At 44.2% G+C, this 140757-nt stretch overlaps 7 protein-coding genes across 13 annotated transcripts; 3 read left to right on the forward strand and 4 right to left on the reverse strand.

Moving 5' to 3' along the window:
• The first annotated feature begins 273 nt into the window (after positions 1 to 273).
• On the forward strand, positions 274 to 11925 carry bnip2 (BCL2 interacting protein 2). Of its 4 annotated transcripts, XM_030096470.1 has the most exons (11): positions 274 to 1298; positions 4753 to 4848; positions 4959 to 5026; positions 5414 to 5590; positions 8112 to 8294; positions 8478 to 8580; positions 8657 to 8788; positions 8949 to 9035; positions 9109 to 9207; positions 9786 to 9821; positions 11158 to 11925. In XM_030096470.1, exons 1-11 carry the CDS (start codon positions 934 to 936, stop codon positions 11213 to 11215), a joined length of 1404 nt encoding a protein of 467 aa, XP_029952330.1. In that variant the 5' UTR covers positions 274 to 933; the 3' UTR covers positions 11216 to 11925. The 4 variants fall into 4 exon arrangements, with proteins under 4 accessions (XP_029952330.1, XP_029952327.1, XP_029952328.1 ...); XM_030096467.1 differs by lacking the exon at positions 11158 to 11925 and having other exon boundaries at positions 9786 to 11138; XM_030096468.1 differs by lacking the exon at positions 9786 to 9821 and having other exon boundaries at positions 279 to 1298.
• A 3032-nt stretch (positions 11926 to 14957) lies between these two features.
• LOC115392416 (beta-1,3-galactosyl-O-glycosyl-glycoprotein beta-1,6-N-acetylglucosaminyltransferase 3-like) lies at positions 14958 to 16400 on the reverse strand. The gene has a single exon (XM_030097009.1). It carries the CDS (start codon positions 16365 to 16367, stop codon positions 15039 to 15041), a length of 1329 nt encoding a protein of 442 aa, XP_029952869.1. The 5' UTR covers positions 16368 to 16400; the 3' UTR covers positions 14958 to 15038.
• Positions 16401 to 19187: 2787 nt separating this feature from the next.
• On the reverse strand, positions 19188 to 21110 carry LOC115392417 (beta-1,3-galactosyl-O-glycosyl-glycoprotein beta-1,6-N-acetylglucosaminyltransferase 3-like). Its single transcript, XM_030097010.1, has one exon. It carries the CDS (start codon positions 21065 to 21067, stop codon positions 19757 to 19759), a length of 1311 nt encoding a protein of 436 aa, XP_029952870.1. The 5' UTR covers positions 21068 to 21110; the 3' UTR covers positions 19188 to 19756.
• A 331-nt stretch (positions 21111 to 21441) lies between these two features.
• Positions 21442 to 33975, reverse strand: LOC115391806 (proprotein convertase subtilisin/kexin type 5). The gene is made up of 16 exons (XM_030096160.1): positions 33644 to 33975; positions 32087 to 32290; positions 31940 to 32008; positions 31730 to 31772; positions 28800 to 28945; positions 27634 to 27828; positions 26772 to 26858; positions 26482 to 26680; positions 26167 to 26387; positions 25790 to 26032; positions 24487 to 24732; positions 23425 to 23620; positions 23025 to 23230; positions 22801 to 22901; positions 22200 to 22371; positions 21442 to 22116 (listed from the first exon to the last, which is right to left on the reverse strand). Exons 1-16 carry the CDS (start codon positions 33825 to 33827, stop codon positions 21734 to 21736), a joined length of 2895 nt encoding a protein of 964 aa, XP_029952020.1. The 5' UTR covers positions 33828 to 33975; the 3' UTR covers positions 21442 to 21733.
• Positions 33976 to 37232: 3257 nt separating this feature from the next.
• Positions 37233 to 74536, forward strand: otud7a (OTU deubiquitinase 7A). 2 transcript variants are annotated; one of them, XM_030095741.1, is made up of 13 exons: positions 37233 to 37370; positions 53932 to 54061; positions 56456 to 56609; positions 58870 to 59055; positions 59135 to 59353; positions 60646 to 60747; positions 61260 to 61387; positions 61980 to 62092; positions 64559 to 64686; positions 64771 to 64920; positions 70817 to 70931; positions 71484 to 71568; positions 72105 to 74536. In XM_030095741.1, exons 3-13 carry the CDS (start codon positions 56525 to 56527, stop codon positions 73683 to 73685), a joined length of 2892 nt encoding a protein of 963 aa, XP_029951601.1. In that variant the 5' UTR covers positions 37233 to 37370; positions 53932 to 54061; positions 56456 to 56524; the 3' UTR covers positions 73686 to 74536. The 2 variants fall into 2 exon arrangements, with proteins under 2 accessions (XP_029951601.1, XP_029951600.1); XM_030095740.1 differs by lacking the exon at positions 37233 to 37370 and adding an exon at positions 47592 to 47760 and having other exon boundaries at positions 72105 to 73685.
• Positions 74537 to 90385: 15849 nt separating this feature from the next.
• Positions 90386 to 120170, reverse strand: klf13 (Kruppel like factor 13). Of its 2 annotated transcripts, XM_030095488.1 has the most exons (3): positions 120160 to 120170; positions 107259 to 107960; positions 90386 to 95330 (listed from the first exon to the last, which is right to left on the reverse strand). In XM_030095488.1, the coding sequence occupies exons 2-3, from the start codon at positions 107734 to 107736 to the stop codon at positions 95005 to 95007; spliced, it is 804 nt and encodes a 267-aa protein (XP_029951348.1). In that variant the 5' UTR covers positions 107737 to 107960; positions 120160 to 120170; the 3' UTR covers positions 90386 to 95004. The 2 variants fall into 2 exon arrangements, with proteins under 2 accessions (XP_029951348.1, XP_029951347.1); XM_030095487.1 differs by lacking the exon at positions 120160 to 120170 and having other exon boundaries at positions 107259 to 108139.
• Positions 120171 to 126170: 6000 nt separating this feature from the next.
• Positions 126171 to 140340, forward strand: LOC115391927 (transient receptor potential cation channel subfamily M member 1-like). 2 transcript variants are annotated; one of them, XM_030096358.1, is made up of 17 exons: positions 126171 to 126288; positions 133515 to 133591; positions 134150 to 134345; positions 134472 to 134685; positions 134971 to 135095; positions 135188 to 135359; positions 135691 to 135865; positions 135945 to 136068; positions 137626 to 137698; positions 137839 to 137939; positions 138844 to 139023; positions 139096 to 139230; positions 139373 to 139423; positions 139500 to 139640; positions 139733 to 139762; positions 139859 to 140151; positions 140242 to 140340. In XM_030096358.1, the coding sequence occupies exons 1-17, from the start codon at positions 126217 to 126219 to the stop codon at positions 140261 to 140263; spliced, it is 2181 nt and encodes a 726-aa protein (XP_029952218.1). In that variant the 5' UTR covers positions 126171 to 126216; the 3' UTR covers positions 140264 to 140340. The 2 variants fall into 2 exon arrangements, with proteins under 2 accessions (XP_029952218.1, XP_029952219.1); XM_030096359.1 differs by lacking the exons at positions 135945 to 136068; positions 137626 to 137698; positions 137839 to 137939; ... (5 more) ...; positions 139859 to 140151; positions 140242 to 140340 and having other exon boundaries at positions 135691 to 135869.
• Positions 140341 to 140757: the final 417 nt, after the last annotated feature.

Below are 140757 nucleotides of genomic sequence, written 5' to 3' on the forward strand. Positions count from 1 at the left end.
AAATAGAATTTAATTGATATTTAAGTTGGTGAATATTAAAGAATGCACCGCTGTTTCGTGTGTTTTCACCTGTTTTGGTCCAAATGTGTCAAAAATTGCCGTTGTTCTTGGGATGTACTTACTCCAGCTTGCACGCAAGAAGCGGGATTTATGTCCTGTCACGTGAGGCAGTTTCTCATCAGAAGTTTTCACTACCTGTTACCGTAATGCTCGGTGTATAGCCGTACCGTAAAGCCCGGTGCGGGCTGCTGTGAGCGCATTGCAGAAGTTCGGGTCCCGCTAGCCGGCTACACAGTCGGTCACCGTCTCACTTTTAGCAAGTATCCCACCCTCCTTCCGCTGCGCTAACCTGCTGAGATTTATGTCGGGAAAACTCTGCAGACTCTGTTGTTGCATAGTGACTTTTTCTGCGTAACATGGCTCCGTAAAAGCCGTATTTTGTTCCGTAGTAGACCACCGGCTGTTGTGGAGCTCATAGCTTGTGTTGTACGGAGGCTGCTGTAGGCTAAAAGCTGGTTAGCGGTAGCCCGGAGCTAGCGTGACTAACGTCCGTGTCCGGTCCGTAGCAGAGCGCTGTGGTCCGGAGGGAGGGAGGAAGGAAGGAAGGAAGCCGATAAAGTGGGATTTCTGTGCAAGGCTAGCACACTTTGGCACTCCGGAGTTCACACCGTGGCGCATTTAGAGAAGGTGACTATCCGCGCATCCCGTGTGACATTTGACACTATTCACTTAATGAGTTATGCTACATGTCGGCGTGGCTAGTTGTTGTTAACGCGTCTGTCGATTAGCAGACCGAAGCTAGCCTGCTAGCCACGAACTTCCGAAGAAGTTGTGTACGCCGGGTTTGGATTAGGATAACTAGTTCCCCGGTGTTTTGAAAGTTACACAGCCAGACTCTTTGACTCTCTTGTACTGGAGCTACCGCAGGAACTCATGGCATCGGATGTGATTGAGGGCGAAGCCGCACTGAAGGGTGTAAATGAAATGAGTTTGAACAATAGCAGCCCAGATTTTGTCACACCCCAGAGGACTCATGAGGATCTGGGAAACAGACGCACTTCCAGTCCCTCATCTTCCGGGGTGTCGGGAGAAGACGAGGACTCAAACGAACTGCAGGATAGCACAGCTTCTACTGTTGAAAATGGCGAAGAGGCACTCCAAGACAGCCCAACCAAAACAAGAGGCACGCCACCGGAAAGGACAACAACGCCAGACAATGTGCAGAAACCACCCGGAGAAAAGAGCTCTACCCCGGTGACCCTCCCGCAGCCACGATCCCCACCTGGCCCCATTTCAAGGTCTGTATATGTGTTCTTTTTAATGTGGAAAAGGGTTGTGTTTCATCTCCCACGCCACTGAGTGCATTCACCGCCTTCATTCAAGTGTTTCACTGTGTTTCAGTGCACTTTGCCAGACCTGTGATCCTCTGGTCTTTGCCAGGGAAAGGAGCCAGCTTGGCATTTTCAGCCCCTCAAGCCATGGCCTTCTTCTTTCTCTGGCCAAACCTAACTGTGTCACGTCAAGAAATATGATTACTGGATCCCATGCTTGCTTTAAAACATGCATGCCAGACCCCGAGAACCAGGGGTTGACACATTTCTGAATCAGCTGCAAACAGGTGCTGCTGGAAAGAAAATGAGGAAGTGTACTTTCTCAAACTGAACAGATTATACCATCTGTATCCTCAACAGAAAACTGAATTTGCTGGTATTACAGGGTATTATTTCCTGTAGCAAAAAAGACAACAGGATCACAATGCAGTGTAATGTGCAACCAGATCATCCAATAGCTTATTTAAAAAAATACACATAGTTTAAGCATGTGTATTGAAACAACAGACATGGCTTTAAGAATGGGGGTAATTCACTATAAGATTACTGTTTATGGACAGCGTAATATTCCATGTGTGTTTGTGTCATCGTCTCCAAAGCTTGTGTGTACAGCAGCACAACAACATAACACACAGCATCACACTCACCTGCCTCCTAAAAACTAACCTGTTTTTTGAGTCTCAACAGGGAACATAGAAATAAGCTAGTCAATCATTTTTGCATTTGTGTAAACTAAAGAGGTTTTTAGCACACCCCCAGTTAAAAAGATGGAAGCATCTAATTTTCTTAGATGTTAAAACTTGAATACTGTATGTTTTATATTCGATAACTTATAAACTTAAGCTGTTATCAAAACAAAAAACTCACTTGAAGTGTAAAAAGTTTCACCCTTCAATGTTAGATATAATATTTTAAAAAAGGGCACTTTTTGTCCCAGCAACAGATTACCTCACATACAGTACGATGTTTAGGGAATTCAAACTATTTCCCTCCCTCTCTTGGAGCAGGTTCAACCAGATCACACCTAACTGCTATAAATAAACTCACTTCAAATGAAGCGTGGTACGGGATCACAACAATGTTACTCCACAGCAAAACACTTCAGTTGGTGAAACAATCAGTGTTATTAACACAGAGGAGCTGTGTGGGAACCGAATCTCTTCTTGTGAACATCTTTATGTAGATTTTCCTTTTTCTTGATCTTCTTTTAAACAGGTAAGCATAACATCTGTTATATAAAGTGAGATTTAGCCAAGAGTTGTCATAAAAATACCCAACCATATGTGATTAAAAGCTGTAATATTCTTGTTTATGGTTTTAAATTGTATCCAGCCTTTCCTGTTTGACTTCCTACCGTAACTAATTTCGTCCACGTGCGTTCTTGTAGCAGTTGAATGTAGCGTGGGGATTAGCGCCATGCATTACTGGACAGCTAAACTGATACGTTCTGAAATGTTGCGCGCCGAATGCTCAGAATGTTTTTATGTCTGAGAGCACATGCAGTCATGTATACGATTAGTGCATCAAAGGGAGCTCTGTACAGCAAAGATACAGATGCCGTGGTCAGCATTAGTGAGTAGTAGCCTTATGAACTAAGCCCTTAACACTAGCTCATAAGCTTTCCAATGAGCCAGTGATCTGATTATGCTGCCAGTTGCAAGTTGAAACTCTTAAGATGATTCCCAAACATGAGACCTGAGTATTTTTGTTTATTGGAAGTGGTGCACAACGTGTTTAGTTGCAGGACTCGCTGAAACAAACCAGTAGGGGTTTCAGGGTTGCTGTGATGGTACGGTGTCGAAACATAATTGTGACTTGATGCAATGCTTTGGTAGTAAGTGGCAGGCGGCATACAGCACATGAAAGCGTGGCACCACTTACTCCACACTTGATATTACATATAGAGAGGTAGGAGTTCATAATTAATGCCTTGCATAAATGCTTTGTCATGTGCTTTGAGGTTGTCATGGTGAGCAATTCAAACATGGGCGTAGCCTGTGTTTGGACCTCGTTGGTAGTAAGTGGAAAAACATCACCGAACTCATCAGCTACATTATATTGACATTTCAACCATGCATGAATTGAATCCCCATAGCTAAGTACTTCTTTGCTAAAGCCTTTGTTTGCGTGTGTTTGCCTGCAGCTGCAGGTGTTGTTGTTGCCTGTTCCTGGTGCTCGTAGGTGTGGCAGCAGAAATCTTGAGGACCCAGATTTCATCAGTCAGTTGAAGTGTGATACTGTGAGGCATCATACTTTTAAACAACACGTTGACAGTTCTGCACAAAGTGCTTATTTAAAAAAAAATGTTGTCAAACCAGTTGCCAATTAAATATAATTTTCACAATGATTACTGCTATGTTTTGTTCGCAGAGTTAGTTTAATGCGTTGCCTGTCAGAAACACCCTCCCCTCCATCCAGCAGATTAACTAGTTGTTGATCCTGGTTGCTCATTTCCAACAGATGTGTTTCGAGTATTGACTTCATTTGCATATGACAACAAAGTTTTCCATTTGATTCGAATCCACAACTTTGCGTTAGATTTCAAATGTTTATCTGAGATCCAGTGGAACTAAATTGAATACCTTATGAAGGCTGCTGTCGGCCGACCAGAAGGAAATAATTATGCATTACTGCAAGAATAAAATCTGTCCCCCTCTCACTGCCATCCCAATGTGCTGACAAAACACATCAAAAGTATTTTTAATTCCATCTGCAGACTGTCACTCATCGAGAATGAAAGTCTAGCAGTCTGCTCACACGCTGCTTATTTTGTCTCATGTGAAGAAGGAGCTTTTCCTGGTGTTTAAATCTTCAGGAATCTCACATTAAAGGATTTTTGTTGACAGGCAAAAACAGTTACCTGCAGTTTTCACACAGTTGTTCACTACAGCTTGTTTTCTTTTTTCATTTTGTCTTCATTATAGTCAGTTCTAAAGACATGTTTTATAGAATATATGAATTTTTAAACTTTTCCTTTCTAGAGAGCATGATGGATTTAGTTAAATAACAAAGAAATCCTCACTGTTGAACAAGGTTTTTTTTCTCTTTAATTGATGCAAATTTTTCTCAATAAAATGTTCACTGTGCTCTACAGAGTTTGATGAAGTGCTTTGTGTGGTCAAGACAAATTATTGTTGCCTCAAACTTTGTGAAGTTTTTATTCGCTGTGGTATTAACTCAAAAACAAAAACAAGCTTTGACTCCTGGCAGATCAGTATAATTTTCAACATTTCCAGCATAATCCTGTGGGGATTTTACAAGTCACTGTTATAGATGACAAGTGCTGTGTTTTGATTTCACACATAATCTCTGCTCTTTCTGCTCCTAATTCGAATAAATCACCAGCGCATGAAGACTGTTGAACAATCGGAGACCATTAACCGCTCCAGATTGCATAACCTTTCGGTGTTTACTTTTGCAGCCTCGAGCGCCAGGAGTCAGTCGCCACAACAGAAGCTCGCCTCAGAATGGAGGGAGTCGAGCTCAAGGAAGAGTGGCAGGACGAGGACTTTCCGCGGTACGGCGTCGGCCACTCAAACGTTCCAGCTTTATGTTACGCGTTTGTGTTTTGAAAGCCGCACATAGCAGAGACATTCATAACAGCATTACCTTGTGATTGAATTATAGACCCCTCCCAGAGGAAGAGGAGCTTGAAGAAGAGCTGTTTGCAGGAACCTCTGAAGAAGGAGACCCTGGTAATGATATTTTATTAATACAGTGATCGAGGATATTAAAATTGTTTTAAGTTACTGGTAAAAAATCTTTTGCCTTTAGACAAGTTAAAAGTTGTTGTTTCCTGTAGTCTTTCCTGTTCATTCTTCAGTGAACATCCTGAGGATTAAATAAAGCTGGAAGAAATCCAAAGTGTTTCTCTCTCCAAACCCTTTGAGGGAGTTTTCTCTTGGATGGATGGTGTTCATGGAAAAAGAGAATTGTATAGCAGGCTGTAATGTTGATTAAATTGTTTGCTTGTGTATAACTGAGCACACTTGACACACACACTGCACTAGAGGTGTACTAAGATCTAATCATTGCATGCTGTTCATGCATTTTCACTGAAATTTTGCCATCTTGTTTTTTAGGCTTTGCAGTGAACCATGGCAAAAAGACCAAGAAAAAACTGGCAGCTCCAGACATCAGCCTCACACTGGATCGCAGCGACGGTTCGATTCTGTCTGATGAGCTGGACGAAAGCACCGAGCTGGACTTGGATGACATCGAGACGCCGTCTGACAACAGCAACGAGTTTGAATGGGAAGGTAGGAGTTCCCCACTGAAGCTTAGATGGAGACGTTAAAGCAGTGCTGGGCAAATGAACAGTCGAGAAACGGGCTTACTCCTCCTCTGGTCTCTGATTCACCGTAAGATGTGTAAAGACCCCCTAATGTAGTAAAACACGATCTACTCTCAGTACGAAATGCTTCCCTGTGCGTTTTTGTGTGGGAACTTCCTATCCTATATGTCCTCTGTGCAGCTTGACACAGCTTCCTTCAAAACATAGACTTATCCCGTAAGGCCTCTGGGGTGTGACTGTGTTTCTAGTGGAAACACAGACATGGTCTTAAAAACGGCCAGTGTGTGTCACAGGTGCTGGAAATGAGAGATATAGTGGATTTGGTGAGGAGGCTATTGGCAAATACAAATGACGATGGCAGCGAGCATCCATCCACCTTCCTCGAAAGTGTTGGCTTTCCAGGGTCAGAGCAAGCAATTCCCCGTAAAGCCTGTTTTATGCTTGACGCTTGGGAACAAATGACGTCACTTAAGCAGCCATGCGTCCTCGTACGGCCCTCCTCAAGCAAAACATTTCAGCTTTGTGCGCCTCCAAATTTTTCTAATTATGCAAACAGATATGCAAAAAAAATCTCTTCAAAGGAGGAGGAGGACTGAAGATTTGGTTTTAAAGACACTAGGAGACATAGACGAGGAGAAAGCCACCCACAGGAGCAGTGAAGACACAAGATTTGGCCGTCTTGTTGCTGACGTGCTGGAAAATATCCCAGACCAAAATCAGGAAGCAGGCAAATTTACAATTTACCAACTGCTTTGAAGCTGCTCAGCCAGCTGGATTGTAGCTGATGTCTCATTTATAAATCAAAGACAGATGCAAGTTATTTTAGAATCCTTTTCATGATATTTCATTTTCTCTGCCGTGCTGTTTGACAAACAAAAACATGTTACTTGTGGAAGAATGTTCACTTTCATAAAAAAAAAAAAAACTGTTTACAATTTAATGCAGTTTTGTATTTTCTTACAAAAGCCTGAGCAGCAGCCAATGTCCGACAAGTTGTGGTCGCCTGTCGAAGAGTAGAATAAGTCAAGTTAAGTACTTTATGTATTTGCGATACACTGCCCCCTGCAGTTTGGGAGCAGAAACCGTGCAGATTATTAAAGCCTCATGCATTCTCTTTCGGATTCCACATGTCACGTTCATGCGGAAAGCATAATCCAGCCGTAACATGCAAGGAGCGCAGAATCACCTGGACCCACTGCGGCATTTATTAATAACCATGAAAGACCAGTTCATCTTCAGACTGTAGTCAGGCAGAATACAAAAGTGGGATAATTATTGATCAATATGGAAAATTACTTGATCAATACTTTTCCATTTTGCCCAGCCCTTCGATACAAGATGTTAAGTCCATGTTGCTTTTCTAGAACAAGACTTGCCTCCAGGTGTAACGGCAGGTATGTGGAGCAGACGCAGGATTTGTTTTGTTCTTGTACGCTTTCCAGGTTCTACAGGCGTCCGACAGTCTGAAGTGTGGTTAAATTGTGTTTTGTTGTTCTTGTGTTTCCACACTGCTGCCTTCCTCTTTTTCTCTTGGAAGAATTGTTTCCAACCTCTGCCTGGAAACAGGCTGCAGGCCAACAGCAGGTTTCTCTCTTCCTTGTGGTAAGGTGTCAAAGACAGTCCTCACATTTTTATTATTATTTTTTTTTTTAACCATGAATCAATCACTCCCTGTCAGATCATGTCTTCAGCTGTTCAAACAAATCATGTTATTTTATTTTATTTTTTTATCACACCCTTTCCCTTTTCACTGAATGTTTTTTATTTCTTGGAATTTCCTTTTCATTGGAGGAAATTAATTCCAGCAGCTTGTCACGCAGGAAATTCTACAACATGCTCGTGACCTCGGCATCATTAAAGCACAACCCAGTCTGACTTCTACACGTCGCATTTTGCTGATTTGAATTCTGTCTCCACCATCTTAAAAAGCTGGTGTATTTCAGAGACAGTTTACTCCGTGTGATTTGGTTACACACTTATTTCGATCCTGCTTGCTGCACGCTTGGCATCCGTGATCCTTTGCACACTTTCCCCTCATGTCTCCATCACATGCTGATCTTGACATTCTGCACAACGTGCAGCCATGCATTCTTTACAGGAGACCTCAGGTGCACCAGCAGTAGTGTTTTGCTGCAAACGTTTCCTTTTATTATGGTGATATGACAAGCAAATGCAGAGCTCTGCGTTACTGGAGGTGTTCCAAGAAAATTTTATATATTTATCACACGAAAACAAAATAAAAAATGTTGACAGGGAATCGACAATGTGACTGTTGGTGTTGATTCGGAAGCATGCCATCGGGAGAAACCCGACGATTAAACCCAAAAAAAATGTGCAGTGCATGTGACCCAAAAGTTCAAACATGAATAATGAAGTGATCTGAAAATTTCATGACATATTTGATCAAAATAAATCACATTTGAATCACATCCCAGTTTCAGTGCTCAAGCCGTCACTTCAAAGCGCACCGCTCCCTTTTTTTCCAGATGATCTTCCGAAGCCAAAAACCACAGACCTCCTGCAGAAAGGCGTGGAGACGGTGCAGGAGCTCTCGGCGCTGGAGGAGCGGGAGGAGGGCCGGCGCTGGAGGGTGTTTCGCATCGGAGACCAGGAGCACAGAGTGGACATGAAAGCTATCGATCCTTACAAGAGAGTCATCAGTCATGGAGGTCGGTCGCTGGCTTGACACACACACTCAAACACACACTCAGGAGCTCCTCGTGAAATTCACAGAACAAGCATGGCAAACGGAATCTTTTTTTTTTTTAATGCTAAAATCAATGAATATGAATGAAAATTGTGAGCTAATACAGAAATACTCATCTCAATAACGTTTTAACTTGTCCCTGCAGGTTACTATGGAGACGGCTTGAACGCCATAATTGTGTTTGCCGTGTGCTTTATGCCTGAGAGCAATCAGCCAAATTACAGATACATCATGGACAATTTATTCAAGTGAGTGTTCTCTGAAGTCCTCTGTTCCTCGGAGCTCACGCCGTCGAGCCGTTACTGACGCACTCTTGCGTTGCAGGTATGTTATCGGCACTTTGGAGCTTTTGGTGGCTGAAAACTATATGATTGTGTATTTAAACGGGGCGACCTCCCGGAAGAAGATGCCGACCGTCGGCTGGCTCCGAAAATGTTACCAGCAGATCGATAGGAGGTGAGTCTCGGCACAGCAAACGCCCGTTCATCGTCCTGAGGAGGCATACAGCCGTCAGCCATAACATTATGACCATTAATGCTGCTTCTGATAGAAAGGTGTGTGAAGTAGACGTCATAGATGTGGAATTGTTTCCCCTCACCTCTCCGTTTCCACACAGGTTACGGAAGAACCTAAAGTCTTTGATAATTGTCCACCCGTCCTGGTTTATACGCACACTGCTGGCTCTCACAAAGCCGTTCATAAGGTAACCGTGCCACATTCACATCATCAGAACAAACAAACAAGGTGGTGACATTTCTGCTTCTTTCTCCTTCCAGCTCCAAATTTACTCAGAAAATCCAGTACGTGTACAGCTTGGCTGACCTTTCTGAGCTGGTTCCCATGGAGTACGTGTCGATACCAGACTGTATCAAACAGTAAGTATGGGACCAAAACGGAAGTCTGCAAACTGAAATGAAGATACTTTATGGATGTAGACGAGATGTCAGGGTTGTTCAACTTACCTAAAAATGGTGGTTTCGCATATTTTTTTTTAGAAAAGCGCAAACATTTCCTGGAAACTTTCCTGACTCCTCGATTCTGTCTCCTCACCTCCCATAGATAATATTTAATGTTTTTAAATGTATGTAAGAATAATGGACTGATGATTCCGAGTGCCGTCTACGCAGCAGAGTCTTTTTTCACTTTAATTATCAGCAGTACATCACAGCTGAAAATATTTTAATTCGGATTTATGTGTCTTTTTAAACGGCCATGAAACAGTTTGCAGTGTCAGCCTCGGCCGATACGCAGAACTGCTGAGCTCCTTTCACTCTGTGGCTCAACATCTGTGGGATCTTTAGGATTTACAAAAAAAAAAAAAAAAACTTCTTTAAAAGACAGCTCAAATGCTTAACTCTACCTGGGAAATGATGTTCTGCTCTTTTAGAAGTGTGGTTGCTGTTGGCTGTGTATTTTCTTCTCCTTTAACCACGTCTCCCTGCCCCTCCTTAAGGTTTGACGACGAAAAAAATAAGAAAAGCCGTAAAAGGTATTCGCTCTTTCACCGAGGGTCAGTCCCCGCATCCTTTGCATTCCTTGAAACTAACAAAGAAATGATCAGTTGGCTTTCAGAAATGCACCAAGGCACCTCATCTTCTTGCAGTTTGGTAGTTGAATGATTTTTTTATTACACTTATAGCAAATAAAATCACGTGGGTTTTTTTTTTTTTTTTTTTTTTTTGATAATCAGTGATCATGTTATTTTCAGAGAAAGGTGTCTTGGTGACTGTTTAACCAACTAAATTTCTTTTCTGAGCCAGCCCTGCGAGGTCCGTCACAAAGCCAGGACCTGCAAATAGCTTTCTGCTTCACGGTCACATCAGTCATGTAGACTTTACTGCAAGACAGAGAAAGGCGTCATGTTAGGAACCAATCAGAACAGTGTTGAAAGAGCGATTGTAGTTCTGCTTTATGAAACGACAGTTGTAGTACTGAGCTGCACGGAGCCGCACGTCTGATGAAGGAAGAAAAAAAAAACAGGTTTGATGTGAAGCTCGTGTTTGTGCGACTGAACTTGAACTACAGGGAAGTAGCTCGTCTTAGTCACTGTGGTGAGTGTGTGTATGAGTGTGTGTGTGGTGGCACAGTAACCATGTCCTAACATGGTTCCCCCTCTGGCTCTCACTGAACACCCGGTTTGTTCACTCTAACAGCTCTTTGCATGATTCACTGCATACCCACTCCCCACTCGTGTTCAGTAATGGAGCCCTGTCAGCGTTGGTCATGCACACACACACACACACACACACACACACACACACACCCTGAGGAGGAATAAAGAGCTGCGTTCAGTTTCTGAGGCGATGAGTGTGTAGACGCGCAGCTGAGCGTCAATAGCTTTGTTAAAGCAGAACAATCCTGACGTTTTCCAGTAATGAGCGTTATTCTCTGTAATAAAACTGTGACTTCTGCTGTCTGACCGGCGCGTGAGGTTAAGCAGCGACTGACAAACCGATGCTGCAAATCTGCTTCAGGCTTCACCCACTGACGATATGGAAAGAAGCATCAGGGATTTTTTATTTTTTTTTAAATACTCGTAAATTTACTAGCTATTGTTTTAAAAATGCACATTTCGTCGACCAGCTTAATGTTTTTCTCCCTCACAATCAGTTTTCCATCCCCAGCGTCCGTGTCGTGACGTCTTTGTAAAATGCACCTCTGGGTTTGTTGAGTGTAAAATTTCACTGAAATTTTCTTCCCTCAAACCTGGTCGATGGTGTAAAGTGTGCTTGCAGGCAGTGTTATAAACCGGTGCTCCCGCCACCGTTTAAACATGCCGCCGACGCTCGCGCTCGAGTCTGACGGCCTCCGGATCTGTTCCGCAGAATCGACCAGGACGTGCACGGGAAGGTGGAGATGGCGGCCGCCGCCGTCCCGGAGTGACGGCGTCCCACTGGAATGGCGCCGTTTGCAGGAGAGCGAAGACGAATGTTGGGAGCCGCAGCCACTCGTATGTTTGCGTCGGGGTGTAAAACGTGACCGGAGACTTGTGCGCATCAGTAAAGTGCCTTTCTGAAACCGTGCTGCCTGTTTCGGTCACATCGCTGAGCTGAATGTTTGTGCCAAGCAGCTTGACGCTCAGCAGTTAATCCATATGCTGTCTGAAATGTTTTTAATCCTTTTTAAGTACTCCTGTATATTTTATGTCAGACTTAGCTATTATATCAAACTCTTGATGTTTCCTGGTTACTGTTGTATCTACAGTTTATTTAAGGCACTCTGTTACAAGTGGTCGATGCATGTTCTGCTTTATCACATTTGAATATATATATTTATATTAAAGAGGTGTCAATGGAGATAAATTAATATATTTTTATGTTTTGATCTGATTTTAAACTGCATTTTTCGGTCTTTGACCCATCGTGTGGCATTTCATAGAGCGAGTTTTGACGGCACCTTTTTTTCCTCTGTTCACTGCTGATGTCCTTTACAAATCCTGCCTGGGGAGAATAAAGTTTTATTTTTTGCCCCTCAACTTGAATGTACCACCTGACCTATGGAGGGTGAGCTTTTTGTTCAAGCCACAGTCCGAATCAAGTATGCATTGTAGTTCCTCTCATTGTTTCCTTCAAGTAAAGCCATGAAAACACACCGACGAGCCCTTCATGGTTTTCATTGCATTCAATGCTAAAATGTCTAGAATGGCTGGGAAGTTATAAGATTATGTAACACTAAATAAAGTTAGATATTTCCTGCTCTGTCCAGCAGTCCTGTAGTAAGAGACAAACAGCTGGTTGACAAGAGGAAACTCATCCTCTTAAAAGTGGAAGTCACTGTATAGAGAGATCAGAGTTCATTATATACTCGGGTGTGTGTTGTGCATCGAATGCATGACAGACGTCACGATCTGACAAATGGAAAATACACTGATGAGCTTGATGACTATTACAGTACTGATACAACCACTGTCTTCTGCTCCTGAAGAGAAGACTTTGCCAAAACGCTGATGCGACATTCTACACTGCCGACGATAGAAGATTTCTTAGCTCTTGTAAGTTCTGCTACTTTGCGTCCACTTGATGGCGCCATAAACACTTTATTGAAATCACATGCGTAACACGACCTGTTTCAAAGTAAGAAAGTTATTCTCACACCTGTTAATTACTCTATTCAGGTGTTTCCATCAGACTCTGCGCCACTTTAGGATAAAAGACAAGCACATACTAAGATATTTCAGACAATGAGTCTAATTGTGTTTATGGAAGTGTCATTTTCCACTCCAGTGTGGCTGCACCGGAGCACAAGCACCTTTAGGATGAACGAGCCTTCTCTGCCCACATCAGTGTCTGAGTGAAAAAATCTAGCTATTTCTGTCACCCAACTCTGAAATCTCAAAAATAGAAATACAAGCCCAGTTTACCTGAAACAGAGAAACTATAATTCAGTATTAATGTGGCCTAATGGTGGTGGAGGGAATATTAATTATGGATTTAGATGAGCAAAAAGGTGACTTGCATATCTTTAAACAAAATCATTGATTTATACAATTCATCACCGCTGATCTGGTGACATGAAAGCACAAGTCCATAAATGTCCACAAGATCTCATCCATGTTTATGCAACTCTGATTTCAGCAACGTGTGTGAGATTTTTTCATGAAAACAATCCATCGCTGCACTTTAACACTATTAATTCCAGACCTCAAGGGCAAACTGAATGATGTCTCCCAGTGATGATAAACCCTTTGTTTAACCCTACATTCTGTTCCTGGTGTTGTTTTGAAGTCTTCTTCATATTGAAAGCACGTGCAGCTTGACATCAGAGGGCCTCACACCAACATCCAACTAAAAAACAGATTACATCTGTTATATCAATGAAACAGTAGACACAATTTAATTACCCTCTATCATCAGTTTTGATTATTGTTGATAGAAATATGTACCTTTATATATATTTTGGTAATACTAAACTACATTACAAAAAAGAATGCAAAAAAAAAAAAATTGTTACTTATGGTGTTAAAAAAAGCAATACCTCCGCGCACCACCAGGGGCCGCAGTCCACACTTTGGGAATCACGATGGTGAGTTCCACATCTCTGGCAGTGGGAGGAAAATATCAATGTCTCAATGACTTCTCATGTTGCCTTCTATTTTAATTGAACCAGGAAATTTAATACTCAATCATGAATCAAGCACGTGGTGATTTTTGTCGTTACGCTCCTTGAGTTGTGCATAAAGTACTCAAATATTGAATAGTTGACTTGAAACGATCACATGAAGTTCACCTGTAAAATACATTTGTAGTGCATTTTAGATTAATCCCATAATTTCATCCCAGACGTTTTATGAATAGTGCATAATACTCACCAGGAAATGGGAAGTTAGTGAAGACATTTAACAGTCATCTGCACATTTTCGTGAAGAGGTGAAGTGGCACTGACCACAGCTCCCTCCTGCATGTGGTCATAATAACCTGAGAAAAATATATTTATTTTGTATGATTTATTTGGCTCATAACTGTATTTATTGACCCATTTTTATTTATTTTTAATTATGGCAGTTTCGGTCCTCCATAGTCCTGTTGTCTGAATACATTTTCCAGTGATGAAAGTAGTCTCATCACCAGGAGAGGCTGAGTCACTGCACCACTGCTTTCCACTGGATTCACTGCTTTATTCATACCTGGGTGATTGTGTAGTGACTCTTGTTAATATGGCATTACAACAATATACCTTCAAAGAATGGGGCAGTAAATATAGAAAAAGCACTACAATTCCATGCATAAACTGCATAAAACAATATGAGTGAGTGGGATGTATGTCAAAGGAGCCTAGATTTTGTCGCACAAACGCCTGGATTACAGCTGAAAGGTAGGAAGAACAGCTCTCATCCAAATTGTGAATGCATTCCCTTGTTATTGGTTTAGCTCTGACAATAAGATGAATTGCCCTTCAGGCAGTCACGCTGTGTTTTTATCTCATTTATTGCATCAGCTATTTTACTGTTACTAGAATTAAGAAGTTCAACCTACTTGTACTTTCAACAAGTCTTTAGTCAATGTCACAATATACTCATGTACTCTTCAATTCAGCTTTATTCATATAGTGTCAAATATAACACAGTCGTTTCAACACACTTTTCCAGAGAAAACCCATCTCTTGAAAACAGTTTCACAGCTGGGGCTGCTGTGCGTGGCTCCTCCTGGCCTGGCTGGCTCGGGGGGTTCCCCACCTAGATGTAAGGGTTCCCCAGTCTGGCCGGTCGGCAGTCTTGGCCTACAACCTCTCCCGCTGTGGATGACCACAGCTACAAAACTCCACAATTTCCAGAAAGACCGTCAGAACAAATGAAATCGATCAAGGCATCACTGCTTGTACCCAGAACTCTGGCATAGTCCCATAATTCACAGAAAGGTAGATGTTACGTTTTGGTGTGCACAATGGCAATTCTCAATTGAATAAGGCCAGTGACCTGTTCAACGCGGAGTTTGAGTTGTCCAGAAGAGGGCGCCACAAACAGATTTTACTGAATCATATTGACTTAATATTAGAGATAGCTAAGATAAAATAGATAAGTCCCAACAACATGCACCATAGGTCTCTGAGCAAGACAATTCATTATCTCCACAGCAACTTTGAAGAGAACAAAATGTCATAAACATCACCACCCCCCCCCCCCCCCCCCAAGAAAAAAAACCTTCAGCAAATGTATCATTTTAGACATTTATTCAAAGCCAATTATCAAGTAACATATATATATCAGGTCTCAGATATTACTATTAATATTACATTTTTCATTAAAATTTTGATCGTCTGTTAAAGCTTTGAAACGCAGCACTGACTCTAAACACCTGATGGCAATGTCATCAACCTCAGGATCAAACTTATTGGCAAAGAGCTGCTGTTGTTCCAGCAGCCACTGCAGGTCACCAGCTCCATACACACAAACAGATCTTCTGTAGACGCCGGTGCAGGGTCTGTAGGGGGCTCCCTGTTTCACATCGCCTGCTGAATAGCTCCACTTCACCACGCGAGCAAAGGCATTCATGTCTGACACATCATACTTGCTGTTGCTCGGCACTGATCCAGGAACGGAGGGCATTCTCTGAAGAGTGGCCCACAGGTGCTCATCAGGGCTGTAGGTGTCCTTCTCCCACTCCAGAAACTTCTGGATCTCTTTGTCCTCGATCACATGCTTCACAAAGGCTCTGGTCACCACAAAGTATGCATTTCCTGCGAACATGGGGACACTGATAGGTGGAGGACTCTTCTTCACGTCCGTCTTCACGATAGTGTCGGTGACATTGTGATGATACTGCCAGCGGCCTTTCTTGAAGTTACTGGGGACTTCAGACTCCATGCTGTTTCTCCCATTGAGGAATTTCAGCGTCCTCACCATCTCCCCGTTGGTTTTGATGGGGAAATCTGTCCCACAGGTGTTCAGCAGGTATCTCCACTGGACGTCGGAGCGCAGCAGGTCCCTCATGCAGTTCAGGTCTGCCTGTACTCGAGACCATGAGGCATACACCACGCTTTCTAATGCTGTGGCCACAAACACGTTGGGGAAGCAAGAAGCAATTGCCTTCACAGCCTTTTTGAACTGTGCAGAGGATTTCTGATCCACATGCACACAGTAGATGTTCTGAGGAGCATAAACAGCTCGTAGGAGACGCTCAAACATCTCAATCTTCTCGTGGATCACCATGGAGTACGCAATGGGAAAATCATTCTCCTCCATACTTAGAGGCACTGTAATAAAACCTCTGTCTTCAATGTACGCTGAGCAGTCCTCTGTTGCATTCAGGTAGAAATCCTCAGACAAAAACTGGTGTCTTTTCTTAGAAGAAAGAAGTGCCGCTAATTCACCTTTCTTCCCCTCAGTGTCTCCACTGATGACAGCTGAGCAGCCCGGCAGGTCAATGGAGTACTGCTCCAGTATTCTGAGACCAGAAGATGACTGTCTCTTAGAGACGGTGTCCCAAAGAGCAAAATAAAAAAGCATACTCATGAGGATGAGAGAAAACGTCCCCAGCGTCGTCAGGCACTTGATAAACCTCTTAAAAGCCATTTTCTTTCTAACAGCACAGATTGCCATGTCTTGACTTCAGCTTTGAAGTTTGAGCAAATACGAGAGACTGGAGCACTTCACCTGATAAAAGCACACAAAATCCATCAAGTCATGAAGGGGTGTGTCCAAACAAGGCGTGGAAGGACATTTCTCAGGATGAGTATTGATTCCAGTAGCGTGTTGAACTGCAGTCCTGGAGGATCCACTGCCCTGAATGTTTGACATGTCTTCCTGCTTCAGCACACCTGAACCGAATGAGGATGTTGAGCATGGGAGGGAAAACAAAAACAGTCATTATAATCAGGTGTGTTGCAACCAGGAGGGCTCTAATACACACACTCTGCAGGACTCAATCCAAATATTGGAGAGTGTTTAAGTAAATGGGGAAGACTGAACCGTTTCACCTTATAAAAGCACACAAAGTCAATCAAGTCATGAAGGGGTGTGGAAGGACATTTCTCAGACAGAAAACCAGTGTATCCTCAATAGGAACTGACTCAGTCCACGTCCTTAAGAGTGTTGTAAGAGCTCTGCTGTGCTTGCTGTGATGATTTTCTTTGCATGAAATGTGAAACTAGACAAACGTGTGAAGAAAATCTCTAGTAAGACCTCAAGGGGAGACAAGAACACAGGAATCAGACCAAAAAATTTTGAGAAGTTTCAGAGAATTTGATTCAGAATCTGTCAAGATGAGTCAAGACACAGAATACCACCTCGTCGGCTACTCCAGGAGTTGTCTGATTCTTTCTTAAACAGCTCAGTTTTTATAGACTGAAGTGAGAAGAGATTGATTTTCAAAACAGTGCAGGAGCAGACGGTGATAAGATGGGGAGCCTCAGTTTCTTCTCCCCCAGAAGAAGGTCAGACCTTGAGACTAAACAATCTCCTGTGAAGCAAACAGCCTTCAACATATCCTCAAAAACAACAAATGAGAGAAACGGGTCACAGTTCGAATGATACAACTTATAACAATTACTTCTCTGACACAATGCCTGTCGTCATGTTTTAGGTTCAACAAAGAGTCACTGAAAAAGATTTGAATGTGTTCGTTTACATTTACAAACAAATCATGCAGATTTTCATTCAATGTCCATTACAGAAGCCCTATCATGAATAATCGACTTTTATGAGCTTTTGACCTGAGGCCAGCCTCCACTGCGTGTAATGTGATACCATGTCCAGAGGTGTGGCATCCAGTCGGATTTTCTTTTATCATTACACAGACAAATCTGTCCCGTCCTAGCACCACAAACAGACTTAAAAAAAAACAACAAAAAAACAAACCCTGAACTGAAATGTACAGACCTGCTTCAGAATAAGAAAGTAACTGGTTCAAATTTGCTTACTTGATCATGAATGAAAACTAATCAAAAGTGGATTCAATAACTAAATCATGATAATAGTTTTGAAAAGCAAGTAAAAACTGGTTTTGATCGACTGGTGTTACGACCATTGCGGACGCAACATGAAAACCAAACGATTTATCAGGTTCGAAAGACTGATGTCATGCTGCAGTGCCCCATGGGACTGGCAGACCGCGGCCACGTTGTTTACATCGGAGCTAACTGAGGCTCGCAGAATGGCCTGGACAACAGCAGGCCGAAGCTCAAACATCATATTTAAGACACAAGTTGGTGTGTTCCCAGCACTTTCAAAACGGTAAGTTCAAATTCATGTTATCTCCTAATTTAAATATGAGTCAAAGCCTGTGTTTGTTGTCATGTGGAGGGCTGCTAGCATTAGCCAAATTAGCTGAAGGCTGTAAGCGAAGATTAAACAAATTAGTTTTTCCTGTGTTTTTTTAAGGAGAGAGGTAGCTGCGGAGAGTGGAGGCATGTCATTTAAATCCGTGGGCCACTGAAGGTATTCATCCAAATGTATTCCACCCATCTCACATATTTTTTCCAGGTACCAAGCTAAGAGCATCCAGCTTTTCTCAGGATAGTCCATTCTCTTGTATTTATCCAATGTAGTGTCTCTTGTGGCATGGTGAACAGAAGCTCGAGATATAAACAGCTACTGCAAGTCACTTAATGGCTGCCATGGCCCACAATGCATTACGGTGTGACATCGCCTTTCGCGCCTCTCTCTTGTCAACACTGAACACACCAACTTTTTCAAATGTGATGTAAAATTGTGGCGAAAAACTGTTTTGACAGGTGACTTCCAATCAACACGAAAACCAAACAACTGAACAAACAGAGACTTGCAGAAAACAGCTGTGTGCAGTAATACAACCACACAGTCAAGATGCTGATCAGACCACCATGGACGCACCTATCAGCTGGTCTGATCAGAACGTCCCTCACCATCCGATAAGGAAACAACAACAACAGCCTTAATGGGTGAATGTCTCTCACATTAACGAAAAATGACACAAAATTTAAGTAAGCTCCATTGTCATTTTCGTATTATTTTAGCTCAATATATCTACCTGTCTACCTGGAATCTGGATCCTTTCGCTCTTGCCCTTACTTTACATAATTACCCCATTGATTAACTTTATTACTCTGATTTGTCTGTATTTGTTTTTGTCTCATCTGCTTTGTATTTTATGTGGCCTTTGCCCTTTGCATAGTCCATTCTAACACTCGAAACAATGTTTTTAGCCGATATCTTGGCCTGGCTTCCCTTGAAACAGAGATCAGCGTGTCTCAATGGGATTGGCCCAGCTAAAAATAAAAATAAAAAAACCTGTTTGTATGTTGCAGTAATGCCAAATGAAATTACAAAACTGTATACACTGCTTTTTTGTGTATACTCTTACTGTAAAAAAAAAAAAAAAGATCCAGACCCACCTGCAACACCTCCACGAACCACCAGGGGCCGCAGTCCACACTTTGGGAATCAGGACTCTGTAGAATAAATGAGTAAAAATTCCCACAGAAACACCCCAGATCTCGTGAAAAGCTTTCCAGGAAGTGTGGAAGCTGTTAAGCTGTGAAAGGGGGATTTAAAGTGTATTCAAGTGTATATACTTTAATTCAAAATCAGTACAGATTAAGAAGATTTCCTTTTGCCCTGAGTGGAATATTAAAAAAAGAAATGATGGCAGAGAGATGGCAAATACTCAGCAGTAAATGGGAGGTCATCCAAGGCACAGGTGATGACAGGGAAGGGGAGGGCGGTCACGCTTGGGACAGATGGGACTCAGAGAAAATCGATAACCAGTAGATTATCAAATATTTGAGGAACAAATATGTGAGCAGACACTTCGATAAGTGATGATGTGACCTGCTCAACATCTAGCTTCTCAGTTCTTCTGAACCAGATGACACCACAAACACAAGATGTCATAAATATATCAATGTCCCCACCCAAAAAAAAAAAAATTAGTTAAACCAAAAAATAACTTACAACATGCATTCAAAATACAATTATCAGATAATAGTAATATCACATGTTTTAGAGAAACTTTAATTTGAATTTTGTGTCAACGCCAAAGCTTTGAAACGCAGCACTGACTCTAAACACCTGATGGCAATGTCATCAACCTCAGGATCAAACTTATTGGCAAAGAGCTGCTGTTGTTCCAGCAGCCACTGCAGGTCACCAGCTCCATACACACAAACAGCTCTTCTGTAGACGCCGGTGCAGGGTCTGTAGGGGGCTCCCTGTTTCACATCTCCTGCTGAATAGCTCCACTTCACCACGCGAGCAAAGGCATTCATGTCTGACACATCATACTTGCGGTTGCTCGGCACTGATCCAGGAACGGAGGGCATTCTCTGAAGAGTGGCCCACAGGTGCTCATCGGGGCTGTAGGTGTCCTTCTCCCACTCCAGAAACTTCTGGATCTCTTTGTCCTCGATCACATGCTTCACAAAGGCTCTGGTCACCACAAAGTATGCATTTCCTGCGAACATGGGGACACTGATGGGTGGAGGACTCTTCTTCACGTCCGTCTTGACGACAGTGTCGGTGACATTGTAATGATACTGCCAGCGGCCTTTCTTGAAGTTACCGGTGACTTCAGACTCCATGCTGTTTCTCCCATTGAGGAATTTCAGCGTCCTCACCATCTCCCTGTTGGTTTTGATGGGGAAATCTGTCCCACAGGTGTTCAGCAGGTATCTCCACTGGACGTCGGAGTGCAGCAGGTCCCTCATGCAGTTCAGGTCTGCCTGTACTCGAGACCATGAGGCATACACCACGCTTTCTAATGCTGTGGCCACAAACACGTTGGGGAAGCAAGAAGCAATTGCCTTCACAGCCTTTTTGAACTGTGCAGAGGATTTCTGGTCCACATGCACACAGTAGATGTTCTGAGGAGCATAAACAGCTCGTAGGAGACGCTCAAACATCTCAATCTTCTCATGGATCACCATGGAGTACGCAATGGGAAAATCATTCTCCTCCATACTAAGAGGCACTGTAATAAAACCTCTGTCTGCAATGTACGCTGAGCAGTCCTCTGTTGCATTCAGGTAGAAATCCTCAGACAAAAAGTGGTGTCTTTTCTTAGAAGAAAGAAGTGCCGCTAATTCACCTCTCTTCCCCTCAGTGTCTCCACTGATGACAGCTGAGCAGCCCGGCAGGTCAATGGAGTACTGCTCCAGTATTCTGAGACCAGAAGATGACTGTCTCTTAGAGACGGTGTCCCAAAGAGCAAAATAAAAAAGCATACTCATGAGGATGAAAGAAAACGTCCCCAGCATCATCAGGCACTTCTTGAACCCCATAAAAGTCCTTTTCCTTCTTGACGTGAAAAACGCACAGATTGCCATGTCTTGACTTCAGCTTACAGTTTGAGCAAATAGGAGAGAATGAAGCATTTCACCTGATAAAAGCACACAAAATCCATCAAGTCAAGAAGAAGGGGTGTGTCCGAACAAGGCGTGGAAGGACATTTCTCAGGAAGAAATCCTGCGTTTCCTCAATAAGATCCGACTCAGTCCACATCCTTCAGAGTGACATAAGATCTCTGCTGTTTGTTATCATTGATTTCCTTTTCATGCATAGTGGAGCTGGATAAACAACACCTGTCGCCAGGTTCATGGCTCAACTAAGAGTCACTGAAAATGATGTAAGTGTGCTCCTTCGCATTTACAACAAATTGTGCAGATTTTCATTTACTATACAAGAAAAATAAGCCTTTTCACAATTAAATCTTTAATAGTAAGTCCAAACTGAATTTTCATACAATTTTACACAAACACTCATGTATTGTTTCCGGCTTTTCCTGCTGAGTTACCTAAGAATGTGCATTATGGAGATACAGGCACTTTTTAGAATAAAAATATACACCCATCCCAACAAACAAATCAAAACAAAAAAAACTAAGATATCATTTTCTAAACACTCACTGACCTATTTAAAAATCACTTGTTGCTCTTTACAATCAGCCGCCACAATACATTCCTCAGTGACTATATGCTGTTTCCTGGATGCACCTAAGAGTGACTGAGACAAGTTTTCTCATCCGCATCCTGGTCTGGGTCCGTGTCCTGCTCGTGGATGAAGCTGTACCGTCGGTACACCGAGCCGCCTCTGCTGGTGTACACCACGTCCACTTCGTCCCCGCTGTCGGGCTCAGGCACGCCGTGAGGCATGCTGACGCCGGCGCTGCCGCTCAGCCTCTCGTAGCTCTGCTTCCAGCAGAGTCTCTTCCTGGCGTGGGCCTTGACCAGCGTGAACACAGCCAGAGCCAGACCGACCGCCAGCAGCAAGGCGATGGGCAGGGCGGCCGAGGCGTGCTTCACGGCTCTGGAGGACATGTTCACGTCCGTTTCCTGACCGTCTCTTGGCTTCGGGTGCGGCGCCTCCACACACAACGCTGGAACAGACGAAATGCTTTGAGGAGATTGTTGTGCGTAAAGAAATGAGTGCTGATCGAGAACAGGCAGGTAGAAAATGTACCCGAGTGGCTGTCGCAAACGCAGCAGTTGGTGTAATTCCCTCCCGACTGACAGCAACGGGCACAACGGTTCTCCACGGCGTGAAGGGCAAAACCGCCGTGACAAGTCAGGCACTGGTCAGGTCGAGGGCCGATGCAGTGCCTGCACGAGCTGTCGCAAGGCTCGCAGCTTTCCTGTAATTAAACAGCGGCAGAAATAATTATCCCAACAATTATTCTGACAGGCCCGCTGCAGACTTCTGGAACAGGGAGGCATCCAGCTAATTCAAAGCTCTGGTGAGGGTAACTTTTTTTTTTAACTTGCTATTTTCTTTTGTGAGTACTTTGAATAAAATACCTTAAATCAACGATTTCTAATCTTTTTTCCAAAATTCCCCCCACTGGAAAATGAACATCTGTTTGAACCTTTGTGTTTTGTTGTGATGTTTTTTTTTTTTTTTTTTAATGATAGTGTGCAGGCTTTCTTTATGCCAATAGGCTGCTATTATGATTTTATATTTAATATGCAACAATATAATTTTGGAAACCTCACAACCTCAAAGAAAACAAGCTCCCCCGAGACATCTGGTGTCCCCCTGAGGGGGGTGCTCAGACCCTAAGTACCTCCTCAGAAAAGTATCGTCCCTCCTCACACCGTGGATAGCAGACTTTGTCCTTTAAAGTGCTGCCCCAGTCACATGTCACACAGCCCTGAGGTGAGGCATCTACAAGGAAATAAACACACACAAACACGCAGCCAAGTGAAGAAATACAATCCTACTGAGGAAACGTCTAATGCAAACACGGAGTGGCAAATGATTAGCTGTAAGCAGATCTTGTATTTGTACCTGAGCAGGTCTGGCAGCTGGTGTGACATTGCTTGCAAAGGTTGTTGAGTTGATAAAAGCGACGTGGGCAGTGCTCGACGCATAGCTTGGTGCCTTGCAGCTCCAGGAGAGGAGGCAGACACGCCCTGCAGGACTCCGGTCCTGGTCCAGTGCACAGCTCACAGGATTGGTCGCATCTCTGACAGTGAGAGCCCTCTCCGTAATACCTGGAGAAAGTAGGAAAAAGATCAAAATCAACAATTCACACATTAAAGCAGTGGACTGACGCAGGCACCAGCTAAAATTCATTAAAAAGTCTAGCATGCTCTGCATGCTTTGGATCAACCGAGCCCAGGAAGTCAACACATCATAAAAATGCAAGGCAAAATAAATATTTCCAAGCATAATATGCAGCCCTCACCCTGTGGGACAGTGGGTGACGCAGAGCTGGAGGAGACGCGAATGTCCTGGAGAACAAGTCAGGCAGTCTCTGGGTGACGCTCCGGTGCAGGTGGAACAAACACGGTCGCAGGGCAAACAAAACCCCAGCTCCTTTCCATCCGCTTCCTGCTTCGTGCCGTACGTACCGGCTGGACACTCACTCACGCAGGTGCCGTCTGAAAAATAACAACACAGCTTCCAGATGGGCCCTTCTTCAGTTTCTTCAGAGTTTTACTTTAAAAAGCACTTTGAGTGGTAGTAGTTTTTGACTAGTGGGTATGTGACACCACTGATCTCTCTATTCTATGAATATTATTCTATTGAATATTCAATGAAAAGGGCATTCATTGTCATTCTTCATCTCAGCTTCATTCCTGTAAGTGGTCAGCCTTCATCTGAACACACACGCTACACATGCTGATGTTTCGTGCATTCATGAAGCACCAACAGTCACACAGAAAAAGAAGTAGACATGCAAACCTGTAGCAAATAGAACGGTGAGCATAAATAGGACTCATTTGATATGAATCGATTAAAAACAAACATATGTGGTGATATGGGACATATTGACACTTTGGTACGGGTCTCCACACAAATTTAAGTCATTTATTTATTGAAAATAGAACACATGCAACGCATCAAAATGTAAAAATAAAATCCCATTTACTGCCAGCGATTACATGTTTTTTACACTCATACTAAACTTTCAAAAATACTTGGTTTAAAGTGGAAGAGTTGATTCAACTCATTTGCTCAAGTAAAAAACAAAAAATTACATTTTTACCCACAATTATAGTCTTTATTTGAAAGCATATTTTTAATCAGTTTAATGATTAATGATTGACTTAGATCACAACTGAAGGTATGACTCTGAGTAAAGGTATATTTTACTACAAAAAAAACCCCACTGTATTTGAACTGAAAGTTTAAATAAAGACTAGTGAGAGAGTTATTAACTTTTTGCAAAAGATGAATTTATGAAATCTGCAGACTAAACCTCAACATTAATATGTGCCGTCAAACATGAGTGGAAAATGCTCACTGTGAAGGTATTTGGGGACTTGGCAGGTCTGGCACTCGTGGCTGCCGGGCCCCTCGCAGGAGTAGCAGTGCCGGTGGCAGCCCACGCAGGTGAACTGGTCGTCGTGCAGGTAGGTCCTCGGCGGACAGTCCGTGTCTCCCGTCACGCCGCACAGCAGCGTGTTGGGATCCAGCACGAGCCCTCGCTCACAGTGGGTGCACTGGTTTGCTTCTGGCCCGCTGCAGCTCATGCAGGTTTGGTGACACTCTGCACATAATCAAACAAATAATAACAGTTAAAAAAAAATAAATAAAAACATTCTTATCAAATTTACTCATATTCAAAAACTATTGCGTTCACTAGCAGAATCAAGTCTGAATCAATGAACTTGTGAAATCAAATTTCTCGGGGTAATACAGAAGGAAAAAACAAACCGGAAATCTCAAGTTAAACACATAAAAAGCCGTCACAAAGCATTTCAATACTCGGTAATACTTTCTGGGCAACTGCCAGAAAGGGCTATAAGGAGCGCTCACAAAACCGGGCACACGGATCACACAAATCCACTGCTTTAATAGTCACAAAACATTACAACTCTGATCTGGTTCATTTTCAAAGGGCACCATGTACAAAGAATCGGGGAACCATAAACTGTTGAAAGAGAGGGGGGATTTTAATTAAGGGGAGAACAAACACATTCATGAATACACATATGATTGAAAACGTTTATAATGTGGAGAGAAACTAGAAGAGACTGTCAGGGAAACTCGGGCACTGTTTAACCATGAAGCACTTCAAACACTGGTACACACTGTGATCAGCAGGTACAAGGAAGAAGAAGGGTGGAACATGCACTGTTTTTTTTTCATTCTGTTTTAGTTACCTGATAACTGACTTGCTTTCTGTTTTTTTTTTTTTTTTGCCTTTTTGTTTTCTTTGCATTGTTTGATGAACGTTTAGGTATGTCTATGTTTAAGTATGAAACAGAGTGCCTGGTGAGGAGGAAGGAATTAACAAGCTGCTTCTTCCTTCTCTTTTTAAAAACAAGTTTTTAATTTGAATTTTTTGGGGGTATTTATATTTTTATTTCTATTTACCGTGTTTGAATTAAAATAACATGAACAAACCAAGAAGATAGGACCTCTGATCGTTAATTAACTTCCATGACCTCTCAATGGTTCAAGGCAAATACTGAAAACATGTTTTCTAGATATTTCGGAATCTCTTCAAATTCCTTTCACAATTCTATGTAACTCAGTGAGATGGGGGCTTAAGTCGTATTAAAATATCTCACCAAGTCAACTGCATAAACCCAGGAGCTCACCTTGACACTCCATGGCTGCAGTCTCGTAATAGGTTCCTGTGGGGCAGTCCTTGGAGCATGCTCCTTTGTAGAGCTTTGGGCTGAAGGCTGAGCAGGACTCGCAGTCGTTTGATAAAGGTCCCGAACAGCTGCCACAGGTGGGATGGCACTGACCACAACGGCCCTCATCCATGTCCTCATAATAACCCGAGGGACAGCTGGCCTTACACACACCGTTCAGCATCAAGTAGAGGAAGCTGCATTCTGAAAGAGAGGTGCAGAAGTTCACACATCATGTGGCGATGCCAGGCTTTGGCCGAGTGCCTTTCATTTCATCTCTTGTCATTAGCGCTGGTGGATTGTCCTCTAAAGAGCTGCGTGCCAAACTAATAACTCACTGAAACAGGTCCTGTCATCTGAGCAAATGTCACAGTGGGGAGGGCAGCGTCTGCAGGTGCCGTCGTCGGCAGGGTACGTCTGCAGGGAGCAGTTGAGACTGCACATGCCGCTCTCCAAATAGTAGCCGTCAGCACAGGACAGACACTGGGCCTTGATCTCGCATGTCAGACAGGAGCTATCGCAGGCTTCGCACGCTCCTTCTGCCGTCTCATAGAAACCTCTGCAGGAGAAATCAGCAGACCGCAGTTCAGGGAGAGAGGCAAGGCACATCTAATCGTATCGAAGGTTTTCGCGCGTATGTTTTGTCATCTCACTCTGGGCAGTTGGACCAACATCGACCCTGATGGAGAAAGAGTTTGTAGCTGCCTTTGGAGCAGCTGATGCAGTTATCGCTCGTGTCCACGCAGTCGTCGCAGTTTGGCGAGCAGTCCTCACACAGCTGAGTGTCCGGGTTTGCGTAGGAGCCGGAAGGACACCTCACCACACAAGAGCCGTCCTGGTCAAGGAAATACCCTGTGATGTACGAACGCAGATGAGAAGCGCACATTAATGACTGGAATTGTGATTAAGCAGTAGATTTTATGACAATAACACCAATTCATACCTTTGAAACATGAAGAACAATCCAGCGCCTGTGGGCCAAAGCAGGTCTTGCAGGATGCATCGCATGAGCGGCACTGGCTGTTTTTCCCTGAAAATAAAAACTCTTTTGTTTATGAAAAGTGACCTTTTTTGAGTTAGTCTACATCCATTTTGAAGCATAGTTCAAGAACATCTGATTGACACCGTTAGCCTTGATACACCGGAGGCACAGTGATATAATCCTAAAATATATCAAGGGGTGGCCTGGAGCTTTGTATAATCTGTCTGTGCCTTTCCTTGTAAACACCTCTGCACAAGTGTGAAACCAGCAGCAGATTGGCCAGCTGCTGCATGATTCTAACATGTTTTCAACCACTGTGACGAACTGAGCTGGGTAAAACATGTAAACTGTCTGACTGCACTTCCACCAAAATGCTATTTTAAAAGGGGTTAGTGAAGCTCGGAAAATTGGAGATGAGACAGAACAGCTATCATGCCATGCAAAACAATCCTCCCAGAAAAACAGATAACAAATTTCCTCATAACTATCACCAGGAAATACGACGAGAAGATGAAATGACAAGGAGTACGAGACGGATGAAAACGTGTAAATATGTCGATAACAAAAGCAGTGAGCTAGAACTGTAAATCATGAGCCCGATAACCATGTGTCGTTGATAACAATGGAGCTCATTATCTCAGTGCTGTTGACACAGGAACTGGAGCGAAACTAGAAACAGAGACACTGATTGAGGCAGAAAACTTTGGCTCCGTTGAAGTGACTGTCCTTCAACAGAATTCAGATGCATCACAGAGCAAACGCCGACAACCCCACAGTGATTTATTAACAGTTTAAATAGCTAACATTATATTTTCACACATACCATCAAAGTACTGCCCCAGTGGGCAGTTGATCTGCGGGCACTGCCCGTGTAGGGGAGGATTTCCACCCACACAGAGGTCACAGTCTGCAGAGCGAGGCCCGTGGCAGGTCTGGCACGAGCTGTGGCAAGGCTGACAGCGCCACCCACTGGTGTCACTGAAGGTCTGCTGAGGACACTGCTTCATGCATTCACCTCCTGATGGTGCAGAGAAGTGCAGGAATAGCACCAGCTCATCATCACAAACATTACAAAACTGGAATCTCTGAAAAGAGATGATCTTTTCTTGTTTTTTTTACTAGTAAAGAAGTAAAAAAGTTTAAAGTAAAAAAGTTGAATTGGGTCTGCTTCGTATTGCGACAGAATTGTTACTTTTAATTGCTTTTTTTTTTAAACATATCTGCTCTCCTGCTTAAGTAAAGAATGTTGACTACTTTTGGCTATTACAGACCAAATATGCCTCATCAGCACTAACTTACTCAACTTTTAAGGAGCTGCATTATGCACATGTTAAATGAGGCGGTCTTTAATCAAGAAAGGGCTCAGAGCTGCGTCCGTGAAGCTTCGCCCTTGTTTCTGCTTGTATTTAATAGGAATCTCTTGTTTAACTCACAACAGTTAAATCCGTCTCCTCAGCCGACCCATCCGCGATCAATTCTCTCCAAATACCATCTGACAGCGGCGGCATAACTCAATAACCTCAATCTTTTGAAAGTGCAACTGGTTGTCAGACAGGGAAAGGCTGAGTAGTAATGATCGATCCACCCTGACACAACGTATACTCACATATGAAAAATGACTCACCTGTGCATGTTAGCGTTTTAGACCTATCTTTAAGGTCAAGCATTATTTACTGTAGTTTAAAGCTCCTTTTTAGATTCCTATAAAGAGTCAAAGGCCTAATTCCTTCTTTGCATAAACCCACCATTTGCATATCCTATTCTACAGATCTGCTGACACAAACATGATTTGCAATACAAATGAAGACTTGCGAGTGCCGTCGATTGTCTACTGCAAGCTGGACTGACTGTAACTCTCATAAACACACTGATTTGAGAGTCTGTGACAAATCCATGTAGTGCAGTACATTACAAAATGCTCATCTTAATCTACCAATGTGATAAAAAAAGAAAACAATGCATAGCAAGTGTATTTTTCTGCTGTGATACCATTGAGGAAGTAACCAGGCTGACAGGTGAGGCAGTGTGTGTTACTCTTGCAGTCTTCACATGGTGCTGAACAGTACAGGCAGACGCCCCTGCTCCAGTCCTCATAGGTGCCCTGGGGGCAATGTCTGCGACACTGGTGTCTGAAACTACAACGAAAAAAAAAAAAGAACATTCAAACAATGAATGCAATTTCTAATTTTCAGCAATAATCACAATGATTTACAGTATGGCATCCAGCAAGTTGTGTGTATAAATTAAACTTCACTGTATGTCTGAAAGATTGAAGACCTAAATAGACTGTCACAGCAGAAAATACTTCATCTCAGTTTTTATATGTTCCAGATATCGAAAATAGTCAAGAAGTTAAGTTTTGAGAATACATGCCAAACCCAGCAATCAGGACCATTTTGGGAATATAAGGTGAGTTTTGTTCCACAAAGAAAAACAAGCATGCTGAACAAAAGGCAACACATCAGAAAGTACAGTTTTTTTAATTTAATGTTCAAAGCTTCAAAGTGAAAGACGGTGGATTTTGTTGCAGGCAGCTTCTGGCCACATGTAAGAGTCTGAGGACAGATGCCTTGAAACCAAGGAAAACACAAACCGTACCACATGTAAGAGGCGATCCCAACATGCTGTCAGTCCACAGCGCACCTGCAGCCGTATTGTTGTCTTCAATACAACGCTCCGCCAAATGCTCATTCAATCCAACAACAGCGAGGATGGCAAATAATAGGTAACTACAACAAAGCCCACCGTTCTAATATTTTTCTCATCGTTCTACTCTATTTCTAAAGCCTAAAATTAATTGGTATTTATTTGCAGCCTTGAGGTACGGGGTGATTTCTATCATTAACCTGCTCCGTCACCCCCTCGGGGCTTAATTTAGTCATCAAATATGAGATGACTGGCCTAAAAAAAAATGCTTGATTTACCAAGATGTCACACATAAAACATGACTTCCACTTCGAAGACTTCCACACTCTCAGTTGAATCGGCTAACCAGCAATAGGCCTTTGAATTAAACAACACTGTGCTGTCTCTTCAGCCACATTCCTCCACGAGAGGACAGACCCACTGACAGTCAAAGCTGCACGTCCCACTGTGTTGCCGTGGATTTGGTGCTAAGACGTGCCGGTTGTTTGAAGAGGAACAGCTGGAGGCGCCACACCACATCCATCAAGTCACCCACAATAGCGGCGGAGCGGCGGAGGCCAGGGTCCAGCTCTTGCCGGGAAACAGTATATGAGTGAAGAATCTGCTGGATGTTTAAGGATCCCCTCTGTGTAAATACGGAACTCCCAGTCCCAGAAAGACGCATTTTGAAATTTCCAACACAACTTTAGCTCGAGGTGTTTTACAATGAGCATTCAACACACACACACACACACACACACACACACACAAAAACAACAAAAACAAACAAACAAAAAGGATAAAGCTCTGAAAGTCTGAAAACAAATGAGTGGCTGAATTATATTGAGGATGAATCACAGCAAATTTTGGGTTTAGTTGCGTATCCTCAGTGCCTTGGACAGAGCGGTAAATGCCAATAAATACCAAGCATCAATCATTTTGTAATTCCGTGTTTTGTTGGCCCTGCTGATTCATTGTTATGCCAAAGCTGCCCAACTTTTTAATTTTTCATGACTCCAAGCAAAACTCCAGAATAGTGAAAGCTGTTTAGGTGCTTAGACACTGGCATATCTGATCGCAGTGTGGCTCTACATCATCTTTACGATATGTCCTATTCTGTATTGGTTTTCCTTCACTGGTGTTTGATGCAACATGGTGAATGCAAAAAGAAATATGGCTACAAGGATTAGTGCTACAAGGATTGTCATTTCAAACGTGAAAAAGCAAACGCCGTTAAGACTATATGAGCAGTGGCACATAAAAGACTGCAGTGAAATGTTGGATTTTCCTTTAGCTCTTCTCTGCAGTGATTCACACGAGCAGTCATTCAAGTCATAACGATGGACCCTATATAGACACGACTGCTACTGGCTCTGCCTTCCACTTATATTCTCACTCTTTTCCCCTCCACTTCACTCGCTCTCTCTCTCACACACACACGGCATAAAAAACACACTCTGTTAAGTCTCCTCTGTGCTCAGCCCAAAGCTCAGGTAACAGTGTAAGACTCAGAATGGAAGGTAACCTGACTCACACAATACCTGGAGGCCTAAACTCGGGGGAGAAGCGCACAATCGGTGGTCTGTTCGAGCTCCGTAACCTGCGCTGCACACTGGGTCGCAGTGATAAGCCGGTGTAAACAGAAATTCAGGTGAAATTTCTCGTAGCGTGAAGAATAACTGAGCAAATTCTACAGAACAATGCAAGGAGCGGCGTGGCAGATTGTCCCTCATCCCGCATGTTGATTCAGCCAAATCTTTTCTGGGGGAAATGCCAAAGAAAATAAAAAAAAACAATTACAAAGGTCGTTTTGAGGTTAATTATTTCTTGGCCGCATGTTTAATGACTTTAATTTTAAAAATGAAAAAATTGCGTGAAGAAATCACAACATTATGCAAAACCATGTCTACTTTATGCCAAAAGAAAGAAAGAAAACAAAATGATAACGAGACATTTTTCTGCATTAAACAGAGCTTGAAACTTAATTATCTGTGTGAAACAAATTCCAAAAATTCTTTGATTCCTACATCTCGTATGTGGATCATATTAATTAGGAAATTTAAATATGTCAACCTGGGCTTTGCCCAAACTGGAAATGTTTTCTCACTATTTTGAAATATTTTCAGCACTGGACTGTTCATTTAAAAAAGCGATGATAAAATGATTTAATTAGTTGAGGACTGAATCTAAATCTATTGCATTTTAATTTTCCCAGCGGCATGGAATGAGGCAAATAACAATAGCAAAAAAAAAAGGATGAAAAAAGATAATGATGCAGCAAGAAAAGAACTCACAGAAAGTAACCTTCAACACAGCTGTTGCAGATATCTGAGTCGCCTGGGTACAAAGGAGAAAAGGTGATTAATTAGAATTCATGGGGAGAGGCAAACTGCATTGTGCACCATTATCATCAGGGTTTTAATATACAGCACTGATTCTCATTGATGTACAGTTGGGGAGACGACAGTGTGGTGCTGAGGACTTGACACCGAGAGCAGGTTTACCTGTGGAACATGTTTTGCAGCCCACTTCACAGTCAATGCACTCTCCTGTATCAAGGTCCTGCACCTGCCCTGAAACACAAAGACCCAGAGAAATGGGTGTCTTTCTCTGAAGTTATAGTCGACGCAGAGGCCCAGTTTGACATTTACCTATGTCGCACGACGCGGTTTGGCAGAGCCCGCTCTGCAGTTTGTAGCGCTCCCGACATTTGGCACATATGTTGCCATCTGTGCAGAGTTCACAGTTGGCGATGCAGGGCAGGCAGGCATAGTGACCCCTGTCGGGATAGTGTCCCCGGGGGCAGTGCGTCCGACAGCGACCTTCGTGAAAGAAACGTTCCTGTCCGTCTTCATCTGAAGAAGAGGAAGAGGAGGAGAAGGTGAACAGTTGTTATCATAGAACCAATTCTATTTGCTCCCATGATGATGAAGATCAGCTGTTTGAAAGTTCAGAGCCGGAGGTGTCATATGAATTACAAAATGAATCACTGGCAATTACTGGACAGCTTGGAATTCATGCTTTTCATTACAGGTACAAAATAAACCTTGAAATCATTGACAGCAAATGAAAGCCATAAAAATCTCCATGAACTTGATGGCTGCAGCTCGGCAAATTGACTGAAGATAACACATCGCCGTGAGAGATCGCTTCCTGACAGATGATGCTCCAGGTAATGTAAACAAGGGCATCCAGAGAGAAAGGACAGGTCAGGACTATAGGCAGCCAGAGTCTTGTGGTGATTTATGCCGTGCCACCTGCTACAGGCTCAGTCCAACCGTGGCACCGAAGGCATCTCTGGGAGCAGTCGAGTTACAGCATTGTCTCTTCTGCTCGACACTGCACAGAAGATGTGTGAGACAGGGAGGAGAGGGTTCAGCAAAATGCTGCTGCTACTGCTGCTGCTGCCTTTTTTTTTTTTTTTTTTTTTACCCTTAGACTTCCCAGAGACTCAGCCACAAATCACACATAGAATGAACCACCTGATAACAAACCACAGGTCCAAGGCACAATACAATCCATAGCAATGTACAGTAGAAAGGAGTCCAATAATACAGAGTCACGATTGTGGCAAGAATGCAAATAAAGGTGTGTGTGTGTGTGTGTCTGTGTGTGAGAGACAGAGAGAGAAAGAAAAAATACAGAGACTCCCACGTTAAGCCCAGTGAACTGCAACACTTCTTGCCCAAGGGGATATTTTTTTCCCTCTTGTGATTAACAAAGAGTCCATTCTGACATGATCAAATTACAGGAGGAAAACAGGGAAGGAAAAATGATCACGCCTTCATTTGTAGCCTATTTCAAAGGTATTCTTAACAGAAAAAATCAACAAGTCCTGCAGCCAGTCTCACTCTGTTTAACAAGAGTAAATGGTAAACCAGAGCTGAATACTTCTAAGCCTTTAAACAGCTTTGCTTTGGTAACCATTAAATAATTCTGTTTTGAGGGAAAAGGCTGCCCTGTAAGTTGGATTAATCAATCTGTGACATGGATTTCTTATTATGTGAGGACAAACACAATGGAAATAGATGCTTCGTTCACAAGTCACAAGCATTTGAGAACATTACATTATCCCAGATTACAATCAAACTTTCTATCGTTACAAAAACTACATAGATTACATTACATTTGAGGCATATCAGGCATTTCATCAATCTGACAGGTATTTCTGCTGAGTGGCATGGGCGTGTGAAGTGGATAGTACTCACCAACTCCACAGGTAGTGCATTCAAACAGCTCGTGTCCGTGGCACTCGAAGCAGGTGGGATGACACAGGACGCACTGACTATTGAGCAGAAACTGTCCGCTGGGGCAGCGCGACGAGGGCTTGCTGGCAGTCAACCCGACGCAGAAGACGACGAGAGGGGCGAACAGCGCGGCGACGGACCTCATGGCTGCGCCCGAGGACTTTCGGCGAAAGTGAGGAAGACGGCAGGCGTCCAGCAGGCTCTCCAAAGACGCAGTGTCCGTGCGGCGGCGCGCGCGCACCGGCGGATCGATGTGGGGCTCTGAGACACAAACCAGCCCAGAAATAACTTGTCGGACCAGTTCGCTCAAGTGAAACACTGGACAATGAGAGCGGAGCGCAGGGAGCATCTATTAAATGATCCCAATACAGCGGGAGAACACCAGGCTGCAAAACACACTGAGAGAGAGGGATAGATAGATAGATAGATAGATAGATAGATGGGTGATGGCTGGATGGATGATTTATTTTATATTATTTTAGTTTTTTGCACATTGATTATAGCACTCTGTAAAATTCATGCTAAAAACTAATCAATTAGATTACTCGTTCCTAATAATAGTAACGCCTTATTTTAAAGCGGTTACTCCCATCACTGGTCTTGATTGCTAAAGCTCAATTTGACCCCGTTATGCAAATTAGATGATTAAGTAATTTAGAACTTTGCTGACTGAGTTGGTAACGATGTATCTTTTTTGAATGACGTCACAATCAAAATTGGCTGATGATGTCATTTAGAACGTTCCTGAGTTGGCAACAATGTATCAGTTTTAAAGCAACAGTTTTGTTTTTTTTTTTACAAAACACAATAAAATGCATCATATTTATTTGAATTATTAAAAATTCTATGTAAATATCACTATATCACATTATGCATTTTCATTTTAATTATCATGACATTGTATTATGTATAGCAAAACTCACCATTCAATTTAATTCAACTTTATTTATATAGTACCAGCACAGTCATTTCTAGACACTATTACAGATAAAAATCCAATAAATCCACATGAGCAAGCAATAATGGCTGTGGAAAGGAAAATGGAGAAATATTTTTAAAGCAATCAGGTGGGGTACTAAGGGGGGGGTAGAGGAGAGAGAGAGAGAGAGAGAGAGAGAGAGAGAGAGAGAGAGAGAGAGAGAGAGAAAACAAAATAGAAGAGAGACAGAGGTTAGAAGAAAAGCAAAGCTCCAAGTATGACTTATGTACTTAAATGTCTGTACTGAACTTCATATTGTCTTTTTTTATTGATGTACATGATGCTCAACTATCTCTTTTTAACTCTGACAGCAGCATCGTGGTCTCAAAGCTGGAATGTGAAGCAAATCCCTTAAAGCTGGATATGGAGAGAGCAGCTGTGTGTTGCTCCTCTGCTATTGTCATGTGAATGTTAACTAATCATATCAAGCACCAGCAACATCAGACGTGACAAATTGTCACTGAACTGTACACTTTACTTGGTTATGATCAGAATATATTGAATTTTGAAAGTACCGATAGTTTTAATAAAATACTGACAGTTTTTGTGTTAATCACATGCTGTCAATATCCAGTATTGATTAAAGTTTAATAGTACCCCTGATATTTCAGTTTTATGTAAAAAATTGCAGATCAAATATAATTATTGTTTTTTCATTCAATGATTGAAAGGTGAAAAAAGAAAAAAATTGCAATATTGCATTATTTGTTAAAGAATTAAACAGAAAATTTTAACTGCCTATTAGTGAAATTCTTGCATTTCTTTCCTTTTTTCCTGATTTGTGGTTCTAATCCCTCAAAGCAGTTGCTGTTGTATTATATTTTGATTCAGATTTTGTCATTGTTCACCCACTAATAGGGAACATTTGCTAGGATTAGACCGTCTTGAGAGGTTAGTTTTACCCTACTGATGATGTGTTGTTGCAATAGTAACAGCCAGTAAAGGACAGCCAAAGGGCCTCCTGTGGCCTATGCCCCCAGGTCTACAGTATGGGTAATGATGAAGATAGCAAGGTCACCAGTCTGTCCAGTCTTGAGAAACCAGCGTGTTGTCCAGGGGTGGGCAGGTATATTTTTCATAGGAGCAACATAAGTTTTATATGGATCTGCTCAATATTCATTTTCTACTCTTATAGAGAATATATAACATGGTTTTAAGCTACGGTCACTGAACATGGAAATCTTCCCTCCACAAACTCCGCACAATCTCGTCTTTTTGTTCAGTAAATAAATATAATATTTTGTATTATGTCCATCGTATAAACTTTTGCATACTGAATCCTACTTTCTTTAATTAAGCTCAGATTTCATTTGGAAATTAGTGCTACTTTGTTTGCATAAATTTACAAAAAAAGAGCCTTACAGTATGATTCATGTACAGAGAAAAAAAAACAGCCTTTTTTTTCCGTGGTTTATTTAAACCAGATTGCATGCAGTCAACCTGCAGTGCTCAAAGGCATGTGGATGGAAATGTTGAGCATCAGAAGTTTTCTTGAAGGTTTGAAAGTGCTGGCACATTACTGTTCCTGGAAGTATATTGCAATACCAGGTCCATGATGTGTGACGAGACATGTAACATTTGTAATTATTTGTTATTGCAGTCATCACGAAGGTTTAATTCCTTCATGACAGATGGATAAAATGAAACTAGTCTGATTTAATCTGAAAGGTTTAAGAATGAGACAAAGACAAATAACATCAGCAGAGTTCATCTCATTTATGTCTGTGTTGTGTTGTATTTTATTGTGTTGTGTTTTGTTTTGAAGAATCCTACAACCCAGTGGGAAACATGCACCTGAACAGACTGTCATCAGTACCATTTTCAATAGTTACAGTAATGTGGGTTTTTGTAATTCTTTGCCTCTGCCTTTGACTCAAATATATATATATATATATATATATATATATATATATATATATATATATATATATATATATATATATATATATATATATATATATATATATATATATATATACACACACACACACACACACACTCGTATTACTGCAGGCATCAGTGGGACCTACCATAGTTATTGTGACAGACAGACAGGTATTATACTTAAAGGTGCAGAATACATTATTTTGCTGATGTGAAACTTTTAAAAACAAGTTACTGCTTAAATAACAATAAGGAGATTAAGTAATTATCGACGTTCATGTATTGTGCTGTAATGATGCCTTCATGTGGTGTGAAAAGTCCCATCTTCCAAATTTAAAACATGCATCTTAACAAACTGGAGTTTCCTACTGTGAATGATGAAGTTGAGAACTCCCAGACAGGTTCAACATTGTTGTGGTTATTACTACTACGTTACAGTCACGTGCGAGCATTTTTAACCTAATGTTTCTACCTCTGATTAACAACATTCGTGATTACTGGATTGACAATGCAGAATTTAATAGATGAACATTATGGTCTTTTATATAGCCTACTTATGTTTTGGTCCAGGGTTATTCCGAGTTTTTGTTCATACACAGCGGCCTCTGGCGGCGGCTCGCGGGACGTGCAGGTGGACGCTCGTCACCGCGCGACGTGACGCGGCTGGCGGAGGGGGCGTGGCCTGGTTCTGCTGCAGCGGAGAAACATGACATGGGGATGAGCGAGGGAGAGGGAGAGAGTGAGGCAGCCTGAGAGGAATACACGGCTCGTCTGAGGTCTGGACCGACAACGTTACGATGGGGAGCAATGACTGAAAACAGCACGGTAAGACACAGACACCTGATTTTATTTACTTTATTTATTTATTTACTTGTTTGTTTGCCCCCCCCCCCCCCCCTCGTCCCTTCACCCCCCTCCCTCTCTCCCTCCCCACCACCACCACCACCACCACCAACACACACACGGCGCGACAGGGCGATTCATGGCTCATCTGGTAGTGAACACAAAAGGCTGCCTCTGCAGACAGGTGCACCTGCCTTTATCCGAGTACGTGCCTCGATGCCTCCAACTTCAGGCTCCTTTCTTTTCGGTCGCAGACAGACGCACCGACGGCACAGACCCCATCGACGGATTGGGGCTGAAACAGCAGCCGGGTTGTCTTGGAGTAAAAAAAAAAAGAAAGAAAGAAAGACAAAAAAAACCTGTGAAACATGGATGTGTGTGCTTAGTCACAAACCTTTGTGATGTGAGGACGTACAATAGCAGTGTAGCCCACATTTGATACAGCCGGACGTCTTATGTGATGATAGCATCCTCAAAAATAGCACACTAGCTTTTCAGTGCTATGATTTGAAATAAACAGTCACCAGATTGTGTTTGAGGGGCTTTACATGCAGATAAGGACCACATACATAACAGCTACATGTCTTATTTACTAAATCACAACAGGATCACTTGTGGCCATGCATCCCGGACCCCAGGAAGCCTCACATTAACTGCAGACAAGGCTGTCTGGTTTCATTCAGCTGCCAGTGGGTTTCTTGAATTGTTGGCCTGGTTCACAGTTTCCAGCCTGCCGGTACAGATAGTGAGGCCACTGATTGGTTGCTATGGTATTTTTAAACCACATTCATGTCCCCTGACAAAGACCTACATAATAAAACCTCTAATCTATCATTAATACCAGCTTATATCCCTGTACAAGTACGGCATCAGTGTGATAAACTCCACCATGGTTTGCCTCTCCTCACTTGTAACATGATTCACATCAGATCAACTTTGCCTTTTAATCTTCACAACTTATCCAGGCACCTATCTGCCTCGCGACTGATGGTACGTGAGTGCGACTTGGAGGAAGACGGAATAGTCGGGCCAGAGCTACAAAGCAGGGCCTGTGGCTGCCAGGCCAAGCCAGGCCAAGCCAGGCCATGCCAGCTCCACAGAGGGCTTCAGTGCAGCAGGGCACCGGGGAGAGGGCGCTTGGCACCTGATCAGTTACCACAGTGAATTCTGTTCCTGTCACTGGCATTTAGCTACAGAGAGGCAGAGCAGAGATGACGGTTGTTGTTGAACTCAGTTGGGCTTTCATGTCACCCAGGCAGTGCTGCTTTATCAAACTGCTCCTCCACTGATTCGCAATGACAACCCTCTGCAAACATCTGCTCCAGTTGTGCACTACCTACTTCAAAAACCCAAAGCAGGGAAAGTCCCGTCAGAGGAGATCTGTTGTGTTTATTAATATAACATTTCAGATTTGGGGGGGATGCACCTTTTTTTTTTTGTGGCGGCGAGTTTCCTTCCACAGGCAAAGTAAATTATTATAAAAAAAAAAATCAGAGGGGTTTTGAATCCCCTGTTAGCATGTCTTGGTGAATGATTCCTCCAAAGTTTAGTCCTCAGAGGGGATCAAATGAGTCAAGTGCCCGTGGTAATTATGGCCCAATCACTGCCTGGCTTTGAAGTGGACCCTGTTCTTCAGACATCTCTACAGGTGGGGGAGCAATGTGAAGTGTTCTGTCTGCAGGCAGACGGGAGGTCAGCTGGAGGCCACGGCTGGCCGAGGGGCTCCTCATACATCAAAATATAGGGAGGTGTGGAGGGGGCTGTGGTCACCTTCTTGTAGCCACTACACTGTCATACAGTCTGTATTCACAAGCCTTTGAAGCTGGATATAGCTACATTTTGGGTCATTTTTCTCATTGAGTAAACTGCTAAATCTGCGCGGACAGGAATATGAAACGTACCTGGTAAACAGACGTATAAAGATCTAAGCCCTGTGCCATAAAGGAGCAGTAAATCCTCAGAGCAGTGTTCTCTTTTTTGTGCTTAACTAAAGGTTTTAAATGCAGAAGTGCTGTAACAAGCTGACTGCACGAACCGTTAAAACTGTGATTTATGAATTTATTTGGAGCAAAGCTAGATTTGCTAGTGTTTACTTGCAGAGAGGAAGCTTGTGTTTCATATCAGTTTGCTTTTAATGGCCGAATCACTGAGGAGGTACACACGTCCTGTGACCATAGTCTGAATGCACCAACAGAAGCTTCAGGGCCTCGTTAAAAGAGTTTGAAAGCCCCAAGTCAGGCCGTGTTGAGTTTGTAAATTATTAAAGAGAGAAAATTTTAATTTGAGGAAATGTGGTCAGAGCCAGATGGTAACATGAGATAATACCACTCATTGTTATCGTGAATCAGATATATTAATCGTAAATATGAAGTTGTGTCTTTATTATCAAATACAGACATTTCTCCTCAAGTTAACCTCTCATCCACTCATCCATCTTCTTTACTTGCTTATTCCACCTACAGTATGAGGAGTCACCAGACTAGTTACCAAAATAGCTAACTAAAAATAACACAATCCAAGTTTTATTCCTGCTTCACTCTTGAATCAGTGATGGACAAACATGTTTCAGTCTAGCTCAGTGCTCAGGATAGAACTGGATTGAAAGAGAGGCATTTCTCCTTGTCTTCATCCAGATGTGACAGGCAGCAACAGGAGTTGGACGTCTTGTGTTTTGGCAGGAGGATAATCTGGATGACAGCCTGGTGCGTCCTGCACCTGACTGCATCGTGTTGCCTCGCTCCGTCTGGAGCGCCGTCTGAGAGCGGGGTGGCTCCTGGAGACGTCTGCCATTGTCACGTTGCCCCGGCGAGGCCCGGCGGGCACGGCCCCGTCCCCTGTCCTGCTTCCAATCGGCCAGGGAGCCGTTTGGAAATCAAACGGAACCGTGTTGCACAGGATACCCTCGCCGACTCAATTTAGATTCACGCAGGCCTCGCCAGTGTAGGTCATTTTCATTCATTCAGAAAAATAGGTCAGGCCTCTTTTTCTCTGCAAAACCCAGGTGCATTTGTCGGAAAGTCGGTGCTTCTCCATTTTGTCACCCTGTTTATTTTCGTTGATGGCGATATTAAAAGGGAAGCGCGGGTTAGACGCAGCCTTGAGACGAGCCGTGCTGTTTTACAGCTCGCTTCCTTCGACATTCATTTTGTTAAGTGGGAGAAAACAAATGCCTTTCTGTCTGTCACTGCCGCTGCCCCGGCTCTCATCTTCATTCCAAGAGATGCAGCATGTGATATCAAATGTTTACAAAAAAAAACCCATTTAGGAAACATTGCAGAGCTAATTTGCTCTTTATTCTGTCTGTTTTGATATCACCCCTGCCTTTGTTGTGTCCTTTTTGACTAAACGAAGAAGCGGAGAGCTGGAATGACTCAACAGGGTGAAGGAATACAGTAGCTTTTAAGGCTTTCTTATTCTGATGGATCCTTGTGTTCGTATACGGCTGCTGCCAATGAGACATCAGTTCTACAGGAACATGCGGCGGTGGTCTGCGTTGGTCATTCACCCTGAAGCCCTTCTCCACCCACCGCCTTTTGATTCTTGTTTTTCTTTACACAGTCACTCACCTGTGCGGTCTAAACCCAATGTGAGGTTTTGTTTTGTGTGGATGGGTTCACTTAACATTTATAGGATTGTTTGATTATTTTCCGTATAAGAAAATTACGTTTCGTTGTGAAAGATGCAGTGTGTTCAGCACGTACATCGACCTTTATTGAAAAGACAGAAAGATAAAGCCTATCGACATGTACAGGAAATCTACAGTGAAATCTGAAAAGCATTTCGGAATTTGGAGGATTTTGTTGTGGCGTAGTGGCGATGCCAACCCAGAACACCGCCAAGGAGAGTTGGGTTCGTGTTGGAAGTTGTTTCTGGAAATAGCACGTGCCGGTACTGATCTGTGACCGCTGACATTTCAGTATCTTGAAGTTGTAATCCAAAACATGCTTATCGGAAGACAACAAACAGAGCTGCTGTTGAGTGATGAACTTAATGTTAATATCATTAAAAAAAAGGAATTAGATGCAAGTAAGACAGGCTGAAAGCTGCCGACCTGAAAGCCTGTTGATTAGTGTGATTTCACAAAGATGATAAAACGAAAATGAAGAGTGAACAAGGCGCAGAGCTTTTACCATATTTAAGGAATTACAGCCTATTTTAAAACATAACACTTTTAAAAAGAATTACACTGACCTGTAGCCATTTAACCTAAAAGATTATGACATACTTCTATAGTTAATCTTTACATTGGCCAATGCTTGATTATATTTTAGTGATTTTTCTTTTTTTTGTTGCTCCTGTCTCAACTTTTTTGAGATACGTCATTTTAATCCAGGTGACAAATAAGCATATTTTTTATATAGTTGTAAAATAATCTGTTTGTGTTCTGTCAGTCTTGATTTTGCCTCTGAATGAAACATGGTTTTGTGAAAATTGCAAACGATTGCATTGTGATTCGATTCAAGTTCTGCACATCATCCTAACCTTTTTTGGAAATGAGGTTAGAAAGTTAAAAATCATTTTGAGAATACTGATAATTCTTCAGTTTTAGGTATTTCAGAGATACTGTTGATTAAGACAGTTTCATTGCTGTTTTGCTTGGTTTAATGCGGCTTGTAAAAATCTACTTTGAAATAAATCATTAATTATTGGAACCTCAAGTTTCTCCCAGCAGGCGGGCATGAGCTTTGCACAGTTTCCTCCGTGTGTGTGTGTGTGTGTGTGAGTGTGTGCATGTGTGTATGAGAGGCTAAAATTAAAACGATAAAGTTAAAAAAGCAGCATATTTACTTTCCATTTCCCATCAGATAGGTTGAATTACCTCAACCAACCGTCTCTGTCAGTGCTAAAATGCTAAAATGCATTTGACACCTAAAACTTAGATGATGAAAGTGGAACGTTATTTCCTTGGCATCATCCTTCACATTGCAATATAATTAATCAAATAGCAGTTACTGATGTATGACACATCTTTCCTCTGCAGCACACCCCCACCCACTGACGGTCCTCTCTGTGGGTGTCAGTTTGAGAACACGCATCAGAGCAAGTTTTTTCAGTCTGAGATCTCTTGTTCCATTCCAACGCGACGCTTTACCTGAGTAGGTATCGTTATTGTTTCCTGCTCATTCACCGTCTTCTGACTCTTGGGGGTAAATGATGCTTACAGCTGTTTCATATCGAAACTTGTTACACAGCTTCTGTTGATTGTTGATTCTGATCAAGTGGCAAGAGCAGCTGCATTTTGGGAGTCTTTTAAATTGCCTGCTACAGTAAAACCACGAGCTCCTTCTTGATAAGTAATTGTTGTTAGTTTAACTGTACTGGACTGTACTTCTTGCACTTGCTATTTTCGAATTGTGACCAGCTCGTAGCGTGTTTACAAATGTTAAAACCAGACGAGTGAGCTCTGGGCTTTGTCCCGCTCTTGACATGATGTTATTACAACACGTCATCATTTGGATTCCAGTATGACTGACTGTTGAGTCCAGAGTATTTTTCATCAATCTATTATCCCTGATGAGGATACACTGGCTGGGGCAGCAGTATACGTCTGCCATCCGTCGATCTTTCAGCATCATTTTTCCCATTTTTTTTGTCGTGGAGGCTACACTCTAAACACAAAGACAAACATGGACGTGGACAGAACATTCAACTTAAAAATCGTGTATTTTGGTTAGCAGTGTCTGGCACAGTGCTGAAGTGGATAGCACTGTTGCCTCACATATTTCCCACGGTGCAAAGACATGCAGGTTAAATCAGGACACTAAATTGCCCCTCGGTGTGAACGTGCCCAGGTGATCTGCTGCTCTTTGGTCACCGTCAGCCCCCATGACCCTGGTGGATAATACAGATATCGTAGAGGGATGGATGAAAGCTGGACCTACACAAGCACAAGACACAGGAATAAGCAAAAATCAATTAGAAAGGCTCTGGACTTGAAATAACAGGTCTTCTATCTATGAGGCGAGAGTTGTCACTATTATTCGGCATGTATCGATTTATACTAAACCTTTTCAATGTGATTGAAGTGAAAAGGTTCAAAAAGTTCTTTCTCTTTAACGCGTTTTACAAGTAAAATGTGCATTTCTCCCAATAGCAGCTTCAATAAAACACTGACAATAATGAAGTTACTATTCCAGCCTGCAGAATCATCACATATCATCATTTGTGGGCCCTGCAAGTGGAACCTGTGGGTCTCTGGGTTGTAGAGCCTTTTTTTTTTTTCTTCGATACTAAATTAAGAATAAGGTTATGTGATATTGCTCTCTCCACCTACTTGAGCGTTCACGCAGTCGTGCACACACCCACCCACACAGTCATCCCTAAACTGGTGATACGCAGTACAATACTGGTATTGTGAGATACAGACTGGAATATAACAGGTGTCAAAACATTTTCCGCTGGCGTTTCTTCTCTTATTGTAGCTGCAGTGAAGATATCGTAACTCTGCGTCGTGGGACAATGGCGACTGCCTGCCAGCCGAAGCACACTGTCAGATGAATTTCCTTTAATATTTTCACAACAACCCTTCAGATTATTGTGGTGTATTGCCAACATACACTGAAACAATCATGCTGAAAATCTGGTGAGCACTGAATCATATGTACAGTGCATCCAGAAACACGCATTTTTTGTTAAAAAACAATGCAAACATTTAGAAAAATAACTTTTTTTGGGTGAAAAAAAATGAAGCGCTAAAGAAGATGGATGGATGAAGCATGAATACTTTCCAGATGTAATTTGTTATCACAAATTACTGGCGTAAAGTCTGAGCTGGAAAACGGCGACAACAAGCTCAAACATCTGTGCGTTGTTCAGTGAGGATGCTCTCTCTCAGCACAAACTCAAATAGGACACACCAGCTGGCTTCTGCTCGTGCGTCCCCTTCTCTTACGCAGGATCAGAAGAAAGGCTCAAGATCCCTCATAATCAGCTGGCATTTCGTTTTGCCTCCTCTGTACATTTCCAACATTGACTTCTACGCCAGTCAGTCATTTATGAACCGTTTCATATTCCCCAGACATTTCTCGATGTATCTTTTCTGTCAGCAGGATATTGAGTGCTCTTTTTCTTTTCTTTTTTTTTTTTTTCTTCTCCAAATCGAGAACCTTCTGCTTCAGTTTCTAGCCGCGGCTGTCTGCTTGTGGCAGTCTGTGGAAGAGGGGGACGAGTCTGGGAAGGAGCTGACATTTTAAGGGGTGATGATCTGCTCCGCGGCCCTCAGCATCCAGCTCTTTGTTTGGTGGCTCGGCTTGAAACCACACATCTGGCTCCACTGTAAGGTCGGACGCCGCCGTTATCGGCTGCTTTGTTAAATTGAGTTACTGCCTGTAGTGTGACTGCCGGTCTGGGTGCGCAGTCTGCTCGCTGTCTTTAAGCGATCAGAACCACAGATAATGCAGGAAAACGCACAGTTTTGACAGAAAATTGAAATTCAGTTGTTTGTTGTTTTTTTTTTTTTTTTGCTGCATCATAGATCCTTAACTCCTTTTGAGAGCAGCCCAACCTGCCGAGGTGGTGGAGTCATTAAGAGCTGCAAAATTGTTCAACCACACAAAAAAAGACATTAATACAAATAAGAAATGTTTGAGGAGAGAATACATCTCCTTATTTTTAACATCAGAGCAGAGTGGGATTTATAAAAAAAAAGTCACTTAAGAACAGTTTTACCTCTACATAATCCAAACTGTAAACAAGGAAGCAAATCATATCCTTAAAACAATGAGCCTGCAAACACTGATGTTGCTAAACCTGTTCGAAAGCAAGTCAGTCTCAACCGAGATTCAACTGAGTCTCCTGGGATGCTGCCGATGGTCACCAGCACAAGGTGGCTTCTCCTCCTCACACTCCTGGAAGTGTTAGTTTGTGTTTATACCGTACGGAGAAAAGGACTCGTGCCGCCCTCTGCAGCATTAACCAGAACTGACCTCAAATATTAATGTGATGATACATTTTAGTGCAATTTTTACAACAACTCTCCGGGTTGGGGAATGTGCTGCGCTTAGCAGTGTGCAGCGCGGCAACGAGATGCAACGTGACATTCCTGCTTCCAGCAGCATCTTATCCTCACTGCATGCGAAGGGCAGGTGCGCGGACGTCTTCCTCCGAAAGAGTTCGGTTCTTGGCAGAAAACGAAAATACAGTAGCGCGCGCGTTCGTTCGTGGTCTCATTACGAGTTCTGACAAAAGGGATCGAGTCGTCGGGAGCCTCACGCTTGATTTGTTGCCTGCTTTTCGTGTCCGTCATCGGTTCCCCCTCCTCGTCTTTGAAAATGGGCGTCAGCGCTTGATTTCCCATGGAGTCGCTCAAAGAACCGCCTCATGCAAGACTTGGAGAGAGTGAATAGAGCCTAATGGAAGGATGGAGCAGGAAGAATTGGAGCCCTCAAAATTGAAAGTGATTCAATGTGATGTGCTCACGGCGGGTCAGGACCCCTCGCCAGAAACATATCATGCCATGCACTGATTGAGGCGGCCTTCAGGTTACTAACAGCATGGTTTGGAAGCGCTGGCTCCATCGTCATGCTAATGGGGTCAAAAATGTGCACTAAAAACTTTCCTTTTCAACTCAGCAAGAGCAACAGTAGCATGCGTAGCATAAAAGAAATAATAGTCCACATATGTTATGTTGATTCTTCCTGGTTGTGATTGGTTAGCAGATGGAGGGGGAAGAGCACTGGATGCTGATCAGGTGCTTTTGGACCCACCAGCTTGATCTTAGATGACTTGAAACACTGAAACCCTCGTCAAGTTATGTACAGATCTGAACTCCGTAACTGACATGAGGTCAATCTGAGATGATGGATTACAACAAAGTCATCATGGTAAATAAGAGTTTTGACAGGACTTTGGCGTGTAATTATATAATTAATGAAGTCTAAGGTGAAAGTGTTCGCTGTGCTCAATGATTTGAACCACCAGGGGGGAAAAAAAATTCAAAGAAAAAAAATACTTGAAGGATTCAAAGCAGAAACAGGAGCCCATTTAAACCATGTAGCACTACATGGAGATTTAATATGTAACAGCATTGAGTTCAGCTGATTGCTCGGCTTTCTGCAGTAATCTTAATTTTTTTTTTTCATGTGGCCCCTCTGGAAAATGAATTGGCCACCCCTGCTGTAGAAAGATGGCAGATATGCCTGCACACTTTGCTGCCCCTACACACTGACCACTGGTGACTCACATGCGGTCATTACAAGTGTAAGTTCGCCGCCGCGGCTGCAGTCAGAGGCGGAACGGCTGATATGACGGCTGAATAGCAAGTGGCGCTTCCACTCTGCATTGAAATTGGCAGATTGAATCTTGCGCTCACGGGCTGGAACTTTGAAACAGTGAAAGTGCTTGGTTTGTAGTTTGATGAGACATTACAGTATCCAGTTAAACGGATTTCCCACGCCACAAACGTTAACCATGTTTTCGAGCGGGCCGGTGGATTGTTCAGTATTGATCCTGTGTGGAAATAATGTGTTTCCTGGAAGTGTGCTCATTTGTTGCTGGTACAAATGATTTTTTCTCTTAGCTTTTTTTCCTTCATTCATCCTTTATAGTCACGCTGCTTTGTAACAATCGTCTGCGGTCTGGCAGTGTATTAAATTATCCTAACTGTATCCGTTATTGCATAAAGTAATGGCCATGTTTTCTTCCTCTGACCATAACTGAGAGGGTGTCTTGACATTTTGCTGCGCTGCGCACAGGCATGCGAGCTAGTACTGGGTAAGAAAAAAAAAAAAATGAATGCCATCTTTTATTAGCTGTCTTCTGTATTTTGGCAACCCTTCGTGGAAGCAGTTGCTCTGTTAGCTCTGAGACGGGTAAACACACCGAGGGCAGGCCGAGCGGCGGAACACGCTATAGTTGGCGCTTTTTGGACGCACAGGCATGCGTGTTTGTGCTCTCTGACCCTCCAGAGACGGGGATCATGGGGTGCTTATCGCTTAGCTGTTGAACGCAGCAGCTTCAGCATGTTGGTGCTTTGCCCCGCTCTCAGCGGCTCGGCTCACCCGCTGATGATGAAGCCACGGCTGGCACGGCCGACCCGTTTGTCCGAGCCAGGATGAGAGATTTTATTCTCCGGCCGCCTTGAGGAACCTTAAAACATCGCCCCCGGCCGAGGGCGGACTCTTTGAGGGCCGCGAGGCTTTTTTCTTTTTTGTGTTTAACCTGCAAAGCCCGCATCTTATGTCCGGGCCTTGCTAAACAGGTCCCTCGCCACTGTTTTGCCAACCCGGCTGTGGTTTTAGGTTTCTGCTGTCCTGTTGACTCTTTGGAGTCGTGTTCATGTTACTCTGGGAATCTGTGGAAAGAGCTGGATGAGTTTACAGCAATGCACTGAGCCACTTGCTTATACATTTATCATGAAAAATATCTGTACGCTGTGAGTATTATGTTTGATCAACTACTTCATTATTAATCATGAATTACGGGCATTTGTGAATTGTGTGTTTTTCAGACTATTGAGTTCCAATAACCATTTTGTGTTTTTATTTTTGACCATTACCAAGATTTTCAACCTGTGTTTGCATTTATTAATTAATCTGCTTGCTTGTTAGAGTGCACATAGCTACAACACAGAGCACTGACACCAATGGAGACAACCCACGACTGTTGTTTTCTTTTCTTAGCTTGTTTATTAAAGTTTTAAAGATAGTTCCATACATTGTACCTTTTAATAAACCATGTGGTCTTTATGCTTTCAGCAACGAAGACATACATATATATTTATTTGTGTATATATATATATATATATATATATATATATATATATATATATATATATACATATATATATTTCTTTTCTTTTTTTCCTGTATGGAACCTTTATTGGAGAAGCTGCACCATCAGTGAGTTCAGATCATGATTTAATCTAAAACTTTATAGTATTTTAGGCAGATTTTTTAAAATTAGTGACAAATAATCTGAAATCTTTTTTGCTTCAGTGTTTCTCTTCAGAATATCTTTTGGCAAATTCCCACTAAGCAGAATATCTGCAGCTTTGAGCTTTTTGAGGCTTTGATTGTAAGCCTATTTTTCTGAAGTGATAACGTATTTCAGTGCTGCATCTCGGCTTCGAGCTGCCATCTGCTGTGGCATTCTCTGTGGTGGGCAGGTTAGGAACGGATGTTACTTTTATGGAAAAGGAGAAAAAAAATAGGCTTTTTTGATATCTTAAGTCTTTGCAAAGTCACCCCTCGGGCCGGATTGAAAACCTCTTGTGGACCCAGTTTTGGACCGTAGGCCACATGTTTGGCAACACATGACATTTTTAGGAAAACCTCTCCTCTCCTCTCCTCTCCTCTCCTCTCCTCTCCTGGCTGACTTCAGGTTTGAGGCTGACACCAGATGTTGTGCCACTGGCAAGTGCAGCAGCAGCTTGTCACCATGTGACGTCCCGTCTTTATAAAAAGGTTTCCTCCTCCATCACCAGACTAAACAATTTTACACTTCGTCGAGGGGAGGTGGTGCTGCAGCAGGAGCAGGGTGCGACCAGCCACATTCAACACTGTGGCACCCGTGCACTTCATTCAGTATCTGTTAAGGAAACACAAAATGAAGATTACTCTATCAAGCTAGTGTTAAAACTATTTTATAACATTTCCATCAATATTTCTAATTTTTATTAAAAAAAAAAAACAGTGTTTTATCTTACATACAATGCTTTTGCTGCATTCAGTTGTTTTCTGACATCTAACCTACACAAACTCACATTTGAAAACATAATAAATCAAATTCCTGCAGTGGTTTGACCTCGGTTTGCATGTCTCAGATTTGCTGCCGGACCGTTTCTGAAGCCATGATGGAGATTTCAGTGCAGAGTGTAGAGTGTAAGTGTTTGTACAGTATGTTCACCTCCCACCTGCTGTGTATTAGCCATGCGTGTGGGCGATGAGCGCTCACTATGGAGACAATTATCTCAGCAATAACTCATCCTGTTACTGTAAGATGGATACATACATCCACATATACATCATGCACAGTGTGGCGAAGCAGCCGGGATCACATTTGCTCGTCATGATGGAAAAAGAGAAGGTGCATCGTGTCAAAATCTTATTTTAAGCTGTGATTCCCACTTTGAATAGTCCACAAAAAAGTTACACTTTTTTTTTTTTTTTAATCTTTTTTTCCCTGCTTTGTAAATTCACACTTGCTAATAAGCCAGCCGGCGGTTTTACAGTAGTGAGGCTTTACGCAGTGTTGAACAAAGCAAAGGAAGTGGTGGGCGGGGACCTGCTCTACAAAATTAGCATGCATAATGCTGAGAGCTATGCATTATTTTTCAATGCTTAAAATGACAGAAAGCGGTGCAGTATTTTATTATTATTTTTTTTTAATTGTTAGAAATGGGTCCTCGGAAGCTATTAAGGCCATCGACCCAAATCATCACACGAGTGGGTTTATTGTCTTGTGGTGTAAAGTGCATCATTTTAAATGCCACTTAATAAAAAAAAAAAAAAAGGTAGGTACTTGAATTATAGACATCAGCAACATACTGCTCTCAGCAGGGAGGCTCCAGCATCGCCACGTGTGGTTTATTGATAATAGTCTGTTCTCGCAGCGTTTACCCGCTTTCATAATATGGCTGTTATTTATGTAAAACCATAGCCCAGCTTCTATATGTCAGCAGGGTGCCTTGTTTATACCGCGCCTGATGTCTAATTGGATTCATTTTGTTTAATGGGTTGAGACTGTTGGATTAGTGTATAATCCAGGGGTGTCAAACATGGGCCGGGCCAGAAGTGGCCAATCTGATTGAATTCTTTCCAACTGAGAAATACGATTTGAACCAAGAATGCCTCACAGTTTAATCAACCCCCATCATTCTTTGCACTGTGGCACTGGCCTTTTGTTACATGAACAACTGTATCTGGGAGTTCATCGGTGAAAAAAATGGATTAGTTGGTTTGACCGATCAACCTTGTGATGTTGTGTTTTTGTGAGTATGTGACTCCTGCGTATCTTTAAGCTGACATGTGGTTCATATGGATTCTGATCAGATCATGAACAAGGTCCCGTCTCCTCCTCCAATCTCATCATATTTGCCATTTCAGCCTGACAGGGCCAGTCCAATCAGATGACGGGTTTACATGACGGGACTGTAATCAGACTGGTGTTAAATTGGTTTATTTATGGATTCTGTAGCCACAGCTATACATTGTGCAATGTCAGCTAGCTGCCACTTCATTGCTAATAAAACCAAAACAAGATGTTAACCTAGAGGCTAGTGAAGTGAATGAATGCAGTTCTGCTTTAGTTTCACTGATCCGGCCCCAATCAGAACAAGCTGAACAGTAAGTGACCCCTGACCTAAAAGCTGATCACGTTTGTATACTTGCTGCATGTTTGTGTCCTGTGATGCATTTCTGCTGCCAAATGATTAAAATCAAGTCCTCTGTCTCTGGATTTGACTGTTCTCAGCGGGACCTCCTAGATATGAAAAGATTGCAGGCACAATGCTCACGGGTCAGCGGGCCTTTGGCAGTAAACAAAGCAGTGTGTGTCTTTGTAGGAGTGCAGTAGGTCTGCACAGTGTGTCACTGTTGTGTCAATAGTAGGTCTACTCCTCGGCAGTGGAGTTAGAAGGTTATAAGGAAAGATCTTGATGAATGTGAGATTGTAGCTGCTGGCAGACCCCAAGTTTTCACCCCACAAGCGTTGAGAGCGTGAGATGACTCTCCCACTAATCAGCAGGTGTGGAAAATTTTAGCATGAAGCTGAAAACTTCTGCTTTTTTTTTCTATTCTACTTTCACATATGAATGTTTCCAGTGATCGATGTATTTACTGTGGTAACCGTAGCAACAACATTCCGCCGTCCCTTATCTGGGCCCGTTTCATCGACGTGAGGGTCACGAAAGGTCATCACAGAGGTAACACTGAGCGCCACGCCCACCAAAAACCTCCAGGCCTCACAGTGTGAAAATACTCCACTTATGTTAAAAGTCTCGGCAACTTTAAGCTTCAATAACAAACTGATGGAAGTCGAACTGTCAGAAATTAAACTGAATTTTTAAATTTCATATCAACAGAAACATTTTGCTTTGAAAAGTGGTGGATTCAAAGTGTCAGGTTGCATTTTGAGACTTTTCAGAGGATTAAGAAGAACATACTGGGGTGATTTTGATTTATCCACCACTTAATGAAAAATGAAAACTTCATCCCAGTCAACCTAACTCTCACGCCACGCCTGCTTAGTGTCTGGAGATTTTCAGTTATGTTTTACAAGAACCCCAGCAATTCAGTTTTAAGCCTCTGTTCACCTTAAAACATATTCTGTTGAAAAATCTTGTTTTATTGATAAAATTAAGCCTCAGGTTTTTCATTTAGTTTTGAAAAAAAGTTGCTTTAAGTTTACGAGTTTCGTGTGATACAGTTTGTCATTTTTGTATCGAACCAAACATCAAGAACAATAATCCAAAATACCAATTTTGTTGTTATATTTTTTTCAGTGATTCTCTACTTCTTTATTTTTTCTTTTGACAAAAGATTAAGAACAGCCTGAAATATACAGTATAGTGTGAAATTTTGAAATAACGGTTACTTTCATTAATAAAAAAATCCTTCCCTGGGCCGGATTGTACCCCCTGACTGGCTGGTTTTGGCCCACGGACCATATGTTTGACACCTGCTGTCACGAAACAGTGAAACTTCAGATATCTAATGTAATGTTCTTTTGGCAATAAAGTTTTAATATTAAAAGAAAATGGTTTAGTTGAGGGATTCTATTAAACTTTCTGGAGTACTAACCCGGAGAGGTGGTTTGGTCAGTAGAGCATACTCGTACTGAAATATTAGTCAGGATCCTCCACCAGCCTTTTAGGAGGAGTGTTCCCCAGACAAGCTGAATATTTCAGAACCTGTCGTTTATAATTTTTTCAGCACAAAGTGGTCTCACTTTTACATGAAGGCACTGTTAGTCAAGTAACTTTTGCTTCATAGGGATGTTCTCTTAACCTTTTAACCGCTGTCAGTTACAGGATGCTTCCGAATATTGTCTGATTGGTAGAAACATCAGTTTTTCTGGAAATGTTTTGAGTTTTTAGGCCAAACTTCACTTGATATTAAACTGTTGTCACTTCACAAGTCCCGCCTTCAAACACAACACGTCGTCCTGAAGTTACTGGGAGTTTGTTTAATAAACAGGACACATCCAGGATCTAACCTTTCCTCTGTTGACGTGAATTATGCATGACACTGAGGGGGCATTTCAGTCCCGCTCAGGAGAGCTTCGACGCCAACTCCTCAGCAGTTTGACAGGGTTCTGCTGAAAGGGTGGAGGGAGGCGTCGTCTGGCGAGATCCGTCCGAGGATGGCAAAATAACAGCGGTGGCATTTCTTTCCACTGCGGCTCGCACCTTTGTCGCTCGTCTCCGTCACAGTTTCCACTGCTCATAATCACACCTCCGCCCGCTCCGCCGCGCACAGAGATCATCTGAGGCTCCAGCATCGGCCTGATACTTTTATCGTGTCTCATGTGAAGGCCCAGGTCATCGTCTGCATTTTCTTTGCCACATTGGTGGATTTTTTTGCAGACAAGTGTTTGAAAAGTCAGAGTCCTGCTGCAGGGAGGGTTTAGTGGCATCCAGTGGTGAAGTTCCAGATTGCAATCAACTACAGTACATAGCTTGTTTTGAGTGCTCTGGAAAAAAACTGAGATTTCCTTGAAATTTTTAGTTTTGTTTGTGTTTGGTGCTATTTGTCAAATAAGGCAGAGCGATGGAATAGAACAAAATAGAGTTTGTTGAGAAAATATTTTTCAGGTTTGGCTGACAGTGTAGATCATATCAGTGTGAATAAACAGTGTGAATCAGAGCAAGAGAATTAGACGTTGTTGTCCAGGCTGGGTGTGGTGCTTCCTCCTTACTGGGATATTAATTTCAGGGAATTCTTAACTCGTGTTTTTCACCCTTCTCATTTTAAATCACCCTGAATTCATAACATTGTACTTTTTGTGTGTCTAGTTTCACACATCCTTGAGTGTAATTAACACCATTTGATCTACTTTATTACTTTGAAAATTATAAGTGACAATTTGTTGAATTGATATTATTAAGCAATAAATGTATTATTTTCATTGAGAACATTTGAGGGAATCGGCATCCAGCCGTTGTTCACAGATCTTCAACATGTTTTTGCCTCGTAATTCAGTTGCAGTTTATCTATTATTGAGTTTAATACGTGGAAACACAATCTCAGTACAATTTAAAAAGTTCAAACCCCTTCTCTCAATACTGTTGGCTTATGTGTGTGTGATGTTATTGGCTCCTTTGGGGCGATGCAGCTCTCAGTCATCACTTTATTTAGTGGGTCAAACTCTGTGTGCCCAGATGCTCTGTCATGGTTGGTGGTGACGAGGAAATAGGCCTGGCTATCTTGTTTATTTCTGCATCCACAGTTAAATTCAAATTTGCAGATCTATCCATGAATCCCCACAGCAGGTGTGGAGACTCTGGCAGGGCCGGTCGTCCGCCGTCCGCCCCTCCCTGAGACGAGACCCGTTCCTGGACGCCGTCCGTCACGACGATGACCGAATCCCTCTCTGTGTGTTTCAGGGTTTTCTGCATCCCCGGTGTCTTCCTCTCCTCTGCTGCCTCTGAAGCCATGGACTAGAGCTGCGCCTGGTTCTGACAGTCCCGCGGTCATCAGATGGCTTCTCAACATCCCTCAGCAAAAATAGAGAACGTGAGTCTCATGATATCAGTGGAAAAGTGTTTTTAAACACTGTAACTTGCAGTAGAGCAAAATATTTGCTGCTGTCACCCAAATCTTTAAACGATGATTTGACAAAAATGGAATATTTTTAAGTTCTATAGTTAATTTGATAATTTATGTCTGTTTAAAAAGTCTGTATCATTTGATGAGTCCAGGACTGGATTAAATAACCCCAGCTTTATTTTTTTTATTTTAAATATAATAGGTCTGTTTGTCATGCTTTAAAGCGAGGTGACAATTTAAAACTCTAAGTTCGCTATGTTTTGTAGAGTTCTGGTGTGTCTTCATGTATCTTTAACAGTCTGTTCTTTAGAGAGTCTGGGTCTCATTTGGAAAAAGCAACATTTTAAAAAGCTCTTGTTTCAGAAACTAAAGATTTCCGTTGCTTTTATCTTTTTCCTTGAGAGGACATGAACTGGTTAAGATTTCCGGGACATTTTTAGTCAATTGTGCCATCTGTCATTGTGTTTTATAATGTCTTTCCTCACATTTTGTCGAGGCATTTGTGCCACAGTTATGCTAATAGTGATTATGACTAACAGGAAGCTGGACAGTCCGTGGTTCCTCCAGCCCACATGCTTTCACATCTGATATATAAACACGCATTTTGGTGTTTGTGAGTCATAATTGCCTCCCACGGGGAAAATGATGTGATTAGGTCTGTTATTAGGTGAATAGAGTAGGTCGTGGCCTGTAATATTCAGCTATTCCTGTGTCTTGTTCCGCTCCTCTGGTCTGAAGGCTTTTCGCTCTGCAATGCAATACTGGCATTCTTGCTGGATGAGTGTAATTACACACCCATGAATTGTATCTTAGCTCTTCCTGAACAGAGGAGAATATAATTGACATAATGTAAAAAAAAACAAAACAATACATAAGAATGAATTAATCGTAATAAATAATTTTCCCTTTGTCATTGAACTGCAAGTACAGCCGGTATTTACATGTGCTGAAGAAAAGAAAAAAAAAAAACATACATTGGTTCGTTTTTGACCTGATAACTTGTTACATGACTCTTAATTTCCAGTCATTTGAGCTTCCTGCGCCTCCAGTCTCTCCACTCGATAATGCACATTCGACACAATGCAAATGGTTGACAGTAACTAGGTCAGCTAAACTACAGCTTAAGTGCGGCTTTGGCTCATTAATAATTGATATGATAAAGGCTGAAGTTGCTGGTTCTTGAACAAAAGGTAATTTCTTCTGTGAGGCCAACAGTTGAACGGCGCTCAGTTTTGTTTTGTTTTTTCATGACGTGGACCTTTAAATTGAATCTGGTGACGGTCGTGACTGAAAGGAATTTTTAAATCTGGGATGGTTCTGTTGTGGTCGGTTGAAAAGACGCTATAATTTCCTGGCTGGCCCCGTCAGGGCGATGCTCCGAGGACACTTGGCTCCGGGAGCGGTAAACAATAACATTCGCTTTGTGTCAGCTCCATTTCCAGAGCGGAGGAACACTGACGGACATTCACGGCATGTGACACACACGGCCGGAGACTTTCTGGAGCTCGCTGCTCACAGGCACGTGGGCAGAGTATATATCTGCGTGCGTCCGGCAGGTCAAAGCAACAGACCTGAACAGGCTCACAAAAAAACCTCTGGCCTGCAAAACAAGAGGCCCAGTGTGAGAATCTGAAACCTGGAGGTGTTTGTTTCTTCACTGACAGCGTTCAGGGCTCAGTTATTCCGTCTCCCACACAGCCTCCAGTGGAATGAAAGCTATGCATGGACTCATTCATCCCACAGTCCAAGGGAGTGAAGACGTGCAATTTAGGAGCCTTGTTTATCACCTAAACAAAGCGGCGCTTGTCGGCGTTCGGCGTCCCGGTGCTGCGTAGCCACGGCGTGGACCTCCAGCTGGGATCATATTAAATAACATCACACTAAGTCTCCAGACTCTATGGACTGGGCATCCATCCTCTTTAGTCTGGCTCCGGTGCAGTTTACATGCTGGATCGTACCCAGAGACCTCTGGTTGACGCTCAGTGGCAGGAAGAATTTCAATGTTGTTATGATCGTGGGCAGCGGGCCAGAGGCTTTGGAGATAGGCAGGTGTGTCCTGGACATAACCGCTGGCTGCGTGTTGTTGATATTACATCTATGATGCTGAACATTGTGTTATGACTGTTAGCGAGGGCTGGGGAGGAGTGCTGGGAGTGGAGTGCTACTCTCACCGCTAAAAAACTATCGGCTCTATGAAGCATTACACACCAGTGCGGGCCGAGGCTGCTGGCTGGGATTAAAACCAGGAGGGAGAGGCGGCTCAGTAAGTGTCAGATGAGGTTCTATAGGCGTGTCTGGACTTCTCTGCAGCTTGTTGACGAATGTATTTATTCATGTATGTATTTATTCATTTCACCCCAGATGAGAACGTGAAGGCTGGCGTCCACCAAGGCCACCGCTGCACCTTGGGCAGCACACACACATGATCACATGACTCTGGACATGGACGCGGTCCTGTCAGACTTTGTTCGGTCCACAGGGGCAGAACCAGGTCTGGCAAGAGACCTGCTGGAAGGTAAGCCACCCGCCGGAGGCTTTACTGGCTTTATCATTCATTTTCTTTCTTATTTTTGTAAAGAAGGTTCTATGGCGGTGAATTTCCATTTTGATCAGCTGCTCTCCGCTGCACTGTGGGTGCACTGGAGTGAGCAGAGAAGAAGGAGGAGCAGAGGAGGAGAGGAAATGAGAAGGAAGGAAAATAATGGAAACAAAGGATGGGGAGGAACAGAGAGAGGCCTGCAACTCAAAGCCAGCTCGCTGATTTAGAGGCCAGTGTGACAGCTTTACGAGTGGACTCTGCAGGGAGAGCATTGTGCCCATTCATTGGAACGATATATTTATATATATAAATATATATATATCCACTTTATAGGAGTGGAAACATGTAATCACACCTCCATTAACGGATGAAATTCTCATACAGTTTCTGCAGTTCGTGTGTGTCCTGGAAAACTTTTTGTCTGAGTGTATAAAATGCCGCCAGTGTCAAGTCTGAGAAAGGTATTAAAAGTGTATTAAAGTGTTAGAGTCTCTCTCTCTCTCTCTCTCTCTCTCTCTCTCTCTCTCTCTCTCTCTCTCTCTCTCTCTCTCTCTCTCTCTCTCTCTCTCTCTCTCTCTCTCTCTCTCTCTCTGCTTTGGCACAAAGCCACAGCGGAATATGTGACAGACGGCGAACAAGACAGTGCACTCAGACGGGGCAGACATGAGCCCGGACGTCCTGTCTGTTATTCTGCCTGCTGTTGAGCTCTGATGTTGGCGTTGTTCTCCAGACCTGCTGCATCAAAAAGCCGCTCAGTGACCCCAGGCTGGGTGCAGGATGTGATGCTTCCCCCTAGAGGCCGCTTTCTGTACTGAATGCACGGCGTTGGCTGGGATTTGACCTCAGTTGCTACTTTTTACATCAGGGTTTTTTTCTAGAGGATGAAACTTTATTGGATTTATCCAATCAAATGATTTATAGTGTGTGTCTGTTTCTGTGTATTAATGAATTCCCAACATCAATTAACATATACACAGACGTGTCAGCTCCCACATGTAATTTATTCAAACCCTCCTTGTTAAACACGAGTCCCCTGTAAACCTGGTCTACTTACAATATGAGAGGAAGTCTTCGGTGAAGTTGCCCAGCTTGTAATGGAGGGCGGGAATGTTTGTGCATAGTGCAGATCATATGTTTTTTTTTGCTGATGACAGCGATTGCAAATGAGGCTTCCCCCACACTGAAGCATTTAAAGACAGTGCATTAGGAGCTGAGTGGCTGCACCTTAAGTTGCATTCATGGATCTGTGTAGCTCAAGCCGCTGAGATCCATATAATGGATCAGTTTTGCATTGATTGTCTTGAGAGGAAGACTGCGATTAGTGGTGCTCGGTTTCATGTTTGTCCTGTTGACGAGTATCATGTCTTGAAGTTTGTGGAAGAAAATAACATCCTCTCCATATTTCTCCAGTCTCACAAACGTGCTCGAATTACAAGTGCGTGATGTGTGCATTAATGTGAGTGCAGTAAGAAACTGTTTCACAGATAATTCCTGTGGCACACTGAGAAATCACACCGAGATATAATAAGACTGAGGATTGACTTGTGCCTCAGAAACCTCAAGGGGGTTCCTGCTGGATACCCATCACCCAGAGGAGACAGCGCTTTCTCTGCATGTTTGCCACTATGTGTGTGTATGTGCGTGCATGCGCGTGTGTGTGTCCTGCACATGAGGATGGTGTTGCCGGTCTGTCAAAGCATCTGTCCCCCATCACTATCTATTTTTGTTGCTGTGCCATCTAACCTTAACGTCCAGCGCCGTTTCTGACAGTGACTCAGCATGTCGACCGAGCGGCTTTGCCCCGTCTGAGATCAACACTCCGCGTCTGCTTGTTGCTTTAAACGTTTTCTCCAAGCAGAAGTCTCTCGTCTGCAGCAGACTCAGCTCTTTTGGTGCATTGTATCCCTGTTTTTCTTCCCACATTCTTTCTTTGAACAGCATATTTATGAGGCAGTCCTGCTAACTTTCAGCTGCAGTCAGTGCACAGTGTGCTGTTGCACATGAAACATGCAAAATTTTGGATAAATCCTTTTAAAACATTAAAAACCAGCGCAGTATTAGAAATTCTTTATCATCTCGCGAGTCACTTTTCTTGTGTTTATTCAAAATCCAGCTTCCCTCGGGGGACACCAGGGAACTTGAGAGCCACAGAAACATGAGACGGTCTTGGAAATGACCGGACTGTCGTTGGACGGACGTGCACTCAAGTCCAGTTTTTTTCGTTTGCGACCCGCAGGTAAAAACTGGGACCTCAGTGCTGCTCTGAATGACTATGAGGAGCTCAGGCAGGTCCACACTGCCAACCTGCCGCAGGTCTTTAACGAGGGCCGCTACTACAAGCAGCCAGAGGCACGTGACACGCCCACCCATGTCAGCAAGATCGACAGGCCGTGTGCACAGAAGCAGGAGGACAATGCACAAGGTAGCCGCCGCAACGCCATCGACGCCGGAAGTCTTCCCGCTTCGGGCCAACTAAAGTCAATCCTCGCCTCTCCTTTCAGAGAAGCGTCTGTCCCGCGGTATCTCCCATGCCAGCTCTGCCATCGTCTCCCTGGCACGGCTGCAGGTGGCCAGCGAGTGTACCAGCGAGCAGTTCCCTCTCGAGATGCCAATTTACACATTCCAGCTACCAGACCTCAGCGTCTACAGCGAGGACTTCAGGAGCTTCATAGAAAGAGATCTGATAGAGCAGTCCACCATGATGGCTCTGGAGCAGGCCGGTGAGTACGATCCAACACCGCATGTCAGATGGATTGATAGTGCTTCTCATACTACGGATATGAGATAGGTAACACAATCCTGCATTTCCCTTCATTTGTATTATGCTGAAATGCTGAAACCACGCGAAGCAGCAGTACTGGGAAACGCGAGGGGAAGTCAGTGATCCAGACAGATGTAGAGGATGAGACTGAGCAGATCAGTTACAGCATCATCTGGAATGAAAATTACAGCAACTAATTCAAAGCAACTGTGATCCCAGAGGAGTCAGATCCCAGCTGATCCTTTGAACTGAACTAATGGAGAGAAACTAGTTAGTGAAGTTTGAAATCCTCTCGGAAACTTTCCCACGGCGACACCACAGAAATTGTAAAACCTGTCCCACCTAAATGTGTTCAAGACCTGGGAACAGAAAACCAAGAGGAATGCTGGCTCAATTAGCCATTAAGACACAAATGAGGTTAGAATGTTTCCATAGTCCTGTAGGTTTTTTGATTTTATATCACTTAGACAATCGCATGATGGTGTATGAGCTCTCTTAATAGATCAAGTCTAAATATAAGTCAATTCTTCAATTCAACATGAACTGTATGCATCCTAAAGTATGGGTTTCACATCTCAGATACTCCTATAAAATGTTTATTCCTGCAATTAGGAGTAAAAGTACAGCGAGCTCTGTATTAACCTTGTTTTATGGGAGGTTGAACTGCAGCCATTATAGTCCATGTGCACCACATATGGATCCCTCATTGATGTAAAACCATAAAAACTTCCAGAGAAATAGTCCTGGATGCATTTAAATTAAAAAATTAAACAAAATCAAGAAGTGCAGACTGAGGAAACCAGTCTACCCTTGAGGGTGAATCTTTGAGCGACTCCTCTGTGTTTACTCTTGTTGAATAAATGATGCAGACTCAGAGTAGTGAGGCCGCCTGCAGTAAAGCGGTGTGCGGCGCCCACGGCGGTGAAACAGTCGCCTCTCCCTCTGGGATGCAAGCAGGGTGGCGATGGAGGCCGAACCGAAGACACTGTAGCGGATAAACGGCTGGTGTGAGGCTGATGCACATTTAAGGGAGAGAAGCACAGTCGTATTGAATACAACCATTTATTTAGACTAATAAAATTCAATCATTAGGAAGCATTTGTGTTATTGTTTTACTATTAAACTGTTCACCTGTTCTGATCATCTTTTTTCCTAATTACTCTTTGTTTATAAAGATGTCTCTTACTTCTCTTAGTGTGTCGTCTAGCCCGTCAGACTGAATGAGACTCTTCCTTCCCTGCCTGTTTCCAGGTCGTCTGAACTGGTGGTCCACCATGTGCACCAGCTGTAAGAAGCTGCTCCCTCTGGCCACCACAGGAGATGGAAATTGCCTTCTGCATGCTGCTTCTCTGGGTGAGTCGTCCAGACGCCCGACGCCTCATTCACGTAATACACACCCGAACAGAAACGTTCGTGTTTTCTTCCCCTCTTCACACCTGTGTGAGTTGGTGCCACCGAAGCGAGTGAGTCTGTGCTGCGTCACTGCAGCTGAATCCAGAAAATGGAGTAAGAAAAGGAGCAGGCAGAAAGAGCGAAGGAGGGAAGGAGGGATGGGAGGGGAGGCGTTTGACCTATACATCACAGGGAACCGTCAGCTGCAGGGCTTAGGCATTGGCAGCACATTCAGGTATGTGCTGAAGAAGATTCCCTTGTGTGGGGAGTGCTGGGTTAGCAGAGTGTTAATGTAATCTGCTCTGACAGCCATCTGATGAGCGGCCCGAGACGAGTTTAAGTATAGAACCGGGGTCATCTCTAAACCGGAGGCAAATATGTGCGATGTTGTTAATTTCTCTTGTATAATGTGTTATCTGTGTGTATGTGTGTGTGTGTGTGTGTGTGTGTATGTGTGTATGTGTGTGCATCAGGGATGTGGGGCTTCCATGACAGAGACCTGATGCTGAGGAAATCCCTGTACACCATGATGAAGAGCGGAGCGGAGAGAGACGCCCTGAAGCGGAGGTGGAGGTGGCAGCAAACCCAACAGAACAAGGAGGTCGGGAGAGCGTCCGTCCTCAACGCATCGCATCTCCTTTCGCTTATGACACGTTAATAAATCCATACGAGCAACCGAGAGGAGGACTTTATAGTTAATAGAGCGCTGATGTTATTCTGCGCTCAGCCCAACATTTGGGTTTTTGCTACAAGGAAAATTGTCTTTGCATGATAGCTTGTGTGCGTTAGCAGCAGTGCTTAATGCTGTTAAATCCTCTGCACTTCCTCTCCGTTCTCTTGATGTTGGAGGATTAAAGCGTTTTGAAATCTATTAGAAAAAAAAAATGGTGTCACCAAAGATAGCTCAGACTAAGAAGTAGTCCAGATGCTCGTGTTTTAAAAACGCCCAAGGCGTCCTGGTTGGCCTCCCGATCGAAGACGCCTCTCATCTAACACAGAGTCCTGGTTCGAGTCTGGTCAGGGCCCACCACTGTCTTGCACCCGTCGCCATCAGAAAACATGTCAATGTGTGAAAAAAATAGAATGCTCGAGGACTTGTGTTTGCAATCCAAATAGCAAAATTAAATATTAATAGGAGTTGTGCACCACTAATGTTAATCTGGGTTTATTTTCCGGGGTGTGTTTTTGTGCAGTCGGGCCTGGTGTACACGGAGGAGGAGTGGGAGAGGGAGTGGAACGAGCTGCTCAAGTTGGCGTCCAGTGAGCCTCGAACTCACCTCAGCAAGAACGGGAACACCAGCGGAGGGTAAGGGCCTTCTCTCATATTAATGCATCCAGCCTGGAACATGGCCACATACACACACACACACACACACACACACACACACACACACACACACACACACAACAAACTTCAAACGCAAGGAGAGTTTATCTATAGAACGTATTTCATATGGAAGGTATTTCGGAAAAGAAAACCGTGTGTCACAGCTCCTCCTTGAAAGTATGATCGCATGTTTGATTTGGCACAACTTTCACGTCAGATTCTCTCCCTGATGCAACATCAGCAGTGGGATTCAAGCCAACACACTCCGAGTTACAATCTCACTCTCCCCATCCTCTCTAGGCCATCGCTGACGCCCTGAATAAAATACAAACTTTGATCTGGAAAGTTTTAAAAAGTGTGAGTCAGGAGCAAAGTGAAGTGTTCAAAGAGTCCTGCCTAATCTTTGGCTCGGGGCTGCAAGAAGAAGCTGATCGACATTGACGAAGTGGATAATAACTATCAGAGAATGAGCAGAGGGCTGCACTGTTGGAAGCGCTCACCTCATCGTGATAATAATGTCGCTGGTTTGAGTCCGTGTTGGGCTTTAGGGTGATTATGTGTCATATTTGCATGTTTGCTTGCAAAATCATCTCTATTTGGTGAATCAGCTTTTTTAAATTACCTGTGTGAATGTGCATATTTTATCAAGTTTACTGATAGAAACAGCAGCATACTATTGTTTGCGGCCCGTGTTTGCGTCTGGCTGCTGCCAGGTGTAATTCTAGTGATCTAAGCGTCTTGTCTGAACGTTATCTGTTAAGTATAGAGCAGTTGTATCATCGGGATGCGGCTCCCCTCACATCTGTGAGCGGGTTTCAAAGAACAGCTGCCCTGTAATCATTGTGTAGGATGAGCAGGATGAAGTGGATCAGCCATAGGGAGCTGTGCAGTGTTCATCCCACGTCGCACATTACACGTCTCCCTGCTGCGTTTCATTTCCTGGTACGCCGAGGCTCCGCATGAAGCTCGTCATTAAAACCGAGCTGACCTTCTCTTCCAAGATCAATTTGTCAGGGAAACTCGCCGAACCCATTTGTACTGTTGTTGTTGTTGTTGTTGCTGCGGCGGTTGACTCTGCCATCTACTGGCTGCTGTCCGTATGAACCCCTCCTGCTGAAGCGGCCTCCCCAGAGCTGTGGTTTACTTTCTAGCTGCAGCAAGTTGCATAAATAAGCGTAAGTGTGGGTTTATCTCAGACTACAGAGGTAGATGGGAACTGTAACTCTGGATTCCTCCACCGCCCACGCAGAGAAAGCTTGCGGTCCGTCTTTGTTTCCACGTCTACTGAAATAAACGCGCACGGCTTCCCGTGCGCTTTAGGTGTTAAGCGTAGCTGCTGGTCTAATGGAAAAACAACAAACTGTGAACAGGAAGTCTCGCTGAGGCGTTTCCTTGGGTTGAAATGCTTGTCGGTGAAGCAAAATGTCTGAACTCTCAGTCTGAATGACAAATACATGTAAAAACACTGATAACAGGTGCTGGAAATGCCAGAAAGCAGCTCGACGTCTCTGCATTATTCCAAGTGCAGACTCATCTGAGCGCACCGCAGCCTTCCATCACTGAAAAATATCCCTTTAAAGAGAATAATTTACTCATTTAGCCCGGTGCTTTAACCTCTCATTGAGTTTGACTGGAATACAGTAATCAGGTTAGGGTTGTTTGATGGTCCTGGTGTGAGATGAGACCCTAAATAGGATGAGTGGGACTCACATATTAAGAGGCTCTTTATTAGAGTGAATTTGGCAGTGTGGCTGTTTGTGCGGCTGACAACTTAATTGTTGCACATCCTCGGGTTCCCTGGTGGTTGCATGCTTGAGAGCTTCTCTCCCTCTCTCTCTCTCTCTCTCTCTGTTTATTCTGCATTCTTTCATTCACGGAGATCATTGTGAATGAATTGTGAACAGACCTAAAGGATTTGAAGGATTTCACTGTTGAGGAAGACGATTTGCATCGAAAGAGCGACAAAAGCATATCTTTTTTTTGTTTGTTTTGCCTTTTTAATCATTTAATTCCATCACCTCGCCTTCTGTCTTTGGGGCCCACTGTCATCCAAATCACAAAAAAAAAAAAAATAGAACTTAAAAAGTTCACTCATTTCCAATAGGGTTCAGTTTGAACCTGATAAATTTAAATGAAGCATTACAGCATCCCGACATAAAAAAGACTCAAGCAAACGAAGATTTAAATAGGGAAGTATTCCTTTTTGTGCTCAATTGGCTGCATTTTAATAATAAAAAGAAGCCTTCATTTCACTGAATTCAGTCCTTATTTTGTAACAGAGTCTATGGCGTTTTTGTGCACAAATTTAAAACAAATGTATGTCCACTGACGTGTAGATTAAATGTAGATCCTCGCGCCGCTTAACTCTAGATGGCTTCAACTATTAATGGGCCAAAGCCGGGTCGACAGTGAAACATGAAATGTTTTTGCGTCTGTGTGTTTCAGGGTGGACAACTCGGAGGATCCGGTCTATGAGAGTCTGGAGGAGTTCCATGTGTTTGTGCTGGCCCACGTGCTGCGCAGGCCGATCGTCGTGGTGGCGGACACGATGCTCAGAGACTCAGGGGGAGAAGGTAGGCTCGCTCTCCGGCAGAGCGCCGGACGGTAAGACGAACAGGCCGAGTCGAGCTGAAGCTGCGGTTGTGACTGGCTTTCAGCGTTCGCCCCCATCCCGTTTGGCGGACTCTACCTGCCGCTGGAGGTTCCCCCGAGCCGCTGCCACTGCTCCCCGCTGGTCCTGGCCTACGATCAAGCCCACTTCTCTGCCCTGGTGTCCATGGAGCAGAGAGACCAGCAGCGAGAGCAAGGTGAGCAAGCCTCCAGCGTCACGTGACGCCGTTACATAACCCAGCAGAACGTAAAAAAGCTGACGGCATCCTTATTTTGAATCTGTGCAGAAAAACAAACCCCGCTCTTCTCGACCTCCTATTCATTGAAAACCAAATTTCCAGATGCTGATATAAGCAGTAAAGTGGCAGTGTTTGCTTTTAACTTGATTTTTTAGATTGTGGAATGAAAGCGAGTGGTCGGCCTGTCCTGCTGGGGGTGAATAATGTATGAGACAGCCGTCTAATTACCTGTGATCCATTATTAAAACAGGCCGGTTGGAAGCAGGAGCCGGGGAGTGGCCGCGCTCCTTCCTCTGATGCGGAGTTGACCAGATACTTCTCGCCTGTCCCTGTGCAGCCCTCCTATGAAATCACTGCTGCGAAATTACCCGGTCATAAAAGGAGTCTCCCCTCATGCGTCTGGCTCTCGCACAGGAATGTGTGATGTGGTTCTGCACAGAGCATATTGATTGCATTATGTCGTTGGCGTGCCTGCCTGCGCAGACTTTTCCGCTTATGCCGGGCAACTCTTTTTGTTTTTCGTCGTCGCTCGGCGCGTTCAGACGTCGGCCGTTCCCACTCCGGATGCATTGCTTACTCTTGAGGTCGGAGTGCCCGTCACACGGAGTTCCTTTAATTGACAAATAGAGTGGATCTCCTTGACGACTAGTCTTGGTAGTTGCTGCGCTGTTCTGGATTTGGCCCGGTGGGTGGAACTCGCTTGTCATTTGCGTAGGCAGTGAGCCAGCCCCGTGTCTGTTTCCCGCTCTGATGTACAGAAACATTCACGCAAACGGCTTCTTTCTTCCTTTTTTCGGTCGTCCTCTCTTTCTTCTACTCTTATGAATATGTAAGAGCCTATTCTCAGTCTATTATTCGGTGTACGGCCATGTCAGAGGAGCAGACAGACGCGATTTCTCCCCTTCTGTCTGCACTCTGAAGCCTTGTCCTCAAATGCCCCTGCAGCACAGAGAAGACACAGCCCGTACCCATCGTGTGTTTGTTTTAGTGTAGCAGAGGCCGTTCTCTTTATGTCCACCAGATGGTGCTTATGTCCACAGAACAGCCTTCCTCCAGCACCACTGCATGGCTGTACTGTTTCATCCTGGTACACTGTGTCCTGTGATAGGATCAGAATGAGTTTTGTCTGCAGTCTCTTTCTCCCCGAGATGTTATGAAAACACAAGTATGCCTAACTTGGCGTGTTCGTGCGTCTTGTGATAGCTCGTGTTGCAAAGCACTGATACAAATCTGTGCTGCTCTGGTTGCGATTTTCTGCATCTGCACACATATGATGTATAATTCAGTGCCTCTGTTTGATATCATTCGAACTGGGTGTCTGGGCGCATTTTCATCTGCTTTGTGGATTTCACGGCGCGGTGCTGCGCTGCTCTGCTGCCTCATATCTCTGAACAGATGCCAGACGTACACGCAGAGAGTCAGACTGACAGACCTAATCTTCCACTGCCAATTAGGGCAGAGTAGCCCCAGCCGGCCCCTAAGCCCTCACCACATCGCCACATATGGGCCGCGTCCCGCTCGGCCCGGGCCCCCCGACCAGCCGGCCCCTCTCTCTGGGCTGACAGTCGGGCCACTGTGTGGACGTCTCAGGTGGACGCTTCCTCTCGGTTTCCTCCAGCGCAGCGAAGAGCATCTGAGGGACTGTCAGCCTGGTGTGTGTGTTCAGGTGTCAGTGGCCGAGTCAGAATACTGGCTCTTTCTTCAGGCCTCCGCATGGAAGATTATCGTAGAGTCCCTCCTTGTAACCGGACTCTAAATCACCCTGACAGATCGGGCTGCTACTACTTTCATGCTACTTTTCTGGGGCTGCATTGATGGTTGTACTCAGGAGGGGTGACTTAAGCCAGAGGTTAGATTAAAAAGTTTTTAATTTCAACTTTTTTTCAAGTTCATCCCTCAAAAAGACTGAATACAACAGTCAGGTGAAGCCAGCTCACCTGCTGCAGCAGCTCCTCGGTAGAAGCAGCTGACCGTCTCTCATCAACTTCTTTCTGCTTGCGGTTGGGCGACGTCTGGGAGAGGGACTGACCCTTTGGAAAACGCTGGAGCTATTTCAAGCTCTGGCACTAATACCAAAAACACTTCCAGGTTTTCTTTGGCATCCCATCGTCGGGTTTCTAGCACCCGTCTGAATGGAGTAAATGGGCCCCTTTTTCCTAAAAAGACCACCTACATGACAGTGTGGCGGAACCATCCAGGCGTCTCTATCTTTTAAACGCAGCCCATGTATGACTCGTCGGCGTAATTGAACCAATATGGCAGTCCGCGTCGGGATTATATTTGTTGTGGTTACTTTAGATGTGATATACTTGTAATTGAAGTCTTGATTTGCTGTTAAAATGTGAAGCAAAAAGAAGAAGAAGAAGAAGAAGAAGCAGCAGCTCAGGCTTGTTTATATGCATGACTGCTGTTTACTCTGGTGAACTGGCTCCTTTAAATCTGCAGCTGTGCACAGTGACCAAAGTCAAGAATTCAAATTTGCGTCTTTTCCAGACAGTACAAATTGTTCTTGAGTGTCGAGGCAGAGTTCACGTTGGCTTTGTTCTTCTTCGCTGAGAACCGAACCTTGGGGGAAGTGTCTCTGTCCTTTTGAGAGGAGTGGGAGAAGAAGAGAAGCCAGTTTTTCATTCTGCTCTCATGACACAAACCCTCATTCAGAACCCAGAGAGCAGAGATGTTTATTTTAGCCCCGGTCAGAATGTAATGAACGCTCAGAAAAATCTATCTCCCCCCACTTCCAGCAGCTGTTTCCTCACAGGTCACACCCAAGCTCTCCCCTCTTCTCTCCATCTGCGAGGCGAGCGGAGACCCGGTCGCCGCTGTGTTGCTGAGCTTGCGTAGCGCGGCGGGCCGTGACGTCATCCGCGCGCACGCCGTGAGGATTCGGTCATTCAAGGACAGCAAAACAAGGCTGCCAAACAGGGATTGTAAATACGCTACAGCACACTTTAGTCCCCCAGAGCTCATTTGGCAGTGTTGGAACTCTGAATCTGGACCGGTCCCAAGCAGGAACAACAGCAACACACAGGACTCTGGAATGGAGAGAAAAGGGGGACAGCTGCATCGTGGGAGCCAGGACGGCACCTCAAAGACCCCCGCTGCCTGCTGCATGACCCCAGTGAGAACTGAGTGGGAGCCGGAGCGCCGTCTTTTCACTGTCTGAAGCGTGTGTGTGTGTGTGTGCGTGTGTGTACACAAGTGTGTTTGTGATTATGACTGATTTTTTCTGGGCAGCGCTGTTCTAGGAAAGACCCTCTTTGAGAAAGGCCGTTTTTTTTTGTTGTTTTTTTTCCCCCTCCCAGTTTGCAGTGCTGCCATGCCATGTGCTCTCATTACCGCTCCACTGTCGGGCTGCAGGCGCGTTAGTCATGCGCTTTATTTTGGTAGCCGGTGGAACATGCGTTGTAATTTGCAGCACAGGGAAATCTTAACTTGGCGTGAGGGAACACATCTCTTGACAAGCTGAATTTACACCCGTCCATCTTACATACAGTCCCAGCTTCCAATCTGAATGCCCTCAGACTCTGGGATACGACAAGGACGCCCAGAGAAAACTCATGCACCAGAGGAAAGCTTCATTTACTGGAGATTGAACAAGTTTGATCAGATTTCAAAGGGAATATTTATCTTCATCATATCTTGATGTTGATGCTGTCTGTATTTTGACCAGTAAAAATATCCTCAAATGACCTGTTACGTTATCGTCAGTACGTTTGACAGGTAAATGATGATTCTCAGTCCTAAATAAGTTACCTGTTTGTCGTGTTTCTACTGTTTCGATGCCGCTACACGTCCTCAACCCTTCTTTGAAAACAGATGTTCCTTTCGGGCTGAGCCTCACGGCAGATAAATTTCATCCCGTTTGCAATAGCAGCAGATGAAAATCCTGGATTTTGTTCGTTCAGATCGACCAAAGCAACATGTTTTGCGCCACAGCTTGGCTGCCAGATGACTGATGCAACTACAGCTGAACTTAATGAGTGAATCAGTTTTTTCGGCTGACCCACACGGTGCTGACGGCTCGGCTAATGTGTCACAGCAGGACTTTTTTTTTTTTAACTTTTCCAAGCAACTCTTCCATAGAAACGACCGCATTCGAGTACACACTGAGTGACTCGTCCAAACTGTGATTTCTGACGGCGGACGTGTGAAGAGGATGAACTAAAAAAAGAGCCCTGAGAGGGACAGAATGGGGGATTTGAGCCGCGGCGTCATCAGGGGGCACAGGAGGGGTCGAGGTCCGCTAGTATCCGTGTCCGCGAGGCCGGCGGGGCGGAGCGGCCCGTTGGCAGCGGAAGAAGCGACGAGGCACGGAGGGGACTGCGTCTTCCATCTGGGTCTGACGGCGAAGGCTGGAATGTTCCTCGGCCCGAACAGCCTGCCTCGCTCCTCCGTCATGTGGATAACAGCTCCCACACGAGGCGGCCTGAGGAGAGCTGCGGCGTGGGCCGGCGAGGTCTAGCGAGTCCTCCGTTTTAAACGACACCCACGCACTCCACACAGGAACACACACACACACACACACGCCCTCGCCGTGCGCACCCACACACACACACGCACACACACAGACCGCAAGAGGAAGCCTCGGTAGGTGTCTGTTTTACGTTCCGCGCTCCGTGATTAGTGCTGAGAACCTCTTCCTGCTCGTACGCAGCAGATCATATCAGAGGGGCATGAATGAAATTATTTCAGCGCTCCTGCTCTCATCCTGCGCCGCTCCGTTTGATCGTCGTCTATTACCGAACCGAATTGTAGCGTGCAGGCCCGATCAGCTTCAGATCTGCTCGCTTCCTTGTGAGGTTTTTCTTTTTTTTGTTTTTTTTTTTTTTTTGCAGCGCTCTCTCCTCACTCATCGGTTCAAATGAGGATAATTCCAGTTTGTCTCAGTGTTGGTGCTGTTTAGCTGGTTTTGGCTGTTATTCCATTTGGTATTATCAACGCTTTGCTCAAAGCCAAAAGCAAAAAAAAAAAAAAGAAAAAAAAAATTAAAATTGCCAGTTATATTTGTGTGGTTTTCAGTCAAAATGTTTGTCCTCAATATATGAGTAGTAAAAACACACTCACACATCAAGAGAAACACACAATGTCATACACTTTCACACCAAGAGGTTACATTGGAGTTATAGGATAACCTAAATTGGATGTTTTTTTGGCTTTGTGAGAAAGACAGACAGGAAGAACGTGAAAAAAACCACAGAGAAAGACTGATCAAAGTGGGTCTTTTTCCTGTGCAACTGAAGATTTTCAGTCCTCCATTTTCAGACATTTTCACTCTTTTGACTGAATTTTTTTATGCCGAGTCTTGATTTTAGGATTTCAAGTCTAAAAATGTTCTTATAGCTCCTGAAATCAGACCTGTGAGATGATTGTGTCTTATATCATATTTGACCTGGAACTAGTTGAATACACTACTAAATGAGACATGAATGGATAATTCATACATTTGTCAATATTCAAAGGAGTTATCAAACACCAGTCAAATTCTCCAGAACAGTTTTCAAACCCCAAGTTGTAAAAAAGTCAGATTATACAAAGTTAGAAGAGATATTTGCACCAGACGGCCCAGATGAGTTCGACTGAGGCCCGTCTTTGTCTGGATGAGTCAGTCCGAGCGACACTGACTGGTCACGGTCACTTCTCCGCCTGAGATATGAATGACAGATCAAACACAGTCCTCTTATACTTTCCCCTGCACTGACGGACACCCCGAATAATTAACATGGCGTCGTATCATTCCGGCGCGTCCCTGCGGTCTCTCTCATCACGATGCCCTTGGAGAAGCGGCGGCACGCAATTTTGTCTTCGGTGGTAAAGCTGGACCAAACTAATGTTCTGATAATCTCATCTCCTCCAGCTGTTATCCCCCTGACCGACTCGGAGCACAAGCTGCTGGCGCTCCATTTTGCCGTGGATCCTGGCAGGGACTGGGAGTGGGGGAGGGACGACAACGATAATACCAAGCTCGCCAAGTAAGTCCCGCACAGCGTATCGCCGGATGATGCTTATCGGCAAAGCCCACAGAGGCACCGACTGCGAAAGCAGCCACGCCGAGGGCAGGGTGGGGGGGGGTTAAAATGTGCAAGCCAGGGCAGTTCTGCTGGTCCACCCACAAAGCTACATGTGGGGGATTTAACTCTGATTATGGGCTCCGGGTTCAGGTCACTTCAAAGGGCGAGGAGTGAGGGAACAAATTGTGAGCCACGTCAGTCATCGGTAGGGTTTCCCGGGAACGGCTCCGCTAAAGCAGCAGCTCCCTCTCGGAGTTTAGCGAAGAGTTTATGTAAGGGTTTCTGTTTCACATTCCTGCTGGTCAGGGGCTTCGTTTATCCTTGAACAAGCTGCAGTATGAACGGTGCAAATGTGCACCGAAAAGATGCTCGCCGACACCCCCGCTGCGCTCTGCCAATCAATCAACACAATGCAGGAAGTTTTCATGTAGCGGCTTGGACAGGTTCGATAACAATAACGCAAAAAGTGTGTTCTACCTGCTTGTCGTTGACTCCGCTCTCTCCTTCCTTCAGTCTCATCTTGTCTCTGGAGGCCAAACTCAACCTGCTGCACAACTACATGAATGTAACATGGATCCGAATTCCATCTGAAACAAGGGTAACTCCTTCTCGCACATGTGCGTCTTGTTTGTCATGGTTAATTTACCACTAGAGAGACTCCCATTTCCAGATGCACTGGAAACTCCACAGCCCCAATCAATCAGATTTATTCACTGTCAGAGCGCAGTAATGCCAGGAATTTATATTTGTCCTGGTTGTGAATCATCAGAAACATGTGATTTGGTTGTTTTTCCAATACATTTTTTTTTTTTTGCTTATTCGTCTGGAATAAATAGAGATCCTTTAAATCTCTTGACATCTAAACCAAATACATAGAAAGCTACAAAGCACGAATGCTTTCAAGAATAGTATTGAACTTATTTGATCAAACGATAAAATCCAAAGTGAATAAAGAAGGAGATCAGTATGTGACCCTTTGCTTTTCAGACTTTTTTGTTTCTCAGTACACTTAACATCTTCTGGAGCAAATGGTAGACTGTGGATTAAAGCTTGATGAAATCTGTCCATGCATAGACTCATCTGATGAGTCTATCTCATCCCAATCTGTGTGTGTTTATGTGTGTGTGTTTACAGGCTCCCCTGGCTCAGCCAGAGTCTCCCACCGCCTCTGCTGGAGAGGACGTCCAGTCTCTGGCCGAGTCCATGGACTCTGACCGCGAGTCTGTCGGCAGCAACTCCAACGTGAACACCGGCAAGACCAGCAAGGAGAAAGACAAAGACAAGCAGCGCAAAGACAAGGACAAGAGCAGGGCTGATTCTGTAGCCAACAAACTGGGTAGCTTCAGCAAAACCCTGGGAATCAAGCTGAAGAAGAACATGGGAGGGCTGGGCGGCCTCGTGCACGGTAAAATGAACAAATCTAACTCTGGCTCAGGTCGAAACGGGGAGAACGGAGGGGAGAAAACCAAGAAGAAGGAGTCCAAGACCACCAAGGGAGGGAAAGAGGAGTCGGGACAGTCCACCAGCTCCACTTCATCCGAGAAGGCCACGAGTCCGTCCCCGACGGACCGACCCTCCAGCTCCTCCCCCACCGAGAGACTGGACAGCGCAGGGAGGGTCTCAGGGGACAAGAGTCTGGAGAACTGGAAGTACAGCACTGATGTCAAGCTCAGCCTCAACATCCTGCGGGCCGCCATGCAGGGCGAGCGCAAGTTCATCTTCGCGGGGCTCCTGCTCACCAGCCACCGGCACCAGTTCCACGAGGAGATGATCAGCTACTACCTGACCAACGCCCAGGAGCGCTTCAGCCAGGAGCAGGAGCAGAAGAGGAAGGAGGCGGAGAAGAAGCCGCCCGCCCCCGCCGAGGCGGCGGCGGCGGCAGCGCCCAAGAAGCCCGAGCACGAGAGTGTCTTCCAGAGGGAGCGGTCCGACAGCTCGCCCCCGGAGAGCTGCTCCCCCGTCCTGCCCCACCACGCCCACTCCTTCAGCGGCCCGCAGCCGCCGCTGGCTCTCAAGATGCAGGGCAGGAACAGCCCCACCCCCGCCGCCGCCGCCGCCGCCCTCGCCCCCGCCCCCGCCGCCCCGCTCACGCCGCCGACGGCCCCCCACCACGCCTCGCACCCGGCCCCGCCCCCCGCGCCTTACTCCTCCCCCAGCATCGGTGCTAAGAGACCCGGGCCCGTCCCCGTGTCGGCCCACTACAGCCATACTCCGCCCATCCAGCGGCACAGCGTGATCCACCTACAAGATGTCAACATGCAATCCTCCATCTTCCAGGACGACCCCTACAAGCCCGTGGTGGGCACGCTCAAGACGTGCGCCACCTACCCCCAGCAGAACCGCACGCTCTCGTCCCAGAGCTACAGCCCCGCCCGCCTGTCGGGGGTCCGCACCGTCAACACCATAGAGGCCCTGTCCTACAACATGCCCGGGGAACACAAGTCCCACACCTACACCAACGGCTTCGACGCGGGAGACATTCAGGACTGCCTGGAGTTCGCCGACGAGGACAACTCGTCCCACACCTGGCTCAACCAAGACAAAACCAAAGGGCGGAGCTCTGGAAGCCCTTTGTACTGCTTTCAGCAGCGCCGCTGCAAGAGGGAGAACTGCTCCTTCTACGGCCGGCCGGAGACCGACAACTACTGCTCCTACTGCTACCGGGAGGAGCTGAAGCGCAGGGAGAGGGAGAGCAAGCTGCAGAGGCCGGTATAGCCATCGCCGCCGCTTCAGCCGCCAGTCGGCCAGTCGGGCAGCAGGAGGCCGGAGGGAACGACACCATCTGCACTCTGCGTTCAGAATGACATGACGGCAAACATTTTTCCTATTTTTTGAAGAATGCTCGTGTGTTCCTGTCGCCCCCCCCTCCCTCGTTAGTGAAGATGATTCCTTTATGACGGGGAAAGCAGAACTTGAAACAGTGAGCAGCTTTGGCCAGATATTGTTATTATTATTTTGTTTTGTTTGACTTCTGTCTCATTGAATTTTAGTCTTTTACTTGTTTTAGAGTAAAAGTCATCTCTCCGTGATGTAACTTTCTGTATGTGAAGGAAAGTTGTTTATTTTTCAAAGTACAAAAGACTCGCGTCTCGTCAGGAAGGAACATTTTAGCTCTTTTAATCCATCTGAATGCAATACCTCTGCTCGGTTCTTCAAAATCTCTGTTGAAAATTTGTAGTTGTTTTGCAATCAAAAGAAATTGAACGGGGGATTAATATTAGACTTTAAAGCAATAAATTGGTGATTTTTTGCTACACCCTCTCCCAATTTTGTCTATGCACCAATAATATAGTTACTGTAGGTTAACAGTGTCTTGTAAATTGTAAGCGATTGTCACAGTGTGCTTTTGTAAACAAATTTGAACTACAGGAATTTAAATGTGCGAACATCATAGATTGTAACCTTGGATTAGGATGAAATGTAAAACTCTCGTTTGTTTCAGTGCACCTTTGTTCTTACAAGGGTCTGCTGTGTCAGAATCGGACTTTAAATATTGTGTACGATTCACGTTTTTTGCCCGTAGTCGACCTTCTAAAAGTCCACAAGCACTGCCAAACTGGCTTCTTGAGAAAGAACGAAAGAACGAAAAATATCAAAAATTTGCAAAACGTTTTCTGTGCCAAACACCAAACGATGTGCAGAGGACGAACCGCTTCTCAAATATGCAGTGTTCATGGTGTGTCTCTCTGAGCTGCCTGTTAAACTCCTCTAACCCGGCAAACGCGTCAGAATGAGAGGAACTGTGGGTAGAGAGAACAGGCCGGTGTGTGTATTCGTCTGAAGTGTTATTATGTGTCTCTTCCCCCTTATGCGTCACGCACACACACACACCCACACACACACACACTCATATAGCCTACACACACATGCATACACAAACAAAATGTGCAATCATGCTATTAGCACTATGTGGTGACCTGCAGTATAGACGCGTCGCCGGTCCAGTGTGAGATTGTTCTTCTTCCATATCTAGAGGCCGTCAAAAAGAAGCACCTGCTGCTACGAGCACCTCAAGCCTTTGTGATCATCAGTGCTTTAAAACCAATCAGTGGGTTTTTCTTTTATTTTTTTATGTTTTTTTTTTTTTTTTTCCTCCACGACCCCCGGGGGCCTCCAAGTGCTTTCTGCTCATTCGACATGACTACTGTAAAAGACGCAGTGTTTGTGTTGCTGTTTGTTCTGGTGATGCTTGGATAATGTACCATGCTGTCCTTAACTAAGTGTGTCCTGGCCAAGGATGTCCACTGCTCCCTGGGTTTGCTTCTGTCTCTCTCCTCCTCCTGTACACACTGCAGTGTTGCTCCTCCTCTTCGTTTCTATGTGACTAGTTCATGGACTCTCACCATGTTAGGACTGTAAGATATGATTTTGTATTCCTTTAAGAGTTTTACACTACTTTAAATTATTAATTTGCACATTAGGTACAGATGTAAATATGGAGAAAAAAAATAGTTTATTGTTACAAACATGGTGTGTGTGTGTGTGTTTTTTGTTTTTTTTGTCAAGTTTTTCCTGTCAAGAAGAATCGGGAGAAAAAAAATATATTTTTAGGTGAAGAAATACTTTTGATGAAGCTATTTTACAAGAATCTGCTCAACATGCACAACAAAACAGGCAACGGATGACATGTAAAGCATACGATAACGGGTTGGAAGGACTTTTTTTAAATTAGCGTCCAATATGGCGGTAATGTCAGACGCCGTAAACGCTGATGGCCGTCCTTCAAACTGTTCCAGGTTTATTTGGCAAAATAGCATCTTCGTAGTGTGTTTTACAAAACGCTATAGAACAGCCATCGTGATACACGGGAAGTGACAAGACTGACGCGAAAATTAAGATTTACAAGTTTTAAAGAAAATACTGAAAAGTCCAGTCACAAGAATCGAGATGTTTTCCTTCTGAAGGCTCCTCTTCCATCCATTTTGACTTCACTGTCATGCAAGAGTGTATCGGGGGTCCACAGCCTGGTAGAGGCAACACATGAGAAAGGTAAGTAAAGTAACTAGTTTTATCAGACTAGGTTTTTTAACAAAAATATCCATTAGCTCCACTCAGCATGCAGGAACTGTTTTTATAATGAATATTTTGATACACTTTTAGTATTTATTCATGTCAAGAAATTAGGAATTAGATGAATAAAAATAGAGGAACTCTAATAGATAATTATATGAAACTAAAAATCCATTAACTCTGTTTTTTTGAAAACTGATGTGCCGATTTGTTGAGTTTCAATCTGGGTCAAACTGAAATCCTACATCTCCCACAATGCATCTTACCCGGCTTCTCTCTCCAAATTTTAAACTAGGACACTTTTTTTTTCTCTCTCTCGAAAGAAAAAGGTAATTAATTTTGGATCAGCTTTCTGAATTAGTCAAATGAAACAGAATGAGGGGAGAAATTGCCGCCAAAATGAGTCCGGGGTTACAGAGTTGAGATTCTTGGACTGAACTGCCAAGTGGGGCAGCATTCCAGGCTGGGAGCTGCGACTCGGCCTTATTCCTCCAGAGACTCTCCTCTATTGGCAGGAGATACAGGCGCCAAGCTGCGAAACAGGCGTGTAAAACACAGGAGACAAAACCAAAAAAACCTGCACATGCATCCATGAGGAGCGTCTCCTCCTGCCTGCAGTGGTGGAATGAGGTGAGGAATATTGAGAAGTGATAGCAGAAAAGCAGGCAGGGATGACTCACGGGGTATTCAGAGATTTATTTGTCATCACATCAGTGTAATTGCTGTAATTATGGCTTAATTTAATCTTTAAAAGCAGGGGATGTGAGCTGCTTGGGAGAATAACTTCAGCGAGGTGTCTGGGGGCATTAAAAACTGTTACACATTGTATTTACAGATTTGAGTCTGCAGGTTGAACACTTTTAAAACATGCTTTTGAAATCTGCATTTTTTTTTTAGATGCTGACATGCATCCAGCTCACAGGAAACAATGATTGCTGATTATTTTGTTTGTTTTTTTCCATGTGGTGGCACACTGGACATGTACATATCAATGCAAAGGAGCAGACATACAGCAAAGTAGAAATACAATACTGAAGAAGAATACAGAAAATCTGGCATGATCTGTATTAGCAGAAACAAAACAAAGAAATAAATCACATTTTTAGCTGTCATCCAATAAATAGTGCAACTGCTGTATCAACATTTAGCAATTTCAGGTCAACATTGGTTGTAAGGATTGTAATTATGTTCAAATTGGTACCAAAATATTGATACTTTTGATATCCTCTTCTCTTTTTGGATCATTCTCATCACTAATAATTGATCATTTTAGTAAAGTGCCTATTTTTAGAGAGCAAAGTTCCAAGTTATTACACTATTGAAGTCTGTTTCCACGCCGATCGGCAAAACTAGTGATCGGTGAAACTGCACATCGGAAACAATTGTGATTTTTTTTCCAGCTTGTCTAAAATAGATTTTTAAGAATGAACACATGAAAAAAGCTTTTCAACAACATGACAATCAACTTCTCCATATTTAATGTTTCATTCACATGCTAAAAGCTTTTACCCGGCTGAATTATGCTAATGCTCCCACCCATCAATCCACCTTCATTCCCGCGCTGGCGGTTCGGAGGCGGCTGATGCTGTTTATCTGCTGCAACGCCACAAATCGTGACGTTCATATTTCCACCGCCGGTCACTGAGACACTCTTATTGTTGACAGCTGAGGGGGAAATGGGAGGAGACTGATCGACGACGCTGCTTCCAGTAAAGCAGAAAACACCTAAAACACCTTCAGGGCGTTATGAAGTCATGTGCACGGGCCTCCCGGCGGCGGCAGACCGGAGCCGGTGGAGTGAGAGTGAGGAGGAGTGCTCTGCTCTGTGGGCAGCAGCCTGCAGCGTGTAGGACGGACTGCATAACTTGTGAGCACGCCGTCTCGTGACTTGAGGCGGCGACGCGGGTTCCACTCGCTCCTCTAACTCCTTGCCCTGCCGCTCCCGACTGCTCCCGCTTCATAATGCGGACGGACTCGTCCAGTTCCAGAGATGAATTACAACTCCACGTGATGTCCGGTGTTCGTCGCACAATGGCACACGAGGGGCCTCTTTCTTCACCCCTGGCTCATGTATTATGCTCTCTCCATAACAAGTGCCGCTGCATTGTCTCCTTTCTTGGATCTCCTTTTCTGAGAATTGCTTTTGAATTTGCATCAGGGACCTCCCTTTTTTGCTTTTCAAAGCAACAAAGAGCTCTCGCCGGCATGCGGCAGCAGTTTTGGCAGGCCTCTACACCCTGCGTGTCGTCAAATCCACTCCACTCATTTGATGTGGTATTCCATTTGTAGATGCATCTGTCTCTGTCCTCATACAATTAGAAGCCCATTAGAGGCCTTAACAGAACACAATAGTTCATAAATATTGATTCTTATGGTAAGCAGTTTGTCTCATTACCCTGGCGAAATTAAAATGTGGGAGAAATACGCATATCCGCGCGCATATAAATGGAATATTTAAATTCAATTCTCCCCAAACAAGATTGGAAGCCGCTCTACCTGACAGTATTTACAGTTCTGTTTTGAGTCGGGCTGCTGCCTTTGATGCCTCTGCTGCAGCGAGCGGTATGCCAAACCCCCCTACCTCCCACTCACCCACCTCCCAGAGCTAAGCCTTGTTCTCAGCCAGTGCCAGCCTCCAATATCTGAGCTCATCCCACCCGCTCCGCAAGATCGAGCGCCAGCCCCGCCGTGCACTGCACTTGAGAGTGGGTGGCATCACATGGCCCTTCAGCCTGCCTTCTGGGGGTTGGCATGGAGGAGCACACACACACACACATGGACTCTGTGTGTGATCGCCGCCGCCGCTGACCACATCTCCTCCTCATATGTTGCAGGTATTATAAAAACAAAAACACATTCTCACACTCCTCAGTCTGGGTCGGGTGCACCAATCGGCCGCCGCCCAACCATTTTCACCAAAACGGTACCTGAAGTTTTTGCGCCGCGACACAGATTTTCACCTGGAAGCTACGTGCTCAGACACCGATCCCACATAGCAAAATTAGTCTGGCCCAGTAGTGGCCCACACTTCTCACTTACACTTGGCCCACATACCGCAATGAATTACGGCACTTGGGAGGGCCACCTCTGGTTGCCACATATTGCCCATGATTGTGCCATGTCTCAGCCACCTATTTAGCCATATGTGGCCCTGTCCTGGCCCAGTGTTGGGCGAGGTAAGTTTTAGTTTTTCTCCCAGACGTCAACCACCTGTATGACCACAGCCGGCCCGAAGGAGGACCAGACAAGTTTCAGAACTGGTTCCAGATGTCAGCCTCAACTAAACCGTAACCGGGCCACTTCTTTAATACACTCACTTGCCGTATTTGGCCCAGAAAACAAAATGCTCCAACAATGACAGTTTCAAATATTTATTTATTGATACAATTACAATATCATCTTAAAACAGTATATAAAATTAACAAGTTTAATACTATACATTTTAAAAGCAAAGCAAAAGTTTTATACAACATACATCCCACACTGAATACAAATGCCCCCCAAAAGTGAGATATGTAGTTGAAAACAGTAATGAAGCAGCAGAAATAAAGTTTGGGGTAAGTGGAAAACTTGTGAAGGACTGGACAAAGCAGAAGTTACTCTTACTGAAATGAATACAACGGAACAATTCGATGTAGTATAGTGTATAGTGGTAGTATAGAGTAAAGTGGATGTTGAGCACATACAGAAGTCCAAACAGCAGAGCAGTGTGAGTAGTCCTTGATGCCATGCAGGATGATCTGATCCTCCAGCACCACAGCCAGCTCCGTCAGATCCTCCCCTTCTGGTATTCTGAGGATTCCCACGTTCAGTCCCCTCGTCATGTTGTTCTCCATATCTGTGGGCTCCTCAAAGATAAAAAGAAAAACAAAAAAAGCACTGTTAGAGTTTTTACTTGTCTGCAAGTTCCAAAAAAGACATTTAACTCTAAAGTCCACTGGTTTGCTCCTGCTAAATCCATGTTGTCTCACATGGGCTTGGAGAGACTCTTGAGACTTGAAAAAACACACAATCACTGTAAATGCAAAGGAGAGCTAAACTTCTTCCATCATGACCATGGCTGGTTCTGTAGTGTTCAAGTGTTCTTCTGGGTTTCCCATGACAGAAGTGCAAAACTTACCTGTCCATCTTATCCAAGACGCAGCCAGGTGGAGCAAATACGATGACCTACAACAGAAAATCTCATATTAGTACAGTGACAATGGTTACAGTACACTCAACAATCATAACTGTTTTGATTTTCTAGAGGCATGCACATAAACTTGCCTACTAGTGCACTGATAATATAGTTTTTGTGTCAAATTCAACAATTTGCAGGACTTAAAAGCTGAAAAATATTTTAGGTGGGCTGAGGGCAGCAGCATTGTACTGTATATTCCTCAACTAAATTGAAGACTTGGACCTTTAATTTAATAAAAATAGTGAACACCATTTCCACTTAAAACTGAAAAATGCTTGTTTTTGAATTAGCCTTTTAATGTCAGAAACATGCATGGAATCTGTTCTGACAGATTTACCAGATTGACAGATTTAATCCTCCCGCTGCTGCACGCACTCTGCTCCTGCACCCCCACCCGCGTGCCCCACGTGACCCCCCATCCGCGCACTCCTCTCCGTGCACCCCAAGCACACAAACCGACCGTCTGCCACGCCATCTCCCCCCCCCCCCCCCCCCCCCCCCCCCCCCCCCCCCCCCCCCGCACCCACAAACGTCGTCAAACGTTGTCTGCTTTAATTCAACTGGCGTTTTCATGGTGCAGTCTGCACAGAGCAGGCTGGATTCATGTCATTCACTGGGACAAGTTGTGAATTAACATGTTTAAAAACACAAAGAGTGTCCGCTCGTTGTCTTGAGAAGCTCCAGTTAGCATAGCTAAAAGTTAGCTAAAAGTCTCACGTTTAGCCTTCGAATAACTTAACAATTTAAAGGCAAGAAAAAACATCTGGGTAGTATTCATATCACTCGGTGACTTACCTTTTCTGAATATGTGAGCGTGACTGAAGCCAGACTGAAGAAACACGTCGCGTGCAGCTGCAGAAACTGGCGGACAGCAGAACCGCCGGGCTGTTTGAATGCACGTTCAACGTGCTGACGTCATCAGAAATGTCCAATGAGGAAAAGTATCATCGGTTCAAATTCCTAATTCCACTGGAATCGTTTTAATAAGTTTGGAAAGTTTTCTTTAGTGAACACAACATAAACATAACATCTTGAGTTATCACAACTGTTTCAATAATTTGAAGTCCTGCCGACTAAAATTCTTAATTTATCATGACTAATTGGTAGAATTATTTTTAACAGAGTACAATTTTAAAAGAAGAAATTTATATAAGGACCAAGCAAGTAAAACTTGTTTATGGAAGTTTGAAAGATGAACAGGATTTTTTTCAATGTTATAGTAACACTCTAGAGGAAATTTTAGGCCTCCAACCAGATAGCACGGCTAGACATAAAAATCCACATTTTTTCACAACACTTTGACACATTTAATCTTAAATTTTTTGTTTAGAGTATCGAAGTCTATGAAGTTGAGTCCTTCATCCTCATATGTATCCATCCTCCAAAAAATATTTAAAAAGCATCTTATCCATGCACTAGATGGTTTTATGATCAACATATAAAAAAGGGCTGCGTAGGTGAGTCTAGAGACTCCCTCTGCTTTTGATTGAAGTATTCTTGATTTTCAATGATGCTGTGGCTAATGCTTCATTTTATAAAATAGTCATGAATTTTGTACTTTTTTCAGATTTAAGTTTGAATAGCAAAAAATATATTATAAGCAAATAGTAGGCTACAGCAGTAACAAATCTGTAATTTTGAAGTTATATGTATTATGTATGCTATATGCTAGAATGAAAATAAGTGGTTTTAATGATAGTAAATGGGCCCAAAATCTTCTCCAGGAAAAAGTGTGATTTTTATTTGTCTATGATGTTATTGAAATGTCAACATACATTAAAACAATTAAAACCTTTGTCAGATTTCACAGAATGAACGACATGAATGAGAGCACAAATAAATTGATCAGCCTCTAGAAGTAGGCCAAAAATATTGTGCATTAAAAGAGGCCAATTAAAGTTAATGGTATTTCACACCTGAAATTTAAGTTTTATTGCATTTGGTACAAACAATATCGGTCATTGTGAGCTTATCTTTACATGAAGAACAGACCCGGGCCGCATGTGGCCCACAGTTCAAATTTGATATGTGGGCCACATACTGAACTTAACATCGGGCCCACATCTTTTTTTCCACCTTAAAGTGATACCAACTGAATGCCACCTGTGGCCCACCGCTCTTTTTTGACACGTGGGCCACATATTAAACTCAACATCTGGCCCACATTCGGTTTGCCACCTTAAAGACGGCACCACCTCCGCCACATCTGGGCCATGTTTGGTTCACATGCTGCATGCCAGTGCCGACCGAATGCCACCTGTGCCAGCTTCCAGCCAGATGTGGCCCAAGTGTCTCTGCTATGTGGGATCACTTAGAGAAGAAGAAGGCGTGACTGTAGAGATAAATCAGTCAAACTGAAACCACCTCCTCCGCCTCCACATCCTGTCTGCAGGGTGAAATCGGCAGAGATGTGTTCCTGCTGCTCAAATAACTACTTTGCATCGGTGGCAATAAACTCCAGTCAAAAAAAAAAAAAAAAAAAAAACGAAAAAACGAAGTGTAACTGTGTCACACTGGAAATGAGGAGTGCGAGTGATCCAGCATTTCATACACACAACCATGAAAACCCTGAGATCTCTCAGTCGGTGGTCCGACAGGGAGTCTGCTCGGACCCTGCTGCTGCACGGCCAGAGGATCCACGACTCTTCCGGTATTTAGGAGATCAGTGTTCCTCAGCCGTGCCCTGCCGACGCTGCACACATAAGACAATTAAAAAGAAACGATGCTATATATAAACACAAGAAATCTAACTATGCAAAAGTCTGTCGCGTTGCCACACAAATAGGCTGTGAACAACAATCCCCGGGAACATGCCGGCTGCGATGGCACACTGGTGTGTGTGGTGGCGCTGCCAGGGGCGGCAGCTTGCTCGTGTGTGTGTGTGTGTGTGTGTGTGTGTGTGTGTGTGTGTGTGTGTGTGTGTGTGTGCTGGTAGCTCCAACCTGCCTGGAGACAGGAGGTGTGCTACAGCTTGAGCCGGGAGAACACCAGGCTTCAAAAATGCCCATGCCGGTCGTCTTCCTTCCTGTTTCGCTCCACATCGAGTGATTCACCCGGAGCCAGAAAGGCCACGCCTGTGATCTCCGCCGGAGTTTGTGGGCAACTTTAGCTGAGAGAGAGGGATTAGGAGACACTGGCGGTGGTGTTGCAGATGGAGCGAGGAGGGACTCTGCCTTTTGTAGGAGTTGAAAGTGCACTTTACACATGAGGGGGTTACATTTTTGCAGTGAATCATCCATTCTTCTGAAGCTGAGAGCGCTCTCAACGTACAGGAAGCTCGGTACAGCGTGGTATCAGTCTGTTTGGCCTCAAGTACAGTCAGGAAGGAAGGAGTCCCCAGCATTGTTGATACCCCAGCAGTTACTGTAAATATTTGCATGGCTGCAATGAAGGAACAAGGTGTACTTCCTGTTGCAAGAATAATACTGAAGCGCATTTCATGCTGACAAGAAAAGACGGTTAAAAAAAGAAGAATCTACATCTGACTCGTGTTTACAGCACTCAGCAATAACACATGAGTAATAACCTCGCTGAAAGCAGGTGAAAAATCCCCCACAGAAGACCAACATGTTGTATTAATTGTAGTTACTGAGTTTGATTCATAAACAATAAGATCCTTTGTGCTCGTTGTAAAACATCCAGGGCCTCTGCAGATTACTGTTAGCTTACAGTGGCAGTTGTTTGCTCGTGTTGGCCCCCCTGACTTAACTTAACGGTAGCTTATAATATTACACAGTGCTGCCCGGTGTGGTGACATTCTGCACACACGCATACACACACACACCTGTCACTTGACTGGGTACACGAGAACTCGATCACATGACGAACGGCAGCAGCGCGGCGTGTTTAGGCATGTAGAAGTGATCGAGACGAGCCGGTGGAGCTCAAACCGAGACCAAGATGGAGAAGAGAGGTGATTTTGAGTGAGTTTGAAAGTTACATGCTTGTTAGTGCAAGACGGGCTAGTCTGAGTACTCGAAAGACCGCTGACCCTCCGAGTGTGTGTTTTGATTTTCACGCACAACTACTTCGGGGATTACAGAGAATGGTTAGAAAAATAGAAAATACTGAGTTTTCAGCCTTTCTCTGGGAGAAAACGTCTTGTTCCAGAGGTCGCAGGAGCATGACCAGACCGGTTCAAGGGGATGGAAAATCAACAAAAACTTAAATAAAAACAAGATAGAACCAAGGAACGCAGACCATCTCTGAGCACACAGCACATATAACCGTGAAGTCAGTGTGTTGCAGCACTCCTGGTAGTTTGTACAGAGACTCGCCAATTTCACTGGTCTGATTTCTGCTGCAACTATCAGATTGAGAAGTCAGAATTTGGTATAAATAACATGAAATCATGGATCCGTTGTACCTTGTATCAGCTGTCGAGGCTCCTCGTGGTGTGATAATGAGGGGGGTGTTTTATTGGCGCCCTCTTGACCTTTGAGTATGAACTGAGGTTTACACCTACCAGAGTGTTGTTGCTGACCACGTCCATCCCTTTATGGCTTACAGCCATTCTAAAGGTAAAAAACGTTCATGATTAACAGACTATAAAATTTCACGAGGAAGTTACTGTTTTAACCTCTGACCTTTCAGACTGACAAAAATGTAACATCACAATCACTTTCCTCTATTTGATCCCTTTCCAATATAATTAGTAGTTACTTAAAGGTGTAATACAGGATTTTCTCGAAAAGACGAAGCCAAATGTCTGTTACTCACTTTTTGAAAAACGCGCATGCGCCAGACCATCCGCCCGACTCTCCTGCTTCTCCCAGGAAATGCCTATCAATGGCGGAAGCGTGCGAGCGCGACCTCATCTTCTCCGGGCGTGCACGGCTCTGTTTACAGTTTCTGCGATCGGCCTCGCTCATAAAGCTTATTTTCCGAAACAGTTACAGTTTCATTATGTCAGATTCGCCATGGATAAGTACTAGCTGAAACCGAAGCTCACCGGCTACATAAACACTCTGAATGCGCATGTGCAATACGTACAACGTGATTGTGAGCAAGCACACAATGGCTCGACAAAAGCAGCTCGTCAGAATGATTGACAAACAGACCCACCAGTTATTTTGATGATCCACCCGGAACTCAAAGCAAATAGAAAATCCTGCATTACACCTTTAACGTAACTCCAGTTCTACGAGTGTATGCGTGCCCACCTACGGGCTTCACTATTGGTACTCCTCTTGGCGCCAGCCAATCCACTGAGACAAAACTGAAACCTGCGCGCCAATCCTAGTCGCGCGTTGGCACATCACCACGCCCCTCCCGGAGGGTGTATTACCAATGAACCCGGCGGCGATCTCCCTTCTTCTGAATCAGCCAAGAAGGAAGCAGACAGCTGGGCCAGCGGGTAGGTGGGCACGCATACACTCGTAGAACTGGAGTTACGTTAAGTAACTAAAAATTCTACTTCGTAATATGCTAAGCGAAACCTACGGGCTTCGCTATTGGTACTCACCAAGGTGAAGGCCGTTGGGATGAATGTACTCCCAGCTGGCATGCTGACAGGACTGATGCGGAAAGACGGAAGTAAACAAACCGTACGTCTGGAACGGCCGAAATAACTTCCCAGAAAATTAGGGAAAGCAACCTCGCCACGAGGCGCCGCCCGCAATGTGCTCAAGCATTGCCGCAACGACGCACACACACACGCCGGCCGGGGTAAAGCCACAGCGGCAGGCAGCGAAAAACCCTGGTCCGCGACCCCACCCGGGAGGAAGCAGCCGGGCTAGAAGGACCAACACGGCAAGCGGCAGAACTCCTGTTCCCGCTAGCACCGACACGGTCACAACATCCGCCAGCCGCGGCAAAGCCAGAACGGCTGGCGGATGTTGGCGGGAAAGCCCTGGCTGTCGGGGATCGGCCATAGGTCTCCGACCGCCAACTGGACCAGGTCCGGGAACCACCGGGCGCTCGGGGTGTCCGGAGCCACCACAATCACGTGGAGGTTCTGTGTCCTAACCCTGCGCAGCAACGGGGTCAAGAGGTAGGTTGGAGGGAACGCATACAGGAGGCCTGGAGGCCAGTCCCTGTGTGCGAAGGCGTCTATCCCGAGAGGGGGTGCGTCTGACGACCTGAGCGAGAACCAGAGTGGGCACTGTGCGTTCTCTGCACTGGCGAAAAGGTCTGCCACTGGGAGGCCGAACCTGTGCCAGAGTCGGGCTGCCACCCACGGGGACAGGCCCCACTCATTGCGGAGGAGGCCTCCCCGGGACATTCTGTCTGCGCCAATTTTGAGAACCCCGGGCACGTGTCACACTCTGAGAGAGGCGAGGTGCCGGTCCACCCACAGCAGGATCTCCGCCGCTTTGCGATGAAGAGGGGGAGACCGAGTCCCCCCTGCCAGTTCAGGTACGTGACCACCGTGGTGTTGTCTGGCCTAATGAGCACATGGCTGTCCTTCAGCCTGCCTTGGAAATGGAGCAGGACTTTCTGAACCGCTGTCATTTCCAGCACATTGATGTGAATAGGCGTGGAACCCCAGGCCCTGCCCACCGCGAGATGGCCGAGGGTTCCTCCCCATCCTGCGAGAGACGCATCCGTGAACACCTCGACGTGATGTGATACGTAGTCCAAGGGGACTCCCTGCATAAGGAGAGCAGGATCCATCCAGAAGAGGAGATCCTGGCGTGCTTGGGGAGGGATTGAGACCTTTCTGAATCCGTCCCGCTTCCCCAAGCAGCGGAGTCGTGCAAACCACCACTGCAGCCTGCGCATGTGCAGAAGGCCCAACCGTACCACCGGGTGGGCCGCGGCCATTAAACCCAGGATGGTCCTGATCAAACGGACCCTGATCAGAGGTGTCGTCATCGCAGACCTCAGGGCCAAGAGGAGGGAGGTTCGCCTGTCCTCGGAGAGGCGGGCCGTCATAGAGAGTGTGTCCAGCTCCAAACCCAGGTAAGCTGTGTGCTGGGCTGGAGTGAGCGCGCTCTTGTCTGGGTTCACCATGAACCCCAGGAGCTCGATGTGGTGCAGGACTTGGGCCGGGTGCTCCACTGCCTCCTGATAAGAGGGCGCCAGTATGAACCAGTCGTCGATGTAGGTAAAGATCCTCAGAGCACAACGACGGAGGGGCTCCAGCGCCGCCTTGACGCACTTGGTAAAGGTGCGAGGAGCGAGAGAGTAGCCCAAGGGGAGCCGGTTGTATTGAAAATACCTGGTCCCCACGGCGAAGCGGAGGAAGGTCCTGTGCCTCCTCAGAATGGGGATGTGGAAGTAGGCGTCCGTGAGGTCGACTGACGTCATCCAGTGCCCAGGGTGAACGCTCTCCAGGAGGTGCTTGACTGTCAGCATGTGGAACCTCCTGGTGGTTATGTGAGCATTCAGGACCCGCAGGTCCAGAATGGGTCCCATACCTCTGCTCTTCTTGGGAACCAAGAAGTAGGGGGAATAAAAACCCAAGTGCGCCTCCTCCGTGCTCAGCTCCGTTACCGCACCCTGGTGGAGGAGTGAGGACATTTCTGCTTCGAGAGCGGCCGCCCCCGCAGGGAATGCAAGCCGCATACGAAACATCCCATTGAAGAGAGGCAGGCGACAGGCAAACTGTAGGGCATAGCCGCTTCTCACGTTCGCTTGAAAGGAAGGCATGGCGGGACACAGAACCGCAGTCCGGGACCGAGTCCGTGACTGGGTTGCTAGCCCGAGTGCAAAGTCGCCCTGTACCGGCTCCAGAGGCTGCGGCGGCAGCGTGGGGCTGGTGTGCTCGGCGGCGGATGTGAAGAGCCCCGCGAGGTGTTCCACAGGCTCGCGGGGGGCGCCCTGGCAGGTGGCTTGGGAGAAGGTGGAGAGAGAATTACGCTGCGTCAATCTCTCCGACGCCAACTCGCTCCTGCTGCTGCTGCTGCTGATGCTTCCGCCGGCTTCGGCCCAGTCATACGGGGTGGGGGCGGGAACATCTTCGGCGTCGTCGTCATGCTCGGAGACCGGTGACACGGCGGCCATGAAGTCCGCTCGCCGCTGAGATTCTTCTAGCGGCATGGTGAGGCAAGCAGAGCAGGAAGACCGCTGGCTGTGATGCTGCCAGCCGAGGAAGACCAAGTAGCGCTCATGGTGATCCTGCTCCATGAGAGCGGTGCCACAGGAGCGGCAGGTGAAAGGCCTGACGCCCGATGGCAACTCGTCGCGGGCCGGCTTGTCCATCTTGATCTTGATCTTGATTGCGAAGGTCTTGATTTGGCTTTTTGTAAGTCTCAAGGTCTGAGGAAGAAGAAGGGAGATCGCCGCCGGGATCGTTGTTAATATACCCTCAGGGAGGGGCGTGGTGATGTGCCAGCGCGCGGCTGGGATTGGTGTGCAGGTTTCAGTTTTGTGTCAGTGGATTGGCTGGCGCCAAGAGGAGTACCAATAGCGAAGCCCGTAGGTGGGCTAAGCATATCACGATATAGAATATCCTCACACAACCAGAGAATGAAGAACGACCAAATTATGGCTGCTTATTTTATGAATTTATTTCCAAATGTAAACTTCACTATTTCATGCATACAAGTTATGACAACATACATTATTCAACAATCTGTTATTTTTCATATTTGCATAGGACATGGTCACAATATATTGTCTAACATGTAAAAAATAATGCCATAAAAAGGTACAGCAGAGCAGCTAAGACCAGCACATTGAATGTGTGTAGAATCCAGAGATCTGTACAACTGTAATACTTGAATGTAGTGATTTTGGTTTGCTGAGAGATAAAACAAAAAAAAGACACCTGAAGGTTAGAGTGAGGTCATTGGAGAATGTACTGGCCGTAGCTGAGTCGAGAGTTATTTACAGAATAGATTATACTGGTGCCGAGAGGGGGGGGGGGAGCAGCACCAATGGAGTCACTACAACAGGCAACTGATGGTGAGGGGCGGAGGAGAGACACGGAGGTATCAAGAGAGCAACGTTACACTGAGGAGGTACACTGAAGACGTACAGGAAACAGAACCCAAAGGCTGGTGTGAGGCTCTCTCTGCGTAAGGAAATGAGGTCAACGACAGCTGCGTGTGCCGATTTACCTGTAACACACTAATTCTTCAAGGGCAAAAAAAAAAAGAAACATCAATGAAAATAAAATCTTTCTTTAAAGAAAGAAAGATGTAGATAAAAAGGTCCATGTCGAGCTCAACATCCACCGATCAACAACTTAACAACACAGAAGATCGAACCCGGCAGCACAAACAGCGTCAGGCTCAAAATTACTGCAACATTCATCTTTCCCTTCAAAGCCTTTGGTAACAACAATCAAGAACCACTTTATAGTTTTATGGCTGCCTCTTCTAAAAAAAAAAGAAAAAAAAAAAAAAATCACCCCCTCCCTTTGAAAGGCCCGGGGCCTTCGTCACGAGGGAAGACGCGCTGCGTACGTCCTTGACTCTGCACAATATCAGTAGGCGCTCGTTCAGAATGACTCGGCCTACGCTAAAGAGCCCAAAGAGAAGAGAGGGGAGGTCAAATCTGGGACAATGAGAAAAGTACCTTGTGCACAACTCACAACTTGTAAAAACCTCACAGTCGAGACAGACTCCTATTCAAAACCTACTGAAAAAAACGCGTTGGGTCCATGAAAGCAGCACATTTATAGCAAATGCAGTTTTCAATCCTTTGGAATGGTTGGGCATCTATTGTCATTAAGACTGTTCATTTCATTAAAAAGAAGAAAAAAAAAACTGTAACAAGCCATTTTACACTGCTTGAGTACTGAACAGCACAAAAAGAAATTAAATACATCGAACCAAATGAAAAAAAAAAAGCTACACAATCCCAAAAAATACAACAAAAAAACAGTTTACGTAAAGCAGAAAAGAAAAATATTTAACTTAGACCATTTGCATATCAAATATGCAGAGTTGCTTCATTAAATCCTGTACATAACATAAACACTTGTCACACTTTATAAAAACTGTACAAGTCTGTTTAATGTCTGATAGTAGCTCGGTGTTTTTACCCTCGACATTTGTGTCCTATTGATGAAGCCACCGTTCTAGTTTTGGCACACGTTTGCATCGTTCATGCTTCTACGCTCAGAAGAAACAGTCTAATCCTCAATGATACATCCATAGAATTTATAGCAACAAAACTGTTAGTCGTTTACATACTAGGCAACAATCAATTCACCTTTATATATAGCATTTTTTTCTCTTTTTTTTTACATTTAGAAGAAAATATGAACTGGTACGCTTGTTAGTATTTCATCAAAACCTTTTGTTTCTGTTTTGCCATTGTTCAAAGTCCTTTCTCTTTAAGATTTATCATCTCACTGGAATTACAATCGTGGAGTTGGAGCTGATAAATGCTGACATGAAGATTTTTTTTTTTTTTTTTGATAATTTACAGGCGGCGTCCGTTTCTCACATACAAAAATGTTTCAACTAAGACAACGAGGGGCGCAGCAGGGAAAGGATGGTTTTTTTTTTTTTTCCTTCTAACATAAAGTCATACAAAAGTACTTTTTTTTTCTGGAAAGATTTTTTTTTTCTACAGGACGTGCAGGACTTGGCAAAATGGGATGACTGTTAAAAAAAATGTAGCCCAGTGTTTTGTTTTTGTTTTTTTTTTGTTTTTTTGTTGTTTTTTACAGAAAAAAAAACTCTCTTTCGTTTCTTCTTCATTCAAGTAGGGACAAATGAAACCACTGAAGATTTGTGCTACTCATCAAGCAAACGTAAGCTACATGATGGATGTTTCAAAAAGATATGAAGATACAACCAAAGTCAAATATATTCAGAGGTATGATTTTTGTTGTTGTTGTTGTTGTTGTTGTTGTTGAAAAATATACACCTTTAAACATTTCATATGAGACACAAAAAAACAAAGCAATAACAAAAAATAATAATAATAAATGACTACACTGCTAACTCACAATGCTGTGGTCTCTATTATGAAAAAACTTTAAAATTAATCTAAATAATGAAAAAAAAAAGTCACTCAAAGAGAAACTGACATACGTAGAGGTCAGGATGTTTCCTTATTTATCATCGCCCCAGCCGCCCCTCCAGCTCTGCTTTTTGTTTTCAACATTGAGGAGTTTTGGATGACAGGCCAAGTGCAAAAACCTGCATCCTGACATCAACAGAGTAAGAAGTGTTTTCCTGATGAAGGAGTGAACCCCCGGTCACGGGGATAAAAATCTGAGTTTGACAAAAAAAAAAAAAAAAAAAAAAAAAGAAGAAACTGATTCTCTGTTTTTGAAAACGAACTCGATGGAAACAGTCAACCTTTTATGCTGTGATAGATTCAAGAGTCGCTGAAATGACCTGAAGACGACGGAAAATGTTGGATAAACAAAAACCAAAGAAAAAAAACAACCTTTCTTGACAGAAAAGGTTAATAATTATTTGACAACACGTACAGTAAAAATGGTCATGTACAAAAACTGTGTTCAATGGCCTTTTGTGTCGAGCTATTCAAGTACATTTGGTACAGTGAGGAGAAAAGTTGGAGACACTCTGCCTTACACGTGGACGCTGTGTGTCACCGGTGCAGTCTGGATGGAGGGATCCGCTGGGATCTGTCACGGTCGCTGGACCCTCGGGTGGCGGCACCCTCGGGTTCAAAGGTGTTTTAAGGGGCGTTTTATTTATTTATTTATTAAAAAAAAACAAACAAGAAATAAGAAAAATTCAAAAATTCTCCAGAGACAGGAGGGTGTGATGTGGAGGTAATGGGCAGGAGCGCGGCCTGTGCCGAGGCCGTCCTGTGTTTCCAGTGTGGTCGGACACTGACCAGCAGTGAGCACTGAGCACCCAGGAACACCGGGGGGCGGGGGCGGGGGGGGCAGCAACCGATGTTACAATAAAATCCACAAACTGTCCCATATCTGCTCGGCAGATGTCAACCCTGAGGAAAATGTGCAGATTATGGATTAAGAACTGATTAATGGAACCTGCTTGAGGGTGAGATACTCCCATTTTTTTTTGTGTGTTTGTTGTTCTTTTTTTTTAATCAAGTGAAAGTTAGACTATAAACCAGGTCAAAAACTGACTGTAACAAATAAAGTTATGGATACAAAAAAAGGCTGTTCAACAGCAACTTCAAGATTTACTTTGTGAAAAATCAAACATTTTTAGTTGTTTTTCTCTTTTTTTAATGTAAATCCCTCACTGAGAGTGGCTCACCAGTGTCGCCTTGCTTCCTGGAGATCAGTTTAACAACTTGCAACTTTTATTTCTTCTTCTTATTATTATTATTTTTTAATATATACATTTTCAGTAAACTACTGCATTGGATCTAAATAAGGGATGTTCTCTTTCTGGAGAAAGCGACAGAGCGGATTCACTTTGAGGAGAAAATGGCTTAGGCTGCAGAGAACGGAGGACAAGGCCCGCCATTCATCGGCGTACACCTGCCAGAGACCATCCACGCTTTCAGCGCCGAGTTAACATGCACACGGCGTCGGCCAAGGGACCGCAGGGCAGGGCAGGACCAGGCCGAGCCGCCGCCGCCGCCGCTGCTGGGGCGAAGCAGAAACAGTCCAGAGACAGAATCAAACTCCACGGATGACCCTTTTTTTTTTTTTTTTCCCCTAACTCCAGTCCCGAAGCGTCAGAAAGAAAGTGTAGGCATAACGCAGACTGGCGGAGCTGCAGCAGTTTGGATAGCGGTGCCTGACTCCCTGGAAGCTTTGCTGTGCCTTTTTGCCTGACTTATCGAGGCATGTCTGTGTAGAAACACAAGTCGGTTTTTCTCACGGGACATCTGAGCGTCACAGGCAGGACGGCGTGAGGCCTGATATGTCCGTTTCTTCTTCTTTTTTTTTTTTGGTTCACGTGTTTTCACAACAGTTAAAGAGCCGCCGTGGGGTGAAAGAGAGAGAGAGAGAGAAGTTTGAAAGCAGCTGTTTTGGGAGCTCGGCTTTATCTGTGTGTGAATTTACACTGACGCTTTCCCCCTTTAGCGCCGTGAAATCCGACCCTTCGGCGGCGGCGGACGACCTCTGCCTGTGCTCAGGATGGAGTTGTTGGGTACGCCCCACCCACACTGCTCCACGCTCACACACACTTCTGTCTTTCTTGTTCTTTTTCCTCTTATCCTACAGTTTGGATCAAGCCACTAATTACAGCCATTTTTCTGCTGGCTGCTGGCGGGAGGAGGGGAGTGTGGGAAGGAGGAGGAAATGGGGTGCCTGCGCCTGGGTGTCTCCTCCTTTGTGCTGTTCGGCTCGTGATAAACCTCTCCTCTTTTATCAGGACCTGCCCTCTCTTGCCTGTTTATTGCAGATAGCTGCTTTGTTCGCCCTGTGCTCCGCGGACGCTCAACGCCGGCGAACACCCCGGCCTACAACAACCCCGTGCGCTTGAACGGCCTCGGCGTTCCCGCCGCTCTCTTGACAGCGCAGGTAGAGCCAGATGAGGAAGGACTCCCCCGGGGGGAATGGCGTGCTCGCACTCCTCCTCCGGCAGCCTGTGAATGGCGTCTTTCGGGTGCAGCTGTTTCCTTCGGGGAAGCCACAAAAGGCAGAGCCGGGAGGAGGGAGGCGAGGCGAGGCGAGGCGAGCGGACGTCTGGCTCTACCTGCGACACTGCCAGCCTCTCGCCTCTGGCCTCAGTGAAGGGCGCCTCACAGGCCCGAACAGAAAGCTTTCATTCACTCTCGTCTTTGGTACTTTTTTTTCTTTTTTTTTTTTTCTGTGCTTGAAAGATGGACAAACCTTGTTTCTAGTTACATCCCTTTGTGTCCGCTTTGCGCGAGATGCTTTTTTCTTTTTGTTAGCACGAACAGCTGCTTTGAAACTTAACGATCTCTATTTAAAGGTTCCAAAGTGTCGTCGTAGGTGTGTTTTATAAAAACTGCTAGCCCATGACAATCCCGATGCTCCCGCAGTGCAGCTTCATAGAGTTTACACTGCAAACGATCGAGCGCGGTATATATTAAACCCAGTGTCGCGTCAATGATTATTCACAATGCAGTGAAGGAAGGGATGGGTTTTTTTCTTCCAGGGTGGGAGTTTGCTGATGGTTTTCTCAACATACAGCATTTATATTTCATGGGAACGCCCCCCCGAAAAAAAAACACAAAAAAAAAAAACTCAATGGCGGACAGAGCTTTGAAAGTTTTTTGCCGTTGGACTGACCGTGTGACTGTAGGGCAGGTTTCACTGAATGTAAAAGCCAACAAAAAAAAAAAATAATAATAATAACAAAGAGTGCAAATTATGTTGAGTGTAAGGCTGCAATATATGTACTGTGTGTTTCTCTTCACCGTGTTCATTCTTTCAAGCTAACAAGGCCATCCCTGAGCAGGGCGTAAAATTCAACCCCGGTTGAATTTCAGAGTAAAGTGATGAGTATATTGTGCAGTCAATGTGAGTACTGTGAAGTACTGTGGTATTACAGAAAGAGCAACTGTCTTCAATCCTGAGGTGTGGGTGTGTGTATGTGTGTGTGTATGTGTGTGTGTGGGTGTGTGTGCGCGCGCGTATGTGTACCCCTTTTCCTAACCCGTTCGTTAAAAAAAAAAAAAAGAAGAAAATAATCAACAAAAGTAAAACAAAAAAACAAAAGAACATTTTGATAAGACTTGTCAGGGTGTCTGTCCATATTTTTTTTTTCTTCTTCTAAACCTTGTTTAGTTGAGTGTGAACGTACATTAAACAACTAGCCATGATCAGAAGCTAAAAGAAAATACAGACACGCGGTACAGACTGGAGATATTGCCATCTGGGAAAGGCATTACCTTCTTTTAGGATCACACAAGTAAATTGCACTACAATAAGCAGTTATGTACAGTATGGTACACCACAGCAAGCGCGGGGACAGCGAAAGGGGGCGGGGCTGCTGACGACTGTGCAACAAAAGTGTTATGATGAAAACACGGGCCTCACAGTCCGGAGGCGGAAAAGTGCGGCCAGGTTTCAGTTTAAGGCGAGTTGGCTGGGCTGAGGGTGGGGCTGAGGGTGGGGCTGGAGGCGTCCGAGCGGCTGTAGTCGCTGAGGGAGCCGGGACGTGTGCTGCCGCCGCCGCCGCCGCCACCGCCGCCGTGGGGCCTCTTCAGCATGCCGGGCTGGAAATCCGAGTGGCGGCGGGCGTGCTTCATCAGGTGGTCGCTGCGCATGAAGCGCTTGTCGCAGAGGGGGCAGCCGAACTTCTTCTCCCCCGTGTGGGTGCGGTAGTGGCGGGCCAGCTCGTCTGAGCGGGCGAACTTCTTACTGCAGTCGGGCCAGGTGCACGGGAAAGGTCGCTCTCCTGCAAAACAACCGGAGGAAAACAACGTCAGGGATGATCACACAATTAAGATACTGTTCCTGTTTTTAATGTTCAAACCTGATAGATCCATATTAAAATAAAAGCACAATGCATTCAGTCCTTTGATGGTCCAATGCGAGCGTTTCTCAGTGAATCTGAGAAAGTCCCTTTCAGTTCCCCGTATAACCATCACAGTGAAGCAACCCTATAATGTTCAAATGGTTTAGTGTTATATCCTGTTATTAACTGAAACGGAATGTTGAATGTTGTTTACATTGCTTGTTCTGGGCCGGGGTCTGAGGCGGGGGGTGTTTGAGGGGGTGTGGAGGAGAGTGGAGAGAAAGAGCGACAGTCGGGCGTCAGCAGTTTGAATCCAATGTGGAAACCCATTTGTTAGAAATTCAACCCTGCGATCCTGACGTTTTTTTCTGCTTTGCCTCTCCCGAAGTTCTCTTGCGCCCCCCAGAGGAATCCTGAACCACATTTCGAAAGCTTCAGCGAATTTAGTCACTTATCGCCAGATGTGAACACTTTAAGTAGCACGAATTTCAATCTGATACAAAGATTTGCTTAGCAGAGGCGGCTCATTATCACCCGTTAAGCATCTTGTTTTGGATTTATTTTGCCCAAAGCTGAGTGACGGTTACATTATACAGCAGTGGAGACGTTTCAGTCCCACTGGTTTGGCCTGCAGTGACAACATGCAACAACAACTTGTTCACTCGGGCTAAAACAAGCTGGCAGGATTCTTTCTTTATGACCAATCTATTCTGAACATGCTTCAAGTCTGCACATGCTGATTGTGACAGTGCTGTGAAATAAAAGGGAGCGAACTGCTGCCCGAAAGTTTAAACAACACAAACAAAATGCAAAGATGGTGGAAAGGAATTTAAAGTGCGTGTGATTTGTGGTAAATGGACCGAAACATGCTAAAGTCACCCTAAATGCTTGAGTTTTTAGAACCACCTAATGACGTATACGCAATAAACCTTCTCAGAAGGTCAGAGTTGATAAGTGTATCAGTAAATCAAACTAAACATAGTATATTTCTGCCATCTGATAACAAAACAGATGAGTAGTGACTTATAATAAATGTGTAACAAATCAGTTTCATATTAAAAACTGCCATGATATGTTCAAAATATTAAAGAGAAACGTGACACAAATGAGGCTTAAGCTGTGGATCTGGGGTAAATCATCTCAAAATTGGTGCAGCACAGAAGAAGCAGGCACGCTTTAATTATCTAAACTCCAGATGCTAATCACACTCACAATGGTTACCCAGCCCATTTTCCAACATGCAACTATCTGTGACGCGGTACATGGGAAATTACACCCTCCCCCTTCCATCGGGCCATAAAACATGGGCTTTGACACAAATCTACCCAAAGCCAGATGGTCCTATACATCACGACATGTCCGGTGGTTTCTTTCTGTTCAGAACCGATAGACATGAAATCTACATGCGACGCTCTGCACACTGGCTAATATAGCTGATCCCTTATTCCGTTTAGTTCCGTTTCATTGAGTTTCTGCCTGACAATAGCAACATCCAGGAGTCTAATTTTACCCGCACGGCATTACAGGAGCACAGCTAAGTACAGTATGATGTATTCTAATGTTCGGGTTGGTTCCCATTAATAAAAACAGCCCGTCATTATGTGCAGATCAGAAGTATGAAAAGGAACGAGATGATGAGTTGGTTGAATGTTTATAGGTAGCGCATAAGAACAGGCCTGCCAAATGCTTTCTTTGTTCTGTGGTTTCCCTCCGGGCCACAATGGAAACAGTGCTGCTCAGCATCAAACACTCATATGCTACCTGATGCCAGAGAGTCTCAAAAACAAGAACTCGGCACACTACTGGCCTCGGTCCCTCCCCCCCCCCCTATACTGCATGGTTACAAAACATGTAGACAGACAGAGCAAGTCTAGACAGTCCGGCCTGTGTTCTTGCCTCTGACGCCTCACCTCAGCTCCAGACAAACTCAGTCAGCCCTGCCCACTACAGTTCCTGCGGGCGCAACACAAGGATCGGTGTATTTAAACGCTTTAACTGACACCGTAGATTTGCATGTGCATGTTGAACACGGCCCAGCCTCCTTTCATGTAAACTCCCCGTGCTTATTTTGCTATTCTTAGCAGAGCCGAAAACATAAAGAACCGTCTGTCTGCCCTGTATTAACTTGCAATTCATAAAGATGAAAGCGCTGCGGTTGTTTGACCCAGCAGACGCACCTTCCTTGACACGTAGCTTTTGAAGACGGAAGAAGAAGGAACCCGGTAAAATTTGAAGCCGCTCATTCAATGGAGGTGACTCATGATGGACTGAATTCATTCCATATCAGCGCGTGAATGAGCCTGAGCCGCCACACGGCAGCGCAAAATGAGTAATTGGCTAAAAGAGTAAAGCTAAGCTCTGCAGGCTCAATAGCCAGCGTAACGGATCCAGAAACATAAATATTTAACCAGACACAGGAGAGCCGGGCTGAGATATCCCGTCTAACCGCCCTGATACAGTAACATAGTCATAGTGAATGCATCAGGTATCCAACACCAACTCAACCAAATTATCTGGAGCTTCATGACTTCTTATATAAACTGAAAATGACCTTTAAAACGGAACCACATTTGGTATTTAGGTCAACAACGTGAACGTGAATACAAATCTCTCTGCATTAATGTCGGTCTTTGAAGATTCACTTGCATGAAGGGGGGGGGGGGAAGCACGTGATGTCCTTATTAACACTTCTGCTCGTTTCATAACCGGAGGATTTCAGGGAGGGCGGCGACGGTGTTTCCTTATAACAATGAGAAGGTTCAAGAAACAACGGCGTTGATCCTGAGCAGAAACTATGATCGGGGCTATTACCCTGCGTGGCAGGAGGGTGTCACTCTGCATGAAATCTCAAGAGACTGCAGCGATTACTCAGCAGCTCTTCTGAAAAGGAGAATGCGCAGAGCGGCTCCTTCCACCCGGCTTCTCTTTCCATCCAATCCCAGCGTCGTCACAGCAGGGTGCCGCGGCGACTGTGACGCCAGGCCCCCGCCCGATTGGTTATCCCGTCTCTGGCAGCGTGCTGGATCCAGGATGTGGCTTGTCTTTCTCAGAATGTGTCAGTTACAGAGGACGAGGGGAGGGAGGGCGGCGGTGGCGGCGGGGCAGTAGTGAGGGAAGCTTTTCCCTAACGAACACAGTGACCCAGTTACCCATAAAGTGAGTTACATCATGCACGCAAACTGTACCTCCACTAAGCACTAGTGTCCCCCCTCCAAGGCAATGTGATTATGTCACAGGTACTCCTGTTATATAACTGTTCTGCGTGAGTCCACTGGGTCAGTAAATAAACACCTCGTCTCTGCTCCTCACCTTTTATCATCGCCCCCCCCCCCCCCAATTCATATCTAAGAAGCGTCGCTCCTCAGGTTCTGCAGGAACGGTTAGGAGGAACGGGTGAAGGATGCCGACTGCGGAGCCGAGATCAAATCTACTTTTTTGATGTGAGCACCGGCGCAGGAGCTCAAGTCGATCATCTCTTCCAGCAACAGCTACCAGCATTTCTGCTAAGAGTAGATAACATTCCTGGTGTGTCCTCGGGCATGGACAGAACTCACAGAGTGTACACCTGAAACCTGCCTGAGGAGAACCAGAGCAAACAGCTCTGCAGAGATCACCTTCAAGTCAACTTTTCTCTTCCTGTGCAGTGAGAACTAGAGCAGGAAATATCTTCAACAGCACCCAGAACAAAAACAAGGCGCACCTTCAACCCTGCATTGACTTTTGGAAGAAAACAAGCCAAGAAAAGAAAGTAGAGTCAGACTGTAAAATCATAGCTCATTAGATGAGGAGCTACCTCACTTCAGCGTCGGCTTAGCGGCGCTGCCAGCTTGGCAACATGAAATGAGAGGGGCACCGCTAACTCCAATGACACAGTCCTGTAATTTAGTTGCATGTTTACAACAGAGTATGACCTGTAACCAACCAGGAGCCAAGCTCGCTGCGAGTAGACAACTCTTCATGGGATTTCTGGTAATACTAAAATGACTGTCGGGCCCCTCATCAGCATAAACCACTGGAGTAGACGGGGTTAACCCAGCCGTACCCTGCCTCTACATCCACATGCATCATCACATGACAAAATGACTCACATCTGTGTGTAGAAGAATAAATACACATTATCTAGGCAGCGCCTCCTTTCATTGTTCACGAAGCAGTTTGAGCAGCAAAAATAACAACACAGACTGACAAAGTTCTGCAGTTGATATGAAACTGATCTGCAATCAGAGCACCTGCACACATGTCTCTTTGTCTGAAATATTAAATGAGAAGAGAGGAGAAATGAAACTCACTCAGTCAAAACATGTTTTCAGAGAAACAGTATTCAGACTTTGTTGCAATCAAGAATGAAGTTGTTGTGATCAGACTCACAAAGGGCCTTTGGGCGGGTCAGGAGCTCATGTTGCGAATCAGTTCAGGCTCGTCCTGAGAAAGCTTTAACAACAGAGTGCATTTACTGCATTATCATCTTTTTTTTTTTTTTTTTTGAGTGGGACCTGGCTTGCGGTTGAATAGGCCGCCTCCCCCTTGTGTGCCTGTACTGTAGCTGTCAGGTTGTGAACAATAGGAGCAGCCTTGCTCCCAGCAGGAGAGGCACTCCTGTAATGCATTTCAATCAGACAGGCTGCACGCACTAACCGTAACTCACTCCCCTCGGTCTCCACCGTGCAGGGCTATTGACATTCACACGGAGACGTGCAGCGGGGTCGAGTGCGACCATCTGATTCCTGCACACACTTAGCTATGCATTACTTCATCCGCTTAACTGTTTAAGGGAAATGCAGGGGTAGCCTGTCCGCATTGACCAGCTCATCACATTTGCCTCAGTTAGCTAGAATGGGCGCTCTCTCAGACCCTGAGTGCAGTGCACGCTACAAAAGGCTGCAGCCTTCAGGCGCTCCGCTTATCATTTAATATCCTGGTCAACTGAAGACATGCAACCAGCCCCAGTCATTAAAGGGTGTTTACAGTTGGTTCCACAAGAGAAGGTAGGAGAGGGACCCCCGCTTCAGCCACGATGTCGGCTCATTTCACTGAGAAGGTCTGACAGCACGGCTAATTTCAGATACACATCCACACCCAGTTTCCAGCAAAAGACCATAAGATCCTGAGAGGCCTCCCCGCACCGCGATAGGAGGAGATCCAGGCTCCAGATAATGCCAGCTGTCCCCAATGTAATACTCAGCAAGCGGGAGAAGAATATTTTCATATCTTAGAAAGAAAATGATCAGACCCTCCTTATCCCAAGGCGCTGTAAGATATTCCTGTTTGCCCCGAGGGCCACACCCAGAGTGTTGTGGTCTGCCACAGTCTGATTTATCACACAGAGAAAGGGGACACACCTTACATACCGTGGGGAGCACAGACAGCACAGCGAGACGCAAAGCCCTCTCTCTGACATTAACTCCACGGCAATTTTAGTCATTCATCTCTTATTCAAGCTGTGCTGAACAGAGTGCAGTGGACAGAGTCAGAGACCAACTCTCAGACGGGACCCTGTGAGCGCCGGGCTCTCAGGAGTGCGTTTTGCCGCTAAGGTCACAGTCCTTCAAACGTTAATCAGATTAGCTGCAGATGCAGCTGAATAAATGACCTACATCAATGGAGGGCATTGACAGTGAATATCCTGGTATCTAACCCCACCCCCACCCTGCCGCACTATACGTTCCATCTTTGTACTGCGGATCCCTCGCTCACATGCGAGATGCGGTTGTGGCTTTTCTGAACAGCGGAGGTGAAAAAAAAAAAAAAAAAAAAGCACAGTGTTCCACAGGTCTATATCCCTCTCTTCCTGCCGCTGGTAATCAACACCACACCAGAAGACGTGGCTGCATGGGGCTCGGGCTACCAGCACACGCTACTCAGCACCTATTTCGCTCCGCAGACTGGAAAAAGGTGGGAGGGACAGAGCAGATTTAATAGAGCTTCTCTAGAGCTAACTAAAGAATACATGAGCCCTCTGGGCCATTAAAAGCAGCACTGCCTGACAGAGTTCTTTCAGGATGACAACTGGCCGCTATGCATTGCTTGGCTGATTAATCACAGTTGAAACAGGTTTATACTGGAGCATTAGGGAGGACCGACCCTACTATCAGCTTTACACGAGCACATGTAGGACAACATATGGACAGCATGTGCACCGGCACACGCCTTGAAGATGTCGTCTATGGAGCAACGCTCCAATGGATTAACGGGCAAGATGGTGGCTTCACTGCGGTTTTATTTACATCCCAAGGATCAAGTAGATTTAACTAATGCCTTGTTTCCACTGGACACATACTGTACTCTTACATGTGGTCTTCACAAGCCGACCAGACTTCATTCATGAGTGGTGTCTTTCGTCTCCCAGCAGTAAAAACCACCTCCTGTACCACTGCTGTCTGCATGACCCCCCATATCCACAGATTATCATACCAACCAGAAAAGCAATGCAAGCTTGTTAATGCACCATCCTGTTAATTCAGAGCTAGGAGATAAGAAGAAGAAGATCAAAGTCATAAAACAATTATTGCAATTAAGTAAAGGAAAGGTCAAGACATTTCTAATATGACAACTAAGTTTAAAAAAATAATAATAAAAGCAAACAGTTGTTTCCAAAGCACTACCCTTCCACCGACATCTTTTTGGGAGTCAAAAATAATCCCAGAGCTAAATGCAGAGCCTGGTTCTACTGGTCACTCCACTCAAAGTTCCTGTGACGGTACCTACAGCACGGCGACAGTTCCTGTGGCTTCTGGCAGCTTTGAAGTGTTTCTTCGTCTGACGGTGAAAATCTAAATCCAATTCTTTTCTTTGAGTTTATCTGGAATGACTCCATCTTAGTCTCTCTGTAGACAAAGAAAAAGCAACTTTTCCTAAAATATAGAGCACCACGGCAGATCAGCAGTAATGTGCAGAGTTTTTCTGTACACCTGTGAGTAGCTTGCCAGCAAAAAGAATGGCAGATTACAGAGCAGTGTTTGTGCTGCTCAAGTTCGAATTTAACACTTCAACAAAGTGCTCGTTTGCTACAACCTCTACAACAACTGCTACTACTTCCAAATGCGCCTATATAAAAAAGAAGGCACTTATATGTTTACAGGGTTTGTAGTGTTGTCTGGGAACATGTTTGTCTACTGGAATTACAAAAACACACCACCAACTAGAGGCCTGGCATGCAAACTACAGCATGCCAAACTATTCTGTCAGCACAGGTAACATTTCTGACAGGACAGAGAATAAAATACGTTTCCAGCAGATTTTTCTCACCAAGCAACAGGAGCAAGTGTGGAACAGATAAAAAAAAAGCAGATTTTGGTTCACTTCCAGACAAACTCTGGGGTGATTCAGCCCAAGTTTTAATTGGTCTAAATGCAGCATGGACCAATAACTTCCAAACAGACCAAACTCAGCATGTTTAATCAGGTATATTTGGATAAGCACTTAATGGGAGAACTCCTGTTGAAGTTCCAACAACTTTTTTTGGTGTAATTCATTTGCTATTGGTGAGATATTAGCTGGTGAGAATACTGCAACAGCACATTCACTGTGATCCATTTGGCCGAGCACACATCATAAATTTGGATATGATTATCAACAGCTTTTAATTTTCTTTTTGTGTTACTATGGTAAGATTATGGTGTGAGTGCACGACTAACCAAACAAGACTACCGACATTTTGTCTTTTTTTTCCCCTGAACTTTTTTTTTATTGCACCACAGGAATGAAATGAACACTGCTAGAGTTTAGCAAGTTAGCAGTTGGTACTTTCTATATGGAAACGCCAAGAATGGAAGTTAATCAAGCACTGGCTTATACGCACATAACCTAAACTTAATGCTATATGAAAAGCGGTTCCTTAAAGTTAATGAAATCATGTTAATTGAAAACCACGATCCATCACTCTGATGGAATAATGATGCAGATGATCCATCATCTGAGAACCATGACTGTCTTTATAAAACTCGACAGGAATCCATCCAGTAGTTTCGGCTAGGGTAATGTGAAGCATGACCGCTCCGCTAGGGCGGCAATAAACACGTAACTTGGAAACCGTTCGGTTAATTAAAGCATCATCGTTTTTACAACATGTGAAGAATAATATGGCTGGACTGGGAGCAGCGCTGGAAATCCTGCTGTGTGGCAGGTAGACACATTGACCCCTTTCTGCGTCTTTTTTCTTTTCAGCCATTGCTTTGCCAAGGCTGGGCTAAAGCAAGAGCAGGAAAACCCCATCTCCACCCTGCTACCTCATCATAGCCACCAGCCACACAGGAACACAGTGCACTCTGTGTAGTAATGCAGCCAAATATAAAACCACTGGCAGAGATGCTGTGTATATAACCAGAGACCGCCGCTGCCTTTTCCATGTGGAATTTGGGCTAATTTCACTTTGAAAAAAAAAAAAAAAGTGTCATTAACCACAGTTATTTGAGCAAATATAGATGGCATGCATGCATAACTGGGCCTTCATGGCAGTGGGATTGTGCTGCCAGGTGGTGCCACTTATTTTTTAGGACAGACAGTAAAGAGCTTTACAGCCATCTCGCTGCATTAGAGGAACCCCAGAGCAACACAAAGGAGGCGCAGACAAAACACCAACCCAACTGTAAAATATGTCATTACAGTCTTTGTCTTTGAGGAATATTGACCCTGTTCCTCCCTGCGATTCCAATAGTTCTCAAATAGGTCTTTTTACTCTGACAAGATGGCCTTTTGTAAGACCCGGCTATGGGGGGGTGGGAGGGGAACAGAACGTCTAGGTTGTATTTTCTCCAGCGGAGTCGGGGGCCACCTCAGCTGTGGAGATGGCAGTCTGCATGTTCTGACTATAGTAATGAGGCTTCAGAACACCGTGTACTCGATGACCTTGAGACACTTCTTGGGAAAGAAGGACTTTTTTGAGAGACTTTAGGTCAAAGAGACGAAACAAACAGAAAAGAATTGTGACTACGAACAAAACTGAAAGAGCCCAAAGCTGTTTTCATGCGTCCTTCAAATGCAGCTACTTTAAAACTAGGTTTATCCGTACAACATTGTCACATGGCTGCTTCTTTCACAGTATATCAGTCAGAGAGAATCCCCACCTCCCACACCAGGAGAGCGGACAAAAGCCGTCTGGTAACCTTAGACCCCCAAACTGCTGTGAACTCCTCACCATTAAACTCAGCGCAGTATAATGACTGATTTAAATTCAGTGTGTACTCTAGCGTCTGCAGAATCCTGGTAGCTCTCCAGTGTTTGAGAAGATACCACTGTAAGACAAATGTAGTCTGTTCTGCAGGGACATTGGGCTGTTTTTTTTTTTTTTTTTTAACATTAAAATCCACATTGATCTTTATTTTTATCATATTGATAATGAAAACCAGTAATTATGAAGTTTGCATTAAAGAACACTATAAAATGCTCTTATTTTTTACATATTAGTATGCAAAAATGCAAGGTTCACTATTCTTTAACTGTGATGGCCTTCACATATTCAAATGTCAAAATGTGTCATTGCGGTTTGCAAAATGATCTTACAAGACATGATTATTCACTTTTAGAGTAACTCAGTACCCAAAAATATAAATTATGCCCAATATACACACATAGCTTCTGAGTGCGAATGTGTTTAAAATAGGTGTACATTAAAATTACGATGCTTCAGCTCAGTCATTGCTGTGAGATAATACTAATTATAAGAGGAAAAAATGGTTTTGATTATGTAATAGACACTGCATAACTGATAAAGGGTAGAATTTTGACAAATCATAGAGCCAGGAATAGCAGAAGCAGAGCTGATGGAGCTGTGGGCGTCACTGGAGTCAAGTAAGGACATCGTGTCCCTGGCTCTTTGTTTGGTGTGTGTGTAGCAGTGTGTTTCCCTCCTCAATTAGATAGTGGTGTTTGGCTGGAATTGACAATGCTGGATCCATGCTCTCTTGTCTCTGCTAGTAGAGGCTGAAGGGAAGCACACTGCCATAGTCTGGCTCTGTGAAAGCACTGCAAGGCTGGCTGAGGCAGCCCGGCTGAACTCAGATGACCCACATTTTTTGGGACCGGCCAATCAAAAACACAGAAAGAGTCATTATTGTCAGAATTTATGGGACAGAAACCAATCGTGGAGTCAGAAGCCCGAGCGTATCCAAACAGAAAAGCAAGGCGAAAGGAAACGCTTAATAGGCACAGAGACAAGGGCAGGGCGAATACGGTGCAATAAAACTGCACTGTGCTCACACGGCCGGGGCTGAAGGGAAGCACACGGCGTACTGGAGGCTGCTGCAAATTTGGCTGAGGCAAGGCAGCTGAAGTGAGATGACTCATGCTCTGTGACTATCCAGTAAAATGAGCAGAAAGCCACATTATCAGAAATTCTAGGACACAAACCGCCACAAAGAAATGAAAAGACAGAAGCATGAATAACCTGACAAAACTACACTGAGAACCTGGTGTACAGCAGAGAAATCTATACCACTGTCACTCATATGTACACATATAGGTCAGATTCAGTGCTTCATTTAAATCAAATTCATAGCAAAGCAGTCAGCAACCAGCTGCACATGATGAATAACATCTATGCAAATGTGCTTCTCACTGAAAATAAAATGCATGAATGCAGTCCAATAATACCAAATTGATGGTGCAAATAAAAGAAAAAAAAAGAGGAAAAATCATGAGTGGTGTCTTGCATTGTTTCATTGTTGGGATTTGCTTGAACAGCTCTAGTGATGTAAGTGTGGCTGCACAAGCCCAGACTGAGGAGAGCACAGAGCGACCCAGGAACCGAGTCATCTGAGGACAAGACAATAATGGAGCCAGCTCTGCAATGGACCGCTCAATCTCAGCGAGGCTTTCTGCACCCATTTTTATTTTCTTGTGCAGATTTTCACATCCTTGTATTTGGTGCCAGGTTCATGCAAAAGCTTTTTTTTTTTTTTCCTTTTGTGATTCACCGTGCTGTGTTTTGTTTGTGTTCCCACTGCCTCAGTAAAAGGCATACAGTGGTGGGAAAAACCAAGTGTGAGCTGCAGCACACAGAGCACAGGCAGGCTGCTCAGTCGAGGCTCAACTAGCTGAGTCTGTTGCTGGCCAGATCAGCTGGCAGTCTGTCTAGCGGGGGTGTGGCACATCACAACAAAGGGCTGTGGGCAGACAGGCGACTGCACAGCTCTTATCAACCCCCCAATTTGACTCGATCTACATCTTTTTCCCCCCCGCCGCCGCCACCACCACCTCTCTTGTCTTTCTCGGTAGACTATCTCGGAATGCAAAACGCAGATATGGAGGTACTCCTGCAGGAAGGTCACAGGCTGCTTTTCTCTCGGTACACTTGATCCTGCAAACTTTCCGCGCGCCCCCGACACCAGTGCGCACTCCGGTTATCTCGGATGGACACTTTTACGCGTCGAGTAGGATTGATTCTATATATATTTTTTAAAAGGGCGTTGTTTTAAAAGTTTGCTCTCATCGATGCAGAGTGGAAATGCGATCGGCTGTGTGAACACCGCCTCCAGTGTGCGATGTGTGTGTGTTTAGATGGGGGGCGCAAAAGGAAAGCTGTGACAAAGCTCCGGGACTTGAGTGGGAGTGGCACTCTTTTCGACTCCCCCACCCCCCCGAAATTAAAAAGACAGTTCACCTAAGTTCAGACAACTTATTATTATTTCTAAAACAATGAAACAATCCGGGCTGCACCGTCCTGGACGAGGCCATTATTCCCATTTAAAGTTGGATCGGTGAATATTTAGGACTCAAACACGCCGCAGTTGGACCCATCCACACAAACATCCGCGTTATTTATTATAAGATCTTCCACACTTTGTATCATTCTCAGTGTCAATCATCTCATATGCAGGAGGGGGGGGGGAACACAGCGAGTCACAACAAACATTTCCATCCAATGAGACTGACCTGTGTGTGTCCTTAGGTGGGCTTTGAGGTGGGATGATTTGCCATAAACTTTTTCACAACCTGAATAGTGGCATTTGTGCTTTTTCAGAGGTGATTCTTGCTCAGCTCGACCTCTCGATCTTTTGCCTCTTTGTTTGAGCGAAGGATCGGAGATGGTGGTAGGTGTGGCAGAGTTTCCATCATCTCTGAGGTTCGGCATGCTCTCATCCTTTATTTTTGCCTGCTCGGCACCACTGTTGGGAGTCTGCTGGTTAAAATCCGCCAGAATCCGCGCCACCACAAAAAGAGAGGAGTTATCCTTCACCAGAGGCTCTTTCATTTCCTCCCCGATCTTGGAGGAGGACGGGATTTCTGGTTTAATCTCCCTATTCCCTTTAGGAGCGTGAACAATTGCACGACTGGACATAGAAACAAGGCACTCTGCTGCAAAGTGATCCATTTTGTCTTTGAAACAGCCCCCTCTGCTTCTTAGTGACATTCAGAAAAAAGGAAAAATGAAATGATGGCGTTTCGGAGAGAAAAAAAAAAGAAGAAAATACTTGTTCCGTGGTTCCCTTTGTGAGGTGGTGAAAGAGGAGGACGTTCTCATCAGAGAGAACTGACTTTATGATCTTACCCGGCTTCCCAATATCATCAACATCCTGTGCGAGAAACGCCTCGATCAAAAAAAAAAAAAAAAGAAAAAAAAAAGAAAAACAAGCGCTGACAAACCCCGTCAGAAGTGAGACGGAGAAAAAAAATGACGAGAAACACAAAGTCTTTTGTTTAATGCAACAGCAGTGGTCAGAGGAACTCTAGAAACTTGGATGCGGTCACTCCCATCGCGGCTTCCGACACTCTCCGGCGCGGCGCGTGAGTCTCCGGAGCGCCTGTTCCTGCTCGGTGTATCCATGCTGGGGGCGTGTCGGCCGGCCGCGCGCCGCCGCCGCGTCACCGCAGCCGCGCCGTCATTGGGCGCCGCGTGCCCCGAAATGCACCGAGCTGCACGAGTTACTTGAAAGTTTCACCACAGGTTGCTTCCATGCATTCAAATGATGCATCTCTCTGGGCTGCACGCTTATGTATTGCAGGGATCTTTTTTTTTTTTTTTTTTTTTTTTTGCAGGGTAACTTAGAAAAAAAAAACAGATCTCCTTGCAGCATTCATCATGCAGCATCGTCCGCATTTGCTCTGCGGCGCGTGCAACATCCCTCATGCAATAAGAATGAGGACCCCCAGCAACAGATGGTACGACCCTAACTCAGGTCTGATCCCAGCATGATTATCCTCACCTCACCTTCCTGCAACAAGGGTACAGCCTCTTCTGTTCTGTTCTATTCTGTTTCTCATGCACGCTGCACTCCTTTCTGTAAACATTCATAATATTTCTAAATAGCTCTCTTTGGGTTATTAATACACTGGTGTCAAACTCATTTCAGTTCATGAACCACAACCCAAGATCACCTTGAGGGGGCTGGACTGCTAGCATACTGACATAATAGTTGTTATAAATAACCTTTAAAGTTTAGCTTTCATTTTTCTCTTTTTTAGGGTATTCATTTTGAGAAGTTGTTTGTATTTGCAAAATGTTTCACAATTAGTACTAAAAATTACATGAAGTCAATTTTGCTGGTGCAAAATACAGTAAAATGTACAAAAATGTTCTATATTTGTTGCATTTTGCAGCATTTTACCAGCTCATAATCACAGCATGGCTTTGAGGCTAATGCTGCTCTGCTAGTGAAGATGTAGGAAGCTGTCATGCAGCCTCTCTCATATCCCAGCTTGAGTCTCAGTGTTGTGTTGTGTCCGCTGCTCATTAAATAAAACTATTAAAAAGTAAAAAGCTGATAGTTTCTTTGGAATTTTTTTCTATCTTTTCCTGGGTTCAGTGGTGGTCTTATATTTGAAGGCCAAAAGTTTTTATCCTACTACAGACTTGCACTTGTAGTTTAGCTATTTTGTGAATAAAATCTCAGTGCACTTTTCTTTTTAAGTCTCGTCACTTTGTTAATACAACAACAGCACCCATGATCCAAGGCTTTCCAACCCTACTGAGCAGTGTGCCTTCCTAATAACCACCTAAACCGAAATTCTCTGATTTGGCAAAAGATTAAACGTGATGCCGAAGTCTGGTGGACGCTCCCACTCTCAGATACAGAAGCAGGAGCCTTCCAAGTAATGGAAACCATAGTTTCCCAGGTCTGCGCTTCTTTCTGAAAAGTATCTAATTATGGTTTTCTTTGACATATAATTTGTGGCGTCCCCTCAAAGAGACTCCTGGACCTCAGACTGGAAGAGCTTCAGCATATAAGCAAAAAATATACTGTAGAAACGCTTTTTTTTTTTTTTCCACTGATCATTTTTCAAACAAAAAGACTATTTTAAGTACCAATCAGAAAAAAAAATCTCTTAATGTTGTTTATTTTACAGAAATAAAATCCCTTTACAGTAATACAGACACGAAGAAAAGCAACAAATGACTAAAATTAATCCGCAGTTAGCGATTTTGCTTTGAGAATTAAAAAATTGATTATTTGATACGTCTTTGTGATTCATGCATGCTTTTTTAATCCTCCTGTAGTTCAGTTCTTCTATGGCTTAAGATGTAAGCAGCTTGGCTTATTGGGGATGTGAGAAATCACTGCTGAAGTCTTACGTTCGCTCTGATTCCACCTCCCAGCACTGAACATGCAGTTTTGGTCATTAAGTAACCCGGTGAGGTGAGTCTGTGTGACCACAGGCCAACAGCTTCCTTAGCGACACATTCCTCAGTAACAAACAAAGAAAACAATCATAAAAAAAAAAACAAGCCACAGCCAGCATTTTGCCACTGAGGTCAATAGTTTTGAGGGGTATAAAAAAAGGGAAATAAAATGTGTTTGAGTATCGTATGAAAAGCATATTATTGTGGCACCCGCAGGGCGTTGCACCAGCAGAGCTGAATTTGTTCAAGCTGCAGAGACATCAAACGCTCTCTCGAAAAAAAAAAATCAGTTTTAACTTCATTTTAGTCGAACAAAATAATTTTTTTAATGTAAATTTCATCATCACAGGCAGTTCTTTGAACTGCATTTAAAACTAATTTGCCATTTTCACTTGTATTACATTGAACAAACAAATGTTAACTCATTTTTATAAGAGTTACTCAAGGGAGTCGACGAGCGTCATGATTATATCTATCTTCAAGAGTGATATATTGTTCAAGCCCACAGCTTGTGTAGTTTTTGGAGGCTGCTAACTACCAGTGTACCTCCAAACTCTCCTCTGCCAGCTGAGCAGCAGCCAACCGCCACAGGCAGTGTCTTCTTTGGTTTATCCTCCAGCAAGAGACAAGTGACACCACAAAAAAAAAAAAAAAGTAGGTGATATTAAAGTGTTATGAATACCAGACAATAAGTGATTTATTGGTGCTACATTACTAACACATTTCTAACTTTATTCAGTCTGATCATGTTCGCCTGTACCTGCAAAGGCACGTTTTTTTCTCTTCTGTCAGTTTTCACTTCCTTCAACAGTGAAATTCTGAAAGGTAGCAAGTCACGAGGTACAGAGTCCCAGCAGAAGGCCAACCGGCTGATGGTATTGATCATGGCTGCAAGGACACCCTTGTCCGCGTTGACCTCTCGTGCACCCAGATGAACCCAACTGTTAAATCCAGTGAGTTTTAAAGACCCGTTCGTATCAGCGTGGGAACATGAAGAAAGCTTGTTTTGATGTAGCATTATCAGTGATCAGTGTCTTCTGCATTTCAGCTTCTTCAGCTCCCATTTTTTTCAAACATAAAAAGACTTTTTTTTTTTTTTTTTTTAAGAAGACTGAACCTGAGCTTCACCAATACAGACTCAGACCTGCTTTCCTGCAGCAGCTGATGCTCTCCTGTGAGAATGAATGCACACTTTCAGCATTGTGCACAAAAGCCCACACTAGAAAGTTCCCAGTGTTCGGCGCGAGCAAGGCGATGTGGCATTCAGAAGGCCATCTGGCTGTATTATTTTACATATTCTTTCACCACAAAAACGTGGCGTTCTTGTGTTTCATGCGGCGCTTCAGCGATCTTTTCTGACGAGAACACAGCAAGAGGGTTTAGTTCCTCTTTCACTCGTTGTGCAGAAACTGCAAGTGTTTGTCCGCTCCCATTGGGTGTCGAGAACAACAGAAGCCATACGAGACAGCGAGGGAACCTGCGGCAGCCGCCATTTCTATGAGCGAACTTCTGTGAAGATATATCAAGCAGCTGTAGAAGCCATCAGCGCTTTGAAAATCTCACTCTGAAGTGTCTCTCTGTGGCTGCAGCAATGTACGTTCCCGAATCCCAAACACCAACCCCCGGTGCACGGCGTCCAGACAGCACCCTGTCTGGCAGCGACATGATGTTCTCAGGCAGGAACAGCCATTTGATTGGCCCTCTTCACTTGTGTTTGTGATGGAAGAGGTGCTCTTTAAACGCGGGACAGCCTGACCGCGGTAACAAAGCAGCCGGGGTTGTTGTGTCAGGGCTCTCGAGACAGACAGGAAAACAAGTTCCCTTCCCCCCCGCAACTTACAGGACTGTCAAGGCATCACGGCTCAAGAGGGTTTAGTTTTATCTTCTGTGGGCCGGGAGGGAAAGATTGGAGGAGGATGACGGCCACTTTTGAATGGCATGAACCCACAGCCAAAAAAAGAGAAAACAAATATCAAATGCATGAGTTTTTGGATAAAGGAGGACAAGAAGAACGGCAGCACATGCAGGGGGAACACGCAAAACACACACTCCTCTCTAGCTTTCAATCAAAATAAAATGATCATAAAACCGATCACTGATTAACTGAGACCTTTAAGGCCTGCTCAGGGAAGAGTTATGTTCCAGTGCAGAGAAGCCAAGCCACTTTTACGATCTCTTATCAATTCCTAAGAAAAATGACAACTGTGCGTGCAGTCTTCAAGCAAATGAGGCACCGAGTCAAAGGAATAAAAGCCAAGGTGTTGAAGTGGTAATGACTGCAACAGAACACGAGGTGCTCCAGTGTGGGTGCCACAGCACTCTGGCTTCTTTTTTTTTTTCGTTGTTGTTCTCCAGAGCTTACTCATCCTTACTCACGCACCGGCAGTTGGGACCCATGACTAATGATGACAAAAGGAGTTTTCACCTGTATAGAAGAAAAGGGGATTAGTCATGCAATAGGTGCACAGGTGTGGAAAAGTAAGCATGTGAGTGAAACGTGTTTGCCCTCCCGCCCACCCGCCCCAAGCTGCGTGCGACATCCAAGTTTCAGAACGGGTCGAGTGAAACATTGTTTGGCGTTCCTCCGACGGAGGAATGACAGATGATATATAGTTATCCCATAAACTCTAATGAGTCAGCCGGGCTCAGCTCAGATGAGCAAACATGTTCAAACTACACGTTATCGTCACAAAGTGCAGCTCGCTGCCAAGCAGGATATACTGGTTACAGTCTTATTGGAAGCTTATCAGGATTCTCCTGTCATAACATTAGCACAAGTCACGCAGGGCAGCGCGAACAAAGGAGGCAGGATTTTCATTTTTTTATGACTCATGTCGTCACAGAAACTTCATAAAACGGTTTCTGCATAGTTGTAGCATTCGCCAAGTTTTTGATGCCAATTTATTTGACAACCTTGAGAATAAAAGGCTTGAGAGGTTGAGTGCAGGGGCAGTTTCAAATGGTGAATTGTTGTAAAATAAATGAATGCTATTGAACTGCGTTAAATGAGAAGCTCCAGCTGTCATATGTTGCCTTTACATGACCCACATTGAGGCGCATCTCAGATGTTTTGATCTTTGCGAGGTTAAAACAACACATGAAATGCTGCCAAACAAGCTCCTTCCTGCCAGCGACCCCGAGCAGAGGCATCCAAATCACTGTTGTCAGCAACACAACTGGAAACTTCCTCAGACGAGAGCAACAGGTTGGTGAATCTCCCTGATAAAGGCCTCAGGCTAGCAACTTACTGCTGCTGCTGTGAATCATTACAGAACGAAGCCTGGCTAGCCATCATGCTAAAAGGACACGTCTCTTAATCTGAACTCTCCACAAACACTTGCGAAGAAAGTGTAAAAACAAAAAGAACGTTAAACTAGTTCAACATGGCCGTCCATATGTTGTCTCCGCATCTCGACTATCAAGATACGTGCATGCCGGTGCAGCCGCTCATGTGGAAACACTTGGACCAGTGTGTTTTAAAAGGCAGCAGCAGCAGGTGCACCACAGTCTGGGCAGACGCGATTCCGTGCAGACGCCCAAGAAAGTTTACATGATGGTGTCATGTAGTTGCACTTTTTCAGCGACAGCTCGTAAGGTGAGATGAACAAAAGGAAAACTGATGTCTGATGGCAGGGAGGGGCACTCGGAGGAACGTTGGGCTCAGAGGGGTGAGGGGAGGTCGCTGCACAAGAGTTCAAGGAAAGGGTGGGAGGTGTTGTTAGTGATGAAGTTGGGTTTGGTTGTCATCCACCCTCTGCCTCGGCCTCGGCCTCGGGCTGTCAGTGTCCAGCCACACAACAGAGGCACCCTTCTTCAGCGCTATGTTAATCCTGCCCGCCTCCCCCGCCGTAGTCCCAGCTCTCCTCCACAAAGGACAGAGCGCTGCCCAACATCACAGTCAAAACATGTTGGATTTTCCGTTGCATAATTTGAGGGAAGGAGACAATTCCCCGTCCCGTGACGCGAGAGTGACGCCTGTCACGCGTGCAGGGTTGAGTCGGTGAGCGCAGGCTGAAAAATCTACGTCACTCTCTTGACCTTAGGCTGATGCTGAGCCATGACTATGTACTGCCATCATTGTTCCTTCACATCACAGTATGGCGGCTTTGTCCGCTCAACACAATGCAGCTCAAAAGAGCAAAGTGAAGCGGACCCAGTTTTGTTTTTGCACCCGCTTGTTGGTCAGTAGTGTCCCTATTCAGAGAGCATTGATCACTGCAGCGGTTGCAGCGGGACGTGCCTCCCGGGCACCGGCGAGGGGACCTGACTCTGAAATACACTATTCAGCCGGGCGGTGAGTCTGCAGGCACTGCATTAACTCGCCGTGCTGATGCTATAGACATGACCGTCTCCTTTCTAAAGCCATTCAACAGAAGCACTTAAATGCCATCATTCAAGGGGAATATCCGGGCTCAGGCTCCAGTCTATGGAAGAGTGGACAGATCTCTACAGAGCACTGGGAAAAAAAAACTGCAAGAAAATCCACATCTACATCTACATTGACTTGCTGATGAGTAAAGAAATAACAGTGACATTGTGAAACACGCAGATAAATGTCCTGGCATGATTGTTTAGTAAGTATAATGTCCAAATTAGCAAGTGATTATAATTACAGAGTCTAAGGGCCCTCACTGTCTGCAAATTATTCATCTGGTATATAGAAGTATGTCACAAAGCAAAGCCACACAACTTGAAATGAAACAGGCTTTTTTGATGTGTGGGAGGATGAGTCCCCCACCCACCAGCAGAGCGTGAACCGCATTGTGCCTCCCACCCTCACTGCACACACTTTGTCTCACACCAAGTAGCAATGTGTTTGGGCGGATGCCAGATTTTTCTAATGCTTTTTCACAAAACTGGAGATTTGTTGTTGTGATCCACAAAGTTAAACTCTCCTCTTGCATGTTCAGTGCTTTTATTTGGAAATATGTGGAGGGGTCTTTGTTGATAGTCGGCAAGTGTCGTACCCACAGCTTCACCTAAAAGCTGTTATAATTCACATCATGTTTTGTATAATTCAATTAATTATTTTTTCACCAAATACTAGACTTTTCTTAATGCTTTCTTGATATCAAAAACAACAGTGGATTAAATCTAGACTGATCAACCTCATTAACCGCGCAGTGAAGGCTTGTCCTTTGGAAATCGCTTGTGATCGTTTTTTAAAAAGATCTAATGTGGCGCAGAGGGAGAGAGAGAGAGAGAGGGAGAGAGAGGGAGAGAGAGGCAGGGTTCAAAGGGGAAACGAGGCTGCATTTCAAAACATACGATTTGCAAAGAGCTCCTGTTACATCACATGTCTGTTTTCGCAGCCTCGGCCGGAGTGCGCTCTGAAGTCACCGGGTTCACATGTGGGCGAGGCTCCACGCGGGCTGCACGCCGTGCACGTTTACCCCCAGCTCGGTGCGTGAACCAGCCTGACCGCAGGGATGCTCCCCGGTGCAGGCGGAGGGAGGAGGGGGGGGATCCCGCTGGGAAACGGTTAAAGTTGCAGCGTCCCCCTTAAAACTCGGCGTGCGTCGCCGCGCCGTTGCGCGCACCGTCCTCCTGGAAGAAGGTGGGGGGGGGGGGGGGGACGACGCACGCCGGTTTATCCTGAAATGACCCCAATGCTGAAGCGAGAACATCCCGTTCCTGAGATATTAATAGTTCCCCTTGCGTCACCTTACTGTGGCGGACCGCGCTCTGCTAGACACGCAACTGAGGCGCAAACTGTGCCAGCAACACATTCTCCTCCGGAGCAAACACGGTTATAAAACAGGTAGTCGTCCTCCTGCAGCTGTCTGCGGCGCGGCGCGCGCACAACGCGTGATTACCACTTTTTAAAGTGTTACACACGTTGTTATTCAGCTGGCGTGATTGCAAAAACGGGACGTGTGCACGTTGTGGAGTTTGACTTCATGCATGTACACTAGAAGCTGCTTCAGAAGTATTTGGCGCAAAAAATAAAAAATTAAACAAAATGTTGCAGCGCAGTTTTTGCACCACCAAGGAGAGCCAGTGAAGATGAGCTGAAAGCTGAAAGCTATAGCCCACAATGCACAATAAGCCATATGTTAGCTCAGTCCCTTCCCCCAATCCTGAAGCCAAGTGAGGCTACAGCAGCTCCAGAGCCTGGCCCGCATCGCTCCGGAGGGAGGGGGAGAGGTGGGAGGGAGGACACTTTCTGTTGCTATGTTCGCTGGGAGTCTCCTGTCTGGAGGATCTATGCATGCAGGCTGACTCTGGGCCTGACACGGTAAGTTGTATGTAGGTCAACAACAGTGAAACTCCAGAATGAGCTGGAATCAGAGTGTTTTCCTGCAGCACCGTGACGCTATAGGAGAGAGAAGGAATGAATGAAAGGCAGATACAGTATATCTCAGCCAGTGCTCTCACAAGGTCTAACATTTTTTCCTGATATGCCATCTCCAGATTGAAGCTGAGTAGCATTTCCACATCTCCATGCCTGCTGCAGCCTGCACCTCCAGATCACACCAAAAAGAAACCAAAAGGGTAATCCCCACAGGGTGTCCCCCCTGTCCCCCATGTCCCTGAGACTTTTCCTGTTGCTTCAGCCCCCCCAGGCTCTCTAGTGCCCCCAACTGAGGCCTGCCCCACATTATGAGATCCACCACATTGCAGACAGCTGTACTGGTTCTTCTACCACAGTTTGAGTCGATGAACTAGAACTCTGCACACTTCAAGGCCAAATGAACCGTCTGTCACTTTTCGTCAAGTGAAATCATTCCGAGCCACCACATAAACTTATTGTATGACACTACTATTAAACTTAAACGCAAAGCTTTGTTTTATTCTTTCAAAATGTAGGTCAAAGTTGTTGTTGATGTTTTTTTTCAAGGCTATTTTATCTGTCGTTTCAGCTGCTTTAGCTGTTCTGAATGCACAGTTTCTTTCCACATATCCACAAACGTAAACCAGCGTTATTGACAGTGACAGCAAATTACTTTGTCCACTTTGAATGAAACTTTCTACTTTTCCTGAAACCTTTTCTTAATGTGGATTCATCTGTGGTTAGCTGACTGAAAGGATCGCCTTTGGAGACATTATTTATCTCCTGTTAGGATCATCATGTTAGGATGGAAAACATTCTAATGGCCGAACTATTCAGCTTTCCCACATTCGCTGCCTTATGTTGTGATGCCTGAGCCCCTTTTCAAAATGAAATAGAAAACAATTTAAATGTTAAGGAGCCACTAAAGAGATAGTTTTCTCTTTTCTTTTCTTTTTTTTTTTTTTATTTCACAGTTGCATCAACGTTCCCCATGGATTTATTCAAAAAGTCTGCTGCCAGAAACCAGGAGAGAAGCCCAAGTGTTGATTATTTTTGTCATTCTTGCAGTTTCAAGGTCAAGAATGAACTTCAGCTTTTAAATGTCAAACATAAATCCGTTCCACAGTTTCAGCAGCTCAGCGAAGAATGGCCTGGGCGCATGCTGCGTGTGCCTTTGCAGGATGTTTTTCTGTTATGTAAGAATTTTCACCTTTAGCACCGTTGAGCATCGCGAGTTAGTGATTGCAAAAGGAGACATATTCAGGCTACATCGCTCAGGGATAACTTACTGAATGAGAGTAGATGTATGGATGCAGAGTGACATTGAGAAAGATGTTAATGTACAGCACATGGACACGACCGCATGTAACCCGGGAGCCAGTGCTCTTATTTGATTTTCTCTTCAGGCTTGTCACACTGCATCAACAACCACAGAACAGCTGCAACCTTGGAGGAAGTTTTCCCGATAAAAACCCCCTTAAAATGACGACACTGCAGTAAATATTTTCGGAGTGGTCTGTCTGGACTTGATTCAGCGAGTATTTAGACTGTCAGCTCAGGTCTTTAAAGATTTGTCTGCTCCTACAGCACAGACCGATTACCTTAGTATTTGCTTAGTCCCCCACCACCATCTGTGTTTCAGATCATCCAAGGCAATTCTAATTAGAGTCGCAGGCTAGAGCTCATAGATAATGACGATTCTGCTATGATCAGCAGGATAAGACAGGTGCTTGTCAACTTGCTTTGACTTGGGCTTTTATGTTCTGGAACACAAGCTGAACAGTGAGCGGGGAGAGTTCAGAACCTCGTTAACCTTTTTTCCGCTGTTCAGACATATTAGCAGTGATTTCCTCTTATAATCACAGTGAAGTGTAGGGCCGTGTGTCTCTTAGTGCAAGTACAAACTCCAATATCAATGTGAAAATGTAATATTTTTTCAGTTAAACCATTTATTGCATAATTCATTGATACATTATACAGATTTTCCAGGAGAAGAAAGTAGAATGCTCTCAGAGTGACTGCCTGGTTATTTTATATTGTTGATTGTAAAAAGGAATTCTGACCTGATGCTCAAGAAAATAACTAACGTCTTATTACCAACAGAAACAGCTTTTCTAAAATGCTTTTTAACATTAATCGTCCCATTTTTCTTTGATTCTTCCATTCAGGTGAACATATAAGGGACTGCTCAGTCCACTGACATCAGTTATGCTGGGGATTGAACATCCAACCCCTGTAACCTCTTTGTTAAGCCGCTGCCACTTAATATGAGGTCCTCAGTGGTTGCCGGTGGCGTTGGCTCTCGAGTCTCTCCAGATATGCTGATCCTGAATCAGTCTCATGAGCAGCTCACAGGACCCGTTTCATCCCAGCTGGTCTAAAAGAAGGAAAAAGCCAGAGCAACAGGATGTGTCAGGCCAATCAAGAAGTTCTTTTATCACAAACTGTTCTCAAAAATAAATTCTTTCAATAAGTTATTTGAATGAATAATGCGTATCGACCGTTGACTGGAGCTCATTCCACCTGATGATGGGTGAAGAGGTTACACCCCTCACAGGAGACTTAGAGAAATATGCAAATTTAATGGCAAAAGGCACAAAACTGGATTTGATCTCTGAATGTCTTTACCAAGAGGTGAGTGTTGTAACCCCCATACAACTGTGTTTTGTGCTATTTTATCTTTTTCATTCTAATTTAGCACTCTAAACCTCATTCCTACACGATGCGTAGGCCCTACGCTGCTGTTGATTCTGTTGCTTAGTCAGTTGATGGTGGGACAGAATCAGAGCTCGCGGCTTGTGCCAAACATTGGCGTTTCTGTACAATCCAATAATAGAAACGTTAATGTGGATGATCGAGATCTACAGTGGCATTAACAGTAGACCGTGGCTGAGATGAAGCACTGAAAATATTGACTGTTTTTCACACGTAATGCTTGGTAATCCCACTCACAGCAGAACTTGGCCGAGGTTTGCAATCAAACAAGTACAGCAACATTTATTGACCGTGCTGGTTTACTTTCAGCTCTGACGTTCATTAACATGTACTGAAGCGTCGTCTTGGTCAGTTGCGGCGACAGCTGAGTCATGCGGCTTCAGTTCCTGGTGTCAAAGTGTTGATCAGCATTTCTTTTTGCCTGCCTGTTCCCACCGTGCACCATGCAGTGCTATTGCAGGGCTGCTGGGATCTCTCTTTGATCGCGTCGTGCCCGTCCCTCAGAAAGGTCAGGGAAAGTGTGGAGGAAATAAGGCTTTAAAGAACGAATCCCACATCTGGTTGTTTGGATGGTGGCCGATAAGCTGATTTTGGACGTTGACGCAGCTGAGCAGCAGGACACAACACCGCTTCTCTCAGTGAGAAAAATCTGTTTCTCGGCTCTCAGGGAAAGTACAGACTCTGCAGCCACAAGTATTAAAGTTTATAAAAGCCTGCTGATCAAAGAAGGGAGGCTCAGTCCAGGTCACGATGACAGATTCTGAGAAGAATTCAGTTGTTGGAAGTAACTTCCTGGCAAGTTGAGAGAGTTGTTGTTTTACAGCCTCTCTGCAGCATATGGATTCCCGGTTAACCTTCGCGTGGGCCCCAGGTCAGTCTCTGACATTCCTCTTTGCCAGCATAATATAGATATGCACACCGGTTCGGGGATTCATGAAATGCAGCCCTCCCAGGGGACGGATTTCTAGGAACAGTTTTGCTTTTCCGCTGCGCAGCGAGCCAAGCCTGCCAGGAGGAGCAGAGCGCCGGGCCTTCACAGCCCCCTGCCCCGGCGCTCAGCAGTGAAGATGTCAGCCACAAGCGGAGCTACAGTCTGCCACGCCTCCTTCCTGTCCACTTCCCCAAAATCCATTTTGTGCTGACTGCAGAGTCGAGAGAGACCACTCACAACAGGATCGGATGATGAGATTAGTTTTTATTGTCATTGCAACATTTCACTAGGGAACAGAAAAAACCCTCCTGAAACTGGTATTCTTTATCTTTTATTTTGTTTTTAACATAGTTTTGGTGATCAGCAACAAGTAAGAAAGATGTGGATGAGCTGCAAAAGCGGGAGTATCACAAAGCTGAATCTGCTTGCAGTTAGCAACTATGAACTGGTCTGACTGCACCAAGGAAAGGATTTCTTGTTCGCAGATTCAATGAGGAAACTTCCTTTAAAGAGAAGTTACATGCTCGTTCCCTGTATGGTAAATTAGCAATTGTCTGGAGCTTCAAATTAAAAGTGAGGCTATTTTCATTCAGAACATTGGTCCACGCCCATCAACTGTACCCTTTTGTCAATTGAGGAAGTACAGATCGGGTTTTTACTGTGTTATGCTTAATAAGAGGGTATTATGCCAGGAGCTCACAACACGTCTTGACATGATCTACTTGTAACCAACCTCTAAAGACCATTTCCTGTCGTGAAACTCACACAGAGTGCCCAATCTGGCGAAGGAGACGAAATGTCTGCACTCGTGCATCATTCCCGCGTTGTGTTATCTGCCTCTGCACATATAATCTCCTTTTATTACGCGTGTCTCTCCAACTGTGCACATGTTATCAGCTGAGTATTTATTCTCCTCTGCAGCACTGAGGGAGCGCACGCACCTGAAGCACCAAGGTCTCAGGTGAGGGTGTAGTCTGTTTCCATAGCAACCAGGTCAAACACTGGGTTGTTCAGTGACTAAAAACACACACAAATTGTCTTTCTTTTGTGATTGTAGGTCACTGCAGATCGCTCAGATAAAAGCCGGTGTGCTTCATGCCCACAGGTTCCTGCGGTTATTCTGTTCCCTGCATTTAAATATTTGGGTTTCTTTGCCAGAGGCTGTGCCTGTAAGCGCTTCAACAGGAACAAAGGACTCCCATACCACAGCCGAACCAAACAGAGGAACACGATTTCTCCCTAGAACAACATCTCCTTCCAGAAAATCACATGTGGAAGTAGTTTCGCCCTAACCTGCTTTCCAGCTGTTGGCATTAATCCATCTGTCTTAAATGATGAGATTAGTCACACAAGACATTTACAAATTAACAAGTAAAACAACTCAAGGTAAATTGAACTTGATGCAAAACAGGAAACTGGAACATAAAAAAAAGTGGAGTGGCCCAGTGTACTTTTTCTGTTTGTGCTTGCAGCATTTTCTTGTGGTTCTGGCAGTAGGGACGGGTCTAAAATACAAATAACCTCTGAGACAACCTGACAGAATTAAAGCACAAAGGTTTTCCTACAAGCACTCTGCGACCCCCTGGTTTGAGTTATGCATGGTGTCCCTGACCGTTCTGAATGCTGGAGCGCCATCTTGTGGCTGAAACGAAGCACTCTGTGTTCTGCTTGTTCTTTGGCTGTGGAGGAGCTTGAAGCAGACAGAGCTCTACAGAACACAGTGTACTCCAAGGTGATGCACAGCTGTGTTACATGAAACCCAGGAGTCTGTCTATAATGTGCCCCAGGCCGTGACACTGGATCTTATGAAACACACACACACACAACATACAGGCTGACTGAACTGATATGAGATTATAAAAGTGGCCTGAGTTCCATTTCATTCATTAAAAGTTCGGTTTATTTTAAGCCTGCAGTGCAGGTCTTTTGTCTGAAAGTGAGTGTAATGACAAAAACACTGTCAGGTGCGTACGTCAGCAGCTCTAATGGAACACCCACTGCTGCTGCCTTCGCAGCCGTGAAACAAAAGATGTCATTTGAATTCAAAATTCACTCTGTTACTGCTGGTAAAATCCAGAGATAACAAAAGAGTTGTGTATTGCATGCAAGATATATTCGGTTTGGCTATATTTAAGCTTTTGTAGTATTAAATGATCTGGACAGTGTACAAGTACTTCATCTGAACCTGTAAAACTGAACTTAAAATCATTGAAAGATGTAAAGATTCAGCATTGTGTTGTAGTGGTCAGCACTGTCACACTCTGTGTGTGTGTGTGTGTGTGTGTGTGTGTGTGTGTGTGTGTGTGTGTGTGTGTGTGTGTGTGTGTGTGTGTGTGTGTGTGTGTTCTTGTCGATACTCAGTTGTGACGACCACAGGACCAAAATGAGTTTTAAACCAACATGTCTGCTGGTCCTCACTTTTCAACTGACCTTTTTGAGGGTTAAGACATGATTTTTGCGTCAGGGTTTAAATTTGGTTTAGGTTAGTTTTAGGATACGGGTTCAGGTTCAGCATTATTGTTTTTATGGTTAGGGTAAGGGTAAGGGGCCAGGAAATGCATTATTTCAATGAATGTCCTCACAACGACAGAATTACAAATGTGTGTGAATGTTTGTAAGTTCTGCTAGCAGTAAATTGTCCATAGGTGCAAATGTTTGTGAATTTCTCTCTCTCTCTTAAATTAGTTTAAAAGACTGCTGACCTGTTCTGTGTGCCTCTCCTTTGGCCCTGTTTGGGCTGGGATTTGCTCAAAGCCTTCGAAGCCTTTACATGTTGTCCAAGTTTTTGGAAATTCAAGTGTATGTTAAAAGATGGATGGATTGTAATCATTGCCATATAAAGTCATTTTAAAAATATGGTGAAAAGTAATTATATTCACTAAAGCGTGAAACTAATTCAGATTTTTTTTGTTTGTTTTGTTTTGGGAAAACAGGTTACGTCAGCATCATGGAGTCATTTTTCAAGACTCCATAACCTTTGATTAGATGCGACAGATTACAAAAGTGTGTCAGTAATACCACACAGTTCAACCTTAGCAGTCCAGCACACTAAAATCAGAAACTAATAACAATCAGCAGTGTTGGGCAAGTTACTTTTGAAAATTAATTTATTTCTTCCAAACACTGAGTTAGAAACTGATTTATAATATTTTAAACATAACTAGTTATTAGGCAAAGTAACTATTACAGTACTTAAAAAAAGTATTTAAATATGTCAACGAATTTGGATCCTCTCTTAGTGGGATGTTAAGATGCATGTTCAATTATTTATTAGAAAACTGAACATATGATTAATGAAATAAACATAAATGGACACTTGACAGAATAAATTACAAACAGGAAACGCAAATCTAAGTGATTCCAATGTTGCTGCTTATTATGAGACAAGACAACGATCTAGTTTGATTAGGTAATCTTTCTACATTTGTTAAAGAACAATAGAAGACATTAGATGTATTTTAGTAGATCTCTGTGCTTCCATCACGGCTCTATGGCTGTATCTCTGTCGTATCACTTGACACATTTTGTACCAATATGGTTCCTTCTTTCTGTGTGATGACGTCATTTAGAACGTTCCCGACAGAGGAGTTGGCAACAATGTATCGGTTTTAAATGTCATCATGGAATTTGACCTAGATATGCAAATGAGCAGCTATGCAAATTAGGTGATGACGTCATTTAGAACAGTTATGATTGAGGAGTTAACAAGAATGGTTTTAAAGCAACATTGCTTGTTTTTTTTTGCAAAACACTATAAAGTGCATAATATTTAATTTAATTATGAAGCATTTCATGTAAACATCATTTTTTTAACATTATAAACTTTCATTTAAATAATTATGACATTGTAATCTGAATAACACAACTCACCATTTATTCAATTATACAGTGTCAGGTACAACAGTCATTTCTTGGCACTTTTACAGACAAGACCCCAATAGTTCCACATGAGCAAATATAAGTGACTGTGAAAAGGGGAAAAAAAATCCCTTTTTAGAAGTAGCATCTACTTTTATCTGCTCTATGTATTTTCATTGAGACTTTGAGTCACTTTGTGACTTTGTTGTTTATCTCATGGAAAAGTTTGTCAAGTCAACTGAGCGTGAACCTGAACAATCACTTTAAATTAATTGAACTTTTAGAAAAATTAAAGCGCAGTTCTACTTGGTTCAGGCTCTTGAGAAGTAAATAATCATTTCATCTCACTGACAACTTTTCCTGAGAATATTTCCAATTTCCTTGGCTGATCTGTATCCTCCCAGAGACTAATAATCCCCCTCACTGACCAATGCAAAGCCACCAACAGATGATAAAGCTTATTTGTGTCTGCTTACGAGGAGAAATTACGTATAATCCATTCTTAGAGGCAGACAACACAGAGGGCCATGTCTTCAGTGCAGGATGGAAAGGAGTCATTTCATGGTCCTTGTTCAGTCTTTCAGACTTTATCCAGATGAAATCTTGAAAACATCACCACTGATCACCGCAGGTACAGTTATTTTCTAAAGCTCAAATAGTAACGACAATAGTAAATGGAACAATTCGTCGATGCATGTGCCACATTTTAGTTCCATGTGTGTTTCTGTAAAATTATATGTCACTAAAAGATCATTTGATTGTTCAGCTTTTAATGTTTTACGGAAGGTTTTAGGTGGGGATATTTTTCAAAACAAACGTTGATATAACTGCTTCAAATCCAACAGTAAGGTTAAATGTATTCTTAAAGTATCCAGCAGGGGGAGTTACTGGATTTCCTGAATTCTCACACAAAAACCACCAATTCTCAGTCTTCACTTCTGCCAGGCCTTTCCCTGACCCTTCCATTGGATTGGGTGTGTTGGTAAAGGGGAGCCGTACAGATGCAGGGATGTAGAGCACTCATCTAACCTGGTAAGAGTTGAGTTGTTGCTTAAATGTTTGAACTCGATTCTAAGTATTCCATAAGAATGTGGATTTTTGCTGCATGAAACCTGCTGAAACAATCCTACTTTATTCCATCCATCCATTCATGCATGCATTCCATGCCAAGACTCAAACTGTGGCCTTGTTTCTCTGCAGCTATTCGCCACACACTGCGTGACACTGTCCCAATATAATAAATCCATTCAGTGAAAACAACAGCCCATCTCAAGGTGAACGGACAAGCCGCTTTAACACCGAATATTGAATCTGATCTAATGTGAATGACGTCTGACAAGTAAACCCTCCACAGAGCTCCCCAAGTGTTCCTGCACCTAAATATCATTTCCTCCTACTGAATATGAAGTTGATGTAACAAGTCTTAATGGCATTGCATAAAACAGTGGCCCAAACCAGGAAGTGAGACAGTCAGGACCAACATTACACAGTTTCCTCCCCCTAATGGCTTCACGTCTGGTTTTTCAGATTCCAGAGCTTTGCTAATGAACAGCTAAATATTTTCTCTTAATTGTTTGTGGTGACTATGTGTGTGTGTGTGGTATTTAAAGTCTTAAATAAGCAAGAAGCAGTTTTGTTTTCCATTAATTTTGCCCACATTATGCAACAGGTCAAATTCGACTTAGTAACAAGCTGCTTTGCATCTTTGTTGCACAACTGTGAGAAAAAAGTACAGAACTAAGTAAACTGGGAATTGAAGCATTAGATTGATTTCAACATATTTTATAATGTACTTAATCACACAGAATACTCAGAAGACGCTACCTATAACAAACCTTTGATCATTTTAAAAGACTGAGAGAAAATTTGTGGCTTGTTGGATCAAGAAACCGGCTCCACTGTGTATTCATTTTGTTTCGTGCATTTCCATCAAACTGTGTGTGTGCTCGGTTATGTTTGCCCCCCGTTGGGACTCCCGTGTCTCCCCTGTCAGAGTCGCTGAGTCTCATCTGGTGGGGCAACCTTTGGCTTTCTGCCGGCTAACTTTAGCCTCACAGCTTGCATGGTCTCTCTAAGCCTTTTTTGGGGTTGTGGTGTGCCAAAGTAGATTTACCTTCAATAACCATTTATTAAATCTCTATCCATTAGACTCCGAGGCTTCATAAGAGCCGGCTGCATTAAGCCTGATTATGGGATGCTCTGCAGAGGAAAGGGGTCTATGTGTCAAGTATGTCATCGAGTGATTTATATCCCCGGCTTGGATCTCTGTCTTGTCAGTTGGGACTGAGCCACGGAAGCGAGGAGAGGGAAGCGGCGGACCCTCCGCTGACCACGAAGCCAAATGGTTTGGAAAGCGTGAGTCCAGACGGCGGCTGTGATGCCTTGGTTCTGTCGTGGCTCCCCGAGGTTCTCTGTCTGCTTCTGTAGATGTGCCAGCTGAACCCTGACCTGCCGCCGCTCTCCAAGGATTCCTCTCGCCACTTAAGTCCTCAACATGGACCCAAAGGGCCCGGGGGCCACCTTCAAGAGGTCCTCCCTCAAACGCAGCACGTCCGGCTCTCAGAAGGTAAGATTACATTCAACAGGTGACACCGTCTGGTTTTGTTCTTTTGCCTGTCATAGTTGTGTTAAGTATTTTCAAAGTTTCTTGTTGGTCTCGATGGTAATGAATGACTGTGCATGCATGCACGATTATTGAGATTACTTGTGCCACACAGCGTCTCACATGAAACGTTCACTGTGAGCTGGTCTGAGATCACGTCAACCAATCGTTTTAGAGCTTCTGACTTCGACATAAAGGCACGCACAACTCAGGACTGCCGGCTGCTTACCGCCAAGCACATGTTCTCTACTTGCAGCCCTTCAAAGTTGCAGCTAAGTGGTGTTTAAAGCTGAGCAGCTACTCGCTCCAGTACAGCAGTTTAATCCTTGGTAATGGCCCAGTGTGGACAACCACGTCCATGGCAGATTAGAGAGTTTTATATCTTTCTAAAGTCTGCTTTCATGTGATTAACACACTCCTGCTGACGTGTCCTTGAAAGCTAGAAAGATGTCAGTTTTTTTGTATATGCACGTATTTTTACATTTCCAGTCCAACCAGCAATTCATACTGTCATTAAAGCACATTTATGATAAACTGAAAGAACTTATCAATACAAAAAATAAATCTTTCACATTAGTGGATTTATGTGATTGAGAAATATAGAAGCAATCTTAAAAGTCACATCTAATAAAACACACACAGTAATTTCATGCTTTTTAGGCGATAATGTCTCCAATAATATAGAATTTATACAAGAAATGACACACAACGATTCACTCAGTCGTCCGTAATTTGTATTCAGACAATATATCGAACACCATTAAATGATTCTGGTGTGACAGTTTTAAATACGTCGCATTACTGCATAGGTCTGTGAGATTAATATTCTATGTCTAATCCGCAGCCTTTTTTATGCGAGCTTTTACACATTAAATCAATCAACAGAGCCACGATTATCAAGTGAATAGTGCTGCACTTTTAATGAGATTCGATATGTTGCTAAATATAAAGTCTTTGGCCGCATCGGCCAGACAGCTGAGAAATAACATCTAATTCTACATGATCGTTCACATTTGCTGCGTCGGTATGGTGGCCTTTAATCATAGATTTATCATCTTTCTGTAAATGGTAGGCACACATGTCATTTACTGTGGTTGATTGCATGGATTAATTCATTCATCTGAAGTGTATTAATTGAAACTGTGATGGAAATAAGTACAACTGTGAATAACTTTACAAAGGTTTTCCAGAAAATTCATTCAAATAAAGTCTATTTTAAAGCCCTTTTCAAAATAAAAGACAAATAAGAAAAAAAAAAAAAACACTTTAAATGGCAATAAATAGAAAAAAATAAGTTCCTGCTGGGAAATTTTGGCTCAATCAAAACTGTTAGGAAATAATTTCTTTGACGCCTCCTGATATGCGTGAATGATTTTGGGTGAGTTTTGTGCTCGGGCACATAAACCGAATTAACTTCATTATAAATGCATGAAGCGTCTAAAACAGCACAAATGCGGCGTAGAAGGCCCGCAGTTGTGGAGCTCATATGACTTGTGTGACGTAGACGTCAGGCTGAGGTCAGGTGAGGCCTGAGAAGCCTTTAAAAGCTTTACGGCTCAGCGGCGTGGAACTGAGCGCTCAGGCTGGGGACCCAGTCACACCGCAGCACTTTGAATGAAGAAAGCCTGAGAAAAAGAAGAAAAAAAAAAAAAATAGCTGAAGTTGTCCCGTCAGATATCGCAACAGTCTGTGGTTGGGTGGTTTTCACATTACTCCAGTGCACAAGATTATTGTATTCAAAAGGATGAATGAAAAGATGTGGTCAAACCAAATGAAAAATGGAGTTTTATTCAGCTGTGCTGGCAAAAAAAAAAAAGTTCATTACATGGGAAAACAAGTTGATATATATCATATTTTGAAATGGAACTATTAGAGCACAACTAAGCAAAATGTGTGCAATGTGGAAACTAGAGCAAGATCCAGAACACTCAGAAAATATTCCCATCAAACTGCTCGTAAGGCAAAGGCAAAGACCCTGCGGTCAGCAGTGGCGGCGGATCCTGCCGTCACGCAGAGATGAGGCACGAACAGACTCTCAGGAGTGGAGTGTTCACCTGCAGCTGCTGAGCTACTGTCAACATTCGACTTGATCAGTCACAACTGAGACTATGATGCAATCTAATACAATAAAAATCCAATTTCATTTGCCAACCTAATAAAAAAGAAACTATAGAGCGACAAGGTTCCTCGTCGCTCGACATGCCTGAGTCCTTTTGGAAAATGTTATCGTTTCATGATGTGTCAAATACTATTCTCTCATTAAAAGCTTGTCGTGCAGACGGACCAGTCAACCGCTGGGACTTTCCTCATGTTAAGTCATGCTGTTTGAGTTGAATCATCATGCTGAAATATCCTGGAAGATAATGTGATTTTTCACATTGACGGTGCCTTTCCAGAGCAGTGAGTTGCAGCCTGTTACGATGAGAGCCGCAAACTAAGAAGCTCCCTCCCTTCTTTATTCTACTGGGTGTTTTACTCATAAATCACACAAAAAAAGAGAGCAGACGGTGCCCACATGAATGATACAGTGTTAACGTGAGTTTCTGGGTTTAACAGTGAAGGTTTCTGTTAATGCTGCAGTATCACCTGAAGGCCCGAAGACTGCTTCCAGCACGGAACTCTCAGCTTTTAAAAGGCATCCAGGGATTTCCACTGACTCTAAAGTCATTTTTGGTTCACTATTAGAGAATGATGTTAGGTTAAAAGTCTTTGCAATATTCATTTTGAGAACATTTTTCTGAATTTTTTTCAGTCTTTTCCGGTTTGGTGAACTTTCACCCATATTCACTTATCAGTGACTTATCCGTTGAACATATTATTATTATACATAAATCAACTTTGTTGCATTATGCATACCGTAATATGCCTGCATACAATTTGGGCATCTTTTTTTTTAATTTTTTTTATTTTTTAATCATTTGAAGTTTTACATCCTTGCTTTAACTCCCCATCTCAGGCAGTTTGAAAAACTTTTGCATCCAAATTCAGCTCCGTCTATGCGTGCGCTACATAAACTTCACAGTTTGTTAATAGACATTTTAAATCTGAAGTTTCATTTCTAGATGAATTTCTTCCGAGGGTTATCTGGTGTCTTTTTTCATTCCGTCTTTGGGGAAAACAGGAGTGAAAAAAAAAAAAAACCCAGCAGCCTTAAAAATGTCTTATGACTCCCTCAACTCTTGGGGATAATCAGTGACATGTCGGACTCGTGATGGCTAACTGGATTTTCAAACTCAGGAGGACAATGAGTGCATTTACAAACAGGGCTGAATGAAAACACTCAGCTTCCCAGTTAATTCATAGTTGCCTGTCCAGAGTCTGGGACTTGAGCGTGCGGCTTTGTCGAAATATCTTTTTCCCCCTCAAGTGAAAACATGTAAAAGCGGCTTTATTTGTGTCCGTGCGGGCCGGCTACGAGGTGGGAATACTTTTTAAACGGTAAAACGAGTCTGCACGGGCTTCCTTTCTGTCACAGCGCATCAGGATCTCACTGCACCGCTATTCAGCAGCAAAGCCCAGCAATTAGTAGCTTTTATCTTCAACCCTGGTAACATCACATTCCTCGTAGGACCCCCAAATCCTCCCTGATCCACTTTCCCTCGTGCTGACGAAGCTTTTGTTGCACAGATTCCATTGTTGCTACAATACTCAGAAAAAAAAAAAAATCCTTCCGATCTTTCCGATACTTATATATTTACTCGAATACAGTTTTGTTTGCACTGAAAACGGCCATGTTAAGAGGTCAGCGTACAGAAATACAGGCCTGGTTGTGACTGTCGGGCCGAACAGTCTGTGTAATTGTAGCTTCACTGGAACAAATTAGCTGTGATCGAGTTGTTGCGAAGCTGTGGGTCAGGAGACCAGGACCATGTGATTCTAGTCCAAAAAAAAAAGGAATAAATATAAGGCATGGTGAGCATGTGGCCTGTGTGCGCCAGTACTTTATCTCCTCCAACACAAAACCAGCAGGAGGACAGAATACACAGACAGCTACATTTTGAATGACAAACATAAGTACAACTAACGAAAACTCTATTTTTCCTACTTCCTCCTTAATAACCCAGCAATCATAATTCCCATCTTACAAAGGTGTCTTTTGTTTCGTTTTCTCAGAAAATTCAGCATTTTGGTCTGAATGTTGTTTATTGTTCGCAGGCTTGTCTTAAATCTGGTTAATTTGCTTGGTGTGACACAATCTGATCCCCTCAGTTTCCAGATCTTTAGGGTTTTTTTTTTTTTGTTGTTGTTAAGTGCTCAAAGGCAGCTCTTAACGAGCCAGCTGGTTGCCGACTGGATTTTGGTTTTAATTGCTGTGGTTAATGAGTTTAAGTAAGCTGAAATAACTGCGTCATACTGGCCGAGCCCTTGTGGAAACCGGCTTTTGTTTTGTGCGGCTATAATTAACAGTGGCCCACGCGCATTTTTGTTGTTCCCTTTTACTGGAAGAGGACAAAAAAGTGGGAAAAAGTGGGGTGATGTTAGGCTTCTCTCCCTCTCTCTCTCTCTCTCTCTCTCTCTGTCTTTCTGTCTCATCAACCTCCAGCCTGGCTCGTCTTTTTCAGCAGGAGTTACAGTCGGGCTCGAACTTCTCACTTCAACCATAAAAGGAGTGCTTATGAAATCATTCACATGAGAACAGCCTGGAGCAGACGTCTACCGAGCTCCTTCTGTGCTTCGCTCCATCTCATGTCTTCCTCCGGTCACTTAAGCATGCGCCTCGAAGCTCCTGATGCCTTAAAACAATAAGTGAACCCGTGTCTGCATCTCGAGATGAGATAGCGGGAGAGGAGACGACCATGTGAGGAGCAACAGGTCAATCTAAAGCAGCGCGAGCGCAACTCTGAAAGTGGCGAACCAGTTGGAAACTCAGAAATATGCAAACATCTAAGAGACTGAAGGTTTCTGTGCAGCTACATCTGTCTAAAATCGAATTTCATTGTGATTTTTTTGTTTTATCCGATCTAAAACTGGCTCGAATCAGTCTGACTTAACTTTACTGTAACAAATCAAAAGTCTACTGGTATATATTTTCTTGCTTCACTCCATACAGGGTTCAGCTGAATAAATGCGATCTGGAAACTGCCCCACAATATGTTTATAAATGCAAAATTCCACTTTACATCAGCAACATTAAAAATGGGGATCAAGCGAGCTCAGAGTAGCTGGTCTGCTGAATTTTCTTTTCCTCAGTGAAAACATGGTGGGTGAAAATAGAGATTAACTGCAATTAGCATTGACTGACCTTGCCCCCAACCGGGGACCAGTCATGTCTTAACAACGCGCCTTGCAAGAAGAATGCCTGCATCCAATTCTCTCAATTATGCAAATGGAGTTGAAATCAAAGTAGTTGGAAGGGGGTGAAAATTATCAGATGAAATGTCGGGGAGCCTCCGGACCGGACCGCAGTGCTTTTAGGTTAACCGCTCGGCTCCGTCTTCTTCCACTAAGATCTTCCACACTGTGAAGTGAACACAAAGAAAAGGAGTTTCAACAAATTGGGAGATTAGGGGCCAGTTATCAAAGTAGATTTATTGTGCCTTGTTCAAGCGAAGGATGAAAATACCCTGTGGGCATGGAGAAGGGGTCATGGGACTCCCTAAAGGATTACCTTGAACTGGAGTCATGAGACTCGGGCGAACAAAGACCCTGCTCACATGCTCATCATATTAGCTGGCCCTCATAAAGTGAAGAAGTTTCATGTCCTGTGGGATTCAGTGGGACCGTTGGCTGGGAGTGCAGCACCGGAGGAGAGCTCCGCCGGACGCCTTCACTTCTGCTCTCACGCCTTGATCTCCAGCAGCAACTGAGACAAAACAAAAAACACCGCAGCTCCATTAGACGCTTGTGTGTAAGTGTGCTCAACAACTGCAACTATTTTACAACTTGATTTCTCCTCTTCTTGACTGAACTGTTTGGATCCGAGGGTAACTGGTGGTATTGATTGTAGAAAATGGGATGTAGATGTGAGTAGATGGCTTTGGAGGAGGAGTATTTGGTGAAAGAAAGAAGACTCTTGAATTGAGGTAGAAAGATAGATAAAGTAGTGAGTGCTTTGAATGAAAAAGAAAACTGTTAGAAAAAGAGGAAATGCAATATGGTGACTCAATTTGGGAAAAAAATGATTTGCTGTAAAAAAAAATTGTATTGTAAATGTAGCAGTTTTTGTTATTATTAACAATGAAGTTTCGCCAATTGTTTCTTCATTTTCTGAGAAATTCTGTATTTTGGTTGCTTCTGAGATTTATAAAGTTGATATTTATGCATATCTTTGTATAATTTATACAGTAACTCTGTAACCATTCAGTTCCTTCACAAATAACAAGCGAGAGATTTTACTTTGTGGCTTTCAGCTTATGCATAGAAATACCTTCTTTATTATATTTTTCTTCTTGCAGTGGTCATTCGGTGGGGCAGTTTTGTAGTTTTGCAGTGTGTTTGCCCCGCTGGCTGAGACTGAGGGCATTTCAGCTGAGTGAGAGAGAGAACAGTGACTGTTCTGTGTTTTGGATACTTGTGATGGTCACAAGACTTCAGCTGTGTTTATTTATGGTCATTAGTTCTTCTCATGCGTCCCTCAGGCCCAGAGAGTTCGATTCTACATTTTTGATATACTTTAATAAGAATATTGATAATTACATTTCTTTCTTTTTTCCCAGCGTTTTCTTGAAAAGCGTTGCTTCCAGTGACTCCAGATTAATTGGGCTTCATCTGTCAACAATAGCCTTCAGAGAGACATGGCTTTGAACTGGGGTTATTTTGGTTCCTCACTGGAAAAAGACCAGACAGCAATCAGAGCAGGACCTGACAAAGCGTGTGGGCGTAGTACAGTTGTGTGGTTCTTTCTCCGGCCTGCCTGGCAAAACCGAACACACAATAATTAGTCAGGATCAAGAGCGGTTTGATTACCGAATGAACGGGAAAAGATACTCGACTTCAAGTCTCCATGAATGCTCTTTTGCAAATTCGTATCTCTCAAACATGTTACAGAAATTGTATCATGTTTTCTCTGTTACATTTTACTTCCTTTGTTGGATACTGGCGCTTCTCACATTTCAGCAAGGATCAGAAAAAAAAACTGATGATAGTGAAAGTTACATTTACATAGTAGCAAGAGTGGCTGTCTTGTGACTGTAGTGTGACCGCACTTAATGCGAGCTGACCCTCTTATTGTTCTTCTTTTCTCTTTACAGGCGCAGAGAGCTTGGATTGAAAGGACTTTTCTTAAAAGAGAATGTATTCATATATTTCCCAGCAAGGATCCAACCAGGTAGGCGAGCTTCTTTAAGACGATTTAAATATTATTGTGGTGCTTAATTTGTTTTTCGGTTGGTTTAACAGATACGGCGCATGTGTTCTGTTACAAAGTCTCTGTTCATCGCTTCATAAAATTCCTATATTGGGAATTTTGCTTAAAAGATGTTGAACTGAAAAGACTTCAGCAAAATATTTTAAACATGCTGACATTTCATTAATGGAATGATTTGTAAAACAAGTTGAATTTAGAAAAAAACAACTGAAATCGACTATATATTTACCATGACATCAACCTGTTGTATGTTGTATGACAAAAGATCAACAATCATTTTGACTCATTTAACAGATATTCTCTCATTTTCACTTCATTAATAAATTATGACCGATATGAATGCAGGATATCTTACAGTTTTCAAAACTAAAACAAACATGGTTATTATTTAGCAGACCAAGCGGCTCTTTGTTCATCGAAGCATTAACATTCCAGAAATTCGAAGATGTTCCAGGGAAAAGCTACCGCCCCCATATGCAGACCTAAGACTGCAGCTGATCTTGTCTCTTGTCCGCCTAGATGTGCCTGTGGTCAGCTGACAACGCAGCACGTGGCCATCCCTCCCGGTGCCAACTCGCTAGAAGAAGCACATCAGCTGGTGCAGATTGACACCCCGAAAGACAAATGGAGCGTGATCAAACACACCAGGACGTATCCAACAGATTCCTTTGGGATCATCGAGTTCCAGGGAGGAGGATTCATCAACAAGGCCATGGTAAGCCTCGGCTGCGGTCTCCTTGGCCCAAAGATTTGTCTTTTATAAAAGAGTTACATTAGTATTTGAGGAGTTAGTAGATCTGACCTTGAATAAAAACAGTGACATCCTCTTCTGTTCTCTTAGTACATCCGGGTATCGTACGACACCAAACCCGACAACCTCTTACATTTGATGGTGAAGGACTGGCAGCTGGAGCTTCCCACCTTGCTCATATCGGTTCACGGAGGTCTGCAAAACTTCGACCTCCAGCCCAAACTGAAGCAGGTGTTCGGTAAAGGCCTGATCAAAGCCGCCGTCACCACCGGAGCTTGGATCTTCACGGGCGGAGTCAACACCGGTAGGCTGCTGGCAGCTCGGGATAATGCTTTTAATGTTCACTTAACAAATATCAGCCTGTGACATTAGATGATTACCTCTGCTCTTAATTGTCGTTGCGTAATAACCATTCAGCAATTTCCTGGGAGAGATTTGACGAGCCCATTGTCACGGGTTTAAGCTTCACGATTAGAGCTTTTGTGGGGAAATTCATCACAAATGAAAACCTGTGTGGGTTTTGTGTGCAGTTTAGAGTGTGTCCCATGATGCAGGTGTCTGACAGAGATGCTGTTTACCCCGTTTGCAGGTGTGATCCGTCACGTAGGAGATGCCTTAAAGGACCATTCCTCCAAATCACGAGGAAAGGTTTGTGCAATAGGAATTGCACCGTGGGGCATCTTGGAAAATAAGGAGGATCTAATCGGAAAAGATGTAAGAATATTAAGCATATTTATGAAAAAGGACATTTTCATGCTAATATGACTTCATGAAATAACTTTCCTTTTTTTTGTCTCTTTTTCCAGGTGACCAGACCTTATCAAACCATGGCGAATCCCCTCAGCAAGCTGGCCGTGCTCAACAACAGCCACTCCCACTTCATCCTCACCGACAACGGCACGTGTGGGAAGTACGGCTCTGAGGTCAAACTCCGCCGGCTGCTGGAGAAGCACATCTCCTTGCAGAAGATCAACACTCGTAAGTCATCCAGTCCATGGCGAACACCATTAAACGTGCTCCATCAACCCGCGGCGTGTGAATTTAAACCAGAATCCTGCTCGGACACGTGGACGGAGAGCTCCTTCTGTGACCTGTGGGCTTCCCTTTGTCATCCTATGCCTGGAGCTCGGATAAGGCAGGGACAGCAAAGGGATGCTCAGCTGTCACCACTGACTTCACTCCCTCCTGCCTTTGGCTTGTTTGTTCCTGCATCACGTTGAAGCGCGGCGTCGCACACTTCATCATTTTATTCTCAATCCAGAGAAGACGGCAGTAAGAGGAAGTGACCATTCGCTTCCCTTGTCTCCAGGTTTGGGTCAGGGCGTCCCACTGGTGTGTCTGATAGTGGAGGGAGGTCCAAACGTGATCTCCATCGCCCTGGAGAGCCTGCGGGACGAGCCCCCCATCCCCGTGGTGGTGTGCGACGGCAGCGGCCGTGCGTCCGACATCATTTCCTTTGCACACAAGTTCTCTGAGGACGGAGGGTAAGGTTTCAGGGGAAGTGTCCTTGATTTTCACATCAGGAAGAACACTAAAATATAAGTACAACGTCCTCTTCTCCAGGCTCGTCAATGATGATGTTAGGGACCAACTTTTGGTAACTATTCAGAAGACGTTCAATTATAGCAAAAGCCAGTCGCAGCAGATCCTCCTCATGGTGATGGAGTGCATGAAGAAACGGGAGCTGGTGAGTAGAAAAGCATTCCAAGTCTGTTACCATCGTCATAAAACTCTGTATGTGAAACGAGGAGATGTGTCGATCAATAAATATTTTTGAGTTGTGAAACATCTGGTCTCCATCGTCATTCATCCATTCCACTCGTCTGTGTTTCTCCATTAACATATTGAATAAAACCTAATCCCCGCGTCCCGCCTGCCATTTCTCTCCTTCGTTTTGTGGTCATGTGTGGTATGTCATGTAATCCAGGGCATTCGCAGCTTTACCCAAGGGCCTCATTAACCTCCATGTATATATGTGAGTGCACATGTGAGCACACAGCTGGAAAATGGTGATGAAAGTCTAATTCTGCAGTGTTAAACCTCCTCACTTCGGTGTAAACAATACTGTTCATCACCGCCGCACAACCTGCTGAGAGTCCTGACGGACAGCAGCTTAATCCCAGAGTTCCGAGCTTCACCAGAGTGTGTGCTCCAGACTCTGGACCATAAATAGCAGAATCGTTTGAGCATCTCCAGCAGATTTCCGCTGATATAAGTGATGTGATAAGTACTTTTTTAATACCCAGTGCATATAATCTCGGCACTCCGTACATGCGGGTGGGAAAGATCAGCGCCCACTACCACCTGCTTAGCAGGGGCCCTTGCTTCATCTATTCACAGTAAGCGTGCACTACACAGATGGAGGAGAGGCTCCATCTCCCTAATCCTCGGCCAGGGTTCTGTCTGCACTCCCCAGCCGAGGCTTTCAGTCCTCAGAGTGCTCTCGCTCCAAGACCAACCCTGCTTTTTCTAACCCCAGTGAATTAGACTGCCTAATGCGCATCACACTCAGAAAAGCAACTCAAACTGCTTGAAAAAAAATAAAAATGAAAAGATAAAGATCGCAGCACTTTGGCCTTCTTTTTTGGGTCATTTAGTTCTGACTGAGTCTGAAAAAAGACCGTAGTGGAACTTCCAAGTCACTTGGGATCATTAAACACCTTTCAGAGCCCCCACTTAAACTAAAGCACCCTGACTAACCAACAGGTGAATCTGTGTCACCGTCTCCTCAAATAAATCTTTTTATTCTGAGTGCATGGCCATGTGAGCAGCTGGGTCAGATGGATAAAAGACTCAAAACACATTTAAAGTCCAGGACCTTTCTGTTATGTAACACTCATTTACTTCATTTCACCAAATTGGAAACCTTTATTCATTACAGCAGGAAGAAAAACTCAAGATTTCAATATTCACATTAATGCTGATCATTGAAATCTCTGACTCCAGGTCACTCATTAATGCCAGTCTTTTCATACTCACTGTGCTGCATGAGAAAATCTGTTCATTACAATTCTGATTCCATATAGCTGAGCCTATAAAGAGACGAGCGTCTACATTTTACTCACATACTGCTGCACCCTGTACCAATTCATTCATTCATTCATTCATTCATTCATTCATTCATTCATTCATTCATTCATGATCCAGTAGTGTGTTATCATGACTTCCCCATTACGCTACACAGTTTAATCATCTCACATGTGCAACACATCAGTTCCCTTCTGTAATATTTCTTCATATACAGATCACAGTTTTTCGGATGGGTTCAGAGGGACAGCAGGATATTGAAATGGCCATCCTCACTGCCTTGCTTAAAGGTACCAAGCACACAGGCTCAATCCATCAGCGTTGTCTTATTTTAATGCTTCCTCCCACTTGCAGCGACATGAACAGGCTTTCTTCTACTTTCCCCTCTTCCTCCATCTCTCTGTTTTTTTGTGTTTTGTTTTACCGTCAGGCACAAATGCCTCTGCAGCGGACCAGCTGAGCTTGGCTCTGGCCTGGAACAGAGTCGATATCGCTCGCAATCACATCTTTGTTTATGGACACAATTTACCAGTGAGTGGTCCTCACATTCAAGCAAAGCAAATTAATCATGCCACAACAATAGTCGATACTTGCAGTGTTTCCCTCAATGTTATTTAAGACTGAAAGACAGAATGTAGATTAAAGAATGATCAAAGGTGAGGAGATTAGACGGAATATTCAACAATCTGTTTTCTTCACATAAACAAGCATGAATGTTTGACCATAAACGTGCACTTGTGCATGAGGACTTTGGCAAAAGCAGACTGTTGTCGAATTGATCTGTGAAAATTGGAAAATTTCAACAAGTGTGATGTGGAATACAAATATTTTAGATCAATTAAATCTATTTCTCTTTTGTATTGACAAAAAACATTGCAGATTTTTAGTTTTCAAAATGCTACAAAAATGCCTGAACCGCATTGCGCCTCTCAGCTCCCATGCTGCACACACTTTGTCTCACATCACTGATGTTTTTGGTGAAATGCCAGACTTCCTTTTCTACACCACAAGATGTTGTTAAGAGTTGCTGGGATCCATAACGAATAGAAACTGCAACTTTTTGGAAGTCTATATGTGAAATCTGCAATCATCATCACTACCATACTGTTTTTTTTAATTATTATTTTGTCATTTTAAATCATCTCCGTGATAAGACAAATTCAGTTCAAAGAATATGTTTCATGAAACTAACAATAATTTCACCCTCCATATTTTAAAATCAAAAAAAAAAAAAATGTTGGGGGAGGGAATCCCCTCAATCTCTCAGTTACTACACACCTTGAACATCAATGTTACAAATCACCTGACATTATTGGGTTGAACTACATAAACAAAAGCCCTAAAAATGATTTTCTGAAAACAAAAAAAAAGGTTGATGTGATTATTTTTACTCAAAGGAAGGATTTTGTACCTATTGCATCCTTGCTTTCCTCAGCCTGCCGGTGCCATCGCCAACACTACAACCCATGCAGCTCCATCGCAGGAGAAACAGAAGAGTCCTGCCAGTGCTCCTCGCAACAAAACTGGACGAGGCAAAAAGGGGAAGGGAAAAGGAAAAGCAAAACCTGAGCCTCCCGAGGAGACAGATCCCAGGAAACTGGAGCTGATTCGCTGGGTAAGAGGAGTTCCTGGAAAAGAGAACTGATGAAGTAATAATAATGACTTTATTCCATATACTTTCCCCAAGGTGAACTCTCTGGAGCAGGCTATGATGGATGCTCTGGTACTGGACAGAGTGGACTTTGTTAAACTGCTCCTGGAGAATGGAGTCAACATCCACCACTTCCTCACCATTCCCAGGCTGGAGGAGCTGTACAACACGGTGAGTTCCAGTCATCCCGCGAAACCGAAATGAGACCAAGTTCCCTGATTTGCACAACATGATGGATCAGCAGGTGCTCTTATGATGAAAACACATTTATCAGAACTGATTCTCCTCTTTCTCTTCTCCCTTTCTTCCTCAGAAACTTGGCCCGGCAAACACACTGCATGCTGTAGTGAGGGACGTCAAAAAGGTGAAACAGTCCCTCCAACAATAACAAACCTGCAGCAATAAGCTCCTTGCATTAACAGATATGACTCTTTCTTCAGGGAAACCTTCCTCCAGACTATCAGATCACTTTGATTGACATCGGTCTGGTGCTGGAGTACCTCATGGGTGGAGCTTACAGGAGCAATTACACCAGGAAGGCTTTTCGAAACCTCTACAATAATTTGTATGGACTAAAACGGGTATGCATGGTTGGAAGGGAATGAATGATAATGCCTTGTTCATCACATTAAGTAACATCTGACACTGAATGCAATGCTGTGTTGTGTTGCAGCCAAAAGCACTGAAGCTTCTAGGAATGGAGGTAGGATGCCATTCCTTTCAACTTGTTAAACCAGCAAACAACTTCTGCAAAAAAGTCGATTCATTTCCTCTTTTTTTTTTTTTTTTTTTTTGCCAGGACGACGAGCCGAGGACTAAGGGGAAGAAAAAGGCAAAAAAGAAGAAAGAGGAAGAGGTGGAGATCGACGTGGATGACCCTGAGGTGTGTCGGTTCAAGTATCCCTTCCACGAGCTGATGCTGTGGGCGGTGCTGATGAAACGCCAGAAGATGTCGTTGTTCCTCTGGCAGCGCGGCGAGGAGGCCATGGCCAAGGCTTTGGTGGCGTGCAAACTGTATAAGGCCATGGCTCACGAGTGCTCCGAGAGCGAACTGGTGGACGACATCTCCCAGGATCTGGAGAACAACTCCAAGTCAGTATTTTACTGTCCACATCTGTTGATAACTTTTTGATTTCGTATTTTTCTGAAGTGAAACATAACGGTTATGTTCCTTTTACAGAGAATTTGGTCAGTTGGCCTATGAGCTGTTAGACCAGTCCTACAAACACGACGAGCAGGTGGCCATGAAACTCTTAACGTACGAGCTGATTAACTGGAGTAACTCCACCTGTCTGAAACTGGCCGTGGCGGCGAAACAGCGCGACTTCATTGCTCACACTTGCAGTCAGATGCTGCTCACAGACATGTGGATGGGCTGCTTGAGGATTGGGAAAAACCCAGGACTCAAGGTCAGCGAGAATATCTTGAATATGAAGCCACGCAAAGTAACCGACTGACTGGAAGTATGTGATAAATACTGTGATATCTCACACAGGTCATTCTGGGGATCATCTTTCCTCTCCTGATTCTCCTGCTGGATTTCCGTATTGGAGATGACGCTTCATATCAGGCACCGGGAGGCAAAGAGGAGGGCAAAGACAAAGACGATGACAACAAATCCAGCAAGGTCCTGCTGCGTGCTGACACTGCCGCATGAAGTTTGTTCTCCCATGTTATTGTAAAGCTGAGTCAAAGACA

This window comes from Salarias fasciatus, chromosome 7 (assembly GCF_902148845.1).
Source record: "Salarias fasciatus chromosome 7, fSalaFa1.1, whole genome shotgun sequence".
Lineage (NCBI taxonomy): Eukaryota > Metazoa > Chordata > Actinopteri > Blenniiformes > Blenniidae > Salarias > Salarias fasciatus.

Bases quoted from the DNA above. Each gene is read 5' to 3' on its own strand.
- bnip2 (XM_030096467.1), top strand. From the start codon at position 934: ATGGCATCGGATGTGATTGAGGGCGAAGCCGCACTGAAGGGTGTAAAT. The intron at 1,299-4,752 runs GTCTGTATATGT...TTACTTTTGCAG, and splicing joins CCACCTGGCCCCATTTCAAG to CCTCGAGCGCCAGGAGTCAG. The intron at 5,027-5,413 runs GTAATGATATTT...CTTGTTTTTTAG, and splicing joins CTCTGAAGAAGGAGACCCTG to GCTTTGCAGTGAACCATGGC.
- LOC115392416 (XM_030097009.1), bottom strand. From the start codon at position 16,367: ATGGCAATCTGTGCTGTTAGAAAGAAAATGGCTTTTAAGAGGTTTATC.
- LOC115392417 (XM_030097010.1), bottom strand. From the start codon at position 21,067: ATGGCAATCTGTGCGTTTTTCACGTCAAGAAGGAAAAGGACTTTTATG.
- LOC115391806 (XM_030096160.1), bottom strand. From the start codon at position 33,827: ATGAGGTCCGTCGCCGCGCTGTTCGCCCCTCTCGTCGTCTTCTGCGTC. The intron at 31,773-31,939 runs GTAAACCTGCTC...CTTTGTACCCAG, and splicing joins CTGCAAAACATGTTCCACAG to GCGACTCAGATATCTGCAAC. The intron at 23,621-24,486 runs GTGAGCATTTTC...GTTATTTTTCAG, and splicing joins AGTCCCCAAATACCTTCACA to ACGGCACCTGCGTGAGTGAG.
- otud7a (XM_030095741.1), top strand. From the start codon at position 56,525: ATGACTCTGGACATGGACGCGGTCCTGTCAGACTTTGTTCGGTCCACA. The intron at 56,610-58,869 runs GTAAGCCACCCG...TGCGACCCGCAG, and splicing joins GGCAAGAGACCTGCTGGAAG to GTAAAAACTGGGACCTCAGT. The intron at 64,687-64,770 runs GTAGGCTCGCTC...ACTGGCTTTCAG, and splicing joins CAGAGACTCAGGGGGAGAAG to CGTTCGCCCCCATCCCGTTT.
- klf13 (XM_030095488.1), bottom strand. From the start codon at position 107,736: ATGTCACTAAGAAGCAGAGGGGGCTGTTTCAAAGACAAAATGGATCAC. The intron at 95,331-107,258 runs GTCAGTCTCATT...GTTGTTTTGCAG, and splicing joins CCACCTAAGGACACACACAG to GAGAGCGACCTTTCCCGTGC.
- LOC115391927 (XM_030096358.1), top strand. From the start codon at position 126,217: ATGGACCCAAAGGGCCCGGGGGCCACCTTCAAGAGGTCCTCCCTCAAA. The intron at 134,346-134,471 runs GTAAGCCTCGGC...CTGTTCTCTTAG, and splicing joins GATTCATCAACAAGGCCATG to TACATCCGGGTATCGTACGA. The intron at 139,024-139,095 runs GTAAGAGGAGTT...ACTTTCCCCAAG, and splicing joins AACTGGAGCTGATTCGCTGG to GTGAACTCTCTGGAGCAGGC.